Source organism: Leucopleurus acutus (assembly GCF_964270905.1).
Source record: "Leucopleurus acutus genome assembly, chromosome: 1".
In the NCBI taxonomy this organism is placed as follows: Eukaryota; Metazoa; Chordata; class Mammalia; order Artiodactyla; family Delphinidae; genus Leucopleurus; species Leucopleurus acutus.
Window position 1 is genome coordinate 166,896,197 of NC_139142.1, and position 144,179 is coordinate 167,040,375.

A 144,179-nucleotide genomic window follows, 5' to 3' on the forward strand; every position below is an offset into this window, starting at 1 on the left:
GCTAAGCAGCAATACACAGGAGGGTGAAAAGAAAGGGAGAAGGGCACATGCATTCTGTATCTTTAAGGAAGGTTCTCATAAGCTGCTACATGAACTTCCTTCTATATCCATTCCATTGAACAGAACTTAGTTACATGGCCATACCTAGATACAAGGTAGACATGTCCAACTAAAAATCAGGATTCTATTATGATGGAACAGTGGTTCTCAAACTTTAGCATTCATCAGAATCACTGAGGAGCTTCTTAAAACACAGATTGCTGACCACCTTCTGAGGCTCAAATTCTTCTGAGCTCAGAAACCTCTGAGTTTCTGACTCAGTATGTCTTGGATGGTGGGGAGAATTTGCATTTATTTAATATAAATTTATTTATTTAATTTATTTATTTTTGGCTGCATTGGATCTTCGTTGCTGCACACAGGCTTTCTCTAGTTGCAGCGAGCGGGGGCTACCCTTTGTTGCGGTGTGTGGGCTTCTCACTGTGGTGGCTTCTCTTGTTGCACAACATGGGCTCTAGGCGCACGGGCTTCAGTAGTTGCAGCATTTGGGCTCAGTAGTTTTGGCTCACGGGCTCTAGAGCACAGGCTCAGTAGTTGTGGTGCACGGGCTTAGTTGCTTCACGGCATGTGGGATCTTCCCGGGCCAGGGATCGAACCCGTGTCCCCTGCATTGGCAGGTGGATTCTCAACCACTGCACCACAAGGGAAGCCCAGAATTTGCATTTTTAACAAGTTCTCAGGTGATGCTGATGCTGCCTGCTCTGGGACCTCACTTTGAGGACCATAACTTTTAGATGCCAGGAGAAAAGATACTGAAGAACAACTGGAAGACCCTGCTACATGTCTTCCAAGTGTTCCAGAAATTTTTCTAAAATCTCTTTAAATATTGTTTCTTCTCCATATTTGTTCTTTCCCTGTAGAAGTGCAGTTAGATGCATATTAAACATTTCCATTCTATCCTTCATGTCTTTTTACCTCCCTTTTATATTTTTCTACTCTTTTGGTGTGTGTGTGTGTGCTACATTCTAGGTAATTTCATCAGATCTATCTTTCACTTTACTAACTTCTCTTTTCAGCCATGTCTAATCTGCTGTTTAACCTGTCCATTGAGTTTTTTCTTCCTCAAGGACTGTTTTCCCATCTACAAACTCCATTTAGTTCTTTTTCAAATCTGCCTACTCTTTACTCAGAGTCCTGTTTCTTATCTTTTTATTCCTTCTTTTATACCTTTAGTTATACTAATTTTATATTTCCTTTCAGCATGTAGTTCTATTATTTCAAGTTTGGGGAGCTCTAATCCTGTTTGTTGTATTTGCTGGCTCTTGTTTATGATGGATTGTTTCCTAATGTTTTTAACTATGCTTTCATCTTTAGGAAGGTTCAATTATCTTACCCCATGGGGATTCTGGGTAGTGGAAATAGGACTCAAATATTGTTTTGTTTTGTTCCATGAGCTGCATGGGAATCAATTACTAGACCTGAGAATTTTATTACATAGAGACCATAAATTCAGCCCCTAAACCCATGTAGGGCCAAGTTTTTGGCTTTTCAAGGGGCTTCCCATCCCCAACCCCCCAGAGCCCAGCCAGAGATAGTCAAGCTTCCTTATTAACTTTACCTGTGGTAGAGTTTACCCTTTCAGGCTGGGATTTTACCCTACTTACAAACTAGTACATTAACCTGTTACTACTTCATGGATGCTGGCAGGAGGCATGAGATGCCTGGGTCAGAGACACTGCACAGCAAACAGCATGAGCATCATTTTTGTGTCAATTCCTCTTGCACACCAAGTCCCACGGGGGTGATGCAGAAGGGCCCAGATGGATGCCTACACATGCAGTGGCTTCTGTCACAAGAGAGGAACCAACCTGCTCTTTGATTCAGAAGAAGGCATTGCCTCATCCCTCAAAGTTGCTTGCTGCAAACACAGCCCTGAGAAATGCCCCAGTAAAGAATGATCAGAGCTTTGTATTTGTGGCATAACCAGCCAGAATGTCCAGGAATGCTCAGGGCCCATAGAAGATCAAAATCACAGAAGGTGATTTTTATATAGGTGGTTTATGGGTCAAACCTTAAGAAATGCTGCCATTAAGAATGAAATCACAGAGTGAATCAAAGAATTACTATGGGCTATGGTTTTCAAATGGAAAGTAATCGACTTCTTGGTATGGCAAACCCTCCCTCCACTCTTCTTTCACAGAGACCAGAAAGGCAGATGCCACTTCCAGGGCTCCCTCACAGATGGGCCTGGCCACATGACCAGCTTGGTTATTGAGACTTAAGGAAAAGCCAATTGGAAAGCTTCCCAGAAAACTTTGGTTTTCAGATAAAAGGGACATATTTAGCTGTAGCTAGCCCTTTCTCCTTTATACTTTGAATACAGACGTGCTGCCTGGAGCTATGGAGCCTTCTTGCAACCATGAAAAGAGAAAGTATAAAAACAAATTCGGGCTTCCCTGGTGGCGCAGTGGTTGAGAGTCCGCCTGCCGATGCAGGGGACACGGGTTCGTGCCCCGGTCCGGGAGGATCCCACATGCCGCGGAGCGGCTGGGCCCGTGAGCCATGGCCGCTGAGCCTGTGCGTCCGGAGCCTGTGCTCTGCAACGGGAGAGGCCACAACAGTGAGAGGCCCGCGTAATGCAAAAAAAAAAAAAAAACAAAAAAAAAAAAACAAATTCAACATTCAGAAAAATAGAAAACAACCTGATCAGTGTTAGTATTGTGAGTAGCTAAACAAACACTTGCAACTGTTTTTTTCTAGACTTATGTGAAACAAAGATAACCCTATTTGTTTAAATCACTGGAAGTCTGTTTTCCATTTCTTGCAGCCAATTCCTGATGCACTTCGGTAAAGATCCTCATTTCTTTTTTTCCTTTTTTTTTAACTTTTAATGTTTTCATAATTTCAGATTCACAGAAAAGTTGCAGATATGTAAAGAATTCCCATATACTCTTTACCCAGATTCCCAAATATTAACATTTTACTGCACTTGCTTTATTATTTCTTTTTCTATATATATGTTCATTTTTCCTAAACCATTTGAGAGTAAGTTGATATGATGCCCCTTTATCCCTAAATATTTCAGTGTTTATTGCATAAAAACAAGGATATTCTCTTACATAACCACAGTATAATTACCAAATCAGGAAATAATCTTTGATATAGCACTGTTATCTAATTTGCAGATATTATTTAAATATTTTGCAAACTGTCCCAATATAATATTATGGCAAAAGAAAATCTAGGATAACTCCCAATATTCAGTTGTCATGTCTCTTTAGTATCCTTTAATCTGGAACAGTTGTGCAGTTTTTGTATGTCTTTCATGACTCTGAAAAGTTTTGAAGTTACAGGCCAGTTATTTTGTGGAATGTCCCTTAGTTAGGGTTTGTCTTGTATGTCCTCATGATTAGTTTCACATTATGCATTTTTGGTAGGAATAGCACAGGAGCAATGTTGCATTCATAGTTTATCAATCAGGATGCACACGATGTCAACTTGTCCTATTACTGATGTTAAGTTTGGATCACTTAGTTAAGATGCTCTCTGCCAGGTTTCTCCACTGTAAAGTTTCTATTTTTTCCATTAGTAGTCAATACAACTCTTGAAGGGAGACAGTCTGAGACCGCATAAATATTTTGTTACTCAATAAACTTGCACCCAACTAGTTTTAGCACTCATTAATGATTCTTGCCTTTTCCCCATTTATTTGTTTATATTAGAATGGGCTCATGAATTCTTATTTTATCCAATTAGGTTATAATCCATTACTATTATTATTTTTATATTTAAATTATCCCAGCTTTAACCCTTAAGCTGGCTTCTGTATCCTTTTAATATGCCCCCATCCATTTTTTAGTATTTTTTTCTTTTTGGGCACAACAAGATATTCTGGCCATCTTGTACTTTTTCTTCCCAGCCCCAGATCCAGCCACTTCTCCAAGCAGTCCTGGTTTCTTTTAGTGGAAAAGCGTGTTTGGGCACTGGTTCTTTTTATTTTTGGAAGCTAGTCTTTCTGAGTTGGCTTTTTGTGAGAGGAATTATCCTTTAATTTCTGTTACATCATCCTTTCAGTTGTATGCCTTTTCAACCCCTACCTCCAGATTTCCCCTCACCGTCCAGATCTCAGTGCCTCTGTACCTATAGGAACTGGGAATGTGTTTCTCCAGGGACAAAGGCCAGTGACTGTGAGCAATATAGTGAGTTTAGCAAGCATACATTTTTACATAATCATATCAAATTTATTTTCTAGAAAATGGGGCAAATTTTAAAATAAATAACTGCAATTTAAGGCCAAAAGTGTTTCACAAATAATTTCACCAAACTCATATTGTTGAATGGGATCCAAAACTCTTTAGCAAAGGTGATATACAAATACATATTTTTGATTTTTTGTTTCCTAAGTAATATTTAACAGTTATTGAGAGCTTAAAGTCAGGTTCTATTCTAGTCTCCTCTTTTTCCAGCATTTCAGAGTGTGTTCCATGGAACATGAGTGTCAGAGATGGCTAAGAGGAGCTTCCTGAAAAGTAGGAGGGGTGGGACTGCATAGTCAAATACATTTGGGGAAAGCTAGGCTACACAAAGTTAAGCTGGTCTCTTGACTGTGGGATTTCTGAAAGCTTTTTTATTTTTACTTATTTTTATTTTTAAAATTTTGGCTGCTCTGGCTCTTCATTGTGGCGTGAGGGCTTCTCCAGTTGCGGCAGGCGGGCTCCAGAGCACACGAGCTCAGTAGTTGTGGTGTGTGGGCTTAGTTGCCCCGCGACATGTGGGATCTTAGTTTCCTGACCAGGGATAAAACCCACATTCCCTGCATTGGAAGGTGGATTCTTAACCACTGGACCACCAGGGAAGTCCCCTCAAAGCTTTTTAATACATTCATGTGTGGTTTGACTTCTAAGTAGAATGGTGGGATACAGCATTTCCCAAACTTTCCTGATCATAGAATATTTCCTATAGAGCACTGGCTGTCCCAGTGTTCCACAAGGTTCCACTCTTCCAACATCCAGTAAATCAACTCTGCTTCCTAAATATCTCTAGAATTTACCTACCTCTTTTCATCCTAACAACAACCATCCAATTCAGGCCACCAAATCTCTAACTGAGACCTTAATTGGTCAACTTGTGTATCAGTCAGGGTCCCAGCAGGAAACAAATGGCACGCTGAAACTGGTAATTTGAAGAAAAGTTAATAAAGAAACAGGGCAGGGTTTATGGATAATGCTGTACCTCCCGGGTCTAGTTACAGCAGGAATCATTAGCACTCTGGGCCTGAAGGGAATTGGGGAGGGATTGCTTACTGCAATAGGGAGAAGGTACTTATTTAGAGAGAGCAGCCTGATAGGAGCTCTGGCCTTTGGTAGGGAGAGGCAGCCAATTCACAGTGACCTGGAAGAATAAATCTTAACCTCACCTTATTTTAGACCTTTATTTTCCTTGTGGTGCCTGTCATTGGCCAAACCCAACCAGAAGCTGGAGGGAGACACTGATGCAGTCCATGAGGCCAGCTTCCCAGGGCACACAGAATGGAAGGTAGACGGTGGATCTGGAGGGACAAACAGGAGATAGCTAGCACAACCTGTCTTGAGTTTTGACTCCTTATCGCCATCCAGCTCCACATTTCTAAGGTCCAAATCTGATCATTTCTTGCTCTTCTTAAAATCCATCAATTGCTCCCTATTATTATTCTTGGAATAAAATCAGTAGTTTAGCACCAGCTCATGAGAGCTGCTGGTTAGCATCTTTTCCCAACTCTACATTCAGTGACCAATGGCGTCAAGCTTGAAATCAGCTATGGGGAGGTATTTACACCATGGAACTGGCAAATGCTACTAATCATTATTTTTTTCTTTCATAGAGCTGCATATTTTAGAATAAAAACATTTTATTAAAAGAAAATAATGAATTCAGGAAATGTTCTTAAAAAACTATCTCCATTGAAAACACTCAGAAACAATGACCAACCTAATAGTGATGAGGGCTCCTAGCACCCAGACTATATTCTCTAAATACCCTTTCCTACTAAAAGTAACAAGGGCTCCTTGGAGACATAGCTGATTCTGGGGTGATGGGGGTGGGAGGAATTGGGAAGTTGGGACTGACACATATACTATTGATAAAACAGACAACTAATGAAAACATACTGTACAGCGCAGGGAAGTCTACTTAGTGCACTGTGGTGACCTAAATGGGAAGGAAATCCAAAAAAGAGGGGGTGTATGTATATGTATAGCTAATTCATTTTGCTATATAGCAGAAACTAACACAACATTGTAAAGCAACTGTACTCCAGTAAAAGTTAATTTAAAAAAAAAGAATTCTGTGGTGAGAAAAGTAACAAGATGTGGCTGGAACACTGGGGTCATGACAAAAGAACTCAAGAGTCTCCACTAGAAGGTACTTCTACTGGCCCAAGAGGGGACAATTTGAGCATGTAAAAAATTAAAAATTAAAAAAATATATGTATATCTGCCATGAGTGGATTGAAAGACATGAAATATATCAAAAATCTAGGGCTTCCCTGCTGGCGCAGTGGCTGAGAGTCTGCCTGCCAATGCTCGAACACAGATTCGAGCCCTGGTCCGGGAAGACCCCACATGCCATGGAGCAACTAAGCCCATGCGCCACAACTACTGAGCCCGTGCTCTGGAGCCCGCAATCCACAACTACTGAAGCCTGCATGCCTAGAGCCCATGCACCACAACAAGAGAAGCCACCACAAGTGAGAAGCCCACGCACTGCAACAAAGAGTAGCCCTGCTCGCAGCCAAAAATGAATAAATAAATAAATAAATAAATAGATAAATTTTTATTTAAAAAAAATCTAGGAGTCATGTGATTGAAAAAAACAAAACCTCATTGGTCAACTTTAGTAGATGTTAGGGAACAGTCTTATTCTGAAAACTGGTAAATAAAGGGAGAGAAACAGCATTCATTATCTTTCCTGTATAGTCTTCAAGGTAACCAAATAATTAATGATAGGACATTCTTTTTAGAAAAATTCTGATAAATGAAGAAGGAATGATAGAATATCACCATTTTGCAACCCCTAATGAAATAAAAAATCTAGTCAGTCATTATCAGTGGCTGCCGAATCCATGTGATATATGATGAAAAGCTCATGGGAAACTTTATAACAAATGGGTCAAGCTGACATTTGAACCTAATGATCAGACTTCACATCCCAAAAAGATAAATCCCTGATGTGCTGTAACAGGAATTCTGAAATATTTTTGCCAAAAGGTTGAAACTGAGTCCGACCCACAACAATGTAATAACAAACACCAGAATATAGAAATTCTATAGGATCAATATCAAATACATTACAAGACTTAAAAAAAGAGAGAGAATTCATAGATTAAGGGATTTAAGAGACCTATCAACTAATAGATGTAATGTGGGGATCTCGTTTGGCACCTGACTCCCATATATGAAATGTTTAAGCAATTGTTAAGAGGTCTGGGGAAATGTAAACACTGACTGCATATTCGATATTTCAAATTTATTTTTTAGGTGTGATAATGGTTTGGGGATTTTTTTTTTTTTTTAAGTGTAAGAGTGTGATTTCTCACCCTTGGTACTACTGACATTTTGGACTAGGTAGTTTTCTGTTGATGGGGCTGTTCTCTGCATTGTAAGACATGCATTAGCAGGAACCCTCGCCTCTACCCACTAGATGCCAGTAGCACCCCCTTAGTAAGGACAGCAAAAAATATCTCCAAATATTGCCAAATGTCTCATGGGGGGGGACAATTGCTCCCTATTGAGAAACGCTGTGTTAGAGATACATACCAAAGTATTTGGTACGTATACATACCAAAGTGGTTGAAATGATACTGTATCTGATTTGTCAAAATAACCCAAGGGAATGTGGGTGACTGTAGAGATATGAGTTTGACCCTGTATTGGTAATTGTAGAGGCTAGACAGTGGACACGTGGGAGTTCATTATACCATTCCTTCTGTTTGTACGTTAGACGTTTTCTGTAATAAAAGTTAAAAAATTGTAGTGCCAAAGGAGTATTAAAATATTTCTATTTTTCCAAAGCATCATTAGCATATTAAGTTAAATAAGTTGTCTCTAAGTCAGAAGGTTTATGAGTATAGTTCACAGTCATTTGATGTCTTAGTAAAGCCCCTGGCCTACTTCCTAAGTCCCAAGTCCTGAAGAAGTGGATGATCTAAAGACTGGATAATAAACTCTTTTCCAAACTAGGTAACTTTTTTTTTTTTTTTTGGCTTTCAACAAAACTAGAGGACCTAATCATGCTAATCATGTGATAATTTTTTATTATAATTCATTGAGATTTGGGAGCTATAACTAAGGAGTCCTAAGAAATGGGTGACATTATCACAAAACACCTTCCATCCATATACTTATTATGACAGCAAAGGTTCTCAAAGCTTACATTTATAAAAGTGAAAAATAGGAAGAGAATTGGTCATGAGCCCTATCTCATTATAGCAAGTAATAATACTTATCCATAAGTTTTTTAAACCTTCACTTTAAGAACTTTATTAAGAAATACATTTCAAATGTCTTAGAATTCTTTGTCAAGATAATATATAAGATTACTTTGATCAAAAATGCATTAACAATAATTATGATGCAAAGTATGTTTCTGGATTGAGTTAACAGCCTTATGGTCACAGGAAAAAAAAATTTTAATTTTTTTTTCTGCGGTACGCACGCAGGCCTCTCACTGTTGTGGCCTCTCCCGTTGCGGAGCACAGGCTCTGGACGCGCAGGCCCAGCGGCCATGGCTCACCGGCCCAGCCGCTCCGCGGCATGTGGGATCCTCCCGGACCGGGGCACGAACCCGCGTCCCCTGAATCGGCAGGCGGACTCTCAACCACTGCGCCACCAGGGAAGCCCCACATTTTTTTTATTACACATAATGACAGGATGGTCAAAAGTAAGACTTAATACCGCAAAAAAAAAAAAAAAAAAAAAAAGACTTAAGCTTAAAAATATTACATTAGAATAAAATTCTGAGGGAAGTGGAATAGACACTTTTTTTTGTTTTGTTTTTTGTGGTAGGCGGGCCTCTCACTGTTGTGGCCTCTCCCGTTGCGGAACACAGGCTCCGGACGCGCAGGCTCAGCGGCCATGGCTCACGGACCCAGCCGCTCTGCGGCATGTGGGATCCTCCCGGACCGGGGCACGAACCCGTGTCCCCTGCATCAGCAGACGGACTCTCAACCACTGCGCCACCAGGGAAACCCTAGACACATGAGTTTTAAAGAGAAAAAAAGATGTCAAGTTTCCAACTGACGAAGGGCTTTGTTCATGTGCCTTTTAAAATAGGGGGTTCCATTGCAGTGTTCTACTGAGGAGTTTCCTTCTCATACACAGTGGGGCGCTATCTTCAATTAATAATAATAACACACAAGTATTAAAAAATAAAATAGGGGGTTCCATTGGATACCTTTAAGAATGAGGTAATTTTTACCTGGAATTTCACAATGTTGGCAATTACACATTATACAATTTAAACAAAAAATTTGGATGCCAAATTTAAAATGTGTGGAGGGGTGTACTCTTCTCAGATTCTCTTTGGTTTACACAGGTTTACAAGGCGTCTACAGCACTGCTGAGGCACCCCAGCTCCTTTCTGCGAGGCCTCACGGTGGCCACTCTCTTCGAGCATCACCCCAGGTGCTATCCACCCTCCTCCTATTTTCTTCTCGTCCTGGTCTCCTTACTCAACATCGTTATACTTGATAAGCACCTTCCTAACTCCCTCGATTTCTTTGCAGAACAATGTAGAGCATGTTGTTAACGTGTATTTCAGGTTTCAGTAACACACGTACTCGATGGCATCTCCCCATTTCGGAATGAGGAAACAGGCTCCGAAGGGGTAACTTCCAGAAGGGCCCACTACCAGGAAAGCCCAGGTTCTTACCACGTCTCTCTTCCTCAGAGGCCTGTGGGATCTCCAGCCATGCACACAAACCATCACCTCCAATTTTGCACTTATGTTTACTTTAGAATTATTCCGTTTCCCTCCCTTGTTTCATATTGTCACTGATTTTCCAATATAGTCTGGCCACAATTTAAAAACACAACAGGATGGGACTTCCCTGGTGGCGCAGTGATTAAGAATCCACCTCCCAATGCAGGAGACGTGGGTTTGATCCCTGGTCTGGGAAGGTCCCACATACCGCGGAGCAACTAAGCCCACGCACCACAACTACTGAGCCTGCGCTCTACAGCCCGCGAGCCACAGCTACGGAAGCCCGTGCACCTGGAGCCCGTGCTCCGCAACAAGAGAAGCCCCTGCTCGCTGCAACTAGAGAAAGCCCACGCGTAGCACCGAAGACCCAACTCAGCCAAAAAAATAAAAACAAAACAAAAACACAACAGGATGTTTCCATATGAATTTGTATGTTAAGTAAGGGTGCCCCCCGGGGCCGTACTTAAAAGGAAACCATTTTTCCTCCCTTTTGCTGCTGTTTACTTTTTCCATATCCAACTTCCCCTAGTCTTTTCTGGTGACTTGTATGTAACACAGAAGTCCCCTGAGGGACACACTATGACCTAGGGTGCTACTGTCATAAAACATTTAATGCTGCTGTAATTTGAAACTTCCAGCCATTAACTGACATTGAAGTGTCCACCAATAATGATTAAAAACAATTTTGGATTATTAAAAAGAAAACTAAGTGACATTATGTTAGTTCTCCACCTCCCCCCACCCCCCGCCCCAGTTCTTTTTATGTGGAGGCTACTTCAAGCATTTTACATTTAAGAAGGCTAAACTCACAAGTTAAAAATTGCTTTGAGATAGCTGACTTGCGTTTGTTCGTTCAAAAAGACTATGAAGGGGTTGTTTTTGTTGTGGTTTTCAATTATTAAATCTCACTCTAGTTAACACTGTTTTGCAGGAACTGCTAACAATGACACTGAGAAAAAGAAACACAAAAACGAACAAATGGCCTTTTATTTCATACAAAGATACAAAGGAAATTGTGTGCAGCAACAATCTGATGGGCAGTCCAAATTCTTGAGGGAGGAAATTCATGGTAAATGTCACGATGGCTGGTTGAAGAGAACGTCAAAGAAGGAGAGAGTTGAGACAGAGATTGCTATAGCTAATAAATTAAAATAAGAGCTACAAGGTTTCAATGCCATGACTTGAGCTCGTCTGGGCATCCTCAACACTGTTAACACGGTTAATTCTACATAGTTACCATCAAACTTCTTGAAGTGTATTTTGTGCTATTTTGCATTAGAAGTTGTGTTAAGGGAACTATATCCTTACAAATAATTGAAACATCATATTTTGTTAAAGGAGTTGTGAACTTTGCTCACTGTCTGTCATGGATGTGGCCTTTGGGGCATGACATGCATTTGGGATGAGTATCATCTTTTAAGGTAAAAGGGTTGACAATTTGGTTGGTCCCAGTTTTTGAGGCAATGCTACTTATATAACATCTTCTTTTAATCTGAGGAAAATATTTACTAAAAAATTGTCTTCCAAAATACAACAAAAAACAAGGTGAAGGTAGTGGAGACTCCTTCCGTGGCACTCCACACCTCACCTCTTCACCTGCCTGTGGGCTGCCTGGAGTGCGTAGACTCCTACAACTATTACATTTGCACCCGTGGACCTGACTGAGTAAACAGTCCGTCATGAAATCCACATTTCCAACACTTACATTTGTAATTGGGACACATCACATGATTTGTTATTAATGAAACAGTTTATTGGCTTTAAATATACATCAGTAAATTTTTAAATGTTAGTTTATGTTTTACGATAAAAGAATACTGAACCAAAACATCAGAGAAAATAGAGGCTCAGTAGCATGATTTCAATATATTTTCCTGAATAAAAAGATTTTTTTTAAAAGCATATGACTTAATCTAAGAATGAAAGCTTCTTAAGCTCAATGTTTAGAATTGGATTGTTTGTGATTAAATTAAAAAACTGGAGTTCATAAAATAAAGGCACAGTGTGGGCAGCAAGAGAAAAGAAAAAGAAATAGGGAAAAATAGATTTTAATATCAAGTATAACATCAGTTGGCTGGTTTTGTTTGTTTTTGTTTCAGTCTATTTAAGGCAAGATTGTCTCTCTGCAACCCTGCAGATAAATCCTAGTGTTTTAGCTATAAGAAAGTTTTAAGAGTTCAGATATACAGATAAGCCAATTAAAAAAAAACCCTTTTCTTACAGTATTCTAAAGGCTTTTGAAGCATTATATAAATCTTTAAAATTCCTATCACCCACATTTTAAGAAATAAATCTACACTTTAATAAGACACTCTTAAGATATAAAACAGTTTTGAAAACAATTACATTCTACGCTAGGGCTTACCCATTCCTTTGCCACAGGGACAGAGTGGACTGTCTGAATCTAGTCAATCTCTGCACTAACATAACACAAATGAGCAGGCGCTCAGACCATTCCGAATTTACCTAAGTACCTTAATTTTATCAGTGGGACTCTCCCATCCACTGAGGAGAGAGTTACACTAACAGAACTGCCCAAATTTAATGGTGAAACTTAAAAACAATATCCCCCTCTTTCTAGAAATGCTTCCTTTGAACACAGAACAGTGACTTCTATTAGCTCCCGCCCATAAAGGAAAACAGAATGGAAGAGAGCCAATGACTCCCCGTATCCTTCCATTCTACGGATGAGACAGAAATATAAATGACAACCTAATAACTATGGATAACCTGACATTTTAATTATGTGTCTTATACGTATTCATGTTATCGGTGCTAATGGCTTCCACTTCTAAATAACAAGAATTCAAATCCCACCATCCCTATTGCTAACTGAAACAAACACGAAAGCTTATAATATAGTAATGCAACCTCTAAGACTGTAACAACATGAGAGATTTCAGGGGAGTTCTCACTCTTTCCTAAGGGACAGAAGAAAATGCAGGAATAAGAAGGGTCAGACTAAGCCTGAAATACAATTTCCCTACGAACAAGGGGCAACAAATGTCCCATTGAGCAGGAGGGGTTAAACATGTGGCACTGGGGGTGTATCAGATTGAGGCAATGGTGTGGGCTGGGTGTTTGCTTCCTATGAGTAGAGGAGCACCCCTAGAAAGGTAGCCGAGAGGTACTTCTTTCTTCATCCTTCTGGGCTGGCAGCAAATGATCAATCACTTCCCGTAGAACTTTTTGTTGAGAAGGAAGATCAGGAGGTTGACATTTACCTTCGCTCTATCAAATAATTTCATGACTGCGACGCCTTCATACTGTAGTTGCAGCAGGTCCTGTTCAAAAAATCATTCTGACAGTTAATCAGGTCTGTGGAACAAGAAAAGGAAGGACACAATGTAGGGAGGGATCCAGAAGGAATGAGGCATGCGCCTTGTGTGCCAGGTATGAACTGGGGTGAGAATCAAGTCCCCAACTATGGAACTGCCTGCCCGCAGCCTAGTTCGTCTAAGTGATGTGTCACCTGGAGAAGGTGATGGCATTTCAATCCGTGACGAAATATACTAACAACTGAAAACAAGATAAGGCCAGTAATGTCTCAACACTATCTACTAGAGTCTTAATTTCTATTTCAAATGACAAAGCTTTTATACCCTGAACGCAAGGGGAAAGCGAGGACTAAATGTTTTTTATGTGTTTACTATGTGTTCCACAACGTAGAAGCACGTTAGACAGTGTCTTTTCAAGTCCTGTCAAAAATCCTATCAGGTATGATTATCTCAAATTTAAAGATGAGGCTTCTGAGGCTCAGAGATGTTAAATGACCTGCCCGACAGTACAGAGCTGGATGTGGTGAATCTGGATCTGACTGCAAAGCCCCTGCTTTCCCCACTACCCTCCACTGTCCAGAACAAATTGAGGAAATCTGAGTGGTCGCACCCCTAAACTTTGGAAGAGTGGTGATGACAAAGCAAGAGTCAAAAGGCTTGAAGGGATCCCGAAAGTTCAACCAATTCATCTTTTGGAAAAATCTTAGCAGCTCTATGAGGACGAGGACCCTGGTGCATCACCTGCACCTAACATAATACCTTGCACCTGGCAGTCATTCTGCACTTAATGAATTTGTGCATGGAAGAATACACTACCTGAGGCAGACTGGGCGGCCTACATGAACTTGGTGAAACTGAGGGAATAATAGGATCTTTTCTGTGTAAGGACTTGAGTTAGCTATGTGCATCACAAAATCATTTCACATCTGTACAGTTAACGTGTTTTGAGTGTCTACTGGTCACTAAGAAGGAAACAAAGAAATACTACCTGTCCTTAAGGAGTCTGCAGTTTGGAAGTTAAGAGGAAAATAAGTCAATGCCTGTGGTGAACAGGGGTTGTCTCTACAGGTTATGGAAGTGAAGGAGAAAAAAACTGTGGCTTTGCTGGTGGGGCAAGCTTTAGGGGTTGTAACAACGTGAAAGTCCTCAATAAATGATGGAAGAATAAGGGGTTGGGAGGGAGAGCCCCCATTTAAGGGAGATCAATGTGTGCAAGAGCCCAAATGCACGTTCAGAGAAAGGCCCCTGCCCAGCTTCACGGAGTGCAGCCCTGTGTGGGTACCAACGATGAAGCACTGTGTTCATAAAACTAACAGAGGCTGGACATTACCTAGGAATCCTTCTGATGCCCTGACATTTTTCAATGCAATAAAGAGAGAGATTTCAAAATAAAAATTAGGGACAGTTATGTTACAAAATGATTCACTGCAGAATTCTTTTTGAATTTAAAATGGGATTCGGACGAATTCCCTGGTGGTCCAGTGTTTAAGACTCCGTGCTTTAACTGCCAAGGGCCTGGGTTCGATCCCTGGTTGGGGAACTAAGATCCCACAAGCCATGTGGCATGGCAAGAAAAAAAATATCATATTGCATAATAGTTTCAGATTGGAAATCCAGGCCCATCATTTCCTTTTTCATTCTGATGTAGCTCACGCTGTTGTTTGTTATTTGGTCTGTGATCCCTATTTATTAAGTCAGATTCCAGTAAAAAGTTGTTTTCTCTTAAAAAAAAAAATCCTCAAAAAATATATAAATAAATAAAATGGGATTCAGTTTTACAAAGATCCAATTTACACACATCTTGTCAGAAGTACACCTTTAAGCCCCTATATCAAACCAAAATGAGAGGGGAAAAAAATATCTAAGATTTCAGGCTACTGAGAAGGTTTATAATTTTGTACTGTCAAGATATGTACCTAAGCATTTTGTTCAAGCCCGAGGTATAAGCTCAATTTAGTGGCAACCTTAAGTGTAAGCTTCAGATATGCTTTCTGAAGATTTACACATCTGCAAAAGCTCTCCAGCCTGTACCGCTCAAATCAGACACACAAAACTCCTCAGCTCACTCACTGCTGACTGTGGGCAGCTTTCCCCACATGGGTCTCCTTTTCAGCCATTCTCCTGACAAGAACACAACTACCTCACACCCAAAGCTTTCGGCTTTACCTGGTGCAAACCCACCTGATAATGTAACATAAACGTCTCCATCTGAACTCCCATGAATTTGGCTTTCACTTCAAAGTCTCCAACTTCTTCTGTTGGACTGATTTCAAAGATAACATTTTTAAACCTGTTGAAACACAACATCGTAAGGGTATGATTTCCGTGTTCTCATGTAAAAATATTCTGTGAAATGCAGAAAGGAGATGAATAAAGTCTTCAAGAGTGAAAAGGCATACAAAATAAAGGTGCAAAGTACTTCTGCAGGTGAAGCAGTGTGCGATTGCTACTCTAAGTACCATCTGCTTTGGGATCTGGAGAGAAGGGTGGCAGCCTCTCCTGGCAGCATTTGCTTTCCACTGGAAGAGGAACCACTGAGGAAGGCCACAAATGGCCTCTGAAGGGATGATGTCAGGAATCCTGTTGGCCTTCCATGTGGCCACTGCTGAAACCTAATGATAAAAGGAGAATCAAGAGGAAATTGGGGGCTTCCCTGGTGGTGCAGTGGTTAAGAATCCACTTGCAGGGGACATGGGTTCGAGCCCTGGTCTGGGAAGATCCCACATGTCGTGGAGCAACTAAGCCCGTGCACCACAACTACTGAGCCTGTGTGCCACAACTACTGAAGCCCGCTCACCTAGAGCCCGTGCTCCGCAACAAGAGAAGCCACTGCAATGAGAAGACCGTGCACCGCAATGAAAAGGAGCCCTGCTTGCCACAACTAGAGAAAGCCCACGCGCACAGCAACAAAGACCCGATGCAGCCAAAAAAAAAAAAGTAAATAAATGAGAGAACTAATTATGTTCTGCAAGTAAAATGTTTAAAAAAATAAAGAGGACATTGGGCTAGAAGGAGGAGGAAAAGATGCATGTTTGAATCCATGCATGTCTGAGGACTGGAAGAGGTAAGTAAACAAAAGGCGGGGAGGGGGGGTGGAGTGGGGATGGTCAGAATGAAAAGAACCAAGAGAGGAGGTTTTCTGAAAGGAGTAGGTGCTACAGATATAAACATACTGAGTACCATCAAATATAAACTACTATTACTGAAAATATTTAGGGTATCACTCACTCTGGACACCTTACATGCCCAGAAGTTTTAATACACCAGAAGGTGGGAGTATGCTGTTCCCCAGGTGATCAAAGTGTGTCACCCCAGATTTCCAGAATTCAACTACAGAGCAAACTGATCTATTGTGAACAGCGCTGAGAACCATGAAGGATGCAAGAGGGCCACTAAGAAGCTAAACGAGAGGATACAAAATCCATGTACTAAAACACATGCATTTTACTCAATAGGAGACCCTTTATAAAGATGTTTATTTTATGTGATAAATAATTTTATTTTAACTGGTTTGGTTTGTCACCTGTTTCCTAAGCCCATGGTAGCAAATTAAAAAGAAGAGTCAAATAACAGGAGGCACTTGAACAGTAGTGGCAAATAATGACAAAAAAGAAGGGAGGAGATAATAAATTATAAAACAGATTTGAAAAATGGCATAAAGTGGTCAACTAAAAAAAAAAACCTCAAAAGATCAAGGTCCCCAATTGAAAAAATGATCAGAGAAAACATAGATAATAAGCCCTGTTTAAACACGCACACACAGGGACTTCCCTGGTAGTTCAGTGGTAAAGAATCTACCTTCCAATGCAGCGGATTCGATCCTTGGTCGGGGAACTAAGATCCCACATGCTGCAGGGCAACCAAGCCCGCGTGCCGCAAACTACAGAGCCCATGCGCTCTAGAGCCCCTGCGCCACAACTAGGGAAAGAAAACCCGCATGCCACTGCTAGAGAGAAGCCCCCACGCTGCAACTAGAGAGAAGCCCTCGCACCACAACGAAGAGCCCACACGCAGCAACGCAAGATCCCGTGTGCCACAACTAAGACCCAACACAGCCAAAAATAAATAAATATTAAAAAACAAATAAACACACACTAAAAAACTCAACCAGAATTCTAAAAAGTGCAAAATTTTAATATGCTACCTTTTAATCTATTAATTCAAAAATATCAAAAACTGTTTTATTACTCAATGATGGCAAAGAAGTAGTGAGGTAAGTAAGCACTTTCATACACATTTTAGACACTGCTAGAAAAAATATATATGAATTAAAAAATTTTTTCAACTGCTATGGAAAACAGTATGGCAGTTCCTAAAAAAATTAAAAATAGAATTATCATATGATCCAGCAATCCCACTTCTGGGCATACATCAGAAAGAACTGAAAGCAGGGTCTCAAAGAGGTATTTACACTTCCATGTTCATTGTAACATTATTCATAATAGCAGAAAGTGGAAGGAACCCAAATGTCCATCAATGGATGAATGAATAAGCAAAATGTAGTACATGTACACAGTGGAAAACTATTCAGCCTTGAAAAGGAAGGAAATCTGTCACAGGTTACAACATGCATGAACCCTGAGGACATCATGCTAAGTGAAGGAAGCCAGACACAAAAAGACAAGTATTGTATGATCCCACTTATATGAAGCACCTAGGGAGTCAAATTCATAGAAACAGAGAGGAGAATGCTGGTTGCCCGGGGCTGGGGGGGAAGGGGAAATGGGGAGTTGTTATTTAATGGGTATAGTTTCAGTTTTATAAGATGAAAAGGTTCTGGATTGCACAACAATGTGAATATGCTTAACACTACTGAACTGTACAATTAAAAAATAGTTAAGATGGTAAATTTTATGTTTTGTGTTTTTTACAATAAAAAAATATTTTTATACTCTGACCAAAAATTACATTTTTAGGCATCTATGATACAAAAAAAAATTAATAATCTGAGGTAGAATCAAAGATGTACATATAAAGGTGTTATCACATGTGTAATAATGTAAAAAGTAAAATCAACTTAAAATGTTCTACAACAGGTAAATGGCTAAATTAAAACTACAATATGGAATATTATGTGGTCATTAAAAAGGATACTTTCAAACTATGTGAAAAATGCTCACAATGTTATGAGGAAAAAGCTGGATACATGACTATAAACAGTATCATCCAAATTTATGTTAAAAAAAAGTAGGAAGGTAAGTAAGTAATCATAGATAATCTTTATGTGAATAGAGGCACAGAAGAAAATATACTAAAATGATTTCAGTGGCTATCTTTGGCTTGTTGGATTATAGGTGCTTTTTCTTTTTCTTTATGCTTTACCACATTTTCAAAGTTCAACAGTGAATACATATTATTTTAGAATCAGAAAAATATAAAAGTTTTTTGAAGCAAAATTAAAAAAAAAATTTAAACAGACACAGTAACAGAAAGCTCAGCTGCCTGAGATCACAGGGTTGACTGAGCAGGTACTCAATAAAATGCTTGTTAATGGCAGCTGGGCCAGGACCTGAGGGAGGATGGTCAGGTCAGGTCAGGTCCGTGAACCACATGTAAAGCAAGCTGGTGCTTCCCAGAAAAGAAGATGAGGGTAAGCCCCTGGTTCATGCCTCAAGTGGAATAAAGTACACTCCTCTTCTTGTTATTCTTTATTTATCCTTGGTTTGGGCACAGGAAAAAAAAAAAATGGAAGGAATGGCTTCCTGCTTTAAAGAGGAAAAGTAGGATGTCCTGAGACAAATGTTCCACAAACAAGGAAAAGAAATACCTCTCTTCTATGACAGGCAAATTAACTCTGAGTATTAGGCCAAATTCTGTACATAATTAATTAATTACTTATTTTAATTAATCAACTATAAACACATATAAAATATAAAAATGATTATCCAGATAAGAGAAATAAAGTCAGTAAGATAAAGATATGACAAATAAAAAAATCAACATATAAAACAAAGTTAAAAAGCAAATACTCACTGATTCACTTGCAGGTCCTCAATTTCCAGAAGAACTCCTTTTTCATGTAGTCTTGCTGCTGTGTATTTTAGAGAAATCTTTTTGCTTTTCTTTCCTTTCATTTCCCTAGGCTTTTTGGAGACCCTGTAAAAATCACATTATGTCATTTTCTATAGGTAACTATCTACTATGAATCTTTGTTGGTAACTCAAGGATATGAGGTCAGAAAACAAACTTCCCATACACAAGCGTAAGTAACAAACCAATTCTAAAATGGCAAATAAATGCTAGGATTCGCCTAAGCAATCTCTCTGCAAAACAGGGAAACATTACTAAACTGCTTTTGCCTTTGATTTAAACTATACATTTGAGAACACACGATGAATTTGACAGTGTCTGAATCCTTCTGTGTCCCTCTCAGAACCTAAGCACCTAAAGTAAGTGTGAGGGCTTCTAATGCCAGCCTGAGGGAACTGTACTGAACCCCAAGGGAGTCACTCTAAGTCCCTTGGCTGTGCAGAGAAAAAATAAAAATATTTTAGAATACGAAATTTTTAAAAGCATTTAAGCCAGCATAGCAATTACAGAGGAATGGGAGCAAGGAAAAAGAAACAGATGTCAGAAGGCTGTTGGGATAATCAAGGCGAGAAATGGTAAGAAGAGTAAGCAAAGGAAGAATACAGATGAATGAGAATGGTATCTGGGACTCTCAAGGGAAGGGTCTCAAGAACTGGGGCAGAAAAGCTGGTAGTTGTGTAAAAGGTAATAAATCCCTATGGCTGGCAACTGAAATATCTATCAAAATCACAACTGCACAAAAATCTTAATCCAGCAATTACATTTCTAGAAATCTGTCTTCAAAAACATGCCTACAGGGGCTTCCCTGGTGGCGCAGTGGTTGAGAGTCCGCCTGCCGATGCAGGGGACACGGGTTCGTGCCCCGGTCCGGGAGGATCCCACATGCCGCAGAGCGGCTGGGTCCGTGGGCCATGGCCGCTGGGCCTGCGCGTCCGGAGCCTGTGCTCCGCAACGGGAGAGGCCACAACAGTGAGAGGCCCGCGTACTGAAAAAAAAAAAAAAAAAAAAAGGGAACCAGGGATGCTTGGAGAAATAGCTAATTCCAAGCCCAGGGAGGGAAAAGTACAAATTGAACCAGAAACATCTTGTGCCACAAAGTCAAGAAGTGCTCAAAGAATGATGGGGACATTTCAAAAGGACACAGGCACCAACTCTGCAAGATGGGTTAGGTGGACCTGATTTTCACCACTTCACAACAGCCCTGCCTCACTCCATGAAGCCTTCAGGGAGGGAGAGGAAAAGCACAGACACAAGAGCAAGCAAGCTATAGAGAGGGGAAGCTGATGTGGCAAAATGTTAAGTACAAGTGAATCTAGGTGAAAGGTATATGGGTGTTTATTGTTCTATTCACTGAAATTTTCTGGGGTTTCAAAATTCTCAAAATGAAAAGTGTGGAGTAAATAATAAACTAACCCTTCTAATACGCAGAACCTGTGCTTAATCACGTCACCTCTCTGGATTTTCAATTTCCCTCCCTAAAAAATGGGCAGGCTGAATGGTTTGTGGCCAGCAACAAGGAGGCTGCAACAGATCTTCCTTGGTAGCTGAAAAAAAAATCATGGTCTGGGAGCCTGTGTCCAGGAGGTGTAGACGCCAGGGAATCTAATTGTTTATGATGTTCCTTAAGTGATTTTTGAGGCACAACCTGGTTTGGGGGCCACTACATGATCCCTTTCCTAGATTCTTTAATTTCTAGAGCCAAGAAGGTATTTTGGAACACAGGATGCTTAGAAATAGGCATCCTTGAAATCCTCCACACATTATTTATTTACACCATACCATAACAAATGGGACTAGGAAATTACACAAACAATTAGAAGAAAAATAAAGGACTATTGCAATAAATAGATCCAGTGTGTTGTAAATAAAATTTTCCTATGTCACTTCAGTTGCCTCTACTTCTTTTTCCCCTGACATTGACTCTTCAAAATAAAATACTCACTTGCCCTTGCTGGCTAAGTTATCCAAGCAGGTTTTGATGTAGCTTTTATAGTAGTCCACCTGCTCTCCATAAAAGGTGGCCTTAGAGTTCAGAGCAGCGTACGTCTGCTGCAGTTTCACCAGTTCAGCCTTTCTCCTCTGTCGGTATCTCCGCTGATTCCGAATATCCTGAGACATAATTATTAAAATTACAAAAATAATATCATGTGCTTCTTGAATCATTAACACTAGAACCCAGCAGCGCTTAACTTTGCCTTGCTTGACCACACATTTTTAATAGACAGCAATTCTTTTTTTCTTACTCACCTCGAAATTTTTTAAAGATTTTTGCCCATATATCTGGAGAAAACCATAATTCAAAAAGACACGTGCACCCCAATGTTCACTGCAGCACTGTCTACAATAGACAGGACATGGAAGCAACCCAGATGTCCATCAACAGAGGAATGGATAAAAAAGATGTGGCACATATATACAATGGAACACCACTCACCCATAAAAAAGAACGAAATAATGCCACCTGCAGCAACATGGATGGACTTAGAGACCATCATACTAAGTGAAGTAAGTCAGACACAGAAAAGCAAACATCATATGATATTGCTTATATGTGGAATCTAAAAATGTTGGCAATTTTATGTTCAAAAATTAACAAAGAAATTCAGATCTCATCAATTTTTTCCCCATTTCTATTTCATGAGGCAGGGAAATGTGTTACTTTTACAGACCTCCACATTCTCATAATTGACTTGCAAAGCTGGTTTAAACCTCTTAAATATGTTGTCAGGAGAGGGAGAAAAAGATAACTTTAATATAACAATTACCAAGCTTGCAGTTGTGCATGGTGTGATTTTAGGGCGACAGCAGAGAATGCCTAAACTTCTCAGCCTGCGCCAGAGCCCCTTACTTGAGAAGATTCACACAAATCAAGATTTGATGATCAACTTGATGTTAATTTATATTTCACAGTAATCATTAAAAAGATCTGGAGGAATTCTTTAAGGCCAAAGACAAACTGAGACATAGGAAGCTCTAATTAAGGTTTTCTCCCTACTAATTTAATTTAGGCCATGGAATAAGCCATCAAAGGGCAGGCTAGGACCTCATGTTGGAAGAGTCAGAAACGATTCCCCAGAAGAGAGGACTCTAATCTCCTCTCCTGAAGGTACATTGAACTGAAGGTACGTTGTCACCAGAACAGCTACTGTCTCCTCACAAGCCTCTGAGACAGCTTTAAACATGGCCAGGCCGTCACTGTCCCCCAAATGCCTTACCCTGGCAATGTCGTTGATCAGTTCCTGGTATCTGTTCTTTGGGTCCACGGTGCCAAGCTCTGCTAGCTTCTTCAAGCCTGACTGGATCTTCTCCTTCTTCTCCTGAAGAGTGAGGTTGCTGTCTTCCTTTGCAGATTTTGACTTTTTCATCTTGTCAGGAGTTTTGGCGTCACGGATAGCACGTCTCTGCATGGCCCTCTGGTGTTCTGCTTCCTACAGTAAGAAAAAGAAGTTCGTGGCAAGGTCTCCACACTGAACCACACTTGAATTTATAAAGCTCTCAAACTCTATTCTGGGGGACTTCCCTGGTGGCGCAGTGGTTAAGACGCCACACTCCCAATGCAGGGGGCCTGGGTTCGATCCCTGGTCAGGGAACTAGACCCCATGTGCATGCCGCAACTAGGAGTTCACATGCCACAACTGTCTGACTCCAGTTTATGCATGCAGCAAAGGAGCCTGCATGCCACAACTAAGGAGCCCGCCTGCCACAACTAAGACCCGACGCAAGCAAGCAAATAAGTATTTAAAACAAACAAACAAACAACTCTATTCCGGAAATAGAGGGGAACAAACTTACCCCCACCCCCGACAACTGACAAAGAAACTGCATGAAGCAGAGACAGCTCTCTTTTCATCTAGAAGAGAAACATCTATGAAGTCAGATGTTGGCTTCTTAGGGCTTCTTTCCTGGACAGGAGATTGGACTCCACTGGGTACAAAATCCCTCGTTTTTTCCCTATCACACTGGGGACATGGAAATCATTTAATTTTATTTGAAATCCGGCTTGATGAACGTTATAACCACACCAATGCAACACCAGTGGTCAGTAAATTCTTGCTAATCCTTTTTGCTACCTCGTCCCAGCTGAATCACGCTCAAGCCGTCCCTCTTTCAAACATGCTGCAAACGCCAGTAAAGAGACCCTTCTCATATCTGCTCTGTCTCCTAGTCACCAACCAACGTTTGTCTGTTATGTTCCCACCCAACAAACGATCCACACTTGCTGTTGCAGTCTTTCAGCACTTTCCTCGCAGTCTGGCTTCTCTCACCAATTCTCGTTACCATTCCGCCCATCCCCAATCCAGTGCCTTTTCTTAGTTGTTGCCTTGATCATCTTCTCTGCACTTTTTCCTTGCCCTAAGCATGCGCTGGTACCTCCAAGTGGCCCATGGTCATTTCTTTGTAAGTGTTCTCCCTCAAAACTTCAATGATCACCTCTATGCTGATAGATCCCAGCATATGGTTAAGGCTCTGGTACCACATTTTGAACTGTTTTGTACTGGGGATGTTTACATTTGTAAAGGTTTGTAGTTCAGACTTGTAATATTTCCCAAACTGGAGCAATTCCTTTCCCAATATTCCCTTTTCTTCTAATGTCAAAATTACTCTTCATCAGATAATGCAAAGAGCATAAACTGGAGTCAGACAGAACCCGATTCAGGTTTGGTTCTGCCACTACAAGTGAATGATCTTGGGCGAGTTATTTAACCTCTAGGGGTCTTGGTTTTGTCATCTGTGAAAGGAGGATGAAAAGACTCACCTCATAGGGATAGTGCAAGGATTACAGGAAAGAACATAGGTGAAAGCACCAAACTAATAGCAGATTCTCAGTAAAGACCAGTTCCTTCTTCCCTACTTCAAATTTCCTTCCAAGTTAAACCAGTTGCAATTATTGGTTATGCCTCTTTTCCTGCCCATCACACACAACTAATGAGTAATTAGCCACAGCATCTAAAAGCTGACAATTCATTTAAAACTGGTTTTCAAATAGTCCTCCCTGCAGCTTTAAGGGTTTCCCAGGGATGCCACGAGTCCTGGAGGGTGGGCTTCCAAGGGCCCATCCCTGGGGCTGCCAGAGTAGCTCCAATTTTACCTCTTTTATATGTTGGGCTTCCAAATACATTGTTACTTAATGAAAAGGATTCCCATGCTCAAAAAATTGAAAACGAATGACTTGACTTAATTTTCCCATTTTATAAACATGAAACAGAAGCCTTAAATGTGACCCATCCGTCCCTCCCCACTGCCGTGCCACCCCTCACCCAATTGGACCTGGAACCCTGTCACACACACAGATGACTCAACTACCATCTGCTCTGACAGCACTGCAAAATTAATCAATGTCAAATGGTCCCAAAGGTTACAAAGGCCCTTTACTCCTATCTCTCTGGTGCAAAATTCCTAAGTTTTGGGTTCTACATAATTTGTCCTCACGTTTAATTTCTCACTACTCACCCTCACCCACACCTTCATTCTAGATATGTAGGTCTGGTCACATCATGCTCTGCCCTCCCTTGTGCCTCTGTTCACGGGGACTCCCCGGTCTAGAACGTCCCTCTTGTCATACATGCATGTTCTTTGTAAGCTTGGTTCAAGTCCCATACCTCCCTGATGCTTTGCTCCTCACTGGACTCTTGCTTTAATTTCTAGCATTTTTAGGGCCAAAACCATAGTGAATTTTCAGTGGTTTTCTAACTGTTTCAGGGGCATATGTCACACGTCTCCAACTAAGTTCACAGAACTTAGGAGCCACATTCTATTCTTTTCTCCTATCTACCAAAGCACTTAACAAAATTCTAACTATATAGTATTCAATAAATTACTGGGCAGACTCACTGATTCTGCCTCAGGTTAAATTAAAGCACACACACAGACTGCATGTAAGTGCCAGTGAGCTCTGTGCCCTAGAAACAACCACCTCTGGATTTAGGAACCAACAACTTTCTCAATAAGCCCTAAATGCCACCACATCCAGGCCCACCTTCCAGTGACCACCTCTCGCCACCTAGGTCCCACCTCCTCAGCCTTGTCACGTGCCTATCACAGGAGCACCTATGCATCTTACTGTGGTACCTGGTAAACCCCCAAACTTTACCTGTTCACTGGTGGCTGGTGTTTCTAGGATTTCAGTCAAGGTCTCTCCCGGCTGGAACCGGATGACATCCACAATCAAACGTTTTGTGCTGAAAGGAGGTGTGCGAAGCATTTAAACATTAGCAGGTGTCCTACTTCCTTCGAATGGACCTCAACAGGAGCAGAGCAAACACTACCTCACAGAGTCCCACTGGGCAGCCCTAATGCAAGGTACGCAAAGTCCCAGGCTTACTTACACAGTTATGACAGAGTGAGTACCAAGGTTAGGATTTCCAAGCTACAAATTCATTTCAGCATCTTATTAGCAAATAAGGCAAGTAAGCCCTGCGTCAAGTATAATACATGAGGTGACTGGAAATGTATGAGGCTTAAATGGCTGAGATGATCATTTTAGGGATGAACAAGAGGACTCATTCACCAAGACCAAGGGACAGAAGGGATCACTGGGTTACACTTACTCCGTTCCTCCTCCTTCCAATACTCACTTCAGTAAGATGGTCCGAGCGTCCATTTCTGCATTCTCATCTCCAGGCACATCAAACTTGTTGGTCAGTGTGAGGGACACTTCTGTCTTAGCGAGTGCCTCCTTATTTGGGTCATTTAAATTGCCAGAGCCTTCTCCTAAAGTTTTGGGACGGTAGAAAGAATCAATACCATAAACAGAGGAGACATTGGAGAGCAGATAATAATTCAAGTAAAAGATAATGCAAGTTTAAGAAGGTAGTTGAATAAGCCTATATGTACACTGTGGTGAGGACACCTTTTACTGAGAAATAAAACATCATGCCAAATGGTAAAGGCAAAGGATCCATAATAAAATAACTTAACAAATGTTTGAGAAATCATTTCAACACTGTAACATTTCTCTCTCAAAATACTCTGTTCAGGGACTTCCCTGGTGGCACAGTGGCTGACATTCCACGCTCCCAATGCAGGGGGCCCAGGTTTGATCCCTGGTCGGGGAACTAGATCCCACATGCACGCTGCAACTGAGAGTTCGCATGCCACAACTGAGGAGCCCGCCTGCCACAACTGAGCCCGCCTGCCGCAACTGAGGAGCCTGCCTGCCACAACTAAGACCCAGTGCAACCAAATAAATATCAAAAAAAATACTCTGTTCATTTCCTTTATAGGACTTATAAATTTCTAGTTACATGATTATATGTATCTATGCATTTAAAATGATCTCTTCCACTGGACTTCAGCTCCTAACAGATAGGGATCACATCTGTTTTCTTCTCTGATGTGTATTCAGAGCTTGAACAGTGTAGAAACAGAGAAGGTGATAATTACAGCACTCCTGCCAATCTCCTCTCTCAGCTTCTGGGCAGTTAAGTCAGAACTTTACCTATTAGGGACTCGATGGTGGGCACATCGCCAAGGTCATCCAGCAGCTCATGGATTGGATCATTGTGCTCCGGGGCAATGGCATCCTGGTGATCTAACAGGAGCTGCATCCAACATCCAGGGATCAATTCCATTTACACACTCAACCCACTAGCCCCCGTCCCCATCCACAATGCCTAACAGCACAAAAGAGGTTAGATAACAAAACTCCCATATTCAAAGAACTGAAAAACCAATCCTCAACAAACTAACCCAAATAAACAATATGATATATAAAGCAACACATTGGCCCGTGATGAATGACATATGTTACAACATATGAAGAGGAAATACTGGTACTCTCTCAACCTTACAGATATAAAGGATTTAAACGTACCCTATATAAGAAAGAACAAGGAAACTCACAGACTTCAATATCCAAGTCATCAATATTCCCTACAACCAGTTCAAATGACTCACATTCATACTTTTACTTAAAGTTTCCAGTATATAATATCTTTTAATTCAGAAAAAAAGTGCATCAGATCAACATTATCATTATTTTAGGGGTATTCGGCAAAGCCTTAATAAGCTATTACCCCAGGTGACTTCATCAGAAAAGACAATCCCTGAAATTTCATTTTATTTCCTTATTTCCTGTTCTATATGCCCCCAAGGGGGGATGAATTATAAAAAATTGGGGAGGGGGGAAGAAGTACCCAAGGGAAAAATCACTCAAAGGTGACACAGAGGAAAAAGCTGGTATTCTAGATCATGTTAGAAAAGTAAGACAGAGGGCCAGGGTAAAAAAAAGGACCAATAAAAACAGTATTTTATCAAGTCACTATATCAGGGGTCACAATGGAGATTCTGAAGCCCAGCCATGGGGATTTTGATTCAGCTGGTCTGTGGTGGGGTTCAGGAAACTTCATTTTTTAATAACCAGCCCAGATGATTCTGATGCAGGTGGCCTGGTGATCACTTCAAGAAAGTTAAGGATAATAAGCAAAGAAGATAAACAACAAGGCAGATGTGATGTCAGTAAGATCAAACTGAGATCTCTGGCTTCCAGAGATAGCAGGCAGCAGCCGGAGAAGGCAATTAAGACAGAGCAATGAAATTAAATCATTAAAGAAAAATACTTACAGTGTGGGTGTTGATGATTTCACCAATGGAAATGTAGATCACAGGTTTGGTGAGGGTCACTAAATCAGAGTACTCATCCACATTAAATTTATCCTGAAGCTTTGGGACATCACAAGCAGTTTGGAAAAACCGTCTGAAAATAAACACAGGAGCCAGGCCCCAACAAGTGACACATGTGTGAGAAGTTGATGAAGGACATCCCACAAACCTCTGGGGCAGTGAGTTCAAAAGAAGCCAGTCAAGACAGTTAATTCTAGAGAAACTGCTGCATGTTCGTTGTGCTTGACAGCCTTGGGACGTTGGTTCTCTTTCCACTTCGTTTTAGTTCTACCCACAAGAACTGCTCAACCATAATTTAAAACAGTTCTCAAACACCTGCGTTGTTAGCAGAACCAACTTTCTAAGACAACGTCCCGAACTCGAACTCTCAACTGAATGTTTAATTTACAAATATTAAAAGCACTCTGCAATTCTTCTCTGGTTACAAAGTAACACGTGCCTAACGTAGACCATTGTTTCTACGTGAAGTACAGTCTATTTCATAGGAATACATTTTAATAGCTCAAACATCCTCTTCATCATCCCCTGGAGCTCTGAGCACATGAGATGTATACAACACTGCAGTCCAGGGAATGCTGGGTGTGGTATTTAATCTTGTCTTTACCTTCAGAGTTAGAAACACGCCCACAGAATCTTTCAAGTACCTTGTCCCTTTCCCCTTACCTGAATTTCTGGTAGGACTGGGAAAGATATTCGTTAATGATGCTTAAGTGAGCATTATCTCCCAGAAACATCTTATTGGAAGCTGCATGCTGAAGCATCTTTGCAATGGAGCCAAGATTTCGGCGTTGGTCTGTGGTAAGCTGGCCTCCTGCTGACAGGTCGATGATGTCAAAGGCATCAGGAGCAACAATGGCTGGATTCATGTATCGATAGTAAAGCAAGTTACCAATAATCTGGGAACAGAGGAAAAAGAAATGGGTGTTAAAAACCATTCCACCAAGTAAGCCATAAATGACTTTGCTAGCAAAGAAAATGTGGTCCTGTGAGAAAAAAATTAAACACTACACACACACACACACACACACACACAATTTCCCTCAAGGCCTGAAACTAAAATGACCAAACAGCCCTTGGCTGGATGCAGAAAAAAAGAAAATGAGAACAGAACTGAAAATCACGACAATGAAAGAGCAGATTCAGAAGGTAAAAATGATAGACTTAAAGTCTGTTACTGAGCATTTTAGGGCATCCTTTGTTCACATACCATGGCAGCAAATAAGGCTGCTGTCAACCACATGCACTTTTCATTTTCAGGCAGATGGGCTTTCATTTTAAGAAGCTAATGAACATAGCTAAAATAAATCCTTGAACACGACCTAATTAGCAGAGCATAACCTGTCCAACCCCCATCATCCTCATGCTGAAGACTTCAAAGGTGCACAAGTTCATGCCTCTGAAATTAAAGTCACTCAACACACATCTCTTCCACAGAAGAATTCAAGGACAGTCACAGCATTTCCCCTAGAGTTTCATTCAGAAAAAAATAAAATTAATTCACCTGAACAGAAAGTCTAGAATCGAGGCCTCACTGTAGGAAAGCACAGAACTAGGAGAGAAGAAAAAAGCGTTCAGATTAAAAAAAAAGAAGAAGAAGAAGGAAAAAAAAAAGGAGGGAGCATAGCTGAGTAAGAAAGAATTATCAGCAACAGCCTTAGTGGAAACAACTGTGCTTGCTACCATTCACCTGGCCACCAGCAGAGGGAGCAATTCTTCAGCGAAAAGATAGGACTCAAAGAAATGTATCTCAAGACAGGAAAATCCATCTTCTCTACTTGTTTGAGGTCTGTGTGCCATTCAAACAACACAGGAACTATATAGGAACTAAAAGAGGTATGATTTACTATTTACAAACACTTTCAAAATCTCACAATCAACGGCAAGCTACTGACAAAATCTAGGTTAAGGTCCTTAACGAAAGTCTAAGGTCAGGCCTAGTCTTAGAACTTTTTCTTCAAAGGGCTATTATTGGTAGGGCAAGAATGTGCCAGCTTTCAGTCTTACCTTCAGCAGCTCATCTTCACCAGCATCAGGGAACTTCTCATGTAATGAGTCCTTCAGCACTTTGGCAATGAAGCGCATCCCGTAACTGTGGGGTGGACAAAACGTAGTGAGAAGGGCCAGGGAGCAGAAGGCCACTAATTCTGGGCTCAACAGGGGGTCACAGCTGACAGAACTCACGGGATTTTGTCCACAGAGCTGATGATGGCTGACAGGAACTTGTCCGTCACGGCCCGCATGTTCCTGATGGAGTTGTCTAACCGTGTCCTGACTTCTTCATGAGCCAGAGCCTGCTCTGGGGTCACATCATAGGGTAGTTTGCTGGGAAAGCAGAAATTATCCCCATGTATGTTAGACCAACAGCCAGGAACAGCCTGAGGCGAGACTGTGTCTTTCATAAACAGAAAGACCCAGAGAGAGTAGATAATTTTGTTGTGCTCGTAGAGCTGGTAAATGGTGGGGCCGGAATTGGGGCTCAGGTTTTCAACTGTGAATTGGGTGCCTTGAACTATGTGCCAGGCACTTGGGATAAAAGGTATTGGAGACATGAAAGCTTCTCGAGTCTCTCACAGTCTGGTGGAAGAGACACACAAATAAGTATCTGTAAACACACTGCACTACAAAGAAGAAGCTGACCAGAAGTGCTACAGTGCCGCAGAGAAGAGGCTTCAATTCAGACTGGAGGAATCAAGGAAGACTTCCATAAGGAAGGGACATATGAACTCAGGAAAAAGGGAGAAGAAAGGTCTTCTGGGAAGGAAGATCAAATGCAAAGAAAGGGAAGAGGAAGGAGAAATGAGGGTGGAAGAGTAAACAGGGGCCAGATCATGGAGGGCCCTGTATATGATGCTAAGAAGTCTGGACTTTCCTAGAAGCCACAGAGAGCTATTAAGAGACAGATCTGAATTTTGAGGAGGATTGCTCTGATCCACATGAGAAATGAACTAAAGATGGACAGTCACAGATGAAAGAGCTAGAAGACTAGTGCTACAGCCTGATCAAGAAATGATGAGAGCATGGGACTTCCCTGGTGGTCAGGTGGTTAGGACTCTGTGCTTACACTGCAGGGGGCGTGGGTTCGATCCCTGGTTGGGGAACTAGGATCTTGCATGCCACGTGGCATGGCCCCCCCCCCAAAATATGATGAGGACATGAACAAGGATGCAAGCAGTGGGGACCAAGGAGACAGATCTGAGAGATATTAAAGAGACACAATCAATGGGACATGGTGACCCTTTAGGTACTGGTGAGGGAGCTGACAGTTACATATAGGAACTGAAGCCAGAGGAGCTGACGAGATCATTCAGGAGAAGGCCCTGAGTCAGAAGGAACTGACAAGAGAATAGTAGATGTGCTAGAACACTGGGCCTAGGCTTAATCAGGAAGGAAACAAGGACAGGAGGGAGCTGAAAGACAAAAATGAATTGCAGGGGTCCCAGTGTGGTACTTTCAATGAGGTCAAAAAGCAGTAATGATTATCTTGGTGGCCTAAATCCAATCACAAGCGTCCTAATAAGAGAGAGGCGGAGGGAGATTTGGTGCACACAGAAGAGGAGGCAATGTGGCGACGGAGGAGGGCAGGCAGAGACTGGAGTGATACAGCCACAAGGCCAGGAATGCCAACAGCCACCAGAAGCTGAAGAGGCAGGGAATGGATTTTCCACTAGAGCCTCTGGAGGGAACACAGCCCTGCTGACACCCTGATTTCACCCCTTTAATACCAATTTCGGATTTCTGGCCTCCAAAACTGTGAGAAAATAAATTTCTGTTGTTTTAAGCCATCAAGTTTGTGGTAATTCATCCCAGGAGCAATAGGAAACTAATACCAGCAAATAAGGACACAACTCCATTCGTCATATGGTGGCTGAATTACAAACACTGGTAGACTATGAACACAAAGATTCAGCAAAAATTAACAAAAGCATTCTGTCTCAAACAATTGGCTGTATTGAATTTATACGGGCATTTATATTTTGTAAGTTATGTACTTTACATCTTTTATATCAGTAAAATATAACTGTATACGTATACGACATTTTAAAAAAGGTAGCAATGAACAAAGAGAATGAAAGTGTTAAACTAAATGGGTGTAGTCAGAGAACAGAATATTAAATTTCAAAGATTTTAGAGGTGAACACTGCCAAGAGGGACAACGTCCCAGTTTGCTATGAGTTTCGTGGCTGAAGCTCAAGGATCCGTGATGCTTACATGCTGCACGGGCTCCCACCACATACCACTACACCTCCCAGTTATCCATATTAAAAAAAATGTGTTAAAATCAATTTCCATTTTATGAAAAGCAAAATAAGACACGTTTCTGATAGGCACCTACAAGAAAAAATCTTGAAATACCTACTGGAATTTTGATCTAAAAATGACCAACTCATGGACCGGCAGAGGAAGTATCTTAGTACCCTTGAGCCTGTGTCCGTGGGGCTCCCATCTAGGGATGCCCTGAGCTTCAGTCAAACCTTCCCAGTCAACTACTGCAGTTGGCTGACCATATTCCAGGATTTGGGCCTGGTGCAGGTCAAAACAAAAATGGATTTTTCTATCACACCCAGCAACGATCTGACTCTTGGGTGACAGGCTGACACAAAGCAGAGAACCAAATCAGGGTTGGTTCCCACACGATTCCCAATAGGGGATAAGCCCTTTGTAGGAGTGAGCAGAATGTGCTGTTCTCTATCCAGGGTAACCTCCCCCTTTGCCTGGTGTCCAGGTACGTGGAAAGCAGCATTATTCAACATGTAGACCATTCTACCAATCAGTCCAAGACAGGATAAGGAGCTTGAGCCAGAATGTAATCAACTTCAGAATGGATACTTCCTTCATTGAGAAAGTCTTGCTATGGAAAAAAATGTCAGCTGAACTAAACAGTGTGTTTAGCGACACTGATGATCTACAGTTACTGGCCCACAGATCAAACTCTGAGTAGCAATCATATGGAGAGCTACTCCTCCCCTGTCCTCACCCAAGCTGGATAAAAATATTTTAAACATTTTGGCCCTCTGAACTGTATTTTCCCAGCATTTCCCATATTCTACTGACACATTTTTCCTTTAGATGTGTTAACGCTGGTGGTGAAAACTACCGCCCTGGCACAGAACTCTCCTGGATTATGTTAATTTAGTTAGTCCAACTCTCAGTATTCCAAGGCAGCTCATCATTCGCCCACACCAGCTCCTCTTCCCTTTAATGAAACACAGTGATCTCACTCAGATCTGTGCGAGTCTTCCCATCCAACTGCATCTCTGCTGATGCCCAGTGTCCTTCCAGGTCCTAGACTCTCCCAAGCTCCTTCCACCTGACAGCATCCAGGCATGAAGACCCTGCACCTAGCTCTTAGCAAGGCTGGCCCCACTGTACCCTTCAGGCCTCCACCATGTGATGGTTCACCTTCTCAGGGAGGCTCTCCCTAACCCCTCTAAGTTAGCTCCCTCTTGAATTCTCCATTACAGTTCCCTACAAAACATCATGAAACTCCCCTCAGTTTGCAACTTTATTTCTATGTACCTGTGTGTCATCTCTCCCACGCAATAAACTATGAACAGAGGGCAGGGAGCATGTCTTCTTCATTCATTATTGTACATCTCATTCGTTATCGTATTATTGTAGGTGTATCTAACACAGTGTCTGGCACTTAGTAAGTACTCAATAAATATTTGCTAAATAAGTGAATAAATTACCAAGGCAACTACTTAAAGAAGGGGTTTCTAAGGAAAACCTATTTAAGCAATTACTAATTTATAAATCAAAGAAATGTTCACTGTTTAAAAAAGAGAGAGAGAAAATAATAAAAACATGAAAGAAAAGGTGTTGTGGTTACCATACCTTGCCTCTCCTGTCTGAGACTCCATCTGATTAACCCAAGATTTGTAAATATCCACAGGGTCAGTTTTGATATTGAGAGATTTGTCATCCATAATCTCCTTAACCACCGGGGCCAAGATCTGTCTCAGCGCATTCTGGCCCCTGGCCCCACGGTTGAAACTTACAACCATCTTAATAACTGTAGGATTTCCTGTCACGATTTCTTGAATCTGATCTACTTTTGACCTATAAAACATAAATACAAATTCAATTCAAACTAATCACAAATCTACCAACCTAAAGATCCTTCCTACTTAAAGATCCCATCTCCTAAAAACAGAAATATGATAGTTGGAAGGAAAGGGTTACAAGCTCTTTCTCTAGAAACACTCCCCAACACTCATCTGAATACTGCACCTTCCTGCTGTTGTTGCAAACTCAATCATAGGAACATGATCAGGTCCTTCATTAGCTAAAGATGTGAAATCTTCATGTTTGGACCAGCTTTTAAAAAATTCTATCTTAATACAGAATATTCCTAAAATTAATTTAGCAAATCTCTATCACCTCCCCAGAAACAGCGACACTTTATATTAGTGTTTATTATATTAGCTTATAATTAGCATATTAGTTTATATTGTGTATATATTATTAGTTCATATTGGTATACAGTATATATATAATTAACATATAATTAATTTGTATTTTCAGTATAATTAGTTTGTGTGAGTGCATAATCTATATTATTACATTATAAAAGGTAAATGCTTCTTTAGAGTGAGTATCTCACACATGTCACAGTATTGAGAAAAGGCACAGGCAGGCCTGAATCTCAAACTATGAGCACCTATGACGGTGGGGAGGGGTCCCATGTATGCCCTGCAGAAATCTGTCCGTACTTGATTTCCTCCTGCAGTGCTGTCTTAAACAGCCGCAGGAGCAGGTACTCCTCTCGCTGGTTGGATGCATAGTTGTAGAGTGTGAAGATTACAGAGTCCATGAACTTGGTGGACTTGTTCTGGGGCATCTGAAAAATCAGCTTCGCCAGATAGGTGGGGTTGGTCTGAAACGAAAGCAAGGGATAAGTAATTTCTAGATGACATGAAGGCTGGCACAAATATTCAAGATTTTTCAGCTTGAAGGATTAGAAAGTACCTGAGTAATGAAGAAAAATAAGACAGCCCTTTGCTCATCTCTCAGTGGAAATCAGAAGGACTTTCACAGAGATCTATGCATAAGGTTTTCTTGAGAAAAGTAAATTAACTAAATTTTACAATACTAATTCCAGGAGCCACTCACCTGCAGTAAATAAAACAGGTGTTGATATGCTTCCAACTTCTCTCTCTTCTCCTTGCTCAAAGCCTTGAGACCTCCCTTCTGTTTATTTAACATCATCATATCAGACAACTGTTCCTTATTTTTTTTGGTAAGTTTTTTACTGTGGGAAACCACGTCCTATAAACAAACACATATACATAAATCAAAAAGCTTTCAAAGATGAAACTCTGGGCATTATGGAAAGGTCTTTTGGCACCTAAAAACTTTCATGAAGGTCTACTGCACTGGCAGATCCCCTAAATATTTTTGAATCACTACACTGTACCTTATTTTCAGTACATCAATCAAATCCATTCCTACTTCCATCTTCCTATAAAGAACCTCATCTATAAAAATGTCCATTGATTCAGGAAACCAACTTCTAGGAATCTATCTTACAAAGTCTTAAACACAATAAAAGCTACATATACATTGAAACATTAACTGCAGTGTTATTCCGTAATAATAAAAGTTGAAAATGTCAAATAGTCTAGAAAAAAAGAGGTAACTCAGATTATTTCCTGATAAATTATTACACTGCCACTAAAAATAATATTTATGATGACTTAACATATGGAAAGTATCTTATCCTCTATATTAAATAAAAATGTAGGATATAAAATGATTGTTAGGGTGGTGGAATTATGGGATGGTTTTTATCTACTTTTCTCTATTTAAAATTTTGTGATTAAATCACTTAATTTCTTATTTAACTTAAAAAAAAAAAGGTATGGCGTTCGCTGAGAAGAAAGCCAGCCTCCTACCCCCTCCCTGCAAGTCACCTAGGGAGAGACAGGGGTACCAAGCAGGACAATGTACCCCAAGGCCCTTACTGGCACTGGACCATACCTGTAGTGTAATTTTATTTTTCACTAGCAGTCCAATTTTGATATCCATGAGATTGAGGTCATTCTCCAGCTGCTGGTTAGAACGGATGAGGGTAATGACCTCTTCCCTCATCTTCATAAGATCAAGCTCCTCCTGAAAATCCTGGTCACTTTGGTCGAGCAGGTGGACAAATTTTCGGACCACAACCATAGGGGGATCCTCAGCATTGACTGACAGAAAGAAAGCATGTGTCAGACGAGGAATGGAAGCGTCAATAAAATGGAAAACATCAGCACTGTCTTAAAAAAAAAAAGCTCTATTCACACGTAAGATATTTGTTTATTTTTGAGATGTGCAAAGACAACCACCAAGTGCAGTCTTCCCAGTCATGCTATTGCTATGTTGTTATGTGGAAGGCGAATACAGCAAGCAACAAGACATCAAGTCACAGGTGAGCAATGGGGCTTAAGTCACAAACAGCACCCTACCCCCCAAGCCTTGCCTGCAGGACAAGAAAAGAGATCCGTGGAGAATACTCAGAACCTGACGGCTCTCAACCACTGCCTCAACTGTCCTCTGCTGAGCCACAGTTACTCACTGAGAGTCTTGTAGTCATCACGAGCTTTGTTTGCCCGAATAAAAGCCTGGATTTTGATAATGTCGTTCATCTAAGGAACAAAAAAAAGAAATTCCTTTGTTCTTCTGTCCACCACAAACACAGCAAAACTAACTCTACTGGTCCTTGTTACCCAAGGGTACTCACATGGTCTCGGAAATACTGTAGGCGATCTCTGTAGCGCTTTCTGGCTTGATGCATCCTTGCCAAGGACTGAATCTGTGGAAAAGGAAAAGGCGGTCCTGGAAATTAGAAGAGCCCTTCATCTCCACACATATCATGCTCACGCCCCACGCTGAGAAACCCTGCCTGGGCTACACACCTTTATAACTTCATCTTTATGGGAGCGCAGGTAAGCTAAGCGGTCCTGATACGCCTTCTTCTGCTTGTATCCTCGCCACTGCGACTGAAACCATCAAACATTACATGCGACACATTATTTCCCAAGGGTCAGAGGAAGCTAAAAGATTCTGTCTTGAGATACCATCCAAGTGCAATTCATGATGCAGCTTTAAAAAGGATCACGTCCACCAGTGACAGGGGAAGAGGGGCCTGGGCTGTACCTCCACCAGGAGAGCACACTGGCTAACTTCCACCTCCCTGATGTGAGCACAGCACTTCACACCTTAAAGTGCATCTGCACAGATGCTCTCATAGGCTCCTTACAACGAATCAGATGAGGAAGGTAAGATAAATATTAGTATCCCCATTTATAGGTGAGGACACAAACTCAGAGAAGAGGTTTACCACTACCTGGCAGTGCTGGAGCCATAATTCCTAACCCAGAATTGTTTCTGTGACATTGTGCCTCCCTGTCATTGAAGCAAAATTGCAGTTGCTTCTCTCAATATTCAAATCTGACACAAAGGAACAGTCTTAGAAGACAATGAGGTGCCCAAGAAGAACTGCCACTGAGCTGGACAACTCACCACACTAAACAGCAATGAGCACACATTGATTCCAATGGTAGGAGAGGAAGTGCTTGTCAGAAGAAGGACAAGACTAAGAGGTCAGAAGACAGAGGACATACTCAGACATTCGATCGTAGGAGCTGACTTTTTATTACCCCTGCTCTAGAAGCCCACTTGCTGTCTGCTTAATAGGCTCTGAAATACCTGAATGCAGGTGATGGCAGGGATTTGTTTCTTTAGGAAATTCATCCTGGATCGGAATTCCTGCCGAACTAAGTATCCCCTGAAGCAAGCCTGCAGCTTGGTGATCAAGCCTTCGTTGGCCAGCCAAAGCTGTTCTCGGTTATACGCAGCAGTCACCCCAGAGATGGAACTCTGAAAAAGCAATGGTCACATGAGAAGACAAACACAGGTGAGAATGGACACAAATTTTTACACAGTATCACACAAACTAATGCTTAAGGCTTTCCAAGGCTATACTAGATCTTTAGCCAAGAAATGGGAATGCAGACTTCAGATCTATTTTTCAAGGCCAAGTTGTCCTCACATCCCCCCAAAAAGTCATAAACAAAAACTTCACCTTCTTTTACCTCATATGTTATTTCCTTTACTCACCTACCTAACACTGGCTGTGCCAGGAAGTGTGCTTGCTGATCTGGGGTCATTGCTGACAAGAAGACAGAGTAACAGGTGACAACACCAAGGCCCAGATCCCCTGGAATGACACAGAGGAGGGCCCTGCAAGGGAGTGGACAGACTACAAATCGTCTTGAGAAGTAGCCTAGAGTGTCTGAACTGTTACTACAAGCACTGGAGAACCAGAAAACTTTCAAACAGGAATAAAGCCATCAGATTTATTTTTAGAAAAGCAGCACTGTTAGCAGAGTAGCTGACAGATTAGCCTGAGTGGGTGAATTAGGATGCTGTTATCGTATAATCCAAGTGGGAGAGGACCTGGCTTGAATGAGGGCAGGAGTGGTGAGAATGGTTAGTGAGAACACCTGGTTACCCACCTAATATCCATGGTATATGGATATACCATGTATCCCCCCGTCCTTGGTATCAGAGCCTTGATTTTTTTTTTCCTGGGCAACAACGTGTGCAGTTAAAGACTGCACTAAATTCTGGAAAGCACTGATCTAGGTTACATATTAGAATAATCCAAAAAATGAGAGGAGGTGGAGTACACGGTCTGCAAGGAACTGGGAGAGAATAAAATCAAGAGACAAGATAAATGATAAGTTTGGGAAAAGAAACTTTTCTTTTGGGAAAAGAAAATGATGAAGGATTCAGTGAAAATCCAGATTCACTGAAAGGGAGGAAAGTGGAGAGTGGGAGAACCAATTTGATGGTCACTGTTTTTTGTTTTGTTTTGTTTTCAGGGAGGTAGGAGGTTAGGTAACGTGCTGAAGTGAGGTAACATCACTCCTCTGTTTAAAATTCTTAGGTCCAGGAGCCTGACTCCAGACTATACTGCAAAGCTACAGTAATCAAGACAGTATGGAACTGGCACAAAAACAGAAATATAGATCAGTGGAAGAGGATAGAAAGCCCAGAGATACACCCACACACCTATGGTCACCTTATCTTTGATAATGGAGGCAAGAATATACAGTGGAGAAAAGACAGCCTCTTCAATAAGTGGTGCTGGGAAAACTGGAAAGCTACATGTAGAAGTATGAGATTAGAACACTCCCTAACACCAATACACAAAAATAAACTCAAAATGGATTAAAGACCTAAATGTAAGGCCAGACACTATCAAACTCTTAGAGGAAAACATAGGCAGAACACTCTATGACATAAATCACAGCAAGATCCTTTTTGACCCACCTCCTAGAGAAATGGAAATAAAAACAAAAATAAACAAATGGGACCTAATGAAACTTAAAAGCTTTTGCACAGCAAAGAAAACCATAAAGAAGACCAAAAGAAAACCCTCAGAATGGGAGAAAATATTTGCAAATGAAGCAACTGACAAAGGATTAATCTCCAAAATTTACAAGCAGCTCATGCAGCTCAATAACAAAAAAACAAACAACCCAATCCAAAAATGGGCAGAAGACCTAAACAGACATTTCTCCAAAGAAGATATACAGATTGCCAACAAACATATGAAAGAATGTTCAACATCATTAGAGAAATGCAAATCAAAACTACAATGAGATATCATCTCACACCAGTCAGAATGGTCATCATCAAAAAATCTAGAAACAATAAATGCTGGAGAGGGTGTGGAGAAAAGGGAACACTCTTGCACTGTTGGTGGGAATGTAAATTGATAAAGCCACCAGGAGGTTCCTTAAAAAACTAAAAATAGAACTACCATACGACCCAGCAATCCCACTACTGGGCATATACCCTGAGAAAACCATAATTCAAAAAGAGTCATGTACCAAAATGTTCACTGCAGCTCTATTTACAATGGCCAGGACATGGAAGCAACCTAAGTGTCCATCAACAGATGGATGGATAAAGATGTGGCACGGGCTTCCCTAGTGGCGGCAGTGGTTGAGAGTCCGCCTGCCAATGCAGGGGACACGGGTTCGTGCCCTGGTCTGGGAAGATCCCACATGCCATGGAGCGGCTGGGCCCGTGAGCCATGGCTGCTGAGCCTGCACGTCTGGAGCCTGTGCTCTGCAACGGGAGAGGCCACAACAGTGACAGGCCCGCGTACCGCAAAAAAAAAAAAAAGATGTGGCACATATATACAATGGAATATTACTCAGCCATAAAAAGAAACGAAATTGAGTTATTTGTAGTGAGGTGGATGGACCTAGAGTCTGTCATACAGAGTGAAGTAAGTCAGAAAGAGAAAAACAAATACCATATGCTAACACATATATATGGAATCTAAGACAAAAAAAAAAGATCATGAAGAACCTAGGGGTAAGACGGGAATAAAGACACAGACCTACTAGAGAATGAACTTGAGGATATGGGGAGGGGGAAGGGTAAGCTGTGACAAAGTGAGAGAGTGGCATGGACATATATACCCTACCAAACGTAAAATAGATAGCTAGTGGGAAGTAGCCACATAGCACAGGGAGATCAGCTAGGTGGTTTGTGACCACCTAGAGGGGTGGGATAGGGAGGGTGGGAGGGAGGGAGACGCAAGAGGGAAGAGATATGGGAACATATGTATAACTGATTCACTTTGTTATAAAGCAGAAACTAACACACCATTGTAAAGCAATTATACTCCAATAAAGATGTAAAAAAAAAAAAAAAAATTCTTAGATCCAGGGCTTCCCTGGTGGCGCAGGCAGTGGTTAAGAATCCGCCTGCCAATGCAGGGGACACGGGTTTGAGCCCTAGTCCGGGAAGATCCCACATGCTGTTGGAGCAACTAAGCCTGTGCGTCACAACTACTGAGCCTGTGCTCTAGAGCCTGTGAGCCACAACTACTGAGCCCACGTGCCTAGAGCCCATGCTCCACAAGAGAAGCCACCGCACTGCAACGAAGAGTAGCCCCCGCTCACTGCAACTAGAAAAAGCCTGCGCACAGCAATGAGGACCCAATGCAGCCAAAAATAAATAAATAAAATAAATTTATTTTTTAAAAAAATCTTAGGTCCATACACAAAACACCAAGTAGGAGTGTCTCTGTGGAGGTTAGTTAGATTCTCAAAGGTGTACACGACCCAAAAAGAGTTAAAAATCACTCTGCTGGAAGATCACCCTGGCTTCCTTCAAGTGGCCAGTCAGGTCCTTGCCTCTCTTCTCTGCCTCCTCCACTTCGCATGCCAGTCAAAGGACCACTCGTCCTCCCTGAAATGGCCCATGTTCCTCCAGTCCTTGATGTCCTTCCCCACACTGTCCTTTCTGTCCAGAATAGACTTCCCTCTGTTTCTCATCTGCTAAAATGTTATCTACGCTGTCTTTCTCCAGGATAGAATTAACTGCTTCCTTAATATTTCCTCTATTTTACTGTTATTAGAGCATCTATTTCTCTCTGTCTTACATTGCAGTACTCAGTTCTGTGCCTGCTATTTTTACCACAATATTGTTAATAACTGGAAAGTAGAGACTGATACATCTTTATAGCCCCTCAACGCCCAACAGAGAGAGAGTTCAATGAGCTTAGTTAAATTTAATCACCTGTGAAACCATTAGCAGTGAAGATGAAACACTGGGAAGGTACGAGACTATAATTTCCCTCAGAGGAGAACTTTAATAAACACAAGATAGAAACTCATTCCTCTGATAGGTGAGTTCTGAAGAAAGGGACTATTTCAGTTTTTACATATGTGAACATTCCATTTTTTTCTATACAGGATTTGGGAATAACTGCCCAATGGAAGTACATAACCTTTTTAAAAGTCCTTTACTGTCCCTTCTCTCTAGGAATCTTTGTGTGTATTAACCATGTGTCTAATCATGACCCACAGGAGCCTACTGAACAACTTCCCTCAATATATTTCCCTCTCCTTTCATGTACATTAGACAACTCCAGTTTGATAACCACGAACTTAGCACCAGGTAACGTTGGAAGTGCTCAACAGCCCGTCAAGGACAAAGTAAGTGGCCATTACATACAAGGACTGCAAACTTAGTACCTCACCTTAAAAACTAACAGTGGGCATAAGGTAAGTACACACACGACTGAAACAAATCCAAGTTGGTTAAATTCTAAATGAATACAAAGACTATGGGCGGGGGGCTTGAAATGAAGATGGAGTGGGGAAGGAAAAGGAATTTTAATAAGCGTTGTAGAGGAGGCGACACTTTGAGATGGGTGTGCCTGGAAGGATAAAATTTTGACAGATGTAGATGGCAGGGGAGGGACAGCTCACGACAGCAGGAACTTTGTTTCGTTTATGACTGTATCTCCAGTGTTTAGAAGAGGGTCTGGTACATATAGGAGGTATTCAGGAACTGCTGAATGAGGAAATTCTAGTAAGAGTGAACAGCATAAGCAAAGAGACGGGATGAGAAAGAAGCACTTTAAAAGCTGCTTTAAGAAAAAATGCTAACTTTATGTGAAAGTGCAGGTTATATTCTAACATAGTACAGTTGGAATCTGTGGAATAGTCAGAAAAGAGATTAAAAATGTACACTGGGAAAGAGTAAGAGTAGTTGCATTTAATGAGAAGTCAGAGCAACTTTTTTTGTTCTTTGCTGGATCATCCAGTTTTTTTAAAAAGCACACAATTCATCTGACTTAAGTCTATAATCCAGATGTTTTACTAATTTAGGCCTTAAGCACTCCCACTGGAAAAATTACTCCAAAGTAGTTTGTTATGTAGCCTTAATTTCAGTCTAGGGCTTCTGACCACATGCCCTGTTCCTCCTAAGTAATATTACCTCTAAAATACAGGTGCTTTCCCTCAGCTTCTTCTTTTGTGAAGAAATGAGACCTACCTGGATCTCCTCCCGAGAAAGCTGCATAGAATTTTGCACAAAGTCTGGGGGTTCATCCCATCCTCCTTCCAGCGTCTTCAGATTGTGGTAATAATAATAGCCACCTTTTACCCAGTGCTTCACCCACTTGCTGTTATAATCTCCTGGCAGAAAATAAAGGAAAGATGAAAGAAACCCAGAGCCACACTCCCCACATTCACATGTCTGATACCACAGGATTGTTCTGGTAAGGGTTAACAAACTGAATGAAGACCATTCCAAAACCTGTCCCTGGGTCTATGAGAGTAAAGAGCGATCCTAAGTCCCTCTTAAATTATGACTTTGGGGCTTCCCTGGTGGTGCAGTGGTTGAGAGTCCGCCTGCCGATGCAGGGGACATGGGTTCGTGCCCCGGTCCGGGAGGATCCCACATGCCGTGGAGCGGCTGGGACCGTGAGCCATGGCTGCTGAGCCTGCGCATCCGGAGCCTGTGCTCCGCAACAGGACAGGCCACGGCAGTGAGAGGCCCGTGTACCGCAAACAATAAATAAATAAATAAAATTTAAAAACTATGACTTTGTAATGTCTCATTTAGCTCATTCATATCCACAGTATAAAAAGAAAATACTTATGAAGTCCAAATGGGGAAATCAACCTTGACTGCCTCTGTTCCTTCCGAAGCCTATACCTAAGTAAGACCTTGTGTGTCAGAAAACTATTCTGATAAAAGACTTACAGCCATTCAGCCTCTCTAGTTAATTTTAAAAACAGGGCCATGAAACGGGATGAAAATTCTTATCTTTATTCCCCTCTTTTTGCAGATAAACTTTTAAATATCTACAGGCTTAGGTAATCAGAACTACTAACACCCTATGAAAGATAAACGTTTTCAGAAAACTGACCTTTTTATTAACATAGCCACCCTCAAGGGGAAGAAAAAGAATATTTTCAAAAATAGGAATATTATCTCCTTGGGTCTTTAAAATAAGCCTAATACTGTACTTCTGAATTTCCCTATAGCTTGTCCCTTTGCTCTACATCTGCCCTGTGATATTTTCAAGTTCTTACTTTCAGGGCACATATTTATTTACGCAAACTCACCTGCTGCCAGTTTTTTCTTCTTGGCTTCAGCAAGGTCACTCTGGTAAGTTTCACCACATTCGGGGATGACGCCATACAAGCCGACATCAGGGGAACGAAGGGCACTCAGTGTTTTTCCTACATTGCCCTTCTCCACTGCTTCATTAATGGCAAAGATTCCTAAGGCAACTATCCCAGAAGAGAATTGTTACTGGAATAGTTTAGAAGGTGTCTAGATTCACCTACTAGCAAACTGTTCCCCCTACATCTTTCTATCTTGGTCAAGCTGAGTTCTAAGATACGGAGCACCTCGCCACCCCCACTTTCCACCAGAGTAGAAATAAAACAACTGATACATACACTTTTGTGCTTCTTGGGTGTCTTTGTTGGACTGCCAGATTCCACCTTGAATTTCATCCAACCATAACACAGCTGACTCATCCTGGGTTTCCTACAAACCATTAAAAGCAAAACAATACTATAGTCATCAAATCAGGGTACATGTCATGATGGCGGCTTCTGAGACTCAATTAGAGACAGAGGAAGAAGTTTCCAACATACAAGACACGTGGAATAGTCAACTGGAAGAAGCCGGGCACCAAAAACCTGGTAAAGGGTTACAAGAGAAATATCACAGATGTAGGTGATGGATATAAGAAGATGGATTCAAGTTGTTCAGGAGGACAAGAGCTGCTAGAAGGGGCAAAACGTCCCAACTGGGAAGGGGCGTAGGGACTTAAATACTGTGACAAGCACCATGACATGAAGTACTTTTTAGAAAGCCTCCTTTGCCAACAATATTCAGAGGGAGTTAATATTCTCTGTGACTACTGTTTTTAGGACTATCAAGATGTTATCACATGTGAAGCCAGGAGTCACTATAGGCAATTTAATCTTATCACCAGCTTATATTCTAAAACTTGAAAGTTATATCAGTTGTTGGAAACTTAAAAACACATTTTCACACAGAAACATAATAAATGGTGATTAGTTTTCTCAGCATGGCCAACAAAAGCCTCTCTAGTCCATAGTGTAGTTTGAGCTGAATACTAGGGACAGAGGTGAAATAGTAGTAGAGTCTTTTTCTCCTTCTAGACAAGGCACCTCAGGTTTTAAAGTGTCCAGGTTGAGAGTCATGTCTGAGGCAATCTTGACAGACCCAACAAAAGTAACTGTTCCTGAGGCTTGAGCTAATAGCAATTGGGATAAATAGTAGCTCAAAAATCCATCGAGACTACTTGATGTAAATATAATTTGCCAAGGCACCAATGAGGCGGCTGGGATCAGTAACTATAACTGTGTTGCCAGGTGAGGCAGGGTCTAGGCTGTGGGGCAAAATGGAAAGTTTCACTGCCTTCTGCAGGCCCAGCAGTTGAAGTGCAAAACCTTAGAGGAGGCTTGGTTTTCCTCCTGCATTACTGGGGAGAGATACACAATATTTCACTCAGCAGAGCCAAGCAGTCACAAACCCCTGCAATTTATAAAGCGCCTTGGAGACAGGGTAAGGCCAAAGGAAGGCATCTGAAATCGAAAGATGTCTCTGTAATTCAGAGTTTTAGAAAGATCATTTAACTTACAATCATAAGAGGCACCATCCCAATTTAAGAAGCTCATATCTTGGGAAAGGAAAAGAGTAACCCGATAAATAGAATGCAAGAACAAGTCACCTAATAGCTGCAGAACTTAGCACTTTTCTACCACTGGTCAGCTTCTGTTACTGAAAATAGAAAATGGCCACACACAATTCCCTAGAGTCATACGAATAAATACTGGCAATGCTAAGCAATAGTTTCAATATGAGACGATACAATGAGTCAGCAACAACTTAAAATGAGAAGTCATAAGCTAGACGGCTGAAGGTGCAGTCTCCAAGAGAAGTGGCATAAAAACCCTTGCACCCCCAAAGCAAGTATTTCCACAGAACCAGGCCACTTCTGTCTCAGTTTTAGGCTAATGCACACGTCAGACGGCTCTGAGCAGAGTCTACTGTAAGCAAAGCTTGGGGGCTTGGCACAACCTTCCTTGCAACCAGAGAAAGGCGCAGCTTATCATGATTTCTGACCATTCAGAGTTCTGTCTTCTCTGCCCCGGACAGACTAAAGCAGAAGGATTAAAGCAAACACTTCCATACATACTCCCCCCTAAGAAACAAGGTACAGAGCTGTGGTGTGAGAGGAGGGAAAAACAACAACAACAATGGAGCAGTACATCAGGGGAAAATGATATATAGAAATACCCCTCACCAGACTGAAGGAGGCAAGATCGGTGACATACACCTGCTCATCCCAGTGTGAGGAAAGAACAGGCTCTCTCTGCTCCAATTAGATCGAATAAGATGACAAAACCCAACATCCTCCTGTTAAAGTTTGCTCTAAAGATTAACTCAAATCACTCAGTAGAGAGTTAAAACCCTGAACGACATATTGTGGAAAATACTGAGATAAAATAGATTTAATGTGAAAATGCTATATGAAGTATACTGAAATAACATCCCTAACAACTCTGACTGACACTTAGAAGCACACTGACTGCATTTTAGAAGAGGTAAAGAGATAGGGACCAGAGATAAGAACCAAACGAGTGGGCAATGACTAGAGGTAAAAGAGGTGGAGAAGCCACAAGATACGGCGAAAAGAAAGGGAAAAGAGATGAAAGAATGGCTACCATAAATATATGTGTGTATATATTCGGAAAGCACAAACACACACACTTGCAAAGGGCACTTCTCACCCCTTAAAACCTCCTTAAAAGTCTCTCCTATTATATGTGGCATGGATGCGTGTGTCATGATTGATAAAATATTACACATATGTACTGATAATATATATGTAACATATTATAGATACATATATGTGTAACATAAATATAATGTTTTATCGCTCATCACATATGTAAACTATGCTATATATACATATAAACCACTCCATACCTACCATATACACATGTAAACACACACACATGAATCTATACAACATATTTATCAACACAAGCACTGATCAATCAGAGTGGAGCAGAGATCTCATGGCCCCTTGCTGGTTTAGGTGTTAATCCTCCAGTTGCTCATAGCGGAAGTTCAGGGAAAGAGCTAGAACTGGGGGTGGGACACATTTGGGAGGCCTGGGACAGGAGCAATGTACCAAACAAAAGTATTCAATATTTTAACAACTGGTACAGCCATGTCAGTGCACACCAGCTGATTTTTAGCTACATGCATGTATGCCTGTCTGTGTACACGCAGACTGTGGGGTGGGGGAGGAGAAGCCAGACTTAAAAATCATTCATATTTGTAATTATAAAATGAGTTCCTTGAGAATTCCTGATATCTCTGTCTTGGCATTCAAACAATACTACCCAGTGACCAGTAATCTACTTTTAACAAGTATTCCAAAGGCACTAAATTTAAATGAAGAGAGAACTGACAATGGTGAAAACAGTAGAGGAAGGACCTCTGAATATCCCCTCCTACATAAAAGCAACAAAAACACTGACAAAAGTCATCAGAATCAACTTTTTCAAAACTACAGAAATGAACCAAAGGCTTGCAGCAATCAGAGAGAGTTTATTCAAGAACAGTTGACTCTCAGTAAGAACAGTGAGGCCTATGGCACTTAAACTGCCCTATTCCCATTTGTGCTCTGCCCACCCCCCTCCGCCCCCACCCCATAAACACCTACCTCCTTCAAAGCCCTATCTATTCCCACAGAACTGTCATTAGTTGCCATGTTAGGTAGTTCCCTGGAAGACCACAGCTAGGCTGTCTTTATTTGACCTGACTTAGAGCTTGCCCAGTGCAAACAGCCTTTTCTCCAGGGGTATTTGTCCAAAGCAGAGGTAACTGCTTCACATCACAGATGCCTGGGGCAGTGGGTAAAAACTTAGGCAAATAATAGGTTAACCAAAAAGCTTAAAAGGAAAAGCTAGAGAATGAGATGTCCACAGAGAGCTTTGAAAAGCTCTGACAAATTCCTGGGATGGGAATCTAGAAGGTCATAGTGCATTATGGGCTATGCACATGCTCAGAAGAGATCTGATAAGGCTGTAAGCTCTGACCTCTGGCTGACCTTGAGGCTCTGGGCAAGCATGAAGTGAAGGGTAAAGCAAAATTGTAAACTGCCTGGCTGAGAGTCGAGGGCATGCCCCAACACACACAAAGGCCCTCAGCAAAGGCTGGGAGCTTTATTGGTTCTAGGCATTTAAGGAAATTTCTGACTAATCATTAGCGGACCACTAGCTAACCAAGCAGAGACTTCAGTGGACACACATGACAAAGAATACAGACTTGAAAATCACTAAACAAAACAACAGCAGAAACAAACAGGGACAACCATAAACCCTGAGGAGGGGGTAGAATCTGATTTCCAAAGTTGACCCATTATTATTAAAATGTCCAGCTTTCAACCAAAAATTACAAGACATGCAAAGAAACAAGAAAGCATGGTCCAAACAGGAAAAAAACAGACAACAGAAACTGTCCAAATTGAACTTAGTAGACAAAGACTTAAATCAGCTATCTTCAGTATGTTCAAAGAACTAAAGGAAACCATATCTAAAGAACTAAAGGGAAGTATGAGAACAATGTCTCACCAAATAGAGAATATACATTTTTTAAAAAAGAACCAGATTAAATTATGGAGTTGAAAAATATAATAACTGAAATGAAAAATTCACTAGAGGGATTCAGCAGATTTGAGTAAAGAGAAGATATATGCATAATGGAATTCCCTAAAGGCAAAGAGAAAGAGGCAGTTTACTTGAAGAAAATCTGAACAGACCTATAACAAATATAGAGATAGAATCAGTAATCAAAACATATCCCACAAAAACAAAACCAAAAATTCAGGACCATATGGCTTCAACGGTGAATTCTACCAAATGTTTAAAGAACTAATATCAATCCTCTACAAATTCTTCTAAAACATAAAAGAGGAAGGAACACTTCCCAATTCATTCATTCTATGATACCAAAACCAGACAGAAAGATATTACAAGAAAAACAGATCAAATTTAAATTAAGATCTTTTGCTTGCTAAATTTGGAACTCAGATGATTATTTTTAAAACTACTCCCAAGAGGAACTTAAAAGCTGAGCTGAGGCTTAAAAAAAGACAATTACACCTAAAGTATAGTCTACCCATCTGAGCACGGCACTGTTAAGCACATTTTCCTCTAACTCTCCCCTTCCTCTGCCTTTGATGAACTCTGAAAAGTTATTCCACAGCAAAAGGAAATGCTTCAAACTCTAGTCACATCCTCTAATAAAAGTTTAACTCCTATGATCCAAACAAAAGGAGCAGTAAGGCCCATCACATGCGTGAGAGCTGGTACAAATTATATCTTCAATCTACTTTCCTTTTTTAGACATGGACTCAGACCTAGCTTATTCTTTCAAAGCCCATTCCTCTGTCAGTTGGATCGGATATAAGACTCCTTTCGGACTAATACGGCAGCAAAAAATAACACTACCACCACTGGCCTACAGAGAATCATTGCAGCCAGGCCCCAGGTTAGAGATTCTGAATTAGCAGAAATAGAATTAATGCCTAGGAATCTGTATTTTTAAAATGACTTTTCCAGCGTTCTAGTCATCAGTCAAGTTTGGGAAGCACTGATCCAGTAAACTGATATCAAAGACAGGCCTCTATTTACAGCTTCCCTACAGCCAACCGCTTCTCACTTGCGTAAGTAAAATCAGTTAATGCTTTTGTCTAGATTTCCTCGCTACAAAATGGGGGTTGTGATTCAACCTTCATCACAGGATCAACTGACATGCATAGCAATGACCCTCTTTTTTTTTCTTTTTTTTTTGCTGTACGCGGGCCTCTCACTATTGTGGCCTCTCCCGTTGCGGAGCACAGGCTCTGGACGCGCAGGCTCAGCGGCCATGGCTCACGGGCCCAGCCGCTCCGCGGCCATGTGGGATCTTCCCGGACCGGGGCACGAACCCGTGTCCCCTGCATCGGCAGGCGGACTCTCAACCACTGCGCCACCAGGGAAGCCCAGCAATGGCCCTCTTAAAAGGAACCTGGTACTTGCTACACTTATATGTTTAGGACACAGTAATGTCAACTACTCTCATGACAATGGAATCAAAGGAGATCTATCAACATTATATTATCCACAGCTCCTCCCCTACAGCCCAAACTTCTAGAGCCCACAAGGCTGTCGGCGTACAATAGCTCCCTTAACACAAAAGCCCTGATCTGTTTTACCACTTTTGGCTTCCCAGAAGGAATCTGACCCCCCGAATTAAGAATTTCTTTTAGGGCTTCCTAAAGCAACATGGCAACTTCCTATTCAGCAAGAGGATTAAAAAAGGAGTAAATCTCATCCATTTCCTCAACAAACTAGCTGAGAGGCAAGACAAACTTTTTAAAAGATGGGTTTGTATTACAATTACTTTGGAGAACAGATTCATAGCAGCATTATCCCTAATAGCCACAAAGTGGAAACATGATCACTGACTCATGAACAGATAAATAAAATGTGGTACAGCCATACAATGGAATATTATTCAACAGTAAAAAGAAAATACTAATACATGCTACAGCTTGGATAAACCAAGCTAAGAGAAAGAAGCCAGTCACAAAGGACCACACATTGTATGATTCTATTTATACGAAATGTCCAGAATAGACAAATCCATAGACAGAAAGTAGACTGATGGTTACCTAGGACTGGAGAGACTAAGAGAAATGAGGAGTGACTACCTACACAGGTTTCTTTTGGGGGTGATGAAAATGTTCTAAAATTGATTGTGGTGATGGTTGCACAATTCTGTGAATAGATGAAAAAACCACTGAATTGTATACTACAAAACAGTGAGCTGTATGGTATGTGAATTATATCTCAATAAAGCCATTATTTAAACTAAAAAAAAAAGAAACTTTACGGCACTACCTACTAAAGCTTAACATATGTATTCCCTATGACCCACAAATTCCACTTCCAAATGTATACCTAATAGAAATGCATACATATATTTACCAAAAGACATGTGCTAGAATAAATCAGGATAGTGGTTTATTCCTGGGGAGTGGGGAGGTGAATAAGGATGTAAGGGGATATAGGGGGTTTCTGTTAATGCTTTTTATAATCCGAGCACCAATTACATAGGTATGCTCACTTCTGAACATTTATACAACCGTACACTTAAATAACTGACACATTTTTCTGGATCTTATATTTCAATTGAGAATTTCTTTAAAGAGACATAAGAGATGTGTCTATAACCATAACAACAAAGGACAACAAAAAAACCAAATATGTAAAATAGCATAAGCTTCTGGAGGGCAGAGTCTATGACTCTTATGTGTCCCTCCAGTGCTCTGAATCTAAGGGTGCCCAGGAAATAGTCATTGAGAGAACACCCCTACCTCTATATCCGTTCTAGGAGGGATGGAGTTCTCGGAACAAAAAGGAACAATTTAGTGCCACTCACCTGGGCTTTCTCTCTCTTTGCTCTGATCAGCGTGTCTTGGTAATGCTGGGCCACTCCTGCAAGGACCCCCTCGAGTTTAGCTGCAGGAATCTGCAGGGCCTGCAGAGTCTTTTGGGCATCACCTTCATCCAGGGCTTCATTAATTAAACCAATGGCTAAAATCCCTAAATATGAATGGACAAAAGGTTATTTTTTAGATTAAGAAATTGTATAAATAAAACAGTCTTTAAACATGGTAAGTGACCATAAATCCTCTATCCAAGAGTTACCATGATTCAAACTACAATTTGTCATCCATAATATTAAGCAGCATTTAAATCTTTTTCCTTTAAATTTAGTGGTTTTTTTCAACTAAGTAAACTCCCTTATATCCATATTCCTATTGAAATCTCAAGTCCTTTTGTTTTATCTTTACTTGCCCTAACTTAAGAGTGATGAGGATTTTGATGAAACTGGCTTTATAAAGGATAGCTTTCAAGTATACTCCAATGTGTGATCAAAACCATTCTTGATTCACAAAAAGTCAAGAGTTCAAGGGATCTTAAAAGTCACCTAGTGGGACTTCCCTGGTGGCGCAGTGGTTAAGAATCTGCCTGCCAATGCAGGGGACACGGGTTCAAACCCTGGTCCAGGAAGATCCCACATGCCGCAGAGCAATTAAGCCCCTGTGCCACAACTACTGAGCCCGCATGCCACAAATACTGAAGCCCATGCCCCTAGACCCCATGCTCTGCAATAAGAGAAGCCACCGCAGTGAGAAGCCCACGCACCACAACGAAGAGTAGGCCCCGCTCACTGCAACTAGAGAAAGCCCGCACACACCAACGAAGACCCAACGCAGCCAAAAAAAGAAATAAATTTAAAAAAAAAAAAAGTCACCTAGTTCAACATTTTTATAGAAAAAAAAGATGAGTCTTAGGAATCTCCTCTCCTACACCACACAGCAAACAAGTAAGAGACAGAGAATCAAAGCTCAGGGTCTCCTACTCCAAGGGAAGACTCTTCCCACTAAATCACTGAATATTTCTTACAGGAAACACTAATTAAAACTAGAAATAGTCACTCCTCAGGTATCTCATCCAACTGGACTACTTTTGTAAAGACTCTGTTGTATAATAAAAAATTTGGCTGGTCTTTGTCCCTGGTTTCTGGAAAGGAGGCTCTAAACCCTTGGAATTTCCCAAGCGATAGGAGTATCTTCATTATCCATAGTGGGCCCCTAGGACCACACCTGAGTTTATGCCAACCAGGTGACTGCTGGTGGGCCCCTAGAAACTTTTGGGATAGGGGCTGGTCACGCTGGAAAGACCAACCATGTGATTAGAAGATTGGGGCTTTGAGCCATGTGATCTCAGAATATCAGCCCAGCTATTCCAGGGAGGAGAAGCAGACTGGAAATTGAATTCAATTACTTGGCCAATAGCTGGCCATAATTCAATCCATTATTTGTATGGAACGAAGCCCCACTAAAAACTCTGGATATCCAAAGCTCAGGTGAGCTTCCCTGGTTGTGATACTCATCAATGGGCTAGGAGGGCAACACACCCTGAGGATACAGAAGCTTTGAATTTGGGACTCTACCAGACATTGCCCTCCTGTTCTCTTCTTTTGACTCATCCTGATTTGTATTCTTTACAATAAAACTATAACCGTAAGTATAGTGCTTTCCTGAGTTCTGTGAGTCATTCTAGCCAATTATTGAACCTGAGGGGATAGAGGGAACCCCTGAATATATAGCCAGTTTTTCAGAAGTGTGGTGACCTGGGAACTCCAGAGATTAAGGCTGGTGTCTAAAGTGAGAGGAGTCTTGGGGAGGACTGTGCCCTCAATCTGTGCAATATGACCTAACTCCAAGTAGTCAGTGTCAGAACCACTTCTTATAATAGCATTTAAAAATAACAGATCATGTTCAATTCGCCTCCTGAAAATTTTAGTTCTTATTACATACTTATCTAATCATAGCAGTTGCCTGGTGTTTCGAAAACAATATACAACTGTAGCTTTTTGAGATAGATTTTTTTTTTTTTCCAATTTCCAAAAATCCTCCTGGGAGTAGTGTTTAGAACCAGCTCATGGAATCACATTATCTGTAACTGTGACATTATCTGGGGGGACGGGAAGTAGATTACTCACTCTCATGTTCCTCCTGCACCACAAGATTCACATGGTCCACACAAGCTTGGATGTCATTCCACGTAATAAATTCATTATTCTCTGCATCTGCTTGAGCTTTCAGTTTCATCAGCTCATCGAGATACCTGCTCCATTCCCCCAACAAAAGAGACAATGAAGTGCAACATAAGAAAAGGGACCTTCAGGATTATTTTGGTTGACAGGAATGAGAAGACATGGGGGCAAAGGATCCAAGGAACAGAGATAGCTAAGGAACCCCAACAGCTTGATGTATTCTAGAGGTCAGCTTTGGGACCGAGGAGTTACCTTGAGCAAAGTGTAAAAATGCAAGGATATCACTTATTCTTAACGGCCTATTTATATTACATGTTCTAAATTCCAAGTAAGACCAACTCTGGAGTCAGTGGCAGCAGCTCAAGCAATCCCTCTAAAGACAAGGAAACAAGGCCATACACCAGCTAACAAACACAGAAGGAATGACAGATCAACAAATCACCATTCAGCAACTCTTACTGAAAGTATATGGATTTAGGCAAGGATTATCAATTGGGGTTAAAAATATTAGATGAATGGTTAATGGGGAACTGGACATTTTGATGCTGCAAAAGGTACAAAAAAGATTATATTCTGGGGATTCCCTGGTGGTGCAGTGGTTGAGAATATGCCTGCCAATGCAGGAGTCATGGGTTCGAGCCCTGGTTCGGGAAGATCCCACATGCCGCGGAGCAACTAAGCTTGTGTGCCACAACTACTGAGCCTGGGCTCCAGAGCCTGTGAGCCACAGCTACTGAAGCCCGCAGGCCTAGAGCCCATGCTCCACAACAAGAGAAGCCACCTCAAAGAGAAGCCTGTGCACCGCAACGAAGAGTAGCCCCCGCTCGCCACAACTAGAGAAAAGCCCATGAGCAGCAACGAAGACCCGAGGCAGCCAAAAAAAAAAAAAAAAAGTTACATTAAAAAAAAAAATTATGTTCTGGTGATAAGGGAGAAAAATAAATATGCAATTGGAGGGATTAATGTCCCTTAGTATCTCTAATGGTGGGGACAAGCAGATTTTATATGCCTCTTGATATGAGAAAATATGAAACACACATCGCCAAAAATATTTAATTGAATCTTGACAAGTCTTTAGACCTAATTTACAGGAATAAACCAAATATTAGGAAGCAACCAGAACTGAAGATGGGACATTTTATAGGACAACTGGCCCCATCTCTTTAATAAGTCAGTGTCATAAAGAAAGGGACAATGCTAGATTAAAAGATACCAAAGGGACACAATAATCAGATGTTAACATGTGGTCCTGGATTGGATCCTGGTTTGAACAAACCAGCTGAAAAAACAAACAGTTTTGGAACAAGAAGTACGAAAATGGACTAGGTTTAGAAAGTATTAAAGAAGTACTGTTGATTTGTCAGGGTACAAGAGTGTTATTTTGGCTATATAATATCCTCATTGTTTTAAATAAGCATACTTATAAATTTAGGAGTGGAATGTTATATCTGTAATTTACTACAAAACCTTCAGCATAGTAAAGAATAAAATGTATCAAAATAGAAAAAATAAAAGACAATCACACTGAAGTCACAATGCCTGCAAAGAAAATAGGAGTGTTGGCACACAAAAGACAGAGGTGACAGCTACCTAATGGATTCAACCCAGCACTCTGGGCACCCACCTCTGGCAGTTTTCTTCTTCAATATTGGTAAGGCCTGTAACTGAACTGCTCAACTGTTTCCATACTGTATTCATGTCTCCGGATTCCAGCGCCCTGTTGATTAGGGCCACCGATGACAACATCTCCACTGCAACAGAGAGCTCAGGATGGGTGAGGCTATGCTGTACAGAAAGCGAGGGGGGAAAGAGTAAGGAAAGACATTCTGGAATACCAAGGGAGGTCAGAAGTTTAATAAAACTTTTACTAAGTTTCCAGTAAAACAAAACAAACAAACAAAACCCCTCTACCTAACTACACCAAGAAGTGGGTATTAAATTTTAAATTCACGTCCACTCTGTTTTGCTCACAAACAGCACAGGTTCAGTTAACTCACCTGAGGACTCTGTTGCTGCAGGGTAGCCAGTTCCTTCTGATAAAGATCGGCAGCAAATGGAAACACCTGGGGCAGCTGGGCTTCGGGATTCATTAGCTCCATAACAGTCTTCTCAGCAACACCCTTCTGGATTGCAGCATTGATCGCTGCCACTGCTGTCAGTCCTGGGTAGAAAACAAGGAGGTCACAAAGGCAGCTGGCTTTGAGAGGCCCGAGGGGAAGCAGATGCCAATTTTCACAGAAGAAAGTTATATTCTGTGGATAAGCTATTAGCCATGACGTTTGAAGTAGAACTTTCATCTTTAGAAAACAGCCTCCTTTGTATGAGGGTGAACTGCATGGTATGTGAACTACATCTCAATAAATCTGTCTCTAAAAAGCAGCCTCCTCTTCTCCTCACCCCTTTTTTCTTTCCACTCCAAATCATCCTGCCTGCCACCACTACGCTCTACCTAAGACATCCTTCCCCTACAGAGGGGAGTCTGGCAAAGAACTAGCTTATTAAGCTGCCATTCAAAGCTTTCCACAATCTTTCCAAGCATTTATCTTACACAACTCAGCCTAAAACATCTACAAAAATTTTATTCTACCCACTGTTCCATAATACATCTTTCACCTTCTGTCCCTCTGCTCACACTTCCTCTTCCCCTGTTGCCCCATATTAGGAACACCCTTCTCTCCTGTCTCTCAACATACGAATCTTGCCAATCAATCCCTAGTCCTATCTCCTCCAGATGCTTCCCTAACCAACCACGTAAGCACGAGCTTCCTAGCCAAAGTGAGCCTATGCTGACTCTGGTTCTACTTTTAAAACTGGAGGAACCCTTCTGCCACCAAAGGTACCTGGTAGGTGACTGCAGCTAGTAGCCTTGGGGTGGGGTGAGGAATGACAGAATCTAACCTCAGGTCCCTCAACGACACAAAGCCACTTTCCTCCCCTACTCAGGATCTCAGTGGACACGCAGCTGAGAGGACTCTTACTTCTCTGATACTGCTGGGCAGCAGTGTTTGCGGCATCCACTCCAGACTGTAGCTCCTCCTTCTGCAGGGCCTCAGCCTGACCACCATGAGAAAAGCAAAGAACACTTAGGTAAAGATGACTCCTGCCTAGGCCTCCGGGCCTTGTAGTTCTCATATCTCAACAGCAGTCACTAGGGACAGAGAGCCACAGGCATAAGAGACAGCTTCAGGCTACACACAGCCAAAGCGGCAGCCTGAGCGAGAGCCGAATGCCCTTGTCAAATCTCGGGTAGAGTGACTCTCCTGATATAAGCACATTAAAAAAATATATTTTGTAAAGAGCATCAAAATGTTCTGAGATAAAATGTTTGTAGAATCATTAGCACATTAATGCTGCTTTCTCTGGCCAATGCTGAGGATTTGTAAAATGTATACTTGTCCTTATTTAGAAAAAGAAAAAAAAAAAGAAATCCCCTCATATTTGTTCTCAAAAAAGAAAACCATAAAGTCCCACACAGTCTACTCTTACTGCACATTAAGTACTTTCCCAGTGTTGGCCAGAAGAAACTCATCAGGTATGGTTTTTTAAAAGTGGAAATTCCTGAAGTAAGAATAAAAAATTTCAGGTTCTCCCCAATGGCTTTTAGTTGGGGATTTAAGGGACTTCAAGTGAAGGGGTGGTCAGATTCACTTGCCGGGATGGGCAATGTTTATTTTAAGAGACGATTTACAACTCTAAAAGCAAAAGAGAGCTGAAGACAATGTGTACTTTACCTGAGTATATTAAACAGCCTAATTCATCTGCAGGAGAAAAAGTTATATTAGGGGGGAAAAAAAGCCCCATATATACCTTGACACAACAGCATGGGATTCAAAAGGATGTATATAAACTCTTGCAGGTGCAACTCAGGGTACTTTTACCTCTCTCTTCTGCTGTCTATCACTGAGGAGCTGCTTGAGGTACCAGTCACTATTCTGCTGCTGCAGTCCTCGAAGGCCCAGCGCTGGTGACTGCAGAATCTTGAACAAGGCCAGTGCAGATCCCTGCTTCAAAGCCAGGTCTATATTCGCTAACGCAGCAAACACTGAGGAGGAAAAAAGGCAAACGCTTAAGAAAAAACTATGTTAACATTATAGCCTAAAACATTTTTTCCTTCCTGAAAACCAATCCCAGTCCCAGATCAGGGAAATATAATTAGATAGCTTTTATTCTGGAGTATCACAGAAGCATTAGACTTTGGGGTTGGAAGAGAACCTTAAAGTCATCACGTCCAGGGGTTCCCAAGTTGTTCAGATTTAACAGATTCCTGGACCACACCCCAGGCCTACTTAAAAGCTTCTAGATGCAGAGAGCTTGGCACCAATATGGGCAGCAATATAAGAGGCACCAATAACACATGCCTAAATTCCCTCTAAAATGCCAAGTCATTATCCAGACTAAACTACTATACAGGAGAAGGTATCCCACACAGCAATTTACTACATCTCTGGACAATTCTGTTTATAAAAATTGTTAAACCTCCCACCCTAGAGTTGATACTTGAATACATCCAACCCCCGTCCCTGTGACTGTCTACTCCTGACTAAAGAACCTTAGTTCCTCCAACCATTTCTTATACAGCATCATTCTGAATCCCTTCATTATCCTGGTGTACTCTGGTGAATGTACTCTGCCCAAAGCAGTGCTTAGACATCAAGGCTGGTCTGACTGCGTGGAGTGGAAGGGGCTCTCTACACCACCTCAATATTCTCTACTTCTAGTCACAGAACCTGACGTCACACAAGGGCTTTATTATCCAACAGTAAAAATGCAGACTTTCCTCCATCTGAAAATGATAACAAAGATACCCTCCTCATAAGATTAAATAAAATCATATACATGAAAGTACTTTTATATTGTAAAATAAATAAGGTATTATTAAGTTGAAAGTCAAAATATCGTACTTTCTGATTTCAGAAATGACAGCCACTGGAAAATCATAATTATTGTATTATTTTCAGCTTTCCTATTTTAGAAGAGAATATAGAGTTCGCCCTCCCATGTCCCACCCAGGAATGACCATATGATTTTACCACCAAAGTAGCAAAAAAAAAGTCAATAATAAAATACTAAAAATTAAAATATTTGGGGCATAGCAGTATTTATCAATTTTAACTGTTTTCATTAGTAAAGAAACAAAAAGAAAATTAATGTAAGCTGTTATAAAGAAACAAAACAGTGCAAGAGAAAACAAAGTCTCAAACTAGAACTAAAAAATAACACCAAGAGGTGAAAGGATGAAAAGGTTAGATTCCTAAGAGACTGTCTCCTTCTTCCCAACATTCCCCTGCAATTCAGCTCACTGATCACCACACGAAGGAGGTGAGCAGCTCCTTGAATCATGGCTGCAGGTCTATGTGGCCATTAGCCAACTAAACAAGCATTTTTCAACAACACAGACCAAGGCACCTGCTGCAAACACAGCCATGAACAAAGCAGACAGGTTATCTCCATCTTCAGGAAGTTTTTGTAGTAGTGGGGGACAGAAAACAAAAGCAATATAGGTAACAAGCAGGTTTCCTCTACGTATGCAATGCAGAATCTCAGACTATCCATCTGCAAAGGCATCTGGTCAATTATGCTTTTACTAGAAATGTAAACTTACTACTTAAATATGTAAATATTTAAATGAACATTTCCTAATACTATAAAGTTTACAACATTATTTAAACACTTTCTCCCACTATGCTTTAATTACCTAACTCTCATTTTCCTTATCCTACTTAACAAAAAATAAAAACTTTTTCTCATTTTTAACTATCTGGCCTGCAGCTTTCTTCTGGGGCAGCGTAAATGGCTTCTCAAGCCCTAGGGAAAGAATCTTATCTGTTATTACATTAAGATGATTCCCAGGACCTAAAGTCCCTCTATCTTCCTACCATACAACTTTCCCTTGTCTCAGACTTTCTCTACTATTAGGAAAAGCTTGTCCCCCATGGGGAATTCTGCCTTATCCTCACCTTCTTAACTACCCTAAGAACCCCAGTGAAGGTTCAGATACAAACCTCGAGGAAAAGTCATCATTCTTTTCTTTATTCTATGACTGTACTTCACACACCTTTGGTTGCCTTGAAATTACTCACTGTATTGTTCTAACCAAGTTGCCCTGAAATTATTCATTTGACTATTTACCTTCCTCACTATACTGAAAGCTATTTGAGGGAATTTTTACTATTTTGCTCCTCTGACCACATGAGAACAATATGCATGGAACACTTTAAAAATATATACATATGTTTCTCTCCTTATAAGTTTATAACGGACTCTAATATAATTAGCCAGGTAGGGCTATAAGGCTAAAAAATCCCAGACAACATGGTAGAGAAAAAATCCCTTAGTAAATAAAAGAGTATTTTACGCGGTGTATGCAGCAGGAAATGTGCTGGACTTTCTTCTCACACAGAGAACTAACTACAAGGGCATTCTGGTTTATACTTGCTGACTTAAGTAGTATTCATACAGATACAGCACAACAAATCACCCATACGTGAATGGAACTATCACTCTGTTCAGAAAGCTATTATCCTACATGAGCCAGAATGGAACAGAATACAAAGACTCCTGGTCAGGATTTAGAACTCCCTATCACATGGAGTTGGTAAAATCTTATAAATTCACTCCAGTTATTCAGAGTATTAGTTCAAGTGAGAAATTGGGATCTCCAAAGGAACAAAGAGGACGCTGATTACTTTTACTATTATTATTATCTTGATCAAGATAAGATCAAGTCTGGTTGAATCAAGCAAGGTTTTTTAGTTCTTTTGGTGAGTCTAACCCTATTCTAGGAATTATGAGGATTTGAAAAGCAGAACTCAGAAGTAAACTCTACTTTAAGTTTATAAATATGTCAGAAACAAAAAGCAAGCAATTAAGACAATACATAATTAAGAACAAAATTGTGTGGTTTAGCATATAAATGCAGTAGGACATGTGAAAGGCAAGTATATAGTGAGCTAGGATGGGCACTGAGGTGAGAACTGAGCTGAATCTTGAATGATGGGTATAATTTGGATTAAGTAAGAGATGAGGCATGAGGGCATTACAATGGCGAGATTACATGATTAACAAAAGTGATAATAATATTGTTTACTGACTGCTTACTAAATACCAGGCAATTGACATACATTATCTCATCAATTCGTATAATGATTCTATGCCACACGTACCCAATTCCCACAGCTATTAATACGAGGGCAAGAGATCAAATCCCAGTTCTGAACAACTCCATAGCCATTTTTCATGAGTCATGAAATAAACACAATGAATATGGGAGACAATTAGGCACATGAGTTTCTATAGAGTTATATGCATAAAATACTACATAAAGAACTCCACCAGGCTAGGGATCTGCCTTTTGTCTGGCAAGTAATAAGGAACTAATGCAGGTTCTTTTGAAGAAGAGTAACAAAATGAAAATGACACTTTCAAGAAATTAGTTTTTCAAAAGTGTGCAACATACACAAAATCAATATGAACAGTACAATCTCATTTTTGTTTAAATATATGTTTTGAAGGATATGTTAAAAATATCGAGTGGTTATCCTAGGTAATGGGGTCTAATTTTTTGTTTGTTGTTTATTTCTGGATAACTTGTATTACTCTTTAAAAGAAAAACAAAACTATATAGGAAAATAGGGACTTCCTTGGTGGTGCAGTGATAAAGAATCCGCCTGCTAATGCAGGGGACACGGGTTTGATCCCTGGTCCGGGAAGATCTCACATGCTGCAGAGCAACTAAGCCCGTGCACCACAACTACTGAGCCTGCGAGCCACAACTAGTGAGCCCGCACGCCACAACTACTGAAGCCCGTGTACTCTAGGGCCTGCATGCCGCAACTACTAAGCCCGTGTGCTGCAACTACTGAAGCCCATGCGCCTAGAGCCCGTGCTCTGCAATAAGAGAAGCCACCACAATGAGAAGCCCGTGCACCGCAATGAAGAGTAGCTCCTCTCACTGCAACTATAGAAAGCTCATGTGCAGCAACGAAGACCCAATGCAGCCAAAAATAAATTGTTCTTTTAAATTTAAAAATAAATAAATAAATAAAAACAGGAAAATGAAATCCCTATTCAGATTTAAGTGTCTAACACAGGGTGAAAGAGTGAAACTGTAGCCAAAAAATCCAATTTGTAAGTTACAGTAGATGAATAGATGGAGGAGTGGGGGCCTGTCTGAGGGCAATGGTAGCCCAAAGAGAAGACGTATGAACACAAAAGACTTAAGTAAATGAGTAACAGTTCCTAAGCAAACCCATGAATGTCTGAAATAAACAAACTTAAACCATGCCATAGGTCCAAGAAGAGATCAACAGCTGCCACATTATTCTGTAACATTCTTTTAGGTGCCTGATGTGGGGACATACTTACTGTTGACTTTATTTATATTGCCTTGAATTTCAGCTTGAGTGAGCAGCTCCTCATAAACGTCCCTTTCTCTCTCAGAGCTTTCTGTCTGAAGATGAATAAGAAAGTGTAACTAAATTAGCTCAGGTCTCTAAGAAGACCACAGAAATATATTTGTGCTCCTCCCCCACCATTACAGAACCAACAGCAAGTAAGGGTGTGGCTTAAAATCCTTAATAAAGAACAGAGCAGAATGCTACACAACTGTAACTAAACACATAAAAAGCAGATCTGGGCTTCCCTCATGGCTCAGTGGTTGGGAGTCCGCCTGCCGATGCAGGGGACACAGGTTCGTGCCCCGGTCCAGGAAGATCCCACATGCCATGGAGCGGCTGGGCCCGTGAGCCATGGCCGCTGAGCCTGCGCGTCCGGAGCCTGTGCTCCACAACAGGAGAGGCCACAAAAAAAAAAAAAAAAAAAGCAGATCCACTTGTAAATAACAAGCCCAGGGGTTCTTCCAGAGTCAGGCAAGAGAAGGAAGCACTGGTGAACCCTGCCCTGCTCACTGTGAGTCTGCAGCCTTGCCTCAGACCTGAGCAGAACAGGTACATCCAGGGACTAGATCGCAGAGCCTGTCACTGGTTTGCACAAAACTCAAGAAGGAAGCAGAAGTCAAAATAGAATCTAACACCAAAAGACTACATACTGGGTAACTCCATTTCACTTATATAGAATTCCAAAAAAATAAACTAAAGTGATCGAAAACAGACTGGTAGTTGCTGGGGTCAGGGGTGGGGAGTACGAGGAGGTACAGACTGACTGCAAAGGGGAGACGTGGGAACTTTTGGGGTGGTTACACATCCATATACATTTGTCAAAACCCATCAAACTGTACACTTTAAATGGTTGAATTTTATTATATGTAAATTAATACCTCGATAAAACTGATTTTTAAAATGGAGTCATATCAAACAGTGAAAGAATATAAATCAGTTAGAAAGATCAAATGTTCCATTTTTACCCTGTTTTTAGCATTTGTCATTTTGTCCTGCTTGGCCTGGTAAAGTACATCCTGGTAAGTGGAAGCCAGGGGCTCTTCAAGGTTCACAAGCATGGCATTGGGATTTTTCAAAGCTGCAAACGTGTCAGCTGAAATTCTATGGTCAATAGCTTCATTAATGGCAATAACGGCAGCATGTACTAAAAAAAAAAAAAATTCAAAACATAGAACACTAAGGTTATACAAAGTAAAGGATATACATTACACATTCAAACACTGCAACCCCCTATCACAGAAAGAGGCTCCTTTTCATAGATGGAGGGGTTAGAGGACCCCCAGATCTTTAAGCCCAGTCTTTTTCCTCTGATGCACAAACCCACAGCTCGGCCTGTGATCCATGTCTGGAATGCTGAATCTGAAATCTTAACAGGGAAATATTCATAAGAGACTCTGAAAGGAGCCTTTGAGCATTTGTTATGGAAATGTTCACCTTAATCATCACGTAAACACCATCAGAAAATAAGAAACTCCAAAAGGCACTGAAATGTAGAATTCACTTTCTAGTGCTTTTATTTTAATCAAAATCACTCACTTATTTCCAAATAACAATAGCATAGATAACTGTATAGTAGTGTTTAAATCTATATCTACTGACCTAAACTTGCTAGCAAAATTCCTAATGTCTAAGACCATCATTATAGTATTAATCATTAAAAGTAGTAGCAACAATCCCATTTGAACCCACAAAATTTCTCTCTTCTTACATGCAGCTTCATCCACTGACAGTTCATTAGCCAGAATGCCCCCGATCTTGCTAAAGGCAGGCATCTGGATCCCATACTTCTCCAGTTCAATCTTCATGTTGTTGATTTCTTCTTCTACAGGGAAAAATTAAGACCCAAACAAGCAAGTTAAGCACCTTTCCATAACACAGAGAAGGAAACATTCCTCAACTACAAAATGTATTGGATAAAATGACATCTACCTCTTAGGGTTGTTAGAAGGATTTAAGTAAGATAATATATGGAAAGCACTTAACATGATATCCGGTACATAACATGCACTCAATAGACACAGTATTATCAAGAGCATCAGAAATAACTATAACATGAGACTGGCTCTATTGAAAATAGTTCTGCCAAACTGCTACTTATGGCATTCCCTATAATGAACTTACGAATGCAGCAGCTTTAAAGGCAGCTCGAACAAGAAGTGAATCACAAGCCAGTTATCTGTCTTTACAATTCAAATCACTAGCTACTATTACACAATTTCGTTTCTAAGGCAGAAAGCCAAATGATAAAGAAAACAACATGTAAGGTTTGGCCCTTGCCCCAAGTCTGGGGAACAACTTCTCTGGAAGGAAAAATATCACAGATAAAAGTTTTATTTACAATTTTTAAAACTCCCCGGCCTACAAAAGATTTGACTCTATCTTACCCCTAACCAATATTACCATTGTTGTTTTGCTCCCCAAGCCCCCATCTCTTCAAGCATCTGACTATAGCAAACACCCACCCAAATAAGCTAAAGTTTTAAAATTAGTAAATTGTCATCTTTGTATCATCTCGCTCCCCTTCCCTTGCCTACAACTGGTGCTCACTGGAAGGGAAGGGGCAAGACTGTTATAAAGATTTTTCACTGTACATGAACCTTTAATGTTACATGTTAGTATTATATTATTTTTTACATACTACATGTTAATATTCTTTCTAACTTACATATAAGAAAACTGAGAATTATCTATCATACCCATGTCATAACTGAGAGAACAGAGCTTGAAATTCCAAGTTTAGTGGAAGAAGAGGAGAAGCAGGAGAAGCAGGTTACTCGTGCTTTTTTTAAATCTCTGTTGGCACAGTGTTTTTAAAGCCGTACGTCTTTAAGATTTGCACTGTTGACTCTCCAGGTTATTTCCACATAAATCAAGCACTTCCTGCCAAGTTTGTAACTTCTTACCTGTGAAGTCAACCTTTCCATATAGGTCTTGAATCTGAGGAGCCAGGCCTAGTTTGAACAGGTACAAACTAGAAGATATAATATGCAAAAGAGTCAGGCCTCGCAGCTGAACCTCCCTGTTGCTCTAAGTTCAAAGGGGAAAATTAGCATAAAGAACAGAAACACTCTGAACACAGAGACTCCCAGTACTCTACCATATTCCACTTTGCAGTTACAATACTTTACCTCAGAGCCTTTTTTTAGTTTTACATAACAAGGAGGTCCTTAAAAAGTCACATAATGTAATGCAAAAAGCACTGGACTGGGAATCAGCAGATGCAAGTTTAAGTCCCAGCTCCAGCACAAATCCAATGTGTGATTAGATGTTAATATAAATGTTAACATAATAAATATAAGTGAAGTCTCTTCACTGTTTACCTTCCTGTGATCAGTAAGTTTTAAGTAACAGGACATTTTAGAAAAGTCTCATAAAAATGATTCAGACAGCAAATCTTACTTAAGCTGAATTCATATTACTGATGGAAAAGTTTAATTCAGGTACTTTAAGAGTTTTAAATAAAGTATATATTATAAATCTTTACTCTTTAAATAAAAATATCCTACACTCTAAGCTCCATGAAGGCAGGGACAATGAAAGTCTTATTTACCAATGCCTACCCAGAGCCTGGCATATATTAATAAATATTAATCAATATTTCACAGATGGATGGAAGTCTGTAACATGAGTTAGATTAACTGGATTCTAAGGCTCTAGCAGGTCAGAATCAATAAATTAGAAGAGATCAGAAGGGTGACTTCCCTGGTGGCGCAGTGGTTAAGAATCTGCCTGCCAATGCAGGAGACACGGGTTTGATCCCTGGTCCGGGAAGATCCCACATGCCATGAAGCAACTAAGCCTTTGCGCCACAACTACTGAGCCTGCACTCTAGAGCCCGCGAGGCACAACTACTGAGCCCACGTGCCACAACTACTGAAACCCACACGCCTAGAGCCCGTGCTCCGCAACAAGAGAAGCCACCGCAATGAGAAGCCTGCGCACTGCAATGAAGAGTAGCCCTGGCTCGATGCAATTAGAGAAAGCCCGAGCGCAGCAACGAAGACCCAACGCAGCCATAAATAAATAAATTATTTATTTATTTATTTTTAAAAAAAGAAAAAGAAGAAGAAATCAGAAGGGCACTCCACAGGGATTAACGTGAGCAAGACACTGACAGCCTATCAATAAGGGAGGAAATAAAAAAATATCTAAGCAATAAATCACAGAAACTCAATAGAGCAGTCTACAGTTTTTGCAGATAACCTATAAACCTCAATATTATCCAAATACAAATATGTATCATGCATATTGCATTCACAGAATTGATCAGAACCCAAACTGCATATAATAAACCCCAATGCATAATCTAAAAAAAAAAAAATCAAGTGTTCTAAAAATACATTAGAATATATACATCCACAATAACTAATCACTTTCTCAGGTAAGTACAAATATAAATCATATGTATATGATTAAGGGCTTTTCTTTAGAATAAAATGCTCAAGATGGAAATACATGAAGTTCCTCTCTGCAAAGATTTTACATCTATTCAATAAAGTTTCCAAAGCCAAACAGCTAACAACTTTCTATACACATTTTACCTTATATACTTTCCCCACACAATGTTCCATCTGCATTCTAAATTAGTAGAAATATTTTTCTCCAGAAATTTCTTCCTCTTTTATTCCTAATTTAAAACAAGAAAGTGGCTGCCACACTTTAACAAAAGCTTGGGCATGTCACTTTCACAGCCCCAAGAACAGTGAGTTAGCTTTTAATGTCTTTCAACAGTAAATTAAAGGTGTTACAATGATATCACTAGCTGCTATAAAAAGTAGAGGAGTGGTAAGCAGAAAACAGATGGGCATCATCTTTCTTTTATCTCATTTTAATTATTAGGAATATTTTAAGGATATGCTGGAGTTTTAAATGGAATCATAATGGCCACTTGGATCCTCTTATCCAGCATCCAAAGTATTTAACCTCACAGCTAAAACTTAAAACTCCTAACAATAAACACCACTTTCAATCTTTGTTCCTAGTCTCCTATGTCTGCTTACAAATAAGCTGTTAGGTACCTATAATAGTCAGCCTGTAATTGAGCTCAGATTTCTTTTTCTTTTCCTATCTAAGATATACTTTATAGCAATGAGGAAAAGGAGGTTGTGTTAGCCTATCTGGATTCCAATTACTGTTACTGATTGTAGAGTAACCTATGAAAGAAAGTTTTACAGTGTAAACAGCATTATAAAACACCCCCAACAAGCCTTGGGGAAGCACCCCTAATCAAATACACTACTTTTCTGCAAAGAGACATATGAATAATCATATTAAGTAGATAAACATTCTAAGTAATCTCAATTAATACTGATCAGATCTTGCCAACAAAGGAGTTTGAACTAAACCAAAACTCATTTTTCAGATCTTTCAGCATGTTTTTTTGAATTTAGGATAAAGGATTATGGGCCAATTTAATCCCAAAATCAGTTCTTAGAAAGATAAAGCATCAGAGGAAATGGAAAGGAAGTATACAAATATATTTGAAATAATGGAGAATTAGGGTCTTATCTGAGAGTGGAATGTAATCTACAAGAGTAATTTAGTCTCACTAAAGTACAGTAACTATCTCTGGAATAATGCCAGTCAAGACTGAGGGAGAAAAAAAAAAGATGGCAGGAAGGGAGAAAACAAGAAGATAAAGCTTCTCTATCACTGTTGATCCAAAAGGGAAACAGTGCCTCACCCAATACAGGTAAGTGAAGTGAGGAACCTGCCTTGAACACTGCTGTGTAAAGGTAAAGAAGAGGCTCAAGCAGTTACAAACACTTCCTACATACCCTTCAGGAAAAACACTGTAAGGGAGGAAAGAAATCATAAATCACCAACCAGAACACACTGCTGTGTATATACTTTCTAAGCACGAACTGCATATTGAACAGAAATGGAAAACAGTAACAGGCTTCCTCCCTTTCTCATTTTGACTCCATCATTAGAAAGGCAGTTAATTCTTCAATCTGTCTTCAGAGAATTTGAGGGCCTGGGACTCAGGTTACATTGCAGAGTAGTGGCTACAGAACTAGCAGAGAGGAATTCTGCCAGCTTAGTTGCTGTGCCTGCCAAGTTCAGATATCCATTGTAGGTACAGCCTTCACAAGGTTATCAACATAGACTTCACAGAACACTAAGCCAATCACAATACTCAGAATTTAGCTGATTTTGGCTCAGAAATATGCATCTGAAATTGCTACATTCTGAAAATTCTCCAATATATCACCTATTCCTAAACAATTTTTTTAAAATTCTCATTTTACCATTGTTTGTCCAATGTTATGCTATGTACCTTGGAGGGGGAAAAAAAGTAAGGCATGACTTCTGTCCCTAAGATGCTAATAAATGTAATAGGGAGAAAAGATATGAAAGAAGCAATATATAACAAACAAACAACAAAACAAAAAACACACACAAAACTAAACCAAAAAAAAAAAAAACAAAAAAAACCCCCAGAGGTTTAGAAAAAGGAATGAGCTGAGGTCATTTGAGAAACTTCACCAAGAATGTGGGAACTGAGCTAAAACTTGATTGGATAAGCAGAGACAAACATGAAGAGCCCTTCGACAAAGTACCATTTCCTTTTTCATTTATAGGACAGAAAGTACCCCCTTGAGCTGGGGGAGGGAGAGGGAGATTTGTTATAATGTATAACTTTGACACACATTTATTGTGATTATAGGCTAGGCATCTAAGTGTTGATACTAAAGACACATGGATAAAGAACAAAGGAAATACTTCTTGTCCCTAAGGAATCCACAAGAAAGCAAGTTATAAGAACAAACAGTAACCAGAGTACAATGTAACAAGCACTATGCTTGAAGTAAGAGGTATGTTATAAAATGCTAAAGGAGCACAAAGATGGTAAGTAGCTAATTCTGCCAGAGAGGGAAAAAGTAAGAGAACATATTAATGGTAGCATTCTGAGGTGGCACCTGGAGAAAAGCATACGTTAAACCAAGGAGAAAAGGCATTTCAGGGCTTCCCTGGTGGCACAGTGGTTAAGAATCCTCCTGCCAATGCAGGGGACACGGGTTCGAGTCCTGGTCCACGAAGATCCCACATGCCGCAGAGCAGCTGAGCCCATGCGCCACAACTACTGAGCCTGCGCTCTAGAGCCCACATGCCACAACTACTGAAGCCCACGCACCTAGAGCCTGTGCTCCGCAATGAGAAGCCTGCGCACCGCAATGAAGAGTAGCCCCCGCTCGCCGCAACTAGAGAAAGCCTGCGCACAGCAACGAAAACCCAATGCAGCCAAAAATAAATAAATAAATAAATTTTAAAGAAAGGCATTTCAGGCACAGGAAACAGCAAAACCAAAGGCAAGAGTACATAGCCTCTTTGTTGAAAATACTAGAACATAGGTACACAGGAGAGAATGGCTGGAGGTGAGGCTAGAAAGGAAGCATCAAAATATTTTATGAAGCGTCTGATACCATTAGGGCTGTTTTGGAAAGAGCTCTGACAGCAGCATGGCAGATGGATCAGAAGGGAGAGAGCCTAGTGAGGGAACCCTCTAAGGAGGTTAATGCATTCATTAGTCCACACAAGAGATCTATTAGTCCTCAGTTATATTCTCTCTTTTATGGGTTTCACACTGATTCCAGTGATACCAAGGATCTGGCAAACATTTGATCCAGAAACTGGAGACAACAGGTTTCTTGTGGGTCAATGTATATATTATACATTCATACATATAATTAACATTTATTAAGTACACATACAGGATGCTATATAAGAAGAGCAGCCCAAGAAAAAAATCTCATCCTCATGTCCCTTCTCATACTTACTTCTATCATCTTCTGCTTTAGGTCTACGGCCATCAAGTAAATTTGCACCACTCTGAAGTACTATACTACTAGCACCTACACCTCTCCCATCCCATCCTCCATCCAGACATATCACTTCTTCCCTCCAATTTAGTACTTCGTTCATTCTAAGAGCTGAGGACCTGAAATTAAGTCATCTTCCAAATTTACTATGAAGCTGTGATAAAATTATACCTTGTTTCAGTTCCTATTTATTATTTTTGCATTGACATAAAAATTACTTAATGAACAAATGACTTGTCAAGGTCCTAGATAACTTAATAAATTATCAATCAACCATTTGATATTTGCTGGTATTATTTGAAGATGTTGCCAAAATTTAACTGTACTACCAAAGAGTATCAAGACACAGTGTATTTAGTAAATCAGTTTATCAGCTTGAAACAAAATGAGAAACAATAAAAGTTTTCAAATGTATGTAGTTTTTATAATTTTTAAGAGACTTTAATTTAAAAGAAAGGGACTACATCTCAAGAGAAATGCATAGTTCACTGAAACACTAGATCAATAATGAAAGATTATATTATGTTTTTAGAGGAAGATTTTTTGTTATTATAGGAATAAATAAATCCTTTCTCCCTAGAAGAACACAGCTGTTTCTCACCATTTTGTTAAGATAATAGTGCTCTATTCTATTTGAAAATTCTGAAGCAAATGCAAAAACTTTTTCATCATACCCTGGACAACAAGCTACACACTCAATTCAGATGTGACTCCTAAACTGCCTTTTTTTAGAATTGAGATATGACTGACATATCATATTAGTTTCAGGTGTACAGCATAATGATATGATCACCATAGTAAGTCCAGTTAACTTCCATCACCACACATAGTTACAAATTATTTTTCTTGTGATGAGAACTTTTAAGATCTACTCTCTTAGCCACTTTCAAATACATAATACAGTATCATTAACTGTAGTCACCATGCTGTACATTACATCCTCAGGACTTATTTATTTCATAACTGAAAGTTTGTACCTTTTGACCACCTTCACCCATTTCGCCTACTCCCAAATCCCCGCCTCTGGCAACTACCAATCTATTCTCTGTATCTATATACTGCTTATTCTACCAAGAAAATCTGATTACCTAAGTGCATGGATACAGTAGATACATCTTGGCATGTTCTTTCGATCATAGATGTCTGTAGTTTCCGGATAAAAAATCTAAAGAGAAATAAAAGAAGTAGAGTAAGGCATCCATCCACTAGAGTTTATTTAATCATTCAACAATCATGAATAATACAAGTAAAACTTTGGACAATTAGAAAACATTGTCAGCATTTGGCAAATAACCTCATTAGGGTGAACAGACATTTCATTATAAGTAATGTAAGGAACAAAATGATACAATACACAGTGAAAAGCACTACTTGGAAAAGACTTATTTGGGTCAACCCACTGAATTTTACTAAGTATGTGAGAGTGAGTTACTTACTGCAGACACAGACATGGGCAAACAAAACTCAAGTTCCAGTCCAGCTTAAATCAGTGGCAAGTGTATGAGGCTCTGAAGGATTGCAATCTTCCTAGTTGCTATCTAGCAGGCCTAGATTGAGTAATAATAGCTCAACAATGAACATTTACTAAGTGCTTCAGTATGTGTAAAATCACTACATTTAGACATTGAAAAAACCTACAAAATATTAAAATGTGTTATAATGCTTGGGGGAAGTAGAAAGATACACAGATAAAGTAGGTAGAATAGAGGATGTATATGGGAATGAGAGAGATGGGGAGTTTTCCTTGGTAGCATGTACCACAATTAATCAACTATGTGCACTGAAATTATCTGTCTGACTCCTCCAATAGACTATAAGCCACATGAAGGCAAGGACTAGATCTATATTGTTCACTGCTGTATCTTCAATGCTAAGCCCAGAGTCAAGGTCATGGAGGGAGCTCTCTATGTTTGATGAATTAACGAATGAGGTAGGATAGGAAGAGAGTAAGTTTAGATGGAGAATTGCCTTGAATTTCAAGACCTTTTCTCATGGTAATGTGGTACTATACAACTCAATCTGTAATTTAGAGGAATAAAGGGGTAACAGTGGATTAGAGAAGTGAGACTGGATTATGAAGCGATTAGAGGAATCTGGATGAGCAATAAAAGGCAGTGAGAAGAGTACTATAGCACTTTGTATCTAACTCTATTATAGAACTTAACACATTGTGTTTAATTACTTGTTTTTATGCTTGTTTTCCCCCACAATACCTATTGCTCCTGATGAGGAAGAACTGTGCACCCCCAAGAGAAATGGGGGTCTTTTTTGATAATTTTTCAAACTTTCCATGCTCATTTCCTAAGATTGAAATGTCTTCTCCTGAACGGTGAAAATCATGGTCAAAGTCAGTCACCCTCCCAAAAACAGTACAGAATACATTTTAGAAAGCAATAGAAAAAAAATAAGGTTGGGAGGGAGGATAGAGGCAGATTATGAGGACCTTGAAAGTCAGACAAGTTTGAACTTGATATTCAGGCTTTAGAGAAGTCCTAGCTTTGGAGCCAAGGCTAAAAACAACCTCAGGAAGATCTGACTGGAGACAAGACACAGGATACACTGAATAGTGAAGAGATCGAAGCTGAGAAAGCAGGCTGGGAGGTTGTTTCAACAGATAAAAGAGACATTGCAAATAACTGAGGAAGGCTTGGGGAATGACTGCATTTAGGAGTCCAAGGTAAATCCAAGGTTTTGAGACCGGATGACTGGGAACATAATGACATGGTACCATTTATGCAGAGGAGAGGAGGTTCACTTGGGGGAAAAGGTAGGTTTAGTTTTACATATGAGAAACTGTAGGAGATAGAAAGCTATCCAAGGGGAAATGTCCAGCAGCCAACTGAAGAAACTGTGTTTACCTTATAGCAAAGAGTCTTCAAAACAACTGAAACCATGAGAATGAGAGAATGTAGCTAAAATAAGAACTGCATCTTAAGGAATGCCTGCCACTAGGATGTAGAAGGCAGAATAATTGAAGAAAACAGAGGACTATTAGGCAGATTAAAAACAATTTTAAAAATCAAAACAACAAAATGTTTCATGTAGGAGTTGGCCAAGAGCACCAATTATAATAAAGAGTCAAATGGATAAAAACCAAAAAATTATCCTCTTAAGTCTCTATAATTTGTATGTACCATATAAAGAGATTAGGGAAGATATCCCAATAAATACTATTATTGTCAATTATCCATCACATGTTATATTATGAGCAAAAACACATTTTTAGGCTAAGTATCTTTAGTCTACATTACTCAGAAGTCTTCTGGACTTAAATCATATAGAGCAGACATTTCAAGGGTAAAAGCCATAATAATCCTATTGTTCCTGATAGCCTCAACAGTTTGTTGAGATTGTGGTCCAGGACAATGCACCACTGTTAGTAAACAAAAAAGGTAATAAGATTAAATTATTAAAAAGGCATTTTGTAGTAACAGTACTATTAGCAATAGCAAATATTAACAAAGCTCTTAGTACATTCAAAAGAGGTTAAATTGTTATTGCCCATTGGGCATACTATATAAAAAACAGGAACAGGAAGTTACAGGTGCATAGAAAGGCCAAGTAGCTGTAAGAACTTGACGTATTGCATTTCCTGACATTTGTGGGGCTTAATTCTCAAACATACCAGTGCAAGGAAGAGAACTTCAGCACTTTGCTCTGAAAAAAAGAGGACACAAGCTAGTCTGCAAAGACTTAGCTCTGAATTTACTCAGTTCAACAGGTATGTATGCAACAGTGAGCTGAGCACTCTGCTAAATGCCAAGTGTTCATTTCCAAGTGGTTTCAGCCACTTTCTGATACTCCACATCTCATTTCTTTTTAATCTTTCTTTGGTTACAGAAATTTAGACTCCACAGAAACGTATAAAGAAAATAAAAACCACCCTTTAACCCCATCACACAGAAATGAAAACTATTTCTCCTTGCAGATTTTTCCCAAGAATACTCACTTTATTTTTAGACAAAAATAGTGATCTCATTTTAGCCAGAACACAAGCTCTTATAATCGTAGCCTGTTTTTTTTTTCACTTAACACATCATCCTTGACATCATCCTTTTCAACGGCAGCACTAGTATTTGACTGGCTGTAACACAATTAATACCCTGAGTGAAGGAATATGTGGTTTGCTATCAATTTTTTCTATCATATGCAATGCTGAAAAATCCTTACATATACATTTTTTGTGCTTGTCTAATTTTTTCTTTCTTTTTTTGAGCCGGTGGGGTGGGAGTGGGGATAAATTCCTAGAAGTAGAATTCTTAGGTCAGAGGATGGGGGGAAAAAAAGCTGTCCATGCCTCTAACAGTGACACTGTATCAGGGCCTCTACGGATTCAAGGTAGGACTAGGTAGCTAGATGTATGATCAGGCCACCCAAGATGGCTATTCTCTTGCTCTCTGTACATCTCCTGCTCAACCAGTCCCTGCTTCACCTATACCCTACTCATATGGCTGACATTCCCTCTTAATTATACAGCCTAATCAGTAAATGTTAGTGATCTTTAGATCAGAATGGCTCCACTATGATAGCTTATCAAAGGGAAAAACTCTGCCCAAGGGGCTATGAGGGACATGCCCCTCTGCTGCTTTCCCTGGTAACTAACTGATGAGCCAAACTGACGTCAATTCCCCCATAACTGGTAAACTCCTCCTCCCCCTCATCCCCACCCCCAGTAGCAAAGACTGCTGCCGTGTTCTGCCTGCTGTCTGCCGTCCACGGTAGGGTGTCACTCCAGAGCCCTGACTCGGACAGCTGAGATCCCCTATCTAATAAACCAGTGATGTCTCTGTTGCTGTCTCCGGGCTCTTCCCTCATTCTCAAGGCAACTACAAGGCTTGCAGGCCTGCAAGGTGCAGCCCAACACTTGAGATGGCAATTTCACTAAGAGAAGCACTAAATAAACTCTTGAGCAAAACACTCAAGGATGCACACTCCCGTATCAAAACTACAGCTATCATTCCAAACTCATTAAATTATATACATTAAATATGTATGGTTTTTCTGTAATCAATTACACCTCAATAAAGCTGTCAAAAAAACAAAAACAAAAAACCTACAGCCACCTCCAAAACCAGATAAAAGAAGTAAATCTCATTATACTGCCTCTACAATTTGAAATGTAAAATAAACCCTTCATATTACCTACAAATTTGGTTATTCTGAAGCTGGAAGATGACATTTCTAAAATATTTCCTTATGTTTCCTAAAGTCAAACTTGAATGTAGCAACTTTGTGAATAAAATCCACTGAACTGTACTCTTTAAAATGGTGAATTTCATGGTATATGAATTTGTTTGTTTTGTGGGGGGGAGTCACATTGCTCAGCTTGCAGGATCTTAGTTCCCCAACCAGGGATTGAACCCAGGCCCTGGCAGTGAAAGTGCCGAGCCCTAACCACTGGACCACCAGGGAATTCCCTCATGGTATGTGAATTTTTTTTATTTTTATTTTTTATTTTTTTTTTTGCAGTACGCGGGTCTCTCACTGCTGTGGCCTCTCCCGTTGCAGAGCACAGGCTCCGGACACACAGGCTCAGCAGCCATGGCTCACGGGCCCAGCCGCTCCGCGGCATGTGGGATCTTCCCAGACCGGGGCACGAACCCATATCCCCTGCATCGGCAGGCAGACTCTCAACCACTGCGCCGCCAGGGAAGCCCTGAATTATAATGTTTATAATTTGGTGTAGTAAAAGTAACTGACATCATAGGGAATTTCTCTAGGGTGAGGTGAAGCAGGGATGAGAAATATAAAAGAAAAAGAACAAAGCTATTTCCTAAAACAAACTGAAGAGATCCTTTAGTATTAAAATATATATATATATAGATAGATAGATAGATAGATAGATTACCAAAGAATCAATTGAGAATAATTTTACAGGTAGAATGAGAACTGTTATGCCAAACAGCCAGAACTAAGCCAGAACAATGAATATCACATAAATTACCTTAGGCAATCCAATCTCGCCCATGGCATTCAACCACTGAATCACATTATCAGTGTGTCTAAAGTGGAGGCCAGTTGCCTAGAACAAATAAAAGACCATTAGGCACTGTTTGGCAATATTGAAGCAAATACTAAATAAATACTCTGTATCAATAAAAGTTTCCCTGTAAGACTTTACATGGTCCCCTTAAACTTAAGGTCTGTCTGTATCATTACACATTCTAATCTCCAAAAGCCAAATCCACATCTCAGCTCTCCTCAGTTAAGAACCATCTGGAGAATCTTCCTGTGTACAGTGTGCTCAGCAGAACATGGTCTTTGGAATTCAATTATGTTGGATTCAATTCCTGACTTGGCTATCTATTGGTGACACTGGGCAAGTCACTTCACCCTACTGATTCTGAGTTTCCCCATTTTTTTTTTTTTTTTTTTTTTTTTTGCGGTACGCTGGCCTCTCATCATTGTGGCCTCTCCCGTTGCAGAGCACAGGCTCCGGACGCGCAGGCTCAGCGGCCATGGCTCACGGGCCCAGCCGCTCCGCGGCATGTGGGATCTTCCCGGACCGGGGCACGAACCCGTGTCCCCTGCATCGGCAGGCGGACTCTCAACCACTGCGCCACCAGGGAAGCCCTGAGTTTCCCCATCTTTAACACCTACTTTATGTTTGTTGGAAAGATTAACTGAGAAAATGTACATAAAGCACTCAGTGTGGTGTCTGGCAAGTAGAAGATACTCCCCAAATGAGGTATTTTCATACTACACATATAAACATCCCCCTCTTAACCTCTACACCTGTTGTTTTTTAGGAAGGTTTACCCTCAAGACGGTTAGAGGTGTAGGCTATTGTCTTTACTGTTGCTGGAGACTGCTCTGTCTGCCTGTTCTGCACACATTTTTTAGAGTCAACAGAACAGCTCAGGAGGTGTCTTCAGAATAACAACTTATTTAAAACTCAGCATATAAGTCTTTGCTTTTTGATGAAGAAAAGTTTCTATTTGGGATGTTAATTTTGGCTTAAGATCTATACTTTCCTTGTTTTCCTTTTAATTTAAATATTAAAAAGCCAACCAAAAAAACCAACTCTTTTGATTCTGTCTTCATCCTTAACTCATTCTGAGCTCTTGCCCAATTCTTACAGTTGACCCCTCTTACATTTGCTCTTGGTTTTGCAATCTTCCACTATCTTCTATACTTATCCTTTTTTCAGATAAGAGCTCTTAGGAAAGCTCCCCACAGAAACTCTGTGAGCAATGGGAATTCGGTCCTTGTCAACATCCCAACTTAATTAAAGCAGTCTTCTTTTTGAGGGCCCTGGGCCACAAGAATCAATCACGTATCTCAATTTTCTGAAATCGGATCACTGTCCCGTTTTACCTTAAACTTTAATATCATGGGGTGATTTTCTTCCCCCAAAGTTGCTATTGCTTTCAATTTGCCAACAAATCTCAGAGCTTGGTTAAAATTAGACTTAAAGTAGTAATTCCCCTAGTTACTTCCTCTACCTTCTAAGAAATAAAAAATTCATCAAGGACCATGAAAATTTCTAGATACAAATTACTCATTAGAATTGAGCCAGAAATACGGACAACTGAAGTTCTTTTACTACTGTATCTTGACTTTGCACTAAATTTTCTCCACTCTGCCAGGTATTTTATTTTGTTGGAACAAACACACTTACACATATTTCTCAGCAACTCTTTCACAGGATAAAGTATGCTAAACTTCTCTCTCAAGTTTACAGAAATTTAAGCACCAAGCAAGGATGGACTCACCTTGTATCTGGTCTGCTCTCGATCATAGATCTTCTTCAGTGACACCACTTTAGGGGAGAAGAAGTTTCCTAGTTTGGCAAGATAGACCCCATTCCGAAGTCCCTCTTCCAGTTCTGTGGTGGGAGGCAGGTCTTCCCCCAGGCATGCTTCCATCCACCTGCACAGAAGGAGGGAGGACATGACAAAAGAGAGGGAAGGTATGAACCCCTCCCCTCTTCAGAGATTTCAAGCTTAATTTCCATTCTCCTTGGAAAAGTTTAAGTTGAACATAAGCAATAGTGTTTGAAGACTCAATTTCACACACATCCTTGTTCTGGCCCAGTCAGATCTCAGAGGCAGGGAACTTAGGAAAATTTCCAAGTATAAACGCCACCCTCTTCTCCACCCTACTTTCCTCTCCTGCAGCAAGAGAGCCAGCTGGCTCCCCAGGTCCTAAATGCCCCACGAGCCTCAGCCCAGACTGTCTCCCTTACTCCTTCAGTTGCGCCTTAAGAACTCCTAAGAAAAACCTTTTGTAACTGAAGCCACCATCTCTCAACTGTTCAGAAACTTATATTTGCAGCTGAGGTTCTTTTCTGGTTTGAGAATTCAGCATCCATAGTGAATTTCTAGGTTCAGATTTTAAAGTTGTTTTGGGGTTTCCAAAATAGTCAATCATCTCACCTAAAATACTTAAGGAAACTCCAATGGAAGCAGTAAAAGTGAATTCTTATGTGTTTTTTTAGAGGGGAAAGGAAGTTGTAACGGAAAACTATATTGTCCCCCTCAGACACCTCTCACAAGATTTCAGGGAATCCCAAGATAAAACAAAGCCAAGTTTATTTGCATGTATTTTCTACCAACAGAAATGTAGTTAACTAAAGAAGTCATTTAGGGCAATGGTTTTAAATTTTTTTTTGAATCACAGAATCCTTTGACTATCTAAGGAAAGCTACAGATCCTTCCCCCAAAAAATGTATATATACTTAAATTTAATATATAATTTCAGAGATTTCATTGACCCCGGTTTGAAAACCCCTAATTTATAAGTAGGCTACGCAAATTTTACAAGGCTACTGTATCCCCAAATTCTTTACCATTCTTTACAGGGGTTGAGGGGGACCACTAGATGATGCCTGGTCTGTTTCCCTAGTAATAAATCTTTGAAAAGCCAAATGGGGAAAGAAAAAATCCAGAGATACAGGAGACTGAAGTAAAAGCTAGATTTACTGCCAAATGGGACAATACAAGAATGAAACATTTATAATGTTAATTGATACCTAAAATTTAAATTAAAAGACAAATAAAACTGGAAGCCACATTTAAATATGCCATATTTTATACACACACACACCCATGAAAATTTATAAGAAAACTCTAACATACCAATAGAAAAATAGACCAAATAATATATAAATGTATTTATAATCCCATTTATGTGTGTTTCTATATAATTCTTTACATTAATAAAATTGCCTGAAAAGATATACAATAGAGCTTGAATTTACATACTTTTAAAATTATTAGTTTTATAATTCAGAATAAAATTTCTTGTATTAATTCTATCTTTACAAACTGAGATTACCACTCAGAATCTTTAAAAAATAATGAGGGAACTCCCTGGAGGTCCAGTGGTTAGGACTCAGTGCTTTCACTGCCGGGGCCCGGGTTCAATCTGTGGTCAGGAGCTAAGATTCCCACAAAAAAAAAAAAAAAAAAGGAAAAGCAACAATGTTCCTGTTTTTCTCAAGTTCTATAGAATAGTTAACTCAACTTCACTTTCAAGTCTATTCTACTTCTAAAGCAGCTAGCATACTGTCTGACACATAGTAGATACTTAAATAAATACTAGCTGGATAGATGAATGGGCCAGAGAATTTTCTGGTTATTTCCTACACCCAATGATATTAAGTTTTCTCTTCTGGCTTTTCTTTTAGGTAGTTGAACTGAAATGTCATAAGGGGAAAAAGAAGAAACGAATTAATTTTCCAGAAGAGTTACCATAGTAACTAAATTAGATATCAATTTGTAGCAGCTACAAAATCCAAACTATGCTTCTCCAAGAGCCTAAGACCATAGGACAATGTGGAAAAGAACATAGGTCAATGGTATGGAAAATAGCTGTAGTCTAAGGACACATCTCATGTAATCGTCCATCCAATATTTTACTGCTAAAAAGGATACAGCAAACAGCTCCTGGCAATCCCTGCTCTCAGGGGACAGTCTAACTTATGTTCTCATTAACAGGGACAAACCTAGAATAAATCTTAAGCCCAAAACATCCCTTTACCACATAATAGTATGAAGAAAAAGTTACTTATTTTCCTCTCAAAATGGGGAAGACTGTGGATAAACAACACAGTAGTGCTTTTGGCTTGAATCAGAGCCAGCTACCAGGGCTGTTTAGGTTCTCCTCTCCTCTGAGATCACTGGATTAAAATCAGGGTAAAAGGAGGGACCACAGCCACATCTCCCACAATCCTTTACCTTCGCCTTCTCTTGTCTAACTGCTATAAAACAGTCCTGACTGATGACAAGACTCACAAGCTTTCTATAGCGGAGTAGAATACCCTAAATATCACAAAAGTGTCAGGCCTGAAGAAAAGCCACCTGTGATCTGGTGGAAAGGAATAAGCAGAGAGGGAGAGCTAGAGGAAACAGGCAAAGCACAGAAGTGTCTCTAAACAACCGCCGCAAGCCCAAAACTGCCCTCCAATTCCCTGTGTGGCTCACCCTCCATTCTAAGCTCTGCTCCACAGCAGAGAATCACCTGGTTTGTTTATAAGAATAAAGTTAGTTAAATTAGGACCAAACTGCTTGAAAAATTAACAGCATTAAGTAGGATGCTATATTACTAGATTCTTAATCTCAGCATCAGTTTGGATTCTACTATAATTCTGAGAAGATGCAACAAATTCTCCTGTCCTTCTCTACAGCCCATCTGAGATTCCCCCTCTGCCACAAACTCACAGCATCACAAAATGTGAGAGAAAGGAACTGAATGCACTTCTAGGGCAAATCCCTTTGGGGTTTTCCCCTCTATATAAAATCTATCCATTGAGGAAAATTACAAAACATTTCTCAACATTTTATGAATATTTTTCATGTTACTATACAGTTTCTCAAGACTTTCGAGTTACATTAAAATTCTACCAAATGCTAATCAGTCACCTATGTTGGGCATTTATATCATTTCTAAATGTTTTCAACCATTAAATAATTCTGCAAGGAACATCTTTGTACACAATGTTCTTCCTTATTTAGAATTAATTCCTTTGGAAACTCCAAAACAAAAAATGTTATTGCTCAAAAGCTTACCCAAAGGCTGTACCTATTTGTACAACTCTCTCATTTTACAAGTAAGAGTAAGGCCTATCAAAGGTTACCTGCTAGCTAGTGACAAAGGTGCGATAAGAGGGCCCTGATTCCTAATTTAGAATCCTTCTCACTAAACCACTATTGCTCTTACCACATCACCCCCAAAGCCTAACAGAGCTGAGCTCCACAGGGCTGTCTAAACAGGACCAAGTTTCAGATGTCCCATGCAGGAAAAAGGCTGGTATCTCTCCAAGTTCTGTCCACTTAATAGGGCTTTAAATATTTCAGTTTAACTGTAAGACCACCAGTAATTCTCAACTCAGACACAAAGCTTCCTTATAAAACTTAAGCATTTAAATTAACTTTATAAATACACTTAAGAATAAATCTATGCATTGATTCTTATCTTACACCAGGCACAAAAATCCACTCAAAACGGATTAAAGACTTGAATGCAAGACTTGAAACCATAAACTCCTTTAAGAAAACACAGGGGGTAAGCTCCTTGACATCAGTCTTGGAGATGCGTTTTTTGGATTTGACACCTAAAGCAAAGGCATCAAAAGCAAAACTAAACAAGGACGATTATATCAAACTAAAAAAATGCAAGACTTGAAACCATAAACTCCTTTAAGAAAACATAGGGGGTAAGCTCCTTAACATCAGTCTTGGAGATGATTTTTTTGGATTTGACACCTAAAGCAAAGGCATCAAAAGCAAAAATAAACAAGGACGATTATATCAAACTAAAAATAGCCTCTGCACAGCAAAGGAAACCACCAACAAAATGAAAAGGCAACCTATGGAATGGTAGAAAATATTTGCAAATCATATATCTGATAAGGGGTTAAATCCAAAATATATGAAGAACTCATGCAACTCAATGGCAAAAAAACCCCTAACAATCCAATTTTTAAATGGGCAGAGGAACTGAATAGTTTTCCAAAGAAGACATACAAATGGCCAACAGGTACCTGAAAAGATGCTCAACATGATTAAATCATCAGGGAAATGCAAATCAAAACCACAATGAGCTATCACCTCACACCTGTTAGAATGGCTACTATCAAAAAGACAAGAGAAAGTGTTGGTGAGGATGTGAAGAAAAGGGAACCCTTGTGCACTGTTGGTGGTGTAGACAAAGAATGTCCTCTGCCATTTCAGTAAAACAAAGAACGTTGAGGCCATCAAGCCATCAGCCACTGCAGCGGCCCATGACGGTGCACCCTAAGGGGATAAGGGGAATTCAGGACGGAGAAAAACAGGTTGCCTGCCACCAAGCCATGAACCTCTACATCCAGCCCCAACGGTATACCCTGAGAGGATTCAAGAGAGAGAAAAAAAGAATACTGGCTCTACATAAGGTGAATATCAAAGGAATAATTTCAATAAGCCCAGACTCTTGCATCTTCCTGTAAGTAGAAAAGCACTTAATTCATTAACTTGAGATGTCTGGGTTTTTTGTTTTGTTTTAATAGCAGTAATCTTATGATGGTCTGACTACCTGGTTTGGGTTTTGTTTTTTGTTTTTTTTCTTCAAAAAACTCATTTATCCTGGTTCCTCCCTTACCTCTTTGGAACAGTCCTTCAGAGCTATCTGAGAGGCTGTCTCCTGGGCTTTAAGTCCTCATTAAAGCTGCCAAATAAAACGTAATTCTCAACTTATAGGTTGTACATTTTTTTTCAGCCAACAGTGGGAATATAAATTGGTGTAGCCACTATGGAGGCAATATGAAGGTTCTTCAAAAAATTAAAAATAGAACTGCCATATCATCCAGCAATCCCACTTCTGGGTATACAGACATCCCTGGGTATCAACAGGGGATTGGTTCCAGGACCCATGTAGACAGGTACCAAATTCAAGGATGCTCAAATCCTGTACATAAAATGTCATCGTATTTGCATACAACCTAAGCACACTCTCCTGTATACTTTAAATCATCTGCAGGTTACTATAATACCTAATACAATGTAAACGCTATGTAAATGGTTGTCAATATAATGTAAATGTTATGTAAATAATTGCTGCCAAGCAGCAAATTCAAGTTTTGCTTTTTGGAACTTTCTGGAATTATTTTTTCCCTAAATATTTTCAATCCACAGTTGATTGACTCCACAGATGCTGAACCTGCAGATATGGAGGGATAACTGTATAGTCAAAAGAAATGAAAACAGGATATCGAATATAAATCTGCACTCTCATGTCCACCGCAGCATTATTCACAATAGCCAAGATATGGAAACACTAAGTACCCAGGAATGGACAAATGGATAAAGAGGTTGTGGTATATGTCTACAAAGAAATATTATTCAGCCATGAGAAAGAACGAAATCCTGCCATTTGTGACAACATGGATGGACCTTGAGGGCATTATACTAAGTGAAATAAACCAGACAAAGAAAACCAAGTACTGTATGTATCACTTAAATGTGGAATCTTAAAAAAAAGTCAAACTTTAGTGCTTGCCATGAGGTAGGGTGTGGAGAAATTAGGGAGAGGTTGGTAAAAGGATACAAACTTTCAGCTTTAAGATGAATAAGGTCTGAGGATCTAACATAAACCAGTGACTATAGTTGCTAACATTATATTGTATAATTAAAATATGTTAAGAGAGTAGAACTTAAATGTCCTCACCAAAAAAAAAAAAAGATAAACATGTGAGGTGATGGATATGTTAACTACATCCTTTCACAATGTATACATATATCAAATCACCACAAAGTACTTATTTTAAATATCCTATAGTTTTACATGCTATTTATACCTCAGTAAAGCAGAAATTTAACAAGTAAATCAATCTATGCACAAAAGAAAAGTCACTGGTCAACACAATTCTCATATTACCAATTCTCATGTTTAAAACTGTCTTAATAGTCATAGAACTTCACAGTTGGAAGGCTCATTAAAGCTCTTCCAGTCTACCCCAACTCCTCCACTCCCCTCTCACCTTCCACTCCCTCCCCCACTTTAATGCCTGAATGCTTCCAAAACATCTTGGCCAAATCATGATGTAAGCTGACCCTGAACACTGATGCTAACATGGTAATCACACATTCAAGTTAACCCATTTCATCTCAGGATTCTAGTAGCCAAAAAGTTTTTATTAAGCCAGCAGTTAGCTCCCCATTGACACCCTAAGCTGCCTTCTGGAGCAAGACAACATATGGAATTAAAATATAATGTGACCAGTACTGGCCAGGGACGTTTAAAGACGTGGATTTATATCCTGTCCCTGTTACTTATCAAGACAGCAAGTCACTTACCCAGTTTCTTCATTCGTTAAAAGGGAATAACAATATTTTCCAAATAAGGCTGTTGTTGAGGATTAAATAAGATTACACGTGAAATACAGTGCTTAGCACAGTGCTTGGCTGGGTATTTAAAAATTTGTGCTTTTCCTCCTTTCCCCTCATATGATGAGTCACATGCTGACACTTTTGTCAGTAAAATGATTCCAGTTCCTTCAAGTACTCTTCATGAAAAGAGAACAGCACCTACCTCACAGGACGATTGTGAGGATTAAGAGATAACACACATAAAGAGTTAAGAACAGTGCCTGGAATAGAGTAAGCGCTCAGAGCGTTAGCTGATATCACTACTAGTGTTAGACATGACTCCCTGCCCCTCACATCTTTCTCATTCATCTCTGAACACTATGCTCCAGGTGTGGTCTGACTGGCCTGAAATGGAACCGGAATATCACTCCTTCATTCTGAACACTCCAAAACCACAGACAAAGCCTCAATTAAATTATTTTACAACACTTTTCCACTCAACAGAGATTCTTAGTATTTTTTTCCCCAAATATGCAGCTGCTAAACCTGATCTCTACAGCTCCATATTAGATCCATTATTTGCACTCATCTCTACTATGTTTCTTCATGTTTGATTCAGCCCATTGTCCCGAAATGTCAACACCTTTTGGGATCCTAATTCTGTTACCCAAAATACCAACTCCTCTTCCAGCTTCACATTATCCACAAATATTAATGGGTTTTAAAGCATGACGAGGAGGAGTTCACCAAATGGCCAAGGCAGAGAAGGCCTCTAAGCAGAAGAAATACCATGTACAAAGGCAGGGAGGGCTGAGAAAAAATGGTGGGTTATGCAGTAGTTCAGCACTGTCATTGCCAGAAGGGAAAGTAGGAGGTGAAGATGAAAAAAAAGAGCAGGCTGGATGGTGCAAGGCCTGTTTGTCATGCTAAGAAACTTTTCCTTCTGTCATGAGAGACACTGAAGGATTTTAAGTGGGAGGTGATCTGATCAGATCTGTTTCAGAAAATCACTGTGGCAACAATGTGGGGTTTTAAAATTTTTCAAGTACAAATGTTTCTACAAGTACAAATGTTTTAACAAAGAAGTCACTTTAAAAAAAAAGTTCTGAGAATATTATACCAAGTGGTGAGACCAGCACACCCAATCTGTGATCAGGTCTCGCAGCCACGACCACAGATAGAACTCAGCAACAAAACTCTTATATGAAGGAAACGGAGAATAGAGTTGTTAGTCCTTCCTCCCACAAAAAGGGATTAAACTTTCAACATTTTCTCCTCCTCAAGTTTAACCCTAGAACTGCTTTAACAAATCTAACTCAAACGAAAATTACTAAAAAAAAAAAATTTTTAAGTGACATCTGATCTGAAACACAACTATTAAACAGGAAAACAGTAACATCTGAATGGTTCATTTTCTATAAATAACACCAAAAAAATAATCTCTAACACCACCTGGCAGATATAAAGTTAAATACTTTACATGTATTATTTCACTTGATCCTTGCAAAAACCCCATAAGGTAAGTAGTATTACTATTCTTATTTTACTGATATAAGAAAACTATGGGCTCCTCAAAGTAAAGTAACTTGTCCAAGATTACCCATCTAGTAAGTGGCTGAGCTCACACTTGAACCCAAGATGGTGTGATTCTAAAGTGCAAACTGGGGTGCTACATTCCAGCAATTTATTCAAAAATAATAAAAGCTACTACCTTCCTTAATACTCACTAATAAAAGCTCAAGTTCTGGAGCTGGGCCTCCTGAAGCACCCTAAACCACAGTGCATGACCTCATTAACAACACTTACTCTACCAAGGACCAAGAGAGAGGCCTATAAAATATTAAACATTGAAGTTGACACAATTAGTGTGAAAAGTGCTTATATAAAAGTCTATCTTTAATATAATTGCATAATAATTCTTATAAATAGTCCTGATACAGCTTTCATATCTAGTGTATTTTGATAAAGCTTTGTTTTATTCATATTTTAAATCAATTTTCCAAAGAAAATCTACTCTGACAGCTAAATATCCATTTAGGAAACATTTCTAATGGCTCACTCTGTGCAACACTTATCAGTGGCATAAAATGCGCTAACTACCTGGAGATCACCCTCTGGGAACAGAGATGTTTAAACGACTAGCTACAATAGTAGATGATATTTGAACTAGGCTTTTAAGATAAATTGTATTTAGAAAGGTGAAAACGGGAAATAAAGACACTTAAAATAAAGGAGAACAGCATAAAAAAGAGGGAAAAAAGGCATGAAAACAAATGGCATATTTAGGGAATGACAAATCACTGTGGTAGAGGAGTAGGAGATGTACCTGGAACAATAGAATTTTAATCTGCAAGCAATGGGAACCACAAAAGTTTTTGAATAGAAGAGTAGCTTGGTCAGATCTGACACTTAGTATGGTAACTAGGACAACAGCACGGAAGATAGATTCAACAGAGCAATATTAGGCAACTACTTCAGGAATCCAGGTGAGAGATAATAAGGTCTCCAACTAGGGCAATGGCAGAAACAGAAAGAAAAATGATGAGTAATTTCAAAGGAAGAATTGACCCCATTTGACAATCTGTTAGATGGCTGGGAGTGGGGGTTAGAAGGGCACTGAGGAAGATGAGGTTTAACAGACAATTGGAAAAGAAAAGAAAAACAAAGTTAGCTCCTGACCTCACATTTTGCTACTGACTTTAAACATCAAGTGGATTAGAGATTTTAAAACATAAAAAAATGAAAGGAGGAAAAAAATATAAATGAATGGTTGTATAATCTTGAAATGAGAAAGGCCTTTCCAAACAAGACTGTGAGGCAGAAATCATTTTGAAAAGGGGGAAATAAACTGTCTACACAAAAGCAGTTGAACTTCTACAAGGAAATTTAAAAAAAAAATTTTGTAAGATAAGCTGGAGGGAAAATTTGCAACCTATAACAAGGGGCTAATAATCTCTCATAATCTTCATTTTTTAAAATTTTTAAAATTTTTTGTCTGCACGGCATGCGGATCTCAGTTCCCCCACCAGGCATTGAACTTGTCCCCCACCCCTCCTGCACTGGAAGCATGGAGTCCTAACCACTGAACCGCCAGGGAAGTGCCCTCTCCCATAATCTTTATTTTTTTTAAAAAAAAAATAAAGCTTTATTTATTTATTTATGGCAGCGTTGGGTCTTCGTTGCTGTGCGTGGGCTTTCTCTAGTTGTGGCGAGCGGGGGCTACTCTTCATTGCGGAGCGTGGGCTTCTCATTATGGTGGCTTCTCTTGTTGTGGAGCACGGGCTCTAGGCACGCAGGCTTCAGTATTTGTGGCACCTGGGCTCAGTAGTTGTGGCTCGCGGGCTTAGGTGCTCCGCGGCATGTGGGATCTTCCCGGACCAGGGCTCGAACCCATGTCGCCTGCATTGGCAGGCTGATTCTTAACCACTGCGCCACCAGGGAAGCCCTCCCATAATCTTTAGATGCATATATATATATTTTAATGCTTGAAATAAATGACAAATATTTTTCTAGGAAAATGCACTAGAAACACAAACAGGCAATTCACAAAAGAATATAAGTAGCCAGCAATTATGGGAAAAAATCTTAATCTCACTACTAATCAAAGGAATGCAAATTAAAGTAACAATAACACCATTTTCAGCTAGCAGATAAAAAAGGCAAAGATAAAAAAGAATGATAGTAACTTATTATTGTCCAGTATGTGGGGAAACTCAACGTTCTCACACTGTTCCACAAGAAAATCTGGCAACACGTACCATCTATAGGAAACTTGCAAAAACTTCAATAAAAGGAAAAAGGTTGTTTTGTTTTTAAAAGATGATTTGGTGACTTGTGGCATGGATGACTAAATAAAAGATTATGCCATTAAACAAGGCTGGGAACACAAGAAGCAGGCCAGAATGATAAGTTCATGCCTGAAATATGTTCAGCTTGAAAGGTCAATGATACATTTAGGTAGAGACATCCTACCGGTTGTTGGAAATACAAGTCTGAAAAACTCAGGAGAGAGACCAAGTTTGACCAGGGACCCAGATTTGAAAAGTGGCACCAGGACTTCCCTGGTGGCGCAGTGGTTAAGAATCCGCCTGCCAATGCAGGGGACATGGGTTCGATTCCTGGGCTAGGAAGATCCCACATGCCATGGAGCAACTAAGCCCAGGCACCACAACTACTGAGCCCACCAGCTACAACTACTGAAGCCCGCATGCTCTAGAGCCCATGTGCCACAACTGTTGAGCCCGTGTGCTGCAACTACTGAAGCCCGCATGCCTAGAGCCCGTGCTCTGCAACAAGAGAAGCCATTGCAATGAGAAGCCTGCGCACCACAATGAAAAGTAGCCTCCCGCTTGCCGCAACTCGAGAAAGCCCACGCACAGCAACGAAGACCCAATGCAGCCAAAAAAAAAAAAGAGAGAAGAAAGAGAAGCGGCACCACAGGAGTGGACAAGCTCCCTAGAGAAAGACTGTAGAGACAAATTTTAAAGTTCAAGGACTGTGCCTTGGAAAAACACCAACACTTAAGAGGCGAATATTACAGAGAAAGAACAGTTACTATGGTAAAAAGAGAACTATGAGAGAATCACGTGATGGTAAGCAAGGAAGAAAAAAATTTCAGGAAGCTGGGAGAGGTCACCAATTTCAAATGCTGCAGAGAGATGGGTGGCAAAGAGAAAAGGATATGGCAAATAAGGAAGAAGGTCATCTGGGACCCCAATAGGGGGGAGTCTCAGTGGAGTGATGAGGCAGGAGGATCAGATTACTATAACTAGAGAAGTCACTAGAAGTAGGGAACTAGGGACAGAAAATGTAGAGTTCTTCTTCAAGAAATCTAAGAAGGGAAGAAGAGAAATTGGGGGGATAAAGAAAGGGTTAGTCTGAAGTGGCGGTATGTCTCTGTCTCTTTTTTTAAATAACTGAAGAATAGGCACATATTTGCGCCCTGCAAGAAAAGAATAAGGAAGAGGGACTAAAGACACAAGAAATAAAGGAGTAAAAAAGAAGGTTCTGAAGAACACAATGGGCAGTTATCTATGAAAAGGAACATACCCACTTCTTCCTTGAGAAAGAGGGAAGGAAATAAGAATGAGCAAGAATGACGTACCTAACTAGCCTCTCTTGAGCTTCAGTTTCCTGTCTGTAAAACAGGATTAGGAACAGCACCTACTCTCATAAGATTGTTGTGAAGGCTGAGATAACGTATAGAAGCACTAGTAGGCTCTAAATAATGGTAGCAACGTGTTTGTGTACGCGTGGGGGACAGCTAGATCCCAGAAATAAACGTACTTCTAGAGCCTGACACCCAGTAACTTGCGTAATACCTATCTACTTTGTCTTATCGATATCATTTGTCAAAGAGAGCATATACTTGACCCTACCCATTCCACCACTCAGCAAGACAAAAAATGACTATTCAGAGAACTCTAGTGTAGTAAGCCTTAAAACAAGCCCAGACCAAGAGCATATGGAGAAAAGAATCAGGGTGGGAATCTGAATTAGGTGTCTGTGAAACCAGCTGAACAAGTCCTGCAGACCACACGACTTCAGTGGTTTCCCGGCTCTGTGCAATACAGAAGGGGAACATACCAATGCCGGAACTGACTACTCCAAACCACTGAGATTCAGTTCCTCCAGGAGCAGCTCCGCTGGCACCACACCCAGTTTGCAGAGCAAACGCCGCCCCCACCCCCACCCCCGCCGAATGTCAGCATTACTCACTGCTAAAAACCTCCCAAGTTGGGCCATCTTTCCTTGTAAATAGGATTTTACTAAGTCGCTAACACATTTGAGTACCATCTAGGCACTGGAAACAGCCTAGTAATTTCAATACAGTGCGGCAAAAACAAGTCTTGAGAAAAAAGACTTTATTATTCAATAAAGCATTCCTCACCATATGAAGAGGGAGGGGAATGAGAACTGGTTTCCCAGAGAAAATGACATTTATGCCTTGAAGGACGTGTGTGTGTGTGTGTGTGTGTGTGTGTGTGTGTGTGTGTGTGTGCGCGCGCGCGCGCGCATGGGGGAGAACATGTCAAGCTAAAGGAAGAGAATGTACAGACCTTTTGAAGGATTTCAAACAGGAAAGAAATGATTAGATCTGATTTAAAAGATCACTCCAAGCACAACGGATTAGGAGGGGGGACTATTAAGGGGTGCAGAGCTACTAAAGAAAGTACAGCAGTAACCCAGGCAAGAAATGACAAACGCTAGTCTTCCAAGCCATACAAGCAAAATGAGAAATCTTGATAGTATCTGTTTTAAAAGAAACTTCTGAATATGAATTAAACCAATCTGAACAGCTATAGGAATTGTGAGAAACAGAAGGGATTTTTTTTTCTTTGTCTTAAGTTAACCTAGTTAACTTAGTTAACTTAGTTAACTTAGTGTGTTTCTTGATACCTAAAACAGACCTGACCCTGAACAAATCATTTCACTCTGCTGAACTGGACAAGGTATGTCAAGTTTACTTGCCAATATTAAATGTCTAATTGTTATCATATTTCAAAAGGGTCCCTCGTCTTATTAGAGTGGTAGAAACTAGACTATGGTGATGGTTGCACCACTTGGTAAATTTACTAAAAATTGTTGACTTATACACTGAAAATCAGAGAATTTTATGGTATGTAAACGGTACCTCAATGAAATTTAAAAAGAAAAAAAAGAAGTCCCTGAGTGAATAGGATTAACTTACTTCCAGACCAAGTATTCAGAAGCAAAGCCTAGTGAAACATTACTGTGTTCAACCTATACACCCACCCACCTCTACTTTACCATATATCATGAAGCATGAAAGACCTTTTAACACTAAATGGAAAAAAAAAGACTTCAAAGTGAGCTCAAGTCTCAGCCTAGTCACTGCTGGTTGTGGGCAGCTCTTGAGGAAAAAAAAAAACAGGTGAGAGTCCTCTACTAGGTGGAAGACAGGCGCATATTTCTTTGCAAAAAACCACTTCTCTGAGTCACTGCCTACTGCAGCAGCTGTCAGAGCCCAGGGGAACAAGGAGAGGCTGTAGAGCAAAAACATACCAAAAAGTTAATTTTCAGATCTAGTCGTTAGTGAGAACGTATCAGGAGGCGGGTTAACTGTTGAGTATGAACCTCACTAAGGACATATAGCCCTTGCCCTCCAAGGCTCAGTCAATTAGGAAAGAGAAAAAAATAAAGCACTTACAATTTATTGTGAAAAGCTATACTAAAGATATGTGGGCGGGGGAGGGGGGACGATAGAGACACAAGAGAGGAGCATCTAACTCAGACCTGGGGTAAGGGTGGGTGTCCAAGTAAGCTTCTTGGAGGAGGAGCTGCCTGAATTTTTCTTAGATCGGCAATATATTGATACAGGTCAAAAGTTTTTAAGTATAAAAAGATATCCAGTTAAAAGGAAGAAAATCTCATGAAGTGAATAGACAAGAGTGTCGTATGCTGCATAGATTAAGTAAAATAAGTACTGAAAATTTTCCAATGGGCATAGCAATTAGGTCACTGGTGACCTGAGCAAGAGAAATTTCAGTGGGAGAAAGGAGGGCACACGAATCGCATCCATGTGAGTTAAGGTTTTAAAAGTGTATATAAGGAATAAAGACAAGTTTTCCTTGAAGGAAAAAAGAAGGGACAATAATCCTAGACAGGGTCCAGGATTGAGGGAGTATATCTGGAATGGGTGAGGATGTTTATGTGCGAAAGAGAAAGAACTGGCAGAAAACAGCTCAAGTTATAGTTAAGAAAATAATACTGGACAAGAACCCTAGAAAACAAGGAGGGGTAGGATCCAGACCACAGAGAGAAGACTGAGTCTTAAGAAGAAAAATTGTTCTCCCGTTGCTACAGGGAAGGAGGTCAACATTGCATGGTAAACGAGATAAATTTGTTAGGGCCAGAAAAATGGAGGGAGTTTGTAGAGAAAATTGAGGTCATCAAGTTGTGATATGGGAAGCTAGGGATGGAGATGCCTACTAAGAATAAAGGTTGATAAAACTTTTGATCAGCCCCACCCATCTCTGACAATTCAAATGTTACTTCCAAAAGGCACCTCCTCCATGAACTCTTCCATAATCTACCACTGGAAATAATCTCTTCTTCCTCCAAATATCCTCTAGACTTTCTTTTTTTATTTATTTATTTTTTATTTTTTTTGCGGTACACGAGCCTCTCACTGTTGTGGCCTGTCCCGTTGTGGAGCATAGGCTCCAGACGCACAGGCTCAGCGGCCATGGCACACGGGCTTAGTTGCTCCGCGGCATGTGGGATCCTCCCGGACCGGGGCACAAACCCGTGTCCCCTGCATCGGCAGGCGGATTCTCAACCACTGCACCACCAGGGAAGCCCCTAGACTTTCTTTTTAATGGTTTTGTTTTTAGCTGCGTTGGGTCTTCGTTGCTGCACATGGGCTTTCTCTAGTTGCAGCAAGGCGGGGCTACTCTTCATTGCAGCACATGGGCTCAGTAGTTGTGGGCTCTAGAGCGCAGGCTCAGTAGTTGTGGCGCATGGGCTTAGGTGCTCCGCGGCATGTGGAATCTTCCCGGACCAGGAATCGAACCCGTGACCCCTGAACTGGCGGGCCAATTCTTAACCACTGTGCCACCACGGAAGTCCCTCCTCTAGATTTTCTTACAGCACTTTGTATCTCTTTACCTCTTAATGTTACTTAAGGACATAAGGGTGGAATCCTTTTCTGATTTCTATTTGAAGCATGGTGCTCAATAAATAACTACTGAATGACACAAACCATCCTTTCTCTCTTGCTTGAGGACCACAGTCCTGGTCTCAATTACAGCCAAATAATAAAAGAAAAAGAAATTACCCTAAACTCTCATCACCACCAATACTGAAGTTCTCTTAACCACCACAGCCCCCACATTCCACACAACTTTTCATGAATTCAGCAGAACAATATTCCTGAGCATCTACTTTGTGAAAAGCACTGTGGAAGGAGCTGCTGTTGGACACCAACAAGTAGAAAAAGACGGTCTCACTAAAGAGACTGTCTAAAGGAGCACAAAAAAGTAAGACAAACATACATACAGTTATGCTGTCCCTTCTCTGCCATACAATTTCAGACTATACTGCAAAACTCAGCCATAAAATAATCTCTCCCTTAGATAAATTTTAACACATTAACTGCTTGCATCATTTCCTTGGCAATCCATATTGCCTTGTGACATTAGTTAGATCTTTCATCCTTCGATGGTGAGTAACTTTTCAAATGGTTATACCCTGACTGTCCAATTAATCCATAAGTCCCCTAAGGGCAGGATTGGGTTATACTTTCACATCTTCTCCAGTTCTACCAGAGGGTCCTGAACAATGGAGGAGCTCAGAAAATTTTTACCTGTTTTATTGTATTGGAGGTGTTTTTCCCGACTTTTTTAGCCGTGTCAGAAAAAAAAAAAGAGCAATGGAATATTATCAAGTCATTCAAAATAAAAATACCTTTTAATAACAGGAAATGAAAATAAAAACTATTTTAAGTAACTTGAGAAAGCACTTAGGTTAGAACATAATCTTCCATTAACCATTATACAGTCTATGCTTGAAAATCTGCAACATGGGTTTTCTCAAAGCAAGTTTTTGGGGAATTTTTTTGGAAACCTCTTATTGCTATAAAGTTCTTCCTCATATTAAGCAGATTTCCATTGCCTAGTTCTGTTCCTCTGGTACCACATATGATAAATTGAACCCCTTTACCATTTTTCAGGAATTTTAAAATAATATCGGCAAAATATTAACAGTTGAATAAATTCCTATACTGGATGAGAGGTTGATCTTCTGAGATTCTATGATTCTATATTCTCTCTAAATTTTTAAAATTTTTATTTATTTATTTATTTTTATTTATTTTATTTTGCGTTGGGTTTTCGTTGCTGCGCATGGGCTTTCTCTCTTGCGGTGAGTGGGGGCTACTCTTCTTTGCTGCGTGGAGGCTTCTCTTTGTGGTAGCTTCTCTTGTTGCGGAGCATGGGCTCTAGGAGCACGGGCTTCAGTGGTTGTGTTACTCGGGTTCAGCAGTTGTGGCTCGCGGGCTAAGTAGTTGTGGCTTGTGGGCTCTAGAGCGCAGACTCAGTACTTGTGGTGCACAGGCTTAGTTGCTCCGCGCCACGTGGGATCTTCCCGGACCAGGGATCAAACCCATGTCCCCTGCATTGGCAAGTGGGTTCTTAACCACTGTGCCACCAGGGAAGTCTCAATATATTCTAAATCTTGTTTCCATATTAAATGATCTGTTCAATAATTCCTCATACCTCATAATCTCTAGACCCTTTTTAATCCTGGACATGCTCATCCAACATGCGCTAGTCCTGGAGCAACAACCAAGTCTCAACTAGTGGACCAACACCCACTGCCTGGAGTGGCTCCTCAGGTAAGGATTCTGATCTATCAGCAGTGCCTGCCATGGGTGTGAAGGAAGCCCACCACATATCTATCATCCCTGCTCTAGACTAGCAAGGTCCCTCTTAAAGTATGGCCTCCCGAACTGAAAACCAACTTCAGGTAGCCTCTCATCAGTACAGAGGACAATGGAACCATCGTTTCCTTTGCTGCATATACCACATTTCTATTAGTGAGTTAATAAACATCTCAGGTTTGTTTCATTTTGTTTTTATTCCCTACTAATCCTGTCCCTACTAATGCTACTTCTCTATCTTGTATTTAGACACTCCATTTTTTGAACCTCAATGCGGATGACACATTTCTCACTATTAAATATCATCATTAGATTCAAGGTATTTTGAAAGCAAAATCTTTCATGCAGTGTATTAACCATCCCAGCAACACAACTGAAGATTTGATCAACATACCACTGATGCATGCATAAGTCCCAACACAAATGTTTTACTTGTAACATGACCTACTGAGCTTTCTTTGAATTAAGGATCTAGCAGCTTGGGCTTCCCTGGTGGCGCAGTGGTTGAGAGTCTGCCTGCCGATGCAGGGGACACAGGTTCGTGCCCTGGTCCGCGAAGATCCCACATGCCGCGGAGCGGCTGGGCCCGTGAACCCAGCCCGTGGCTGCTGAGCCTGCGCGTCCGGAGCCTGTGCTCCGCAACGGGAGAGGCCACAGCAGTGAGAGGTCTGCGTACCACCAAAAAAAAAAAAGTTCTAGCAGCTCCTTTTTCTGAGCTGAAATGTATGTAACATAAATTCACCATTTTTAACATATTTAAAGTAAGCAATTCAGTGGGTTTTAGTATATTCACAATGTTGTGCAACCACCATGACTATCTAATTCCAGAAAATTGTCACCACCCAAAAAGGAATCCTTTGCCCATTAAGCAGTCACTCACCATTTAGCAGCTCTTTTTGAATATGATTTACTCATCTGGCTACAAATCTTAATTACATTACAGTCTAGTCCACATTTATCCAATCTGTCTGCGAAAGTATCACAAGACATACTTTCAAATGCCTTAATGAAATCTAGACATTACTCTGTTTCTCTGATTCACCAATCTGGTGAGTCTGTCCAAAAGGCAATGATGATACTGTGACAGGGCCTTTCTCAGGGAGTCCTGGTTGACTCTTAAGCACCCCTTCTTTTCTCACCATAAGCCATCTATTTGACAAAATACATGCTACAGAATTTTGCCAGAAACTAGTTCACTAGACTAGAATTTGTGATATCTTCTCCTTTTTAATAACTAGTACATTTTCAATCCCCCATTTTAAAAAAAAACACACTCTTGTTCTTCACAATGTCTTAAAGATCACTGGCGAAGTTCAGCAATTACACCTACCCAATTAATACAATAATGGCTTTAATTTAAGCTCTATCAACCAAGAACATGAGAACTCAATGGAGAAAGGAAAGAAACTACAGATAAAACATAAAACAGTTAATTTAAGAACTGACCATGAACAGGTCTCAAATTCTTAGCTGAAACAGTCCCACAGATCCAATATTCTGAGAGAGCTCCCAAACAAGTATACCCTGGAACACTAGTCCTAAGAAAGACGACCTGTGAGGAAAGAGTCTGATAGTAAACTAGGTTGGAGGAATATTGTTTACACTATCCTCTCCCTTAGAGATTCAGAATTTACAGCCCATGACAGTCTAAACAGTCCACCAGCTAAATAATCTGTTTACCTTGGTTTAATCCAGTATTTCTGAAACATATTTGACCACCAAAAGCTTTCCTCCTTAATGAGAGGAAATTAATAGAATATGCCTCAAAAGTGGTTAAGAATCCACCTGCCAATGCAGGGGACATGGGTTTGAGCCCTGGTCTGGGAAGATCCCACATGCCATGGAGCAACTAACAACTAAGCCCATGCGCCACAACTACTAAGCCTGCACCCTAGAGCCTGCGAGCCACAACTACTGAAGCCCGTGCGCCTAGAGCCCATGCTCCACAACAAAAGAAGCCATGCAATGAGAAGTCTGCGCAACGCAAGGAAGAGTAGCCCCTGTTCACTGCAACTAGAGAAAGCCCGTGTGCAGCAATGAAGACCCAATGCAGCCAAAAATAAATAAATAAATAAATAAATTTAAAAAAAAATAGTGATACAGAAGTCAGCTACACAGTTTTCAAAAGTTCTTCAAAACTATACTCTCCTTTAACACAAAGAATAAATTGTTAGTTTGACAAGTCTATTCATCTCTTCACAGTATATATGTCAAAGTTGTTCATCCAAAACCTGTTTTCTCAATGCCAACTTCATTACACTATTAATCTTTTAAACATAATACAACTTGCTTGAAAGTACTCTGGGGACTTCCTTGGTGGTCCAGTGGGTAAGACTCCATACTCCCAATGCAGGGGGCCTAGGTTGGATCCCTGGTCAGGGAACTAGATCCCGCATGCATGCCGCAACTGACTCTGCATGCTGCAACTAAGAAGCCCGCATGCCGCAACTAAAAAAAAAAAGAGAGATCCTGCATGCCTCAACAGAGATCCCGCGTGGTGCCACAGCTAAGGCCCAGGGCAGCCAAAAGGAAGGGAAGGAAGGGAAGGAAGGGAAGGAAGAAAAGGAAGGGAAGGAAGGAAAGGAAGGAAAGGAAGGAAAGGAAGGGAAGGAAGGGAAGGAAGGGAAAGAAGGGAGGGAAGGAGGGAGGGAGGAAGGAAGGAAGGAAGGAGGAAGGGAGGAGGAAAGAACTCTGGAAACTTCTAGCTAATTTTTCTAAAAGGATATTTAAGCCATATGTTTCAAAAAATCTCAGAAGTTGAAGCTGCCTTGTTCTGAAAATTAAAAATTAAAAATTAAATCTCAGTTCATAGACCAGAGAGTTTGGCAAATTCCAGAGCACATTTCATAAGAGAGCCATTGCTGGTGCTCAATATTTAAGATACTATCCAAACACCAACTAGAGAAAAAAACATAAAGCAGGAGCTCTACCTCACTCTTCACACCAAAATAAATTCCAAATGGATCAAAGGGTCAAATGTTAAAGTTCTTTATATCCTAAAAATACTAGAAGAAAGCCTGGGGGAATGTTTTTGTATAATCTCAGTATAGGACTCTCTAAAAATGATACAAAGCCCAAAAGCTAAAAATAAAAGGAATAGAGAGGGCTTCCCTGGTGGTGCAGTGGTTGAGAGTCCGCCTGCCAATGCAGGGGACACGGGTTCGTGCCCCGGTCCGGGAAGATCCCACATGCGGCGGAGCGGCTGGGCCCGTGAGCCATGGCCGCTGGGCCTGCGCGTCCGGAGTCTGTGCTCCACAACGGCAGAGACCATAGCAGTGAGAGGCCCATGTACCGCAAAAAAAAAAAAAAAAAAAAAAAGGAATAGAGACATAGATGTAGAGAACGGACATCCGGACATAGGTAGGGAAGGGGAGAGTGGGATGAATTGGGAGATTAGGTTTGACATAAATACACTACCATGTGTAAAATAGATAGCTAGTGAGAACCTGCTGTATAGCACAGGGAGCTCAGCTTGGTGCCCTGTGACAACCTAGATAGGTGGGATGGGAGGGAGGTCCGAGAGAGGGGATATAGGTATACATATAGCTGATTCACTTCATCGTACAGCAGAAACTAACACAACATTGTAAAGCAATTATACTCCAATAAAATAAATAAATAAATAAAAATAAAAGATTTAGTAAAATCAGATGTTTTAAAATTCTAAATTATTTTAAACACCTTAAAATCAAAAGTTAAAAGACAAGCTAGAATAATTATTTACTACACATAAATCCAAAGGATCAATCTCCTCAGTATAAAAAGAGCTCTTACATCAGTAAGACCAATAACACAACAGGGAATGAGCAAAGGATTCTGCCAAAACAGCTGACAGAAAAGGAAATACAAATAGCTTTTAAACATATGTAAAGATGCTTGGCTTCACTCAGAGTAAGATAATCTGAAAATGAAACTACAATTAAAATACCATCTTCACCTATGAAATTCATAAATATGACAAAAAAACTTATGATACTCTAGGTCAGTGAAATCATAGGGAAAGCAGCCCTCTCATGTATCATTGATGTACATATAAACTGAGAGCAGTTTACTGCTCTCAGAGAGCAAACTGACAATATTTATCAAAACTAAATGTAGATATTCCCATTAACTTAGAAATTCTACTTTTAGAAATTTAACCTAAAATACTCACAAGTGCAAGATGGCACACATACAAAGTTGCTAACTACAACACTACTAATAAGAGAAGAAGCTGGGGTGGGGGGGAAACGTCCACTGATGGGTTAAACCCATACACTGAAAAACTATGCAACTGTGAAAGAAAAAAAATGAAGCGCTATAACATATTCATGTGGAACATGTTACAAGATGCAAAGCAGAATGTACAGTGCTATCATTTCTATAAGAGGAAACAAAAGGTATTTGTATTTAGATGCACAGACTCTGGAAGGATATACAATCATAACAGTGGTTCCATCTGGGAAGATCTGGGTGCCTGGGAAACAGGACTAGGGAGACTTTTTTCTTTTCTTTTTTTTTTTTTTTTACTGAATATCCTAGCAGAGCCTCTGAATTAAGTCATATATCCATATATTACCTATTTTTAAATGATTAAGAGAAAGTTTTAAAAGTTGAGACCAAATCTACCTAAAACACATTTTTGTGGGTAATTCTCAAGTTTTTAAAGGAAAACTCCCAAAGTCAAGCCACTGTCTAGCACTACCTCTTCAAACTAGCAATGATTAAAAAGCACTCTCCAAAGTAATGACATAGTAATATGTCTTCAGGGCAGAAAAACATTTTGTTGTAATAGTCATGTAAGTGGTAAGTAACTTTTGTCTGCTTTTAGCTGTTTTAAAGATCATCTGAGATGTATGTTATTTGTAATAAAATGATCTGCTATACCACAAGACTTTTTCTATTAAAAAAAATTTTTTTTCAGCCACGCCTTTCAGCTTGCGGGATCTTAGTTCCCTGACCAGGGATTGAGCCCAAACCCTCGGCAGTGAAAGCTTGGGGTCCTAACAACTGGACCACCAAGGAATTCCCTTAAATTTTATTTTTATATCATTTTTCTATTTTTAATGATCATAGGTATTTTTCCTTTTCAATTTTTCCTTTTCTAATTTTGCCCCATTCCCTCCTTTTACACTTCAGTTCCTCTGCTTCAATTTTAAAGGAAGACTAATTAATCCTATTGAAGAAAATATCCTTAGTTTTTTATGTTGCTGATTAATGACTCCTAGCAACCGGCTGATACTTTCTACCTTATGGATAAATACCTATCACAACAATAGTATTTCCTTCTACTACAAAAGTCTCCCAATTTTTCTTAAAGCCAGAGTTCTCTCAGTCCGCAGACATCTGCCCCAACAGAAGCCAAGCCCTGGGCTGGCAGCTGCCTCTCCAATGCTCCTTCTGCTTTTTGTTATGATTTCCAATGAGTCAACAGGAAGGTATTCAGAATAAGGAAGAAATAAAGGCCTTGAGGCAGGCCTTTCCTCCACCCACAACACCAAAAAATACAATTCTTGCCAAACAATCCAAGGCAATTTCCAATGCCACTCCTGTCTGTATGAGGTCACTACTGAAAAAACAAGCAATTGGGAAGAAGGAATGCCTTTCTAAACTGAATCAAAAATAGGTGCTAGAAAGAAGAAAACCAACCAGGCACTCTCTAGCCTCCCCAGAGTCACTGTATGTAACCATATAACCTCTACTGCATCAATTTCCAACTCCAAGAGACCTCTTAGTGAGCAGGAGTTAGGTCAAAAAAGTTAAATATACACATTTATCACAGACCAGTTATGTTTCTAGACACCTATAAAAATCACTTAGATTTTATGTTTACTGTATTTCTTGTAAGCATTCATGCCCAAATTTTTCATCAATCAGTTAACTGTTACTTATTTATGTCTATCACTATCTTTAGCTCTGAAATGAATAAGAAAAAGTGTAAGACAGAGTCCAACAACTTGTTAGACACAAAAATACATGAGACATGGGACTTCCCTGGTGGCACTCCAGGGAAGTGGTTGGGACTCCGCATTCCCAATGCAGGGGGCCCAGGATTGATCCCTGGCCAGGGAACTAGATCCCACATGCATGCCACAACTAAGAGTTTGCATGCCGCAACTAAAGGAGCCCGCGTGCCGCAACTAAGACCCAGTGCAACCAAATAAATAATAAATAAATATTTTTTTTAAAATACATGAGACAAATCAGAGAACTGTCCTCATATAGGCAGACTGGCAGGTAAAAGAGACTGCAATTAGAAGCAGGAAACAGCTCACATTCCCTCACCCACTTGACAGCTAGGCAATTGTTTAATGTCTGGGAACTAGGTGACTTAACTTTGGACTTAAATGCTGTCCCTTTAGTGCCTGTAGAGGTTGACAGCAGTAGTGACGGTGTCACACAGACCTGGGCTTGAATTCCACAGTTACATGACCTTGAAACACGTGATACTAACTCATTTTTTTCCTTCTTTAAAATAAAAATAATGCCTATCTCACCATAATGTTGTATGTAAAGTACATCATCGTTCTGTTTAATTACTGGTAGATACTGTTGTTGTAGTTATTATTTTTAGAAGCACAAGTAGTACTGCAGTGACAGACTGATCCAGGGAAGAGCAAAGGCTTTGGAGTCTTTGCCAAGCCTGAAATCTGGATCTATCACTTAAGAGATGGACAAGTCAACCTCTCTGAGCTTTGCTTTCTTTTCTGTTAAATGTAGATAAGAATAAGCACCTCATGGGACTTCAAGAATAGCTAATTAGACAATGCATATGAAGTGCTTAGCACAGTGCCCAGCACATGATAAGTGCTCAATAAATGGTACTGATGATGATGATGATGATGATGATGATGATGATGATGATGATGATGAAGGAGGAGAGAGGGGAAGGACACTGACCTTGGGTCAGACAGGTAATATTGTATATCATGATGTCCTTGCAAATCGCAGGGTTGGTTTTTGGTTTTGGGGGTTTTATTTTGTTTTGCTTCCTCTTAGCTGGTGTAAAGGTATTTGAAGTATTGAGGTTTATATAATAAAATACCTTATTGAAAAATAATTCTTCCCAATGTACAATTATATGGAAGAAAATTTTTAAACATTCAAACTTAAGCAAGTAGACTTTCTCTTCAACATAAACCATTAACCAGATCTTTCATTTATATGTTTAAGATTTTTTGATTCACACACTGTCAAAGCACAGGGATCAATGAGATTACCAGAAGCTCTGTCAGAAGAAAAATCAAACAGCAGTCCTGATTTGATCAGGTAGGCAATGGGACCTCTGCATTCATGTGGCACTTCACTCAGCTTGCTCAAAGATATGGTCTCTAGGCAACCAAGTCCCAAATTAAACAAACAACACCAGTCATATGAATCACTTCCGGATGGTCTCACTTTGCCTACTAGCACTTTTTTACATAAATACTTCCTGTGAAAGGGTTTATTTAGCAGCCACAATTGGAAACAACCCTGAGTCCATCAAATACCACATGGCTTAAAAATGTTCAAAACAGGTCCTGCTACCAAAAGGTATCCCCATTGCTAAACTGTGAAACTGAAGGAATTATACAGAAATCAGAGACAGATCATCACGCAAAGCCAGAAAAATCACATTCCTAGAACAATGCCAACTTAGGCCCTCAAATATATTTTTACTGTTTTTTCAATTAGGAACATCAAAATATATAAACAATTGTTGCTTTGACATTTAAGACTAGAAGAAATATATGCTAGATTAGGTCAAACTGATGGTCCACTTAGCCCACCCAGACTTTCCTAACCTTGACTGGTGGACAATCCAGTTAACACAGATTTCCTATGGTGACATCCACTCCAAGACTTAATGAAAATAAGGGGAATTGGTAAAGTAAACAACTCTCTTGGCTACAAGCTCCTTTTTTCCACCTGAAAAGGGTCCTGTATGTGTCACACTATTCTTCATGAGCTAATCAGAGACCGTTTGATTTATTAACAAGAATAGAGAGGGAAAAGGAGTTAATAGTCCAAAATAAAAATTGCAATAAGACAAAGCAACTACCATTAACAGAACCAAAGAGGAAAATCAAGTTAGTCAAACAGAAGATATATATGTAGGACACATATCTAGAAAGCTGACTTAAACAAAATGAAGATCAGCCATAAAACACTGTGCAGATCTAACCTACCAACAGGCACCCCCAAGACAGAACTACTGAATTAGAACCAATTATTAAAGATATAACAACTTCCTAGAGCTAAAGTAAACAAACAAAAAAGATATGTCAAAAAATAAAATAAAAATAAATAAAAGTCAAGCAGTATTAATAATCCCTTAAAAAAAAAGATATAAATCAAGAAGAGTCTCCACAGTACAGGCTAAATTACTAAGCCGGTATCAACTCTAATATGTAACATGGGGAAACTTTTAGAAATAAGAATTTTTACAAGTTTCAAACTGTGAAAAAGTATTTTAAAAATGTTACTTTTCATGGAAGTAAAAATCAAGCTAGTTTCAGATGTTGTTTCTCATTAATAAGTACAAGAAAATGAAGTCACACATTTCTTCAAGAAAAATGAAGGGAATTCCCCAGTGGGCCAGTGCTTAGGACTCTAACCTTTAAGAGTGCTTTAGGGCTTCCCTGGTGGCGCAGTGGTTGAGTCCGCCTGCCAATGCAGGGGACACGGGTTCGTGCCCCGCTCCGGGAGGATCCCACATGCCGTGGAGCGGCTGGGCCCATGGGCCATGGCCGCTGGGCCTGTGCGTTCGGAGCCTGTGCTCCGCAATGGGAGAGGCCACAGCAGTGAGAGGCCCACGTACCACCAAAAAAAAAAAAAAAAAAAAAAGAGTGCTTTAAGTGCTTTCATTGCCGTGGGCCCAGGTTCAATCCCTGGTCCGGGAACTAAGATCCCACAGGCTTCATGGTACAGCACTCCCTACCCCCCCACCCAAAAAGAAATACAGTTCACCATAAAAGAATAAAAAGTCTAGAAACAGAACTTTATGTAATTTAATATTTAACATCCTAGAGATGTCAGTTGCTAATAGGTAGTAAAAGATTATTTTTAAGTAATATCAGAATAATTTAGAAACACCATGAAATTTAAAGACTTAGACGCTTAAAAAATTAAATAACTATATCATAGGAAAGTTAACAGAATATAAAACTTCAAATTTTAGCAAGGCCTTACAGAAATTAAACTATCTAGATAGAAGAAATTACAAAGAGAAAGATTAACACTTAAACTGCATAAAATTTAAAACTTCCATACAGTGAAAGAATAAAATGGAAAATCAAGAGAAAATGTTTGTAGCAATACCACAGGTTGACACCCATATTATAAGAGAGCTCACAAAAGTCAACATCATGACCCTAGAAGACAGACAAACGTCATCAACAACTTGCATAAAATAAAGATGGTAAACAAATATATGGGAAAATGTTTACTCTTTCCAGAAATCAAAGCAATACAACTTTTGGAATAAGCCTAAATAAATTATGGACATTATGTATCCATTGAAAATAGTAATTAAGATGACAATACAGCAATTTAAAAATCTAAATTCATGATAATCATTATCTAAAAATTATATACTAAGTTTTTCCTTTTTCTTAATCCATTCCTTTTTTATTATAAAATTCATGATCATTGTAAAAAGCATTTAAAATATACAGAAAAGCATTAAGTAAAAAGGAAAAGTCTTCTCATACCCTCCAATCCCTAGAGGTATCCTCTGTTTCTGGTGTTTCCTTTCAGACAACAGCTTAAGTATGAAGTGAAAAAACTAAGAGCTACCAACATTTAGAATCTTGAAAATGCCCAGAAAATTCCCCAGAAAAGTTTATGAATGCCTCTTCATCTTCATATTAAATCTGCTTTTGCCCCAAGGACCAGGATAAAGAATACATTTATCGAGTGCCTACTGTATTTCAGACACTGTGCCAGGCACTTAACCCTCTCAGCAACTCCCTAAAATGCACAGTATCTCCATTCTGTAAAGTACAAGCTTAGGCTCTACTCCCTAAGGTTAAGTAACTTGCAAAACCAGAATCAGAACTTGCAGCTGCCAAAACTGAAAGTCCTCGTTCTTTTAACTTTGTGTATCTCAACAGTCAAGATTTTCAAAGACGTTTTATTCAGGCTTTTAAAATTTGTTTGACTTCATCATAAGTGTTATGAGATTACAGTAATATGACTTTTCTTAGTTATCACAGCAGCTACTAACTAGTTGACTGCCTAATATATACCAGAAACTGCTCACATTTCTCAGCTGTAAATTTTGCTAAGTGTCTCAGCTACACTGTAGAGTCGCTTTTCCTGGCTGCTAGGAACACATCCCCCCATTTGTAACACTGTAATAATATGAAAAAAGCACTCTTGGTTTGAATCACTTTTAACACTTTTAAAGACAACTCACTTCTTACCATAGAGTCTGTCCAAGGCAGTTGTACTAAGTTTCACAAAAAAGAGATTTTCTATTATTCAACATAGTTTTTGGAAGACCTAGCCACAGCAATCAAAGAAGAAAAAGAAATAAAGGAGCACAATTGGAAAAGAAGTAAAACTGTCACTGTTTGCAGACGAAATGATACTATAATAGAGAATCCTAAAGATGCCACCAGAAAACTACTAAAACTAATCAATGAATTGGTAAAGTTGCAGGATACAAAATTAATGCACAGAAATCTCTTGCATTCCTACACACTAATGATGAAAAATCTGAAAGAAAAATTAAGGAAACACTCCCATTTACCACTGCAACAAAAAGAATAAAATACCTAGGAATAAACCTACCTAGGGAGACAAAAGACCTGTATGCAGAAAACTATAAGAAACTGATGAAAGAAATTAAAGATGATACCAACAGATGGAGAGATATGCCATGTTCTTGGAAGAATCAATATTGTGAAAATGACTATACTACCCAAAGCAATCTACAGATTCAATGCAATCCCTATCAAATTACCAGTGGCATTTTTCACAGTACTAGAACAAAAAATCTTAAAATTTGTATGGAGACAAAAGACCCCGAATAGCTAAAGCAGTCTTGAGGGAAAAAAGCAGAGCTGGAGGAATCAGATTCCCTGACTTCAGACGATACTACAAAGCTACAGTAATCAAGACAATATGGTACTGGCACGAAAACAGAAACACAGATCAATGGAACAAGATAGAAAGCCAGATATAAACCCACACACCTATGGTCAACTAATCTATGACAAAGGAGGCAAAGATATACAATGGAGAAAAGACAGTCTCTTCAATAAGTGGTGCTGGGAAAACTGGACAGCTACATGTAAAAGAATGAAATTAGAACACTCCCTAACCTCATACACAAAAATAAACTCAAAATGGATTAGAGACCTAAATGTAAGACTGGACACTCTAAAACTCTTAGAGGAAAACATAGGCAGAACACTCTTTGACATAAATCACAGCAAGATCTTTTTTGATCCACCTCCTAGAGTAATGGAAATAAAAACAAAAATAAACAAATGGGGCCTAATGAAACTTAAAAGCTTTTGCACAGCAAAGGAAACCATAAGACGAAAAGACAACCCTCAGAATGAGAGAAAATACTTGCAAACGAATCAACGGACAAAGAATTAATCTCCAAAATATATAAACAGCTCATGCAGCTCAATATTTAAAAAACAAACAACCCAATCCAAAAATGGGCAGAAGACCTAAATAGACATTTCTCCAAAGAAGACATACAGATGGCCAAGAAGCACATGAAAAGCTGCTCAACATCACTAATTATTAGAGAAATGCAAATCAATGAGGTATACAACGAGGTATCGCCTCACACCAGTCAGATTGGGCATCATCAGAAAATCTACAAACAACAAATGGAGAGGGTGTGGAGAAAAGGGAACCCTCCTGCACTGTTGGTGGGAATGTAAATTGATACAGCCACTATGGAGAACAGTATGGAGGTTCCTTAAAAAACTAAAAATAGAACTACCATATGACCCAGCAATCCCACTACTGGGCATATACCCAGAGAAACCCATAATTCAAAAAGACACATGCACCCCAATGTTCATTGCAGCACTATTTACAATAGCCAGGAAGCAACCTAAATGCCCATCGACAGACGAATGGATAAAGATAAATGGATAAAGAAGATGTGGTAGAGATATACAATGGAATATACCTCAGCCATAAGAAGGAACGAAACTGGGTCATTTGTAGAGACGTGGATGGATCTAGAGACTGTCATACAGAGTGAAGTAAGTCAGAAAGAGAAAAACAAATATCATATATTAATGCATATATGTGGAACCCAGAAAAATGGTACAGATGAACCGGTTTGCAGGGCAGAAATTGAGATACAGATGTAGAGAACAAGCGTATGGACACCAACGGGGGAAAGCGGGAGGGGGTGGTGGTGGTGGTGTGATTAATTGGGAGATTGTGATTGACATGTATACAATGATGTGTATAAAATGGATGACTATAAGAACCTGCTGTATAAAAAAATAAAATTCAAAAATTTTAAAAAAAAGAGATTTTCATCTATGTCACCATTTTAAGAGTTAAGAATAAATCCCACCCCATACTTCTCCTTGATAATCATAAATACATGAATGCACCTAGCTTGTAGTCCCAAAGTACCATTAAAAAGCTACGTTTTTTGTGGCCCCTTAATCATACTGGGTCTCATGAAGCGATTAGTTTTCTCATCTGCAAAAGGAAAGCTTGGGTCAATCTAAAAATGATTCTCCTCAATCTCTTAGTGATATTCCTTCATTATTTGAGAATTCTAGAAGCTGGTGGGCAAGCTTCTAGTTAAACGTCTTTAATTTCTCTTTTCATGATCACAGTGTGCCAACCTAGATATATCCAGATGTTACTGGAATTCTGATTCCACTTAGAGGAGAGGAGATCTGATGAGCCCATCCTGGAAAATGTTCGATGCCAACAACAAAGACATACGCACAAAAGAGAATTTGTTCTCAAGAGCTGATTTCTTTCCAAGATACTTTTTCAATTCCCCTAAATTACAGAAGGTAAAGTGCCTCTACTTAGTGTTAAGCTCTTGTTAACATCACATGGTTTTTGACAGTCTCCAGCCAGCCACAGGCTTCACTTTCCACCCCTTGTGGGGAGAGGGGTGTGCCCTGCCCTGTGAGCTGGGGTATGGACACTGAGCAGGAGGAAGGTGGCCCATGACAGGCTCAAAAGGACATACCAGCAAGCCTCTGAAAGAAGGAATCCTAAATTAAACTCGGGGAGTGCTAGAATTAACCTTCCTCCTGTGACCTTTAACCTAACTCAATTTTCTCCCATTTCTAGTACTACTCATACATTCTCCTCCTCTGCAGACTGCCCTCTTCTGCCCTGCCTGTTATGTTCTCTTCTTGGTTCTTTTCACCTGAACCTTCTAATCTTTCTTTTCTTTCTTTCTTTCTTTCTTTACTTATTTATTTATTTTTGGCTGTGTTGGTTCTTTGTTGCTGCTCCTGGGCTTTCTCTAGTTGCAGCAAGCAGGGGCTACTCTTCGTTGCAGTGCGCAGGCCTCTCATTGCAGTGACTTCTCTTGTTGGGGAGCACGGGCTCTAGGTGCGCGGGCTTCAGTAGTTGTGGCTTGCGGGCTCTAGAGTGCAGGCTCAGTAGTTGTGGCGCATGGGCTCAGTTGCTCCACAGCATGTGGGATCTTCCCAGACCAGGGCTCAAACCCATGTCCCCTGCATTGGCAGGAGGATTCTTAACCACCAGGGCAGTCCCTGATCTTTCTATTACTTCTTCCTGTCCAAGACCTGAGCACCTACCATATCTCACATATTTAAACCTCACCTCTTTCAACTGAGTGAAAATGCTATTTACCTCTACTATACAACTGCTCTTTAGCCAAAACAAATGTAAAGTCCAATCAGAACAGGCAAAAGGATAAAACTAAACCCACATTTAAGCATAAATACATAATTTAAGATGTCTTGCTTTATAAAGTCCTTGGTCTGCTCTGCAGCCCTTAGCATAAAACCCTGAATCCTTAGATGATACTTCATTAGACCAATAACTTAATTTCCATATTTAAACTACTCTCCAAACAATACAGAAAAGCAGAATCTCTATATTTTCTATTTCGCAAGCATTCCCAAAGTGCATACTTTTATAGAATCACTCCTAAATTTTCCCGCTTAACCTCTTAGGGAAACACAAATTCACAACACATTCTCATTTCTCTACATACACTCTTACTTATACTCCCTGTCTGCACACATTTATATGCTCTCCCTCTCTACACACTCTCCTCTCTTCCCACAAAAGAGCTGTTACAGGTACAGGAGAAAATGGAGTGCCCTAGGATACACAATGGGGCCACTGTGCTATAAGGTGGAGCTTTTAGTGGGAGGAGTAGCAGTATTATAAATAGAACTAAAGAGGGGAACTTTTTCTCCCTTGGATCTCTTCGATCTTTCTTCCTGGCCTTGGAGTGGGTGTAAATTCCAGACCTTGGGACTCCTCCAACTTGGGAGGGGTGGAGGTTATGAAGGAAACAGGATGGGGCCAATCCAAAAAGGCAAAATGGACTTGTGCTAGAGGGTAAAGAGGGGCCTCAGAAGCACACAAGGTACAACCCAGCTCACCAGGGTAGAAGACACAACTGGGAGCTGAAGTCGCAGCTAATAAGGAAGAGCATGTGATTTGTCTGCGGTGCACCTTGAACACTTTTTAGGGGTGGCAACAGCCACATCAGGTGGCCAGGAGGGACCCCGGTCTTCTTTTTTCAGTATGACATTCCCAGGCTTCTTTTCCTAGCCCTCTCTAGTTGTAAAGTCTAAATGGGTGCTTCCAAAGTTGATTTTCTAATCAAAGCTTTAAACAAAAACAAAAAAAAATATCACTGCATCCAGATTTTATATGATTGCCTCCATAAAATAAACCAGGCACATTTCCTTGATGCGAGGCCAAAGTGCAGATTGTACTAGGACAATATGCCGCTATTATGCTCTCCCTTATAACCAAAAGTATGGAAAATAAAGACTATCACAAATGTCTCACTGCCTTAGTCACTTCCTAAGTATGCAGAAGCACCCAACGAAAAAACGTCCCAGGGGATCATGGTCCCTGGATGGATTTTAAAGGAAATGGGATATTCTTCTATTCTGGGGAAAAAAACACCTGACAGAAAAGAATATGCTCTGGAGTAGATGGAAATGAAGTGCTCTTGTAGTACAGCGCTTGAAGAAGGAAATGTGATAAAGGACATCATCCTATTCAGGCTATCATAACCTAGCATAAGGTAGAGTTCTAAAATGTTTTCAATCTCATTTCTCTACTCGGGGGGTCCATCAGAACCGCTAGAAGCATTTAAAATATACAGGTATCTGGACCTTCCAGCCTAGATCTACTGAACCAGAATCTCTGTGGTAAGGCTCAGATAGCCTTTTTTTTTTAAAGTTCCCCAGATGATTCTAATGTACACACCTGGTTAAAAACCATCGTATAAAATGATGAAAACTATTCTTCAATCAAGAAAACTACAAGTAGACTGTGGACACTCAGGCCTCAGTTTCCTCACTGAAATGAGATGGCTGAACTAGATTAGTAGTGGAACTGGGGAATTCCCTGGTGGTCCACTGGTTAGGACTCTGTGCTTTCACTGCCGAGGGCATGGGCTTGATCTCTGGTCATGGAACTAAGATCCCACAAGCCGTGTGGAGTGGCCAAATTAAAAATAATCATAATCATAATAGTGAAACTGAATTAGTGGTAGCAAGGGGATGTTAGCCAAGATACCCTCTTTAAAAAAGGGAATTTTACTGCGGAAACCCAATATTAAAAGCAGAAAAGCTTTTGACAGGGGGAGGAAGCCCTTTTCTCTCACCCCTAGGTCACCCCAACAAAGACACCAAGACTCCACAGAGCCCAAGATGGTCTCTCATACTAGCTACAGCTTTCAAATTGTTTACCTTCCAAAACTAGATCTAGTCCATAATTTAAGTAGCAGAGGACTTAATATTTTTGTTCACAGGATCCTTACAAACTTTGTATGAGAAACATCCCCCTTTCTACTAACACATTCACCTCCTTCGGTCTAACCTTCCATTTAGAAAAACAAGTGTTATTACCATTCTCTCCACCTAAATCATCACTAATCTCCTCACAACCCTCTCCCAATCTAATGGAAGGGCTTTAAGCTCAGAAAAGAAGCCCGGATTCAAGAAGATGCACCAAATGCATGTTAGTGGTATCCCCAGGAATGCAAAGGAGAATGGGACCAGGGAGGTGCACAAAGGGGACTCCAACTGTGTCTTTTGAGAGAAAAGGGAAAAAATCTGAAGGGTTAACATTTGCTAGTTTTGGAATACATGGATGTTTATTGTATTGTTCTCTGGACTTTCCTGTAGCGTTTAAGATTTTCAAAACTAAAAAGACAAAACAAGACAAAAAACACTCTTGATTACTAGCACCATTTGAAACATCCTTGATTTTCATTAGACTTTAACCACAAAATCTCTCATTATCCCTTGCTGGCCTTTTCCACCAAAGCTCACTCATAGGGGGCTTCCCTGGTGGTGCAGTGGTTGAAAGTCCACCTGCCGATGTAGGGGACATGGGTTCATGCCCTGGTCCGGGAGGATCCCACATGCCTCGGAGCGGCTGGGCCCGTGGGCCATGGCCGCTGGGCCTGTGCGTCGGAGCCTGTGCTCCGCAATGGGAGAGGTCACAACAGTGAGAGGCCCGCGTACCGCAAAAAAAAAAAAAAAAAGCTCACTTATAGGATACATGATCTGTAATTACATCTATCTACCCTGGGACTTTGCAAAGAAACACAAGCACCAGAACAAAAGAAATGAACTACTGATAGCAAATCAACACTCTAAGAATAAGACCACAAGGTCTTCGAGCATCTGAAAAAAGAAAACAGCAGTTGTACATTTACTTCACAAAGAATGCAGAGGACGCTGCCTTTGGTAAACAGACTTTGAATATTGCCAAATGCATGGACCCATACCCAGAGCACTACCAAGCGGAGAATGGACCCAATTCATATATAAATCAAAACCAGTGAATAACTGGTGAAACATTAAGGCCAAAAACTTCAAACCTTAAAATTGCTTTTCTTCCCTATAGCTGGTTGTGCCCAAAACATGCACCATAAGTATAAAACTGAACAACACAAATCTGGAAATTTTTCAGTATACGTAGGTGCCCATCAGACTGTTTCATGATAAACTGCCATCAAGGCTACTTGCTCCCATGAAAAAAATATCCTACCTGTACTTACTTATTCCTTCAAACTACCTGCCTCTCACAGTCACACCTACAACATACTCAGAGATCTTTATCTTTGTTCACACCAGATCAGCTCCCTTCTCCCAATCTTCTCTCCAGCCAACCTTTACCTCTTTGCTTCTTCCAAATGACAAAGGTACTCATAAGCCACATTCTGACGTCTCCTTTCATCCATCTCCTCTGCAGTAAGTCTCTCATTATCCAGGACCGCTAAAACATGAAAGAAAGAATGTAAGCGCAAGAATCTGTACCCTTCCTGAGAGATAAAAGAATGCCATAGCATCAAATTCCTGCTAGTCACCTAGAGAGTCAGGGTAACATGTGGACAGCCAGCGGTACTATCAATACAATGACTTTCCTAAGACAGGAACCATGGGGTTTCAACTATATTCATCCTAATCTTTGTTTAAAAGTACAATATTATGAACATGTACTAAATTTCAGTGTGACTTGAAAAATACTGACTTGAGATTCTGGTCCAAATTTGTGCTGGTCTATCTGCCAGACTCTCTCTAAATCCAGAGCTGTTCATGGTCTTTTTTTTCCCACTCTTTTATGAATCACTAAAGCCAGCAGTCATTGAGAACTAAGTGGCAGTAATTGTACTATGCATTTTACATGCATTCTTTCATGGAAGTCCCACAACAATCCTGTGATTATCACTCCTGTTTTACAAATGAGGAAACTGAGGCTGGTTGACCTTTGCCCCACAGCTAATAAATAAATGATGGGGCCTGGATTCAAATCCAGACAGTCTGTCTCAAGAGCCTATAAGATTAACTTCAAAGCAATCTGCTTCCTTTAATGGGCACCCAGGATATGGAATAAATTCCTAACTCCTGCGGTTGGCATTCAATGCCTTTCCCAATTTAGCCCCAACTACTTTTGGTAACTCTTCTCCCTCTCCCTCCTCCCCCTCCCACCACTGTGCACTCCACACCACTCAGTTCCCAACACACACAGTGCTCTTCTACTCTTCAGTACCTTAGTTCCTGCTCTTCTCTCTACGTCCTGTCTCTTGCCCCACCCTACCCTGTCAAACTACACAGCATCCTGCAAGGCTCTGATCAAAGGTCCTATCTGTGTTCCTACTGCCTTCCCCAAGCCCCTCCTTCTCACCCACATTACTGTTTAAGCCTAGTTAGTTCACACGGCATCTTTATTTCTATCCCTCCTTATTATCATTAGATAATACACCTGCCCGCCTCTCTGATTAAAACGTTCTTTGAAAGCGGGACCTGCTCTTACTAATCTTTAATGTCACAAACGTGACACAATACCTCGCATGTAACTGCTGAGTGAAATTATCCTAAAACATAACATCATTCGCAAGAATATAAAATAAAACGGAAAACCTCAAGACTCTCAAGGACTCTCCTTTGGCCAGTGGTAACTATCCCGCCTGCAGTTCAGTGATGTCCCAGGACAGGGACAGAAAATGAGGTTCGGAAAATGAGGAAGTCAGAGGTTTGGGTTTTTTTTTTTTTTTTTTTTTTCACTTTTGAGATCCTGACGAGGGAACTAAGCCCGAGAAAGCTGAAGTGACTTGTCCAGGGCCGCACCTCTCAGCTAGCCTAGGGCCGGGGAGGTCTGGACCCTGGATCTACCTCGCAGGCAGCACTCGGGCAGCACCTTCCCAGGAAGCCCGAGCAGAGCCCGCGTCTCGGGTCTCCGGTCCCCGGTCCCCGGGACACGCCCTGCACCGTCCTCCTGCCACCTCACCCTAGGCCGTCTCCCCAATCTCGGTCGAGCTGGGAGTCGGGAGGCGCTGGGTGAGGCCCTCCAGCCGCCGCGCCCGGGACAAGGCGGGGAGGCCGCCTGGGTCCTCCTCGCCGCCTCGGAGACCGAGAGGGCGAGGGCTGCGGGCCTCGCCGCCCGCCACCTCGCCGCACCGGCTCTTCCGGGTCCGCGCGGCCCACAGCAGCCCTGCCCCACCCGCCCGGCGAGCCCCCGGGAAAACGGCGCCTCAGAGGCAGCGAGCCCGCCCCGAGACCCCAGTGCCGCGGAGCCCACACTCACAGCCATAGTGTGGCCGAGCCACACCCAGTCCGTCAACCTCGTCCGCTGCGGACATGGCGGCCGAGCCCGGGTCTCTGCTCAGGAAGCCGCAAAACCTTGAAAGCGCAGGCGGCGACGGCTGCAGCCCCTGCAGACTGCTCGAGCTGCCCCGGTCCCTGTGGCCCCGCCCCGCGCCGCAGGCCCCACCCTCAGACCCCACCCCAGCGGCCCCGCCCTGCCGCGCCGACCGCAGCGGACGGAAGGAGGCGGGGCCTGGGCCTCCTGGCCCCGCCCCTAGCCCCGCCCTGCGCCCGGAACGCCCTCAGGAGGCGGAAGAAGGAAGGCGGAGCCTGCCCGCCAGTTGTACTAGCTGTCAGCGCCGCCCGACGGCAAGACCCGCCCCGGTCCTGGATACTTGCCCTAGCCGGCGGCCGTCCCATTCGCACCTCTTCGCAAAGACCGCCAGTGTCCGTAGCTTGGAGTAAAAAACGTGGGCACTTTACCTTCCCCTGCCTGCCTAGCCAAACTCTTCTGCACCAAAGGGCTCAAGGAAGGCCTCTTTTGAAGTGGCCCAGTGTGTTCTTGCGGGCACATGCAGGACCCAAACTCCCGTAAGGGGCCGCACAGCCTGGCAATCTGGACGCAGCCTTCTCCCGGCTTCGCCAGCAGTCGCCAGAGTTGAACTGCTTAACCCCGCTAGCATTTGAGAAGTGGATATGCTAAAGCAGGAGAATTGCGTTTGTCCAAACTACCTTCCCTTAGATTCCTTGCCACTATTCTTTGCAAGTTCTTCTTTTTAGAGGACTCTTTGCCCCTTTTAGGGATGCGTCTTCCCCTTGCAACTTGTGGCCTGCCCTTAACATATTGGTACTCAATGGAATTCCGTCCTCAGCCGTCTTCCGTTTTTTCTTTGCCCACTCTTTCTGAATAACTTTATCCACGCTCACCTTAAACTGCTGAAGAGCCCTAAATATATATCTCAGACCAGACTTTCTAGAAGCCCCAACTCATTATTTTCAGCCGTGTAATGGACATTTTAAACCTGTGAATCCCGCAGACACTTTAAAGTTAACGTGTCGAACACTGACCCTGTTCCCGTTATTATCCTATTAATAGTGCTCAGTTCCTCACGCCCTACATGCAATTGGTATTATTACTGAAGTGTCTAGCTTTTGTGTCTGTCTCCACTGTGATTACATCATCTCCGTTCTCCCTCTGCCAAACAACTCCCTGCAGTCACCCGCGTGTTCTTTCTAAAGTGCAAATACGGTCGTGTTCTTCCTTTTCAAAGTCTTTTCCTAATATTTCCTTCAGGATATGGTCCAAATTCCTTACCATGCCAAATAAGCCACTTCACAACCTGACTCCAGGCTGTTTGCTCTAGCAATTTTCAGTTTATCCATTCTTCCTTCAAAATAGTAAAGTGAAATACTTGAAAACCTGTAAAAACAAAACACCCCCATTAAAAAATGGTCAAAGATTTGTTACAAATTCAGAAATTAGTTCTTTCTTAAGCTTTTAAGTTTAGCTTGCAAATTTTATTATTCTATTTATAAGTCTAGCATATTTTACCACTTTGCAGAAACTTAGAATAATTTTTGGTCCCATTCACAAACTTAGTTAATTCAACATCTTCCGACATTTAAAATTGTCTATAAACTTAATCTATTAGATTTTCTTTTTAATGTCTTCAGGTGTTTAGCCTAGAATCTTCTCAAGGCTTAGTAATCCTTATAAATCAAATATACTTACAAATATAATGAATTTAAAGTTTTCTTAGATGACCCAGTTCCATGTGTAAGCAGTAAAATTTCAACTCAAACCTTAAGTCTAAAACTAACTCAATTATACATTTAAAATAAGAGTCATAAGACCATCACTCTAATAAGCCAAATTTTCTTAAACATTGCAAGTGCCTAAAAAGTGAAATATGCACATATTTCTTCTAAACCCCAACATATTAATCACATAGTTTTTACCCCCATTAAAGCCTTTTTGTGCTTAATTCTAAAGCTTCTGAGTTGAAACACACAGAACTGCTAAGAAAGACAGTTTCAGCCTAGTTAATTAAGATTACTTTTGATCAGACTTTTTTTGTTTGTTTGTGTCATTCCCCCACCACCACTCCACACCGAGCGGCTTGTGCGATCTCAGTTCCCTGACCAGTGAGAGCGCTGAGTCCTAACCACTGGACCGCCAGTGAATTCCCTGATCAGAGGTTTTCTACCAAACATAAGTTCTGGAGCTACAGACTTTCAGAGCCATTCTTCTCACTATGCCAACTGATATTTTGAGCCCCTTTTAAAATTCTGTTATGGAGGACTTCCCTGGTGGCGCAGTGGTTGAGAATCTGCCTGCTAATGCAGGGGACACGGGTTCGAGCCCTGGTCTGGGAAGATCCCACATGCCGCGGAGCAACTGGGCCCGTGAGCCACAACCACTGAGCCTGCGCGTCTGGAGTCTGTGCTCCACAGCAAGAGAGGCCGCGACAGTGAGAGGCCTGCGCACCGCGATGAAGAGTGGCCCCCGCTTGCCACAACTAGAGAAAGCCCTCGCACAGAAACGAAGACCCAACACAGCCAAAATAAATAAATAAATTTATTTAAAAAAAAAGAAAAAAAAAATTCTGTTATGGACTTCAAAACTCATTACCTCATCCTCTGACTACTCTTAGAAATCTGCAAATCCTACCCAGTTTATCTTTGGATTTTATTTTATATTTCTTTGCTTTTAAGATATATACATGTTTTTATTTTAATTCTAAAGACCTTTGTAATGGATGAAATTCAAATGTGTAAATGCATTTCCTCTCTAATCATAAAGGTTATGAAACTAATGGGCTCTTGCATTCTTTCTTATTCCTAGAACCATACAATTCTAACAGGTATTTAAACTAATATCCCATTGAGTTTCAGATATCTCAAATAGCTTTATCTGATTGTCACAAGTTAAGTCATTCTTCATAACTATAATAACTGAAATGTACTGAGGCTTTACTGGACTCTGTGTTTTGTATTTATTTTCTAATCTGAGCCTTATAATAATCCAACAAAGAACTATTATTATCTCCAATTTACAGATGAGAAAATGGAGAACTACATAACTCAACTGAAGCCACACAGCAAGAGGCAGAGCTGGAACTCAAACCCAGGTCTGTCTAGTGACAAAACCCACATGCCTGGTCAATAAATACAAGTTTCATAGAAATTCACATTAAGGTCATAACTGACATCAGAGTAGCAATGTTTTCTTTTGTTTTTTTAATTGATACTATTGGCAAAGGGGTGAAAAAGCAACCTTTCTCACGCACTGCTGGTTTGGCTATAAACTGGTATAACCTTTCTGAAGTCCAACTTTGTGTTATGCAGTCATCCTTCAAACAACAAATTTTACTTCTTGGAATATATCGTACAGAAGTTATTTTTTAGTGTGCAAAAATTAGTGATGAAGATGCTCTTTGGAAATGTCTTAAATGCCTGCCACTGGGTTATTTTTCTTTGTTTCTTTGTTTTTTACTCAGTGATGGCAACTCCACACAATGGAATTCTATACAGCCATAAAAGTCATGATTTGTGGTTCTGGTCAGGCTTGAATGGCTACAAGGAATAGAGACCCACTTTTCTTTTTCTTTCTTTTTTTTTTTTTTTTTTGCTGCCCCGCACGGCATGGGGGATCTTAGTTCCCCCACCAGGGAACGAACCTGTGCCCCCTATAGTGGAAGCGTGGACTCCTAACCACTGGATAGCCAGGGAATTCCAGAGACCCACTTTTTTACCTCTAGAGGAAATAGGCTGGAAGGGAGGTATTTATAATAAAGCTATATATGGACTAGAACTGGAGCAAGAAAAAACAGGACTAACAGAAGCCTGAAGGCATGGCTCTGTCCCTCTGGGCATCTCGGCTTCTCCACAGGTCTAATCTACCCTCCTCTCTTTGACAACCAGCTTCCTCCATTCTAATATTTTGTGCTCCCTCACAACTCTGCCTTCTATTTGGTGGAAGCCCATGGCATCCTTACACCATCAGCTCCATTGAGGATATCAGTTGCCCAATTTCATAATCCAGTGGCATCTGATTGGATTAGCTCATCTTTCCACCCCATGAGTATGTCTCTGACCACCTACAGGTGGGCTGTTCTTGGATCAGATGCCAATCCTTTAGTTCAATTAGCTGGGGTCAGGGAATCAATCAGTTAAGAATAGAAAACTGTGAGCTGGCATTATTTCCTTCAATGGGAGACTGGGTAGGCAAACAATGATCAGTATTTTAAATGTGATGGTTAAGTGAAAATAACATTATGAACTAATAAATATATTATGATATCACTTTTGCTTTAAAAATATAGATAGATATAGAGGTACATATAAATAGAAAAAAGGCTTGAAGCACATACACCAGTATAGTAACAGTGGTTTCTCCAAATGGGGAATTACAATGGATTTGTGGCTTTGTGTGTGGGATTTGTTTATTTGCTTCTTTATATTTACCAAACTTTCTAAATGAGCTACTCAAAATATTATTTTGTCAGTAAGTATATATATGAATAAAGTTAGTAAATATGAAATGAATAAATAAACAAAAATTAAATGGCAAAATAATGAGCTAATGGGTCGCTTTGGAGATAGAATTGGTTCATGACCTCAACGAACTTACAGATTCATGGGAGTGGAGCAATATTAACAGAATAGCTTCAGATAAGCACCATAACAGAGATTTCTCTTGGCCTGGGATACCTTTTACCCTCTTATCTGCCTGGGAAACTCCTACTCAACTTCCCAGACTCAACTCAAATGTCACCTCCTCCCCAAGCAAAATTAACCACTTCCTCATTTATTTGCCATAACACTTAGAAGCATATGTCTTCCAAAAAAATGTCCCATTTCACATTTTTAATACTTCTGAAATCAGGATAGTCTTACAACCAGTAATAAAAGAAACTAGCCAGGGCTTCCCTGGTGGCGCAGTGGTTGAGCGTCCGCCTGCCGATGCGGGGAACGCGGGTTCGTGCTCCAGTCCGGGAGGATCCTACATGCCACGGAGCGGCTGGGCCCGTGAGCCATGGCCGCTGAGCCCGTGCGTCCGGAGCCTGTGCTCCGCAGCGGGAGAGGCCAGGGCAGTGAGAGGCCCGCGTACCGCAAAAAAAAAAAAAACAACAACTAGCCAGCTGCCAGGTAGAGAAGTAGTTGGGAAAGTACCATAATTGTCGTTGTAGATGTGTTAATTTAACTAATTTCTCAGAAAAGATCAGAGAATTTTCAGAGCTGGAATCCATGACAGATTCATGCTTTAGGAATGGCTAAGTGGATCCAAATAGAGTTAGACTCTTCACAAAAAGCTTGGCTCCAACTTTGATTTAGAGAAGAGGCTAGTAGGTAATCCCAGTGATAAATGTACGCTACTGTCAATCAACTTTTTTAAAACGTATACATTTGATAAGATATTCTCATAAATGTACACTACTGTCAATCAAGTTTTTTAAAACATATACATTTGATAAGATATTCTCAATGTCCCAAAAAGCTGTTGGAATTTGATGGTGTACCCCACAGTCAAAAGTATCTTCAATTCCAGGAAATGTGTACCTTTATATGGCTCTATTATAGCACTTAACTCATAGAATTACAATTAGTTATTTACCTGTCAATCTTCCCAGAGAGATCATTAACTTCTCAAAGACAGAAATTTGGGTAAATAAACCCCGTGTGAATAGTTAACAAATGTAGCATCCTTACTGTTGGAGTTTTAAGATTTGCTTTTTATATAGTTCATATAGAAAATTTCCAGAAGGATGGATTCCTTAGGACAGATGGCAACACTTTGGACTGCTTTGGTTCTTTGTCTTGTATGAATACATGTAGGGCTTTTGATACATATAGCCTCTTTTATAAAAGGCTGGAAAATCTGCGGTTATAGCTTCTCATCACTCTTAAAGATCAAATGTTAAGGAATTAATTTGAGGGATAGCTTTTCAGGAGGTTGTAGCTATGCTGGGGTAGGCAGAATTTTAAGATGATGCCCAAAATTCCATGCTTGGTTATCCATTCAAACACTAATCTAGGTAATGTTTTGAAGGGTTCTTGCTGGTGTAATTAAGGTTACTAATCAGCTGATCTTAAGGTAGGGAGATTATCCAGGTAATCACATGAGCCCTTTAAAAGCAGAGAGTTTCTTTAGGTGGTAGCAGAAGAAGTCAAAGAGGCTCAAAGTACAGGAAGGATTTGATGGGCAATTGACAGTTTTAAAGATGGAGGGGGCCACATGGAAAGGACCTGAGAGCAGCCTTGAAGAGCTGAGAGTTACCCCTGACCAGCAGCCAGCAAGGAAACAAGGACTTCAGATCTACAAATGCAAGGAACTTTGACTCTGTCAACAATTTAAATGAGCTTGGGAGCAGATTCTTCCCCAGATCCTCAAGATAACAGCCCAGTTCAGAGAACGTTTTTACTTTGGTCTTATAAGACTTGAGCAAAAAATCCAGTCAAGCTTGCTCAGACTTCAATAGAAAACTAATACATATGTCCTAGGACATTTGGGTGTATGGAGAGGGGAATAAGGTTGTTCAAAGGTAGTATTGCCAAATATGCTGATGATAAAATTTTGCATTAGAAGAACTATGAGCTAGCTGGGCACTCTGCTCCGCTCTGACAAGTCTGTCTCCATATATTCAATGAGTCTTTTGAGCAGAAGTAGCTACAGAACTACATGGTTGGTGGTTGGTTGAATCCCTGGATGCTGAGGAACCACGGATACTGAGGGCTGACTATATATTACATGAAGATTAATCTAGGAGTTGTTCAAGGGTCAACTATAGTAGAATTCTCCAATTTAAGGATGAGGAAACTGAGACTCAGAAAGGTTAACTAATTTTCCAAAGATTACACACCTAATTAGTGACATAGGCAGGATTCGAAATGCGTTTGACCCAAAACCCATATATACTATATATAAAATAGATAACTAATAAGAACCTACTGTACAGCACAGGTAACTCTACTCAATACTCTGTAATGATCTATAAGGGAAAAGAATCTAAAAAAGAGTGGATATATGCATATGTGTACTGATTCACTTTGCTGTACAGCAGAAACTAACACAACATTGTAAATCAACTATATTCCAATAAAATTTTTTTTTAAAAACCCATGTATATGAACACTATTGTGTGCTGATATGCCAATCCTTGTTCACGGTAGGGGCTACCTAGTGAGCTGAGTTGAGAGATTTGTGAGGCCCCATTTGCCAAGAACATGATGCCCAGACATGGCAAAGCACTCCCAAGGAACTTTTAGACATCAAGACAGATTAGGGAGTACAGATCAGAGAAAAGTTAATTTTTACTAGGTGATATAAGAAGATTTTCTAGAAGAGGTGTCATGTAAGCAAGGCTTCCAGGGAAGGCCAGTGGAAAGGATGAGAAAGCACAAGTTGGGGAAACAATGTAAACAAAGTCAGGAAATTGTAAAAATGTATGGTGTATGGGGCATGTGCATGTGTGTATGTGCCCTGCTTACTACCTAACTCACTTCACTGCAGCCTCCTCAAAGAGCAGAAGCCACATGATGCTTCAAAAAGTCCAAGTGGGGACTTCCCCGGCGGTCCAGTGGTTAAGACTTCGCCTTCCAATGCAGGGGGTGTGGGTTCGATCCCTGGTCAGGGAGCTAAGATCTCACATACCTCGCGGCCAAAAAACCAAAAACAGAAGCAATATTGTAACAAATTCAACAAGACTTTAAAAATGGCCCACATCAAAAAATCTTTAAAAAAAAAAATGTCCAAGTGGAACCTCTTTGGAAAGACACCCCATCTTTGCAGAGGGTATAACCTTCTCTTTCCTTGGGTACCACGGATTTTTGGTTGGGGAATGGGTAGACCCTTTTGGTGAGAGGGATTATAAATACCCTTTTCCTTTGTCACTCCTCATTCCCTTTGATTGGTATGCAGATGGCAGAATGCTCACCTCCTTTGTGGAATGCCACTTTCCTATGGGTTCCTCCAGAAGTGGAGTATGGAAAAATCTTCCTGGGCCTCTCATGAGATTACAGGCAAACTGGGGACATTTCTACTACCATTTGTATTTACAGAACAGGGCAATGTAGAATACTGTGAGACTCCAAATATATGTAAACTATCACAGAAAAAAAATGGGAGAGACACACACATATGTAGCCATGTTTCTCCCTAAGACAACAGTCAGTTAACTGACCCATGTCCAGTCTGGTAGGAAAATGGCCAAGTTGGAACTGCCTCCTCACAATACAGAGATGGGCTTTCCAAATCATAAGTACCAATCACATTATTCAGTTCAGGAATCACTGGTAACATCCCATGAATCAGAGTGTCTTATGTGGCAGAATTCATGCGTGAAGCTTAAAGAAAGTTTAATTTCAAGATCATGCCTTGTATTCATCTACTCATTCATATACCAATTGCTCTAAGTGACATCTCCTCCAGGAAGTCTTCCTTGACTCTCAAGATAGCACTTCTGTGGCTCCCATATTCTTCTTTGTATTGAAAATATGTGTCTGTTATGTCTGTCTCCTTCAACTACTCTATGTGCTCCTCGAGAGAACGGTCATGTTTATCCCTAGCACCTTGTATCCCTAGCACCTGTATCCCTAGCACCTTGGACTGAGCCTAGATGTAATAGGTAAATAATAAGTGTTTACTGAATTAAAATGAATCAGTTGGGAAAATGCAATGTGGGTTGGGCATGTATTCATATATTCTGTTTGTGATATGCCTCTGACTCTGAAGAGGTAGGACAGGCTGCATCCAGGCCTAGACTCTAGGCTAAGGTGCTGAAGTTAAGTGCTTTGGGTTTTCTTCATTTGAACCCAAGCCACCTAGATAAAGAAATGTATGAACTCTTAGTACACAAATGACAGATTCAGGGCAAAATCCCTGCTCATTAATAAAAGCAAGCTTCTAACTTCAGGATCCCTAGATTTTCTCTTATAATCTGATGGGCAGCTAAAACAGGTGGGATCAACCTGCCATCCTGACTGCAAGGAGAGAAGCCAAACATTTGAGTACTGGGACCTCATTGTGGACAAAGAACCCAGTATCTGGGACAGAAGGCAGGGTCATACCAGGAGAAGAGTCAGGAAAGGAAAGTTGTTGCCAGAGCCCACATAAGGGTCTTAAATTCTATACTAAGGAGATTCGACTCTCCCCTATAGACAACAGGAGACTAAGATTTTATAAGCTGGGAAGGAGTATGATTTGATTCAACAAAGATTTATGAAATGTTGTACTTAGGTACTAACGTGGTCATAAAGTTGAGTTAAACATAGTCTCTGCTCTTTAGACAAGTATACAAATGAGAGTACAAGATGGAATAAAAAGTGAGTGAAACCCAAGATATGGAAAGGGTTATAGAGATCCAAAGAAGAACCCATCTGCTTGATGGAGGAGATGTAGAAATATTTCCTGGAGAGGGAATGTTTTAAAGGGGAGCTAAAGAATGGGTACTTTATGAACATAGAATTCACTCAACAGCCAATAAACCTGTAAAAGTTGTTCAACTTCCCTACTAATCAGGGAAATGCATGTTAAAACCACAATGAAATGTTATTTCATACCCATCAGATTGCAAAAATTCAAAAGTCTGACAAAACTAAGGATTGACAAGAAAGAATAGTAATGGAAATATTTATATACTTCTGGTGAGAATGGAAATTAGTACGACCACTTTGGAGAATAATTTGGCAATATCTAGCTAAAGATGCACTCACCCTATGACTTCAGAATTTCACTTCTAGGTATGTATACCCAGAGAAACTCCTATCTATGTACACAAGGAGACGTACCAAAATACACAGAAATACCTGTGACAGCAAAAACCAGAAATGACCTAATAGCTATCATCAGGAAAACAGATGAATTGTGCTGTGATTATACACTGAATATTAAAGCAAGGAAATTAAGTATATGTACCAACATGAATGAATCTCACAAACATAATATTTGGGGTGGTACAGGATACTTACCTTGATACTCATTCATATACAATATAAACAAGTTTATGCAAAATAATATTATACATTGCTTAGGGATCTATATCAATATCTCCATACAAATATATACAGAGAGACAGAGAGCATAAATAAATATAAAGGCATAAGAGTGAGAAATACCAAATTCAGGAGAGTGAAATATGGGTTGGAGAAGGGCTATACTTGGGGAGGAGTTCACAGGAAACTTTAGTGTATTGGTGTAAACTTTAAGTGTAAAATCATTTTTCTTTCTTTCCTTCTTTTTTGAAATTTCTTAAGCTGCATGGTAGGTACATGGTTGCTCTTGCTCTACTCTTTATACCTTTTGTATATCTTTTTTTTTTTCTGGCCACACCACATGGCATGTGGGAACCTAATTCCCCGACCAGGGATTGAACCCTGGCCCATGACAGTGAAAGTGCTGAGTCCTGACCACTGGACCACCAGGGAATTCCCCCTTTTGTATATCTTACATATTGAATTAAAAAAAAAATAAGTGAATACTTGTTTAGTCTGAAGAATTGAGGCAGCAAGTCATTCTAGAGAGAAGCATGTTCTGGAGAGGGCAGGCTACATTCAGGGAACAAAGTGTCACCGTTCTGTTTGGCAGAATAAAGGGTATTTTACGGAATAAGCACAGCAACTTCCATTTATATTTATATAACATCCTGCAGCATATAAATCATTTTCACATACACCAGCTCATTTAATTATCAACTTGAAGAAAAGTATTCTCATTTTATAGATGGGGAAACAGGCTCAGAAAGGTTATGCGATATGTTTGTGAATATCTTTGTTAGAGAAAAAGTTTAAAAGGATGTACAATAAACAGTAGTGATTATTTCTGGAAGGTGGGGTAATAGGTGATTTTACCTTTCTTGTTTGCTTAATTATATTTTCTGATATTTCTAAAATGAACATGTGTAATTTATGAAGTAAAAAAGTAATAAAGCAGGGAGGGGAAGGGAAGGGAGCAGGAAAAAGTAACTTCCTCAAATAGTGGGGTTCTTTGATTCTGATCCTATACCCTAAATACAAGAATGACAAACAACAGAAGAAATAAAGAAGCTAACATAGGAAAAAATGTTCAACTTCACTGATAAAGAAATGTACATTAAAACAAGATGTAAGAACCATGTCTATTAAATTAGCAAAAATGTTTTTTGAGGATGAGGGTGTGGTGAAATTGGTAGTCATTTATTGCTGGTAGCATTGTAAATTGGTACAATTCACTCGGAAGATGATTTGGCAGCAAGCAACGAGAGCTGTAAAATGTTCACACCCTGTGGAAATAATCTAAAATGTGGAAACATTTTTTTCTGAGAGGAAAAAAAAAAGGATGTTCGCAAGAGCATTATTAATATAGCAGGGCATCCTCCATTCAGACAGCGGTATGAATTTGGCTATTTATAGGAGGGTGGGCTTGTAATCTTCTGAACAGTCATTTGCACTAATTGATATACATAAAGGGAGGGTTTGTTTTTTAGCTGAAGGAAAAGTGAGAAAGTGTGAGTGTGTGATTGAGAAAAAATGGAGGAGATTGGCCTGGTGTCTGTTCAGACCCAGGCATTTTGGATGGTCTTTTTTTTTTTTTTTCTCTCTTCTTTCTTAGTGTAACTCAACTCTACGAGGTTTAAGTGGAAAAGGTCAGGGACTTCCCTGGTGGTCCAGTGGTTGCGACTCTGTGCTCCCAATGCAGGGGGTCCAGGTTCAATCCCTGGTCAGGGAACTAGATCCCACATGCCGCAACTAAAGATCTCGCAGGGCCGCACACGGCAATTAAGACCTGGCGCAGCCAAATAAATAAATAAATTTTTTTTTTTAAAAAAAAAGTGGAAAAGGTCAGTCTCTGGAAGACTATTCTGTTTTCCTATTTGCTTTTTTCTTGTGAAATATCTTGTAAATAAAAAGTATATAAATAATGTATATTAAAGAATTATAATAAAAAGAAACTCTGTGTGCTCAGCACCCAGCTTAAGAAATAGAAACTTAGCATCCTTCTTCCCCATTCTAGTTAACCTCTACCCTGAATTTTATATTAATAAATCCTTTTCTTTTCATTACAGTTTGTGTGTCCTTATTACTTAAGCAATATAATATTTGGTTTTGCCTGCTTTAGTCTTTGTTGTATTTTGACATTTACTGTATGTATTTTCTGCGTCTTATTTTCTGTGCTTAATATTGAGTTATTGAGGTGTATCTGTGTTAATGCTTATAACTATAGCTTGTTCATTTGTCCTGATGTATTCAACATTTCCACTGTGTGAATTTACCAAATTTGCTGGAGGTGGGGCCACTAAATCTGCATTTTAAACAAGCACCCCGAGTAGGACTAATGCAGGTAGTTTTGAGAAATATTCTTAGAGGATAAGTCCAAGCTGTTACTTTTTATTCTTCCAGCTCTCTAAATTTACCTTTTAATTTCATTTAAACTGCTTGTCCCTGCTTTTCCAAAAATATTTTCCCATCTTTCTTCACCTAGGTAATTCTTATTCTTCAAGTTTCCTCATTAACCTATAAACTCCTCCAAGGCAAAGATTATCATCATTATCATTGTTGTCATTGACATTTATAGAGCAGATACAATGTACCAGGTACTATGCAAAGAGTTTTCTATGTATCATCTCATTAATCCTCATCCAACCCCATAAAGAAGGTACTGAGCTTATCCTCATTTTACAGATAAGGGAGTAAGTGTCAAAGAGAGTAACTTGCCCAAGTACAACAGCTTTTTAAATGTGGACCTCTTTCACTGTTTTGTCTTTGTACTTCCAGTACAAAGTCTGGTGTAGGACTTGGTACATAGCACTCAATAAATGTTTTTCAAGCTGAACTGAAGGGAAAAATCAAAGAGAAGAGGTGGAAAACCATGCCTTTAGTTCAGATACTGGAGTGCGGATGGAAAAGAGGAGCTAGGAACAAGATTTGGGATGCCAGATTATCACAGAGTTGAAATCCAGGGAGTGAGGTTGTGGGAAGGAATGAGGAAAAGACAAGGCATTTCCATTTCTTTACTTTGGGCACTTCTGTATTTTTTGGAAATTTTTACAGAAAGCACGTGGTGCTTTTACAATTAAGGGGGTGGGGGCAGTGTGGAGGCAGAAGCTACGTGACTTGGCACCAGCAAAATACAGGAAACGGGGAAAGCGAAATCTAAGCCAGAGGCACGCTGGAGGTGGGAAGCCTGATTAAAAGAGCCTAGACATGACAGCCCTGAGAATATAATATATATTAATATTAATGGAAGTTTGACAAAAAGGAGAGGGAAGGAATGTGACACTAGGGTTTAGGAAGAATTCTTTTGAGGTAGAAAGGTTTATTGATCTTGCCTTTTTGTTCTGTATCTCCCAGTGCCTGCCACAGTGCTTGGTGATAACATTCATTTATTGGAGACTCACTATGGGCCAGACACTAAGCTCTTTATGTCATGGATTGAAGCAATGTCTTTAATTTTTCTCTCTTGAATATGACTTACACATGGCTGCCAAATCAAACTTCCTCAAATGCTGACCATGCTTCTCCTCTATTGGAAAACCATCAATGACAGACACTCCATTCCCCAGAGAATAATGTCCAAACTCAGTTTGGCAACTAAGAGCCTTCTTGGTGTGACCCTCACTCACCTGTCCTGCTTTGTCTCACACTGCTGCTTTTCTAGCACAAGTTCCTTGCCTGTGAGCACGCCTTCATTAATTCATCCAATGAACATTTACTGAGCACCTACTACATAGCAGGCACTGTTTTAGGTGCCAGGGAAAGAATGGCAAATAGGAGAAATGGCTCCCTCCCCCCAGTGAAGTTTACCAAAACAAATAAGTAAACAAGAAAAGATCAGGAAGGTGTAAAGCCTTTGATGAAAATAAAAGTGGATAAGGGCTTCCCTGGTGGCGCAGTGGTTGAGAGTCTGCCTGCCGATGCAGGGGACACGGATTCGTGCCCCGGTCCGGGAAGATCCCACATGCCGCGGAGCGGCTGGGCCCGTGAGCCATGGCCACTGAGCCTGCACGTCCGGAGCCTGTGCTCCGCAACGGGAGAGGCCACAACAGTGAGAGGTCTGCGTATCGCAAAATAAATAAATAAATAATACATACATACATAAAAACAAAAATATAAAATCAAATCAAACCTGCGACGTCAGTTGGGAGGCCACTGCAGGAATTCAGACGAGAGATGGTGGTCCCCTGGGACTAGAGCTTGGTGGTGGAGATGGGACGGCTGACAGATGGGGTTGAGAGGAATCTGGGAGGTAAAGCTGATAGGGCTTGGTGATGACGTGGATTCTGAAGTGAGGGAGAGAGGAGGTGTGGAGAATGTGCAAGAAGCCCAGTCATAGGGTAGAAACAAAGGGAACTATGAAAAGTCGGTCATCTTGACTTTCGCCAATACCATTTAAGTATTCCCTGCTCATGGCTGGGGGGCGCGGGGTAGGGGGCAGGTAGCAGAGCCGCAAAGCAAGTCATGCATCGCCCCTCAAGAGCTCACATCTTATAAGGTAGACACATCTGTACAATATGAGAAACAGGGTGAAAGAAAAAGACCATTTATGTTATAAGCCAGTGAGCTGTCTGTTAGATACTGCTAGGAAGTCGGCATAGGAGGGGCCGGAGCCTGGGGAGGGCTGAGGAGTGGGAGAGAGAGAGGGAGCCAGGCTATCGACGACCTGCTTTTATCCTCTCAGAGCTTGAAGTTGTCTGTGTGGAAGCGCTTGCTCTCGATGTGGACGATCCTAGGGTCTGTGAGAGCCCCAAATTTGTAAAGTGTTAGAGACAAAGATGTTTTTTCTGATTTCTCAGATAGACTGAAGCCTAGAGTGATCAACTGACCTGTCCAAAACCAGTTGGCTAGTAAATAACCTCACCAAAACCAGAGGCTGGCTCTTCAGACCCTTGGTTCTGTGCTGCTTCCACACCCTGCCTCCTAAATCTAGGGTTGCTCACAGACCATGAGCACACATCACATTCCTAGCTGGGGTGAGGGTTATGCCTGCTTGTGCTAATAATGCAGCTTTTGTGTCCCTCCATGTCCTCTAACTGACTCCTTCTTGCAGGACACTCTTCTAGGACATTTCACATTAATCCAGTGCCAGATTCTCAGAATGTCCGAACTTTCTCATTCCCTGTTGTACCCCCGCCCCAGGCCGAAACACTTCCTCCCCTGGAGAGAGATGGTACCCCTGGATTTCACATGAATTACCCCGTACCTCTGCCTGCCAGTTTTTTTCCTTACCTTCTGATCTGATTGTTATACATTATTGCTGTTATTATTTAACATACTGATCATATTTGATTTAGAACAATGCTTGGGTAGATAAGATAAATGAAGATGGTATACTCTCATGTTACCATGAAAGGGATGAAAAACCATTCCCAGCTAATGGGAATGTAATTTCCTCTCCTGTTTTCAGGCCTGGATAGTATCGGGAAATATTAATTGGCAACTTAGCAAGTCCATCCCTGAGGAATCACTCAAGTATTTAGTGAGCTCTTCAGCACAATGCTTTCTGGCGAACCTAGACAAACTGGAGAGGGGTAGGCAGGAGAAAAACATCAAAGGCCATGAGAAAAGTTATTCTGAGTTGTATGCATGTATAAATGTCCTGTCAGAGAAGAGTCTCTCACTGGAAGGGGCTCCGAAATCTAGGGCATGGAGGCCAAAATGTATATAGTGATATTAAAAAAAAAAAATCAAAGGAGTCCTAATCAAGCAGCTGTTGTGCTGTTCCTATACAAACTGTACCTCAGGGAAAAACCAAATAGTTGATTAGGGGTAGTTCTCTTTATAGAAGTATTTAAACTAATAAATGAAGAAGGAGCGACGGATTTAAAATATCATCATTTGGCAAACCGAAGTGAAATCAGGGTTTATCGATGGCTGCTAACATCACAAGAAAAGAGACAGAAAAACGAAAACAAAAACAAAACACCAGGTACCTCTTGATAGAAGTTACATAAGATCACTATGGAGTATTCTTGCCCCCCCTCTCCCAAATCTGAACCTGATCATGTTTACAGATCCAACTACCAATATTAGGAAAGCAGAGGATAGAGGAGCATGTTAAAGGACCCCCATAGGATGGAATTAGCCAAATACAGACCTGTGGGAGACAGTTAAAGGACAAGGTTTTTTTTCAACAAATGAAATACAAGAAAAAGTGAGAGAGAGAGAGAAGAGGGAGGATTTTGTGAGGAATATATTAACAAATTGAATGTAGAGACCTTATTTGGTCTCTAAAAAATAAAAACAGGGAATTCCCTGGCGGTCCAGTGGTTAGGACTCGGCACTTTCACTGCAGCGGCCCAGGTTCAATTCCTGGTCGGGGAACTGAGATCCCGCAAACCATGCAGCAAGGCCAATAAATAAATAAATAAATAAAAACAAAAAACACAAGATAATTAGGGAAACGTGAATATTGACTGGAGTATTTGATGATTACAAAATCACTGTTCATTTTTGGTAGGAGCAATAATAGTACTGTGTCTACATTTAGTAGAAGAGCTACCTTTTAAAGCAGTGGTTCTCAACCTTGGGTATGCATTATAATCACCTGGAGGGCTTATTAAGACACATATTGCTGGACCCCACCCCTAGAGTTTCCAGTTCAGTAGGTCTGGGGTGGGGACTTAGAATTTGCATTTCTAACAAGTTCCCAGGTGATGATAATGCTACTGGTCTGGGCTCACATTTTAAGAATTTACATCTCTGGATTAACCAGATTTTTTTTTTTTTTTTTTTTGCAGTACGCGGGCCTCTCACTGTTGTGGCCTCTCCCGTTGAGGAGCACAGGCTCCAGACGCGCAGGCTCAGCGGCCATGGCTCATGGGCCCAGCCGCTCCGCGGCATGTGGGATCGTCCCGGACCGGGGCACGAACCCGCGTCCCCTGCATCGGCAGGCGGACTCCCAACCACTGCGCCACCAGGGAAGCCCCAGATTTTTTTTTTTCTGATAATTACCTATTAAAGAAAGAGTTTAGGTTATCAGCTGAGTTCTATCCCCGCATGAGTTACAGCACTCAGGTGGCACTCCATATAATGGAAGAAAACTAGTGTTCCAAGGCTGATGTATTAATTTAGTCTGTATTGACACAGGAAAGCTTGAAAGAAAACACCTTCAGTCCCCACTCTTCTCTCTGGAGTGTTCAACACCCAACTCCCTCCTTAACCACTTATATCTGCCATGAGGATCGAGGACCCCAACACAGGACCCTGTAAAGCTCTTGCGCACGTAGGCTACATCCCTCCATCATTTCCAAATTCAGAGTGGTTTGATGGATATAATATGGGCCTCCAGGCCTGTGGTATCTCAGAGACACTCTAACAAATCCTAGAGCTGGTCTGTTCCATGTTGTTGAAGAGGAGACCTGCAGAGATATCCTGGCTCTTCCGTTAGTTCATCACGTGACCCGTAATGAGTCACATAATGAGTTGAGCATTTGAAGGCCTTAGGTTTTCAATAGGTAAAAAAAGAAGTCCCTCAATATGAGAGAAAGTGGGACACCTTCGGAAACATTAGCCACAGCTCCTTGGAAGAAAAGACACTGGCAACAATACCGTAACATTAAACTTTACAGGTATTACACTTTATAGTTTAACAACAAAGTGCTTGCGTGTGTGTGCACGTGCGTGTATATGTATCAGATCCTCACAATAACCTTGTGAGGTAAGTAAGGTAGGGCCTGAGAGAAGGGGAAAGTCTGGCCAAATTAGGTGTCAAGGGGCCAAGACACAAACACCTCACCTTCTCAACGAAGTCGGTGTGCCTTCCAACACACTGCCTTCCCTCCATTTCTTCAATTAAATAGAGGACTATACTAGTGCATAAAATGAATGACCCTAAAAGGATCAGAGACTTGCGTTAACTTACAACTAAAGGGCCAGTGACCCAGCAAATTACATAACAAGGGTTACATCCTTCAGCTAAATGCCAGGAAGGATCCCTGCAATATCATTTAACATTCTCAGCAACTTTGCTTCCAGAATTTTACAGTCCTCATCCAGGTTCCTCTGGACTGTTCATCACAGGATATTTTCTATGCCTCAGATGGCAGCAAACTTCCAGGGGGAGTACCTCATACACTGCTGTACAAAGAGCTTCTAAAATTCTTCTAGTCTCCAAGTCACAAGACTGCAGACATCCTCTATGATAATTCTGCCTCGTCATGGCAAAGAGACATCTGGTGACTGCATAGCACTGGATTAGGAGAGTGTTTTCTGTTTTATTAAATCTATGTGTTCACACCCCGAATCTTCTAGTTCCAGTCTAATTTCTTGCAAGTTCTGGGCTTGTGGGGCTGCAATAATAAATTCCTCATTGAGTAATAAGGCTGATGAAAGCAACCAACCCTGTACTGAGTGTCTTTTAAAGGCCAGGCATTGTATCAAGGGCTTTGTATAAGATATCAAATATGAATCATTAATGATGACAATGTGACTACATTTATCTCACTTCTCTTTTAGTAACCAGGCATCAAGCATTAAACTCACATTTTTCTGTCCAAGAGTCAGTCAAAAACACTGAAGGAATGCCTTTTGTGTTTAGAACATTATTTGGACCCTGTAGGTTTATCCTCACCATTAAAGCACGGACAAAGAGAACAGATCAGGGCCCGACTTGAGCCGCCGACACCCAGTTTCAGGTTTTCTCTATTTGGAGCGCTTAAAGATAATAGCAATGGAAATTTGAAAGGGAGGAGAAGAACCATTAAAGACTATCTCCTAGATCAAATGGGTGTTCTGATGGCATAAAAGGTGTGCCTTCTGTCGGAAGCTCTTGTCACATTTACTACAGTGAAACGGTTTTTCTCCCGTATGTGTTCTCTGGTGTGTGAGAAAATGGGAACGCTGATTGAAGGTTTTGCCACACTCAGGACAGCGATAGGGTCTGTCTCCTAAGTGGATTCGTTGATGGGTAATGAAGTGGGAGCTCTGATTGAAGCTCTTCCCACACTCGCCACATTTATAGGGTCTTTCTCCTGTGTGGATCCGTTGGTGCTTGATGAGGGCAGAGCTGTCGGCAAATCCTTTCCCACAGCTGTCACACTGAAAAGGCCTCTCACCTGTGTGTGTCCTCTGGTGCGTGACCAGATGCGAGCTCTGACTGAAACTTTTGTGGCAGTAAGGACAACTGAACGGCCTTTCTCCTGAGTGAGTGCTCATGTGAGCCACAAAATGGGAACTATCTCTAAAGCCCTTCCCGCACTCCGGGCACTTAAAGGGCCGTTCTCCTGTGTGGGTTCGCTGGTGCTTAATCAAATCCGAGCTCTGGCTGAAACTCTCCCCACAGTCATTACACCTGTAAGGCTTCACTCCCGTGTGGGTCCTCTGGTGGGTGATGAAATTGGAGCTGCGACTAAAGCTTTTATGACACTCGAGGCACGTGTAGGGCTTCTCTCCTGTGTGGGTTCTTTGGTGCATTATGAGGTGTGGTTTCCGTCCGAAAGTCTTCCCACACTCTGGGCACTCATGGGGTCTCTCACCTGTGTGGGTTCTCTGATGTTTGATGAGGGTTGAGCTGTCGCTGAATTTTTTCCCACATCCATGGCATTGGTAGGGTTTCTCCCCTGTGTGTGTTCTGTGGTGGGTGACAAGGTCTGAACTCTGTTTGAAGCCTTTCCCACACTCCATGCATTTATAAGGCCTCTCACCGGTATGGGTTCTTAGGTGTCTTATGAGATAGGAACTCTGGTTAAAGCTTTTTCCACATTCTGCACACATCGGCTTCTTTCCTATATATCCTTCCAGGAGCTTGTTTAATTCCTTCTCCTGGGAAAAGGGCTCCTGCTGGCCCTTTCCTAGAAGGGTTCCATGCTGCCCTTCTAATTCAAGACCCCTCTCCCAGTTTCCTCCCCAACGAGGAGTATGAGAAATATCTTTCTTGGCCCTTTCTGAGGATGTTCCACATTGTTCTGCTGTTTCAGAAATGTCCTGATTGAGTTTTACCACCTGATTCTTAAAGTCTGAAAAATTAACAGAAGTAACAGAGAATAAAGTTATCACTTATCAGGAAAGATCATCAGAAAGCAGCAAGAAAGATAAAAATTAGTGTTTTTGCAACAGACCACATTTAGTTTGACTACTCTCGTTTTCACTTTGTGAAAAGTTTATTGAAGATCATTGAGCTTACAGAAAACATGAATTCCTAATCCCTTTTTATTTTAAGATGGTCAGGTGAATCTTGAGGGGACCTTCATATTAAGAGTATACCATATATTGTCAAAATTGGGCAACTCCTTTCAAAGATGTTAGAGTCTAGACAAAAGTGAAATGTTTACTTTAAATGAAGACTTTATCTGGTCAATGACTGATTGCCCAGGAAGTCAAATTTAACCTTCTAATAGTAAGAACAAAAGTCTAGGGCAGCATTCCAAATTCCTCATTTAAACAAGGGCTGAAACGCTAGATTTCTGCCCACTGGGTAACACATCTCACCTGTGTGACTTTCCCTCAGGATCTTCCTAGTCTCAAAATTTTGGAGTGGTAGGATCCATGGCTCTTCCTTCTGCTCTAGCTGGGAGATTGCACTTGGTCTAGAAATCCTATAAGGAAGGTGAACACAGGATGTTAATGTGAGCCATCACACAAGGCCTGAGCAAAATGCAATGCCCCCTTCTTCCCTAGGTGGAGTAGAACACCCCAGGAATGTTAATGTGTGTTAAGTCTCTTTAAAAGGGCAGCCATGATGCAGTGATAAAAAAGGGTGCTCTCCCCAAGAGGCTGAGAAAAAGCTCTTTTCCTCCCATTAAAAAAAAAAATCAGACTTGGGTGATAGGAATTCTAGAATAAGCACAATAACTCATCTCTCAAGGCACAAGGCTAAACCCATGCGGAGATATAATTTTGTTTTGTTTTGTTTTGTTCGGTAAGCGGGCCTCTCACTGATGTGGCCGCTCCCGTTGTGGAGCACAGGCTCCGGACGCGCAGGCTCAGTGGCCATGGCTCACGGGCCCAGCCACTCCGCAGCATGTGGGATCCTCCCAGACCGGGACACGAACCTGTGTCCCCTGCATCGGCAGGCAGACTCTCAAACACCACGCCACCAGGGAAGCCCATGTGGAGATATAATTTTATCAAAACAAAGCTGCCATGACCTCCCCCTTAAAAAGAATCAAGGAAGTTAACTATAACTATAATGTTTACTTTTTATTTTTTATTTATTTATTCTAAAAATATTTATTTTTGGCTGCATTGGGTCTTTTTTGCTGCGCGCAGGCTTTCTCTAGCTGCGGTGCGCGGGCTTCTCATTGTGGTAGCTTCTCTTGTTGTGGAGCACAGGCTCTAGGCATGTGGCTTCAGTAGTTGTGGCTCGCGGGCTCTAGAGCGCAGGCTCAGTAGTTGTGGCGCACGGGCTTAGTTGCTCCGCCGCATGTGAGATCTTCCCAGACCAGGGCATGAACCCGTGTCCCCTGCATTGGCAGGCGGATTCTTAACCACTGTGCCACCAGGTAAGCCCCATGTTTACTTTTTAAATTTTCCCAGAAGGGCAGCAGTCGGTATTGCCATGAGAAAAAGACAAACACTTGTAAGAAAAAACAAAAACAAAAAAATGGACAAAGAACATGAATAGGCAATTCAGAAAAGAAAAAAATACAAGCAGCTTATAAATATATGGAAAACTTTTAACCTCAACATTAACCAAAGAAATTCAAATTAAAACAATGATACACGTAGGCAATATAGTGTAGAGGTGAAGAGTGCAAACTCAAGAGTCATATTGCCTGAATTTGAATCCTAACTCTGCCTATTACTAGCTGTGTGACCTCAGGAAAGTTAAACTCTCTGTGTCTCAGTGTCTTCATCTATAAATTAGGGATAATGATAAAACCCACCTTACAGAGTTGTCGTGAAGATTAAGTGATTAAGTCCTCAGTAAATGTTAGCTATCACTATTATTTTATCCAGACTCTTAGATTATGATACCTACCATGATAGAATATGAAGAAATGGACACTTTCATACAATGCTAACAGAAATAAATAGCTTGGTTCAATCTTTTTGGAAGGCATTTTTCAAAAACACCAAATACCTTAGAAATCTATTCTCAGACCCAGCAATTCTAATTCTGGAAATTCTAAGGAAATGAAAAAAAGCAAAACAAAACAAAAAAAAGAAAAAGAAAGTTGTGCAAAAGATATATTAGCTAATTATTAACTCATTACGCTTCAATAAACAATACTTTCAAAAAGACAATTAGCTAAGAGATCATCATCACAATATAGCTGAAAATTTGAAATAACCTAAATGTCCCTCAACGAAGAAATAATTACATTTGATTGAGCCATATGAAATTGGCAGTTTATAGGTAAAAAGTGGTCAAAAAATGGTCATATATATGGTTCAATTTAATGTAATTGCTGTATTCCATAAAACAAAATACTAAGTGGTTATTTTAAGTAATGTACAGATATTTATTGTCAAAATATATTCACAATACAATGTGTAAGAAAGTAAGATTTACAGCTGAATATTCAGTATGAGCCCAATTTTTTTCTTTTCTTTTCTTTTTTTTTTAATTGTATATATGCTTAGGAAAATGGCTGGAAGGATCGTAACTCTTCAGCAGTGGGATGGATGACTGTTGTTTTCATTTTGCTTGCCTTTTTTTTGTGAGCACGTATCACTTGTGTATTAGATATGAAGTAAAGCAAGGAGAAGGCATTGCCATGGTATTTTTTTCCCCCTTTTTTTTGTTTTTTTTTTTTGGCCACACGGTGCAGCGTGCAGGATCTTAGTTCCCTAACCAGGGATTGAACCGGCGCCCCCTGCAGTGGGAGCGTGGAGTCTTATCCACTGGACGGCCAGGGAAGTCCTGCCACAGTATTTTAGAAAGAGCACTGGAGGGTTTTTTTTTTTTTAAGTGACAGGAAAAAAGCCATGGGGAGAGCTCCCCCTTTTCCACAAAGACCTGGGTTGAACTCTCACCTCTGCCACTTAACTTTTTGAGTCTCAGGATCCTGAGCTGGAAAAGGGGGATGAAAATATATCAAAGAGTTATGGTGAGATATCAGTAAGACAATAAATATCAAATAAATCTGCAAACTACTAAGTGCCATAAAAATGGAAGTCGTTCTTTTTCTGCCAGGGAGGTAACAATTACTCTCACAGAGATCTGAAGCTCTAAGAGACCAACAACCCTCTCAAAATATCTAAGATAAAGGAGAGTAGCATCCTTACCCTTTGAGAGCCCATTCTTCTAACTGTGCTGGGTGGTATCCCTGAAGAGGACTCTCTAAGCAGTGTCCAGGTAATCCACTCGTCCCTGAAGTCCCCAGCCACATCATCAGTTCCTACAGCAAGAGACCTCAGTATGCATCAAGAGCTCTTTAGATATTCTCACCATTGTCTCAAAACCAAAATACAGCCACTATGGCCCCAACATACCTAAAGAAAATCCACTGACCAGAATAGATAGCTCTGAGGTAAATGCTGTCAACCACAGAAGGGATGATTTTCTTATTCTGTTTTAACATAACCTTTCCTTTGGCCAACTTTCTCATCACAAAATGAGTCCTGGACCTCCCAAACACATCTGCAGAACCCTCAGTCTTTTGGAGACATTACCTTTTTGAGGAACAAATTGTCCATGATGGACAAGATAAACAGAGGAGAGAGTGCACAGGTATAACTCGATTTCTGGAAAGCTTTGGATTCTCTCCAACTACATTTTCCTCAGCTAGGTAGGAAATTGCGGACTTCATTAGACTCATATTAGTTATGAGAATAGCTGACTTTTCCTGGCTTGTAGATTTAGTGTCAACTTCAAGGGACAAACTATGCAGAAGCCCAAAAGGAACTGCCCTAGGTATCATTCTATTTCAAGGTTTAATGCAGTCAGAAATGGGACTTAAAAAGACATGGATTTTAGAAAGCAACATGGATAAGCTGTAAAATTAAGTGAAATTCAATGGCGATAAGCACAAAACAAAATGCTTGGGGGCTGAAAACAATCATTAACACATTAATAAAATTAACATCACTATCATGAAAAAATTATTTGGGGGGAGATGGTCAGGTTACTGGATGGATCAGTAATTTATTCAATAATTAATATTCTGTTAGGCATTAGGAGTCACAAAGTAATATAGGATAATGTTTGATTTTTTGTTTGTTTTCCCCCTTGAAGAGTTTCCACTAAAAACAAATATAGTCAGCCAGCTGATTGAATAGATGAACCTTCTACAAAGAATTCTGCATTTCAGTGGAGGATGGATCATACCGGGGTGAGGAACTTTTACTCTTTCACATCTTTTGTCTCACCAATCAGAGCACCTGTGCATTACTAGAATACACACACTTTTCATGGAAACATTTATGCATTCACACATATTGCTATTGGTCACTTATAAAGCACTGGGTTTTTAGGAGCCTAAAAGCCGTGGGAATACATTTCATGTCTCTGGTTTAAAACCTTAACAAACAAAAATAATGTCATTAGGAAGTGAAAACTGTAATGAGTTTTGAGCATACATTTTATTTCTCCATTCATTACAAAACCCAACAGCAGGGCCCACCTGCAGGAGACAGCGGGATGGAGCGTTCTCAGCCAAGGTTAGAGAAACCCTGTTTCCCACCCGGTGTCCTGCCCCGCCGTACAGGAGACCTCAAAGGCCCTAGACCGCTGAGGTGCTGTGACTAAGTGCCATTGTGAGAAGCACTAGTTTGTTCACTGGGTTTATTAATAGGAACATGACCGCACGGGTAGGGCCGACACCCGTTCTCCTCCTTCGCGGTGCTGTAGGCCCTAATCTAGGTGCAGCGGTCAAAGGGTCGCAAAGCTAAACTGAAACCAGAGGACCACCACCGAGGAGCAAAAAAATTAAGAGGATGAGCTATCCCGACGCTGGCAGAGAAAAGCGCAGCTACCTCTCCCCACTCCTCAGCAAGACCCGCGGGCTCGGAAAGGCGAGCGCGAGGACCCGGCAGAGACAACGCCGGGGCGGCGGGCGAGCCCCATCCACGCCCCTCAGCGGCGCCCGGGCTGCAGCCGCAGTCTCCTTCCCCGGATCACTCACCGCCCCGGGGCCCAGCCCGGGATGGAGCACGAAGTGAGAGTCCTCCACCGCCGAGCCGCACCCGGCCCGCAACGTCGTGGCAGTCCCGCCCAGAACCCGACTGGGATTCGTGACAGGGCTGTGGGGACACAGGTGGGACTCTGGACAAGACAGCCAGCAGCCGGAAAATACCGCCCCCGTCCTCTTGCCATTGGCTTCTCAGTTTCTGGGACGAGAAGTCTCCCCCGTCCATAGGCTGATAGAGCTTTCAATCACCGCGGAGCCTTTTGGGAAATGTAGTCCTGAGCAAGACCTCAAAGGACTGAGAGTCCCGGGACGCCCAGTTCCGAGCGGTGACAAGGGCTAAACCCAGTTCACCCGAGCTACCCGACCGCTGGAACCGCCTCTTCAGAGCTGAGAAGAGGATCCAAAGACTGTACACCCAAAGATGGATCTGCAGATGCGAACCTCCAGGCCTCACCTGACTAGCGCCGAGCAGCCTTTACCAACCACAGCATCTCCCGCGCTCTGGCACCTTCCAGAGCGTGGAGCAGCTCAGCGCTATAACTTTGCGGTGCAGCCGCCTCTGCTGGGTCCCCCGCCTTACCCCGGGGCGGCCAGAGCCGCGGCCAAGTTCCAGGTCAATTCAGACTGGGCATAACAAACCCCAATCAGGAGCCGTTAGTGGAAAACAGACGTTCTGCTTCCTTCTATTAGCAGCACAGTTCCCAGGCATATCCCTTTTCCATTATAGCCAGAGGAGGCCTGCGAGGGCGTCAAGTATTCTAGGAAATGTGGTGTTGGGTTCCAAACTGCGGAGACTCCTGGATCTTACGTGAGAGCCAGTGTTGGCTCTCTTTGCGGGGGTGCCGGGGCAGAGCCTAAAAAATAATAAAAGCCTTTCCTCACAATGAAAAAAACATGCCTGTCTACTCTTGATTCACTCCAACTGAAAAAAGGAAAGTACATTTTGCGACGAACTGTAAAAAGCTTAGAATTACCAGCCAATGGGCTAATGTATTAGACTCCTTTGATGCCAATTCAACCATTCCTTTAACAAACATGTATGGGGCATCTTCTAACAAATATTCACTGGGAATGTTCTGTACTCAAGACTGTTCTGGGCACTGTGGTTACCCACAGGAATCACACGTGATCCTTGCTTTCATGAAGCTCACAGTCCAATAGGGGAGATAAACCATAAAAGACACTAAATACGAAGTAATATTTTGTCTTTTCTTCTTTTTTTTATATAACCAGTGGCGTCTCAGTATTTGCTATATAATTGTAGTCATCTGTGAGATAACCACAATCGCAGTTTAAGGAATTCTGTCCACTATAAACAAATGTCTGGTCTTGCTTTGCAGGAACAGCAAGGAACGTCCAGGAAACCTAGAGGTTTCCAGGCCTCATGTGACTGGAACATAGCTCAGGCCCTAGAGAATCAAAGGTATCTCTAGGCCTCTCAGAAATCTTTCTGGTATTCTGCCATCAGGGGAGATTCTGTAGTTCTTCAATCAATCAGCAGGGAGTGTGGAGGGAAGATGAATGAAGAATCACAGAGTCTGGCTGATGCCTATCACCTGCCCCTTCTCTCTCTCTCTCTCTCTCTCTCTCTCTCTCTCTCTCTTTGGCTTATTTCTTTTGCCTCAGTCTCTTATTTACCATTATCAGGTGTGTGGGGAGAAGGTGGAAAGGGTGGGAAGGGGGGCAGAGAAGCTTGGTTTCCACAAGGAAGTCAGTAGAGAAAACAAGACCGTGTACCTCAGGTGGCCACTTGGAGAGAGGACCTTAACCTGTTTTTGTTTTGTTTTGATCTTTATTTTATTTTATTTATTTATTTATTTATTTTTACTTTTTTTTTTTTTTTTTAAGGACCATAACCTGTTGGGATTTGGGTGCTTAAGAGTGTGGCAGAGAGGAACTTCCTTAGTGGTCCAGTGGGTAAGACTCCGAGTTCCCAATACAGGGGGCCTGGATTTGATGCTTGGTCGGGGAACTAGATTCTGTATGCATGCGTGCCACGGCTGGGAGTCTGCATGCCACAACTAAGAAGTCTGTGTACCGCAACTACAACCTGCCGAAGCCAAAATAAATAAATAAATATTAAAAAAAAAAAAAGAATGTGGCAGAGAGGAGGAAGTGGGGGAGGGAGCGAAACTGTGAAAGGACCTCCTGGAGAATGAAAAGAGAAAGATTTTTGGCAGGTGCTATAACTGAAATTTTTATGAGAGGGAGTATATTCGTTATCTTTTGTTGCATAACAAATTACCCCCAAACTTAGTAGTTTAAAACAACAAACATTTATTATCTTACAGTTTCTGTGAGTCAGATTAGCTGAGTGTCTCTAATTGAGGGTTTCTCATGAGGTTACAGTCTGGATATCAGTTGGGGCTGCAGTTATCTGAAGGCCCTACTGGGGCTAGACCTGCTTCCAAGATCACTCATATGACTGTTTCCTCACGCAGGCCTGTCTTCATAACATGGCAGCTGGTTTCCCCAGAGTGAGTGATCTATGAGAGATAGGAACCTCATCTTAGTAGGGATACGCCACCCCTTCTGCCATATGCTCTTGGTCACACAGACCAACCCTGGTACAGTGTGGGAGAGGGCTACACAAGGACATGAACACTAGGAAGCAAGAGTCATTGTGGCTGGCTCTCACAGGTCTAAAGCAGATTTTAGGACATTTTCCTTGTGACATAATGTCAAACTCCTGTGACACCTCTTTAAGGAAACTTATAGTAGAGATCTATATGTATGGGGAACTTGGGGTTGGGGGGAGTCACAATGCATACACTATGAGCCAAATGTACAAAAATTTTTAAAATATCTCTATAATTGAACTTAGATTTCTCAGGAGATTCTCTTTACTGGGCAGTTCTTCAGCTTACCAGTTAACAGTCTCTTCTGGGTTAAAAAAAAAATAGTCTACTTTTGGGTAAATCTTAGTCAATTTGAAATTCATATTCCCTCTGAGAGCTGTCTCCTCCAAAGGTCTTCCCTCCACTTACTCCCTTCCCAAGATGTTATTTAGGTGCAAGGAGAAAGGACCCTAGTTCTCCAGCTGATCTTCTCCACCAGCTCCTGCTCACTCCACTTGAGATGCAGCTCACGCCTAACCAGATCTCTGCTCTGGCCTCTGTACTGGTCGCATCCCCTTCTTCCCCATTCAAGCCTGGTGGTCTTTTTTCTCTGGTGCCTTCTTCATCTGCTACCCAGAAGCCTTGGGTCACATGGTGATGCTTTGGGATGCTTCCTAGCTCCAGCTTCAGCTACTTCCATCCCTCTCACTGGGAGCTCTTAGGGACTTCTGGAACCCTTCATGCTACCTAGCATCAAAGAAGCCTTGGGTACTACCTCTAACCCTCTTTCTGCTCAGTTCAGCTGTGGCTGCCATTTCCACCCTACAGTAACTGCCTCAGGTTGACTCAGGGATGCTTTATGGGTCAGTTTCCTTTAATAGTTCAAAAAAAAAAATAGGCTGTACTTTCCATTATTTCGGTTTCCCTTTCAACCTCTCTGGGGTTTTTATCATCACTGCCATCCGCCTTCACTGATGATAAATTTCCTGGCCTACTTTTAATGGCTGCCTGGAAGTACATTTATGGGGAACAGCACTTGACCACTGTGGTTTAGCCAAATCAGGTGTTATTTTTCTCAGGTATCAAGAAGTGTAGGACTTCCCTGGTGGTGCAGTGGTTAAGAATCTGCCTGCCAATGCAGGGGACACAGGTTCGAGCCCTGGTCCGGGAAGTCCCACATGCCGCGGAGGAACTAAGCCCATGCGCCACAACTACTGAGCCTGTGCACCTAGAGCCCGTGCTCTGCAACAAAAGAAGCCACCGCAATGAGAAGCCCATGCACTGCAACAAAGAGTAGCCCCCGCTCGCCGCAACTAGAGAAAGCCTATGCACAGCAACGAAGACCCAACGCAACCATAAATAAATAAATAAATAAATAAATAAATAAATAAATACATGTATTAAAAAAAAAAAAGAAGTGTAGGGCTGGACTTCCCTGGCGGTCCAGTGGTTAAGATTCCGTGCTTCCAGTGCAGGGGATGCCAGTTCATCCCTGGTCAGGGAAGTTCCACATGCCCTGAGGTGCGGCCTAAATAAATAAATAAATAAACCAAAAACCAAAAAACAAGAAGAAGTGTAGCGCTGGTGCAGCAACTCTGAGATGATATCAAGAATCTAGGCGTCCTCTCTTCCTGCTCTGCCAACCTTAGTGTGTGGCTCTTGTCCTCATGGTCACTTCCAGTTGTCATGTTTGCATTCCAGAATAGAACACTATTCTGCCATTATATTCTATTATCATTGAAATTATGTTGTAGAACATGGAAAAATGAAAATTCTTTTATGAGTCGCAAAACACTTACTGAAATATAATCCCATTTGTATGTAGTGAGTATGTGTCATTTGTCTACCAGCACACTATCCTTCTAGGGACAATAGCACCCTATCTTTCTTTAGGAAACAGCACCCAGTGGTTCAGATGGGAACTGCCATCTGATTACGTGACCGTCCCTCTGTCACAGGGTTTGGATTAGAGGTGGCACTTGACCAACACTGAGGCAATCACAGAACTGGGCCAACTTGCCCATGACAATTTGTCAGGGAGTATGCGAGTAACCCAAGCTGAGCCTATCAGGGACCTTCCCGGGGACTTTTTAAGCTAGAACCAAAGGAAAAAGACCTTTTCCTTCTTGGAAGTGAAAATGGGAAGAGGTGAAGCTGCGGCTACTGGCAGCCTTGTTTCCCACCAGCCGAACTGCAGTCTGAGAGAATGAGGTGAACGCAGAGAGAGGGAAGCAAAGAGCAGAAGCCAGGAGGCAGCCCCGAGAATACTTGAGTCTTTGGTCACTGAGGCCAGAAATAACCCTGACTTTTCTTAGGTTTGTTTTACGAGTCAATAAATATTCTTTTCTTGACTAAGCCAGTTTGAATGATACAGTTCAGGCACTCAAAATTTTAAAATTCCCCACTAATGCAACATTTCTATTAAAAAACATATCCAAGCATCTGTACACACATACACACAGACACACACACGTGTATACACATAAACATAGAAATACTTTTTGCTCATCTGTATTTTAAATATTCCTCAGTGAACACATTTTTTAATGCCATCTTTTAGAATGACCCATTTAAACTTACTCAGTGAAAAAGGTTCAGATAACTCACATAAAAGGGAATAAAATTAGAAACAAAATGAGAAACTTAAATTAACTTTGTTAATAATAAAGAATAGTAAAAAAATTTTAAGCCCTTTTAAGCCGAATCACTTCTAGGATAATTAACCAATTCAAATCCTTGGTAGAGATTCAAAACGAAGCATCTAATGCCTAGGTCTACGTGATAAAAAGGATCAGGCATGGATTCTCACCAATTGGTGTAATAATGGGGTAGTTCTCTTAAGAACCCGCTCTTTTACTGAAGATAGAGTTCAGCATGTCCTCATTTAGAGGGAAGCCTGAGATTTCTAGAGGGCCTCCCCACCACACCTCCTGCCAAGATCTGGGAACCAACTTCATTTCCTGTCTCTGGTAAACCTACATCCCATATAAAAGACTATTCTGTGTACTGTGAACCGTATGAGGAGGGCTTTGTGACCCTCAGAGGCTAAGTTTTGCAAGACAGAAATTCGCTACTTA

General features: G+C 40.8%; 2 protein-coding genes across 2 annotated transcripts in view; both read right to left on the minus strand.

Moving 5' to 3' along the window:
• Nucleotides 1-10,926: 10,926 nt before the first annotated feature.
• IQGAP1 (IQ motif containing GTPase activating protein 1) lies at nucleotides 10,927-113,667 on the minus strand. The gene is made up of 38 exons (XM_082844272.1): nucleotides 113,560-113,667; nucleotides 111,651-111,750; nucleotides 77,355-77,511; nucleotides 75,584-75,661; nucleotides 70,728-70,804; nucleotides 64,720-64,787; nucleotides 63,525-63,638; nucleotides 62,782-62,960; nucleotides 61,785-61,869; nucleotides 57,299-57,462; nucleotides 56,399-56,474; nucleotides 55,418-55,581; nucleotides 55,045-55,205; nucleotides 53,367-53,491; nucleotides 51,234-51,397; nucleotides 44,156-44,246; nucleotides 43,817-43,984; nucleotides 42,738-42,880; nucleotides 37,578-37,748; nucleotides 36,785-36,868; nucleotides 36,610-36,681; nucleotides 36,445-36,514; nucleotides 35,868-36,076; nucleotides 35,001-35,156; nucleotides 34,601-34,764; nucleotides 33,723-33,947; nucleotides 30,069-30,209; nucleotides 29,892-29,976; nucleotides 28,551-28,783; nucleotides 27,828-27,960; nucleotides 26,704-26,806; nucleotides 25,841-25,976; nucleotides 25,357-25,444; nucleotides 22,481-22,693; nucleotides 21,208-21,374; nucleotides 19,209-19,331; nucleotides 15,417-15,525; nucleotides 10,927-13,241 (listed from the first exon to the last, which is right to left on the minus strand). Exons 1-38 carry the CDS (start codon nucleotides 113,612-113,614, stop codon nucleotides 13,128-13,130), a joined length of 4,965 nt encoding a protein of 1,654 aa, XP_082700398.1. The 5' UTR covers nucleotides 113,615-113,667; the 3' UTR covers nucleotides 10,927-13,127.
• An 18,412-nt stretch (nucleotides 113,668-132,079) lies between these two features.
• ZNF774 (zinc finger protein 774) overlaps nucleotides 132,080-144,179 on the minus strand; it is a gene marked incomplete at its 5' end in the record, with an annotated part of 21,857 nt that continues 9,757 nt past the window's right edge. Inside the window, 5 exons of the mRNA XM_082850743.1 lie at nucleotides 132,080-133,486; nucleotides 133,959-134,065; nucleotides 136,701-136,813; nucleotides 138,539-138,656; nucleotides 139,125-139,168. Coding sequence (XP_082706869.1) covers nucleotides 132,246-133,486; nucleotides 133,959-134,065; nucleotides 136,701-136,813; nucleotides 138,539-138,656; nucleotides 139,125-139,168 — 1,623 coding nt within the window. The 3' untranslated portion in view covers nucleotides 132,080-132,245. The remainder of the gene's footprint in view (nucleotides 133,487-133,958; nucleotides 134,066-136,700; nucleotides 136,814-138,538; nucleotides 138,657-139,124; nucleotides 139,169-144,179) is intronic.

Excerpts from the sequence above, each read along its gene's own strand:
- IQGAP1 (XM_082844272.1), bottom strand. The coding sequence starts at position 113,614 with ATGTCCGCAGCGGACGAGGTTGACGGACTGGGTGTGGCTCGGCCACAC. Across the intron at positions 62,961-63,524 it reads GTCAGTGGATGAAGCTGCAT|TACATGCTGCCGTTATTGCC; the intron begins GTAAGAAGAGAG and ends TTTTTTTTTTAG. Across the intron at positions 30,210-33,722 it reads TCTCAGACAGGAGAGGCAAG|CAAACTACCCTATGATGTGA; the intron begins GTATGGTAACCA and ends CTGCTTTCCCAG.